This window comes from Ixodes scapularis, unplaced genomic scaffold, assembly GCF_016920785.2.
Source record: "Ixodes scapularis isolate PalLabHiFi unplaced genomic scaffold, ASM1692078v2 PGA_scaffold0__279_contigs__length_252992795, whole genome shotgun sequence".
NCBI classification, from domain to species: Eukaryota; Metazoa; Arthropoda; class Arachnida; order Ixodida; family Ixodidae; genus Ixodes; species Ixodes scapularis.
In genome coordinates, this window is record NW_024609835.1 from 50,919,271 (window position 1) to 51,063,449 (window position 144,179).

Sequence of the window (144,179 nt, forward strand, 5' to 3'; positions counted from 1 at the left end):
CAATGTGTCCAATATTGCGCAGAATTCCCGCTGTTGCGCCGCGCACAGGGCGAACGCGCCGTCGCTCCAAGTTCGTCGGCTAATCGCCGCAACGAATATCGCTCTGAACGGGTCCACAATACAATCGAGTTCGATTGTTGCTTATCTCTGGTTTCCTCTCAGCGTCTCTTTTCCTTATCTTATGGACTTGCTACCAACGGAAAGGAGAACACAGCTTCTGCGACAACAGAGAAAATTATCTCCTTTCGAAATACCTTGCCGTAAACTACGGGTGTCAGCAAATTCTTCATTGTGAGAATAGGAGCTCCCTGGTTGAGATTAACAACGACACATGCTCCTCACTAAAGAGCGAAAACGGAAAATTTCTATTTTCTTGATTTTGAGGTAACGGAAGGGGCATGTAATGTTGACAGTTCGTTCAGTAGCGGCGACTGTTTATTCGGCGAAAGCAGCTGGAATTGGAGAGAATATATCGGCGCTGGAAATGTTCACACCGTGCAACGAACAGAAAATGATCGTTTGCCCATTTGTTCAATTTCAAGATAGTGTTGCAGAAGCTACTCTCAACCCAAGAAAGGCATCGCGCGCGGTTACAGTTACTTAATAAATCAAACCGGAGTCCCTCGCGCATACAAAAAAGCTGCACATTTCATAAGCCGGTTGGTTCGCTGCATGTTCGATCAGAGGGTGCCGCTGATAAGCACGACCCCGAGGAAAAAAGCTCAAACTCAGCAAGGTCTAATATAGGCAGAGGTGACGGCGTTGCCTTCCCTGCTTACTAGCCGGCCACACACAAATACCAACATACAGGCGACCAAACCTCGCAAGGTGATTGGCTGATCTGTCTCAGTTGTCATGGCGAACGCCATTTTGCTCCATTGAAATCTTCGAAAGGGTCGTGTCACGCCAAGATCGCTATGAAGCTTCATCGTATACACTCCTCGCCAATGGAAGCGTCTTTGGCACTGTGCATGCAATCAACCATAGCCTCGGATTATGCACCCAGATCTCTTACAATGATATTGCTCTACTTGCGTATTTCAAGACAGGAAAATTATTTTTCAATGCATCCACGCACTGACGCCGCATGTGGTGGCGGTACGAAGATGTGCGCTTGTTTCAGCGAATTTAGATCGGCCCATTCCATGAACCAAAATGGCGACCATTCGGGGAGCTTGGCGCTACTTTCCCAGGATACAGTTATTTTACAGTCTTGGCAGTGCTGCCCCATAAAATACTTAAAACTCAACAAGTGCCTGCCAAAAAAAAAAAAAAAAAAAAAAACGTTTTGTGAGCCAAATACACTTTTTTCGAGCTGAAGGTAGGATGATCGACGACCATTGCTGTGGGCGTTCTTAATCGTGCAACCAAAACTCCAGGTTCGACTTGAGCGGTACGCGGCTGAAGTTCTTGGCAGTGAAACACCCCAATGAGGCTACAACAAAGTCACCAATCCCCCTTAAAATAAAAAAAATAAATGTAAATTGCAGTCACCGCATTTGTGAAACTGTAACGAGTCACCCAACATCGCGGTTAACAACAGTAAATCCGATCGCTCACACTTGTTTAGAAAAGTTTTTAAAGGAAAGGAGAGCTGGGAAGGAGGAAGCAAACAGAATGCTGGAGAGGAGGAAACTTCCTTCTCTCCCTGGAGCCGAATCAATCAAGCGAAACGGCCGCACACTCCAGCAAGTCGGGCTACACTAGAAATCCCACGGGAGTAATGGTGCGCAATAAACTACCACACGACGGGGGAGACTTTGTGTGTGTGTGTGTGTGTGTGGGGGGGGGGGGGGGGGGAGGGGTCATAAAACATTAATTAATTGTAGCGACTACTGCTATTAACTGTGTCGTTAACATTACTTAAGCAATCGTGACACAGTTGGCGTGTTCGAGCGGAAAAAGTCCTACATTACGATCGTCACCTGTTTTGACACAGCGCAATTGCACCACGGAATGGAACAAGGAACGACGCTGCAACTGTTGCCACATTTCGCCAGCTCGTGTTTCTGCTGTCTTTCGATCCGCTTTTCCGAGTAGGAGTTGGCGAGATTGAAAACACGGGATTTCCCTTCGGTCGCACGCCGAAGGCACTCTCGGTCGAGCTCTGCCATCCTATCCCGCTTCCGTTCACCAGGGCAACGAGCCCCGTTATGACGACCGACAAACATCCTAATAAAGATAAAAATACAAGCTGATAAAAACAAAAATCAGAAAAAAAAAAAGGGGTGGGGGGAGGAGAGGCTATAATTGTGTTTACATTGTTGGGTCTTAATAATAATGGATACAATTTCAAATGATCTCCACGCGATTCTGATTTAGAAAATGTGAGATTACGAAAGAACAACCAGGCCCGTTGATACAAAAAATTAATTGATATCTATTTTTTTTTTTTACTCTGCCTTGTTAGGTATGGGATCACAAACAACATTTCATTTTATATAAACAACAGACTTTTTTTTTTTTTTTTTCGTGTGTAATTCATGGAGTAGTGCTACAAATGCATAAAATTCAATAGAATAGAAATAAAAGGGTGTCTCACCAGGTTCGATTTAATGTCCTTGCTAGAAGCTACAAAATCGAAATAAATGCAACGGTTGTATGATCTTACAAGATACGCTAATGAAGGAGTCATTTGTTGCGAAATGCCTGTGGATTGAATGCAGCAGAGCACGACGCAGTTAGTACAAACACGTGATTGTCGTTTTGCGTTTATTTCTTTCCAGTCCATCTTTCACGGCTTAAAATCTGACATCAAAACGACTGGCGTAGTGGGACATGTTTACGTAGTACAGGCACAGTAAAATTTTTATGTTCGCTCGACAGCAGACGGAAAGCCCGCCGATGTCGCGTTAACTGTGCCGCGCTGTGTACCGTACAGGCGGTACGATGAAGTAGAGCGCAAGGAAAAAGTAAAGGGCAAATTTCGGCGAATCACTGGGGAAAACGCGGCTTCCAGTAGGTGTTCGACGCCACCACCAGCTCGCGCCTCCGGTCATCGCCATCATTGGGGAGTTTTCGTAGATCGTTTTTGCCGTCCCGCAAGGCCCTCCGCAACCCGCTACGACAGCGGGAACTCCACAGTCAAGGCTATCAGCGCGCAGGCGCAGTAGCAACTTCTTCGTTGCGGAAAGCTTAGCGGAGGAGGCAACGCGTTCTACGAAAACTCCCTATTGATCCAGAGCATCTTCAACGGGGGATGTTTTTTGTCGATACGGCGTCTACAAACTAACCACACACGAGCAAAGTCGCCCCCGTAGCGGTGCGTTTGCGAAAGTCACGAATGCTCTTGGCGAAACAGAGCATCACGCGGCCGAGAGCGTGCCCAAAGACGAGATCGCCCAAGTCGCAACACCGTGAAACGAATAGTAACGCCGGCGATTTCACACCGGTGTTGCGCCGTCGTTTCGCCGGTGCCTCAAAGGTGGCCGCCGACGCGGCTCGCGCAAGAGCGCAGCGCGACCACACGAGAACTTCTAACTTACGATGCTCGGCCGGCATAAAGAAGGAACAGAGTCCGAGTATGATCGCACGCAGTATCGGCGTATCGCCAGCAAAAGGCCGACATGTACGAAGTGCAACAGAGCGCGCGACAGAGCGCTACAGCTGTGTTGCCGCCTCCAAGGTGGTGGGGAGAAATGACCTTTGTCAAAAGAGTCGCGGGGGACTCACGTTTCGTGCGCCGAGTTGCGCTTGCCCTGGACGCCGTCGACCGTCCGGGAATGATTCCCGTCTTTGAGATCCGCCGTCTCGCCCATGGACATCACAAAGAACATTTAATCCGCGCACAGGCACATCAGAACACAGGTCCCCACTGACGTAGCACACACAGACGCCTTCAGATCGTGCCGTGCGACCGTGCGGACGAGCACAAACGCACACACAGTCCATCGGTCACGTGACAAGGCTAGAGAGAACACCATAGTAATCGCTTCTTTGATGCCGCTCTGACTGTGCTGTCCCTAGGCGGCTGCTTTAAGCACCTCAAAAGCCAAAAAAAAATAATAATAAAATAGAAGCTTGTAATACGTTTTTATGTACAATTTATTAAAACTTAAAGTGTGTTATGCTAGACAATACGACTTCATAATTCTTTGACGAATTAATTCAACTGGTGTCTGCAAAAGAAATGAAAATAACAAATTGAAGCTCCACTTCATAGATGGCAGCAGCTAACAGACTCCCTCGTGCATGCCCTCGTGCATTTTTGTTTTTCTCTCCTTCCGCATATAAAACATAACGTAGAAACGTATGTACGGCGCAGCGTGTAGCGTGGTCGGCGTGGTTGGCGTGGCTATTTTTTTTGGAGAAAATCGCTTTTGTTTTCTAGCTGCGGGGTAAAATGAGCTTTCGTGTAAAACCAATCGTGCAATTGTCGTTTGTTCAATGTCGCAGCTTCACGACGTCCGAGGTTCGCCATGGAAAACGAAATTTTCGGAAGTTCTTGATGCCCAACGTTCGCGGCACATTCCACGACAGAGCTCGCAAAGACCGCATAATTGAGAGTAAGTAGTTTTCTCCTTGAATAACATCCCCCTGTCAAACTGTCCTGCCGTCTGCACATTTTAAGTTATTTATGTGCGTTCCGTAGTGCGACCTTGCGCTGCCATCCTTGACAGCGGTTTAGTCTCCACCAGAAGAGCGGGACCGTTTTCCGACGGAATAATGCATGCCATCCGAACGTATGCCCTCGAGTTACTTAATTTATTTTGAGTTGTTCTCACTTTCTCTCGCGAAGTTCACTAAGTAAACTTATATTTCTGGTCTTTTCAGAAGTCGCGCAATGCTAATGTGTGTGAATGCGTCAACACACGATCAACTAGACATCAGAATCATTCTGTAAAGGTATCTTGTCCAAGACAGAAAGCGAACCTTTTTAACCCTGCTCGGAGTTTCTTGTTTGCTAATGAGAAAATCACCTTGAATCTGGCTACCAATGGCTCCAGTATTTAGTTTAGGTGTGTTTGGGACATCCTTACCGTGGAGCATCCCTGAGATGTGTTCGTGATGAGGCTGTGATATATCAAAAATTAAAATACACGCGTGATACGGGAAAGATTTCGGATGGAATTTTATCCCTTTAGCTCTTCTGCTCATTAATATGTAATTACTAACCCTCACACAAAGCTAATTTAAAAAGCAAGCATGTTTTTTTTTTTTTTTTTTTTTTTTATCGTTTTACAGTGATACAGGTTGCCAATCTTGCAAAGGGTACAACACATCGACAGTGTTTCTCTATCCTACGTGTCTTTTCCTCAGTTCTGTCAATTTCTACAAAGCTGTAACAAATGACACCACAATCTATCAGTGAAGGTTCCAGTACTGCCAAAGCAAACATTGGCAAGCGGAGCAGGAACGACAAATAATCGGGCCTATTTCTGGGTGCTTAGGTACATCCACCTTGAGGTTAGCCATAAAAGGAAAGCTAAAGAGGCCTGTTGTGCACTGAGATCTCGCATGAACAAGTATAAAGGCAGCACTTGTTTGAGCACTATAGTTTAATCTGTCAGTCCTGATGGATGTACAGAAAAATTAGACTTTTGTTAAAGGATGATTTTATGCTTTATCGTGCATTCCTTGTTGGTGGACTGATTGCTTGTCTTCTGACCGCTAAAAAGCCCGACTGGTAGGCAGAAAACCTCCTGGTAGAACGGTATACTTCGGTTCTAGCGTATTACTAGAGGCTTCATTTGGAAACCTGTTTTTTAGCAAGCATCATATTTAAAGACGGCCTACTGCCTGTTCTCTATTTCCTCCACTGGAGAACTCGGTAGTCAAGGGAACGCCAGTTCAGTTTCAAAACTTCTGCATTTCCGGGAAGCCCGATTTGGTCACTCCGTGTAAACAGACCCTTTTCCTGCTTTCCCTGCCATTCCTGCGTTCCTTCATATTGGCAATTTTACATTGCAACGTCTCCCTGGCCGAGAATATGGCAGTGCACTGTGCTGTGACCTACAATCAACGGCTACCGGCTACATGGTCCCAACCACCACCCTCGCAGCCATCAGGACTGTGCGATCAAATGAATCCTTCGAACCAAAAGACCCCAACCAGTGAGATGTCCTCGCAGATTCCACCCAAGAGAGTGCGTACAGAAGAAATATCCAAAGCAGATGAGGACAAATCATCCGTTCACAACATGGACGACGAAGATGGCTCTACGCCGATCATCAAAGTGTCATATCATAAGAACAGATCATCTGGAATTCCGGTCATCTTCAAGCCGACATCACCTGAATCGTCATTTTGGAACGTGAACCCAAATTCAATTGCAAAAGACATTGTTGCGGTCACGCAAGAAAAGGTATTGTCACACAAGGTTAACAAGGATGGAAGCCTCTCTGTGACTGTGGCATCACTTGGATCCACAAACAAACTAATGACACTGCAATCCATAGGAAACATCAAGGTGTTTGCAACCGTGCCACAGACATACTCAAGAAATTTAGGAAAAATTGAGAATGTGCCTTGAGTATTTCGACATTGCACTCCTCGAGTATTTTCTCGACGCCGGAGCAACATCCGTGTAACGACAAGTTGCCTATCTGCGCAAGGAGGATGGAACTGTCGAACTGTGACCCTCTGGAAGCATTTTCCTCGTGTTTCGTCTGGACCGCCCGACGCCCCAGCGTGTCTTCGACGGGGTGACTTCACCAGTCACCCCGTCGGAGAGTATGTGGACCACCGGTTCAGTGTCTCAAATGCCAGAGATATGGCCGTGTTGCCAAATATTGCCGAGGCCCACAATGTTGCAATGTACCCTGCCCAGGGTTCATAGAGCTCCTTGAAATCCTTGAATACTCGGGATTTCGTTAAAAGCCTTTTAAGGACCCTTAAATATCCTTGAAAGTTGAAACAATCCTTGTATTCCTTGAAAATCCTCCAACAAATGCATAAATGGGGCCGCGCCGTCTGGGAGCATGGCTTTGTGTTGAGTGTGTTGAGGATTGTGTTGGTGAGCCTTTGAGTGTGTTGGCATAGATTTCATGTTTCTCAGCGGATCATCTGTGACGCTATCGAAAACCACGGTGGCCTGCTCAATATTCCACTGTCTAAGGAGTTAAAGTCCTCTGAACGCCTAGCAAGGCAGGAGTATGCTGCATACTTGGGAGAGCTCAAGAAAAAAGCTGCCAGTAAGCAGAAAATTTTGAAGAGAAAAGCAGTTGAAATGGAGCTGGAGAAAATCCATGAGAGGAAGTTGAAACTCCAGAAAAACCTGAAGTGCCTGCTCGAGTCGGCGGATTGCTTCTATGAAGATGCTGAAGCGAAGAATGACTTGACACTTTCGGCCAAGGCTAATAGTATTCACCGAACAGTAAAAGAAAAGGAAGCAGCTATAGCTGCTGTAGAGCGAGAAATTCTCACTAAAAGGAGCTTATTTCTTAACCAGGGAATAAATTTCTTCGAACTTTCCTTTAATTTTGTCTTCTGATTCCCTTGAAATCCTTGAAAAGTCCTTGCATTTCACATAGAAAATTCTGTACGAACCCTGGCTGGACCGCATCACCACAAGAACTGCAATTCTAAACAAGAACCAGAGTGAGCCAATTGTGACGGCAAGCACTCGGCATCCCTCTCCTGCTGCCCATGGAAGCATACAGCAACCGCAGCAGCTTGCACAAGCATAATGAATGGCCAAGCTCTTAGGCGCCGTGCGCCTTCACCTAACCCAGAGGTCGTTTAGCTCCCGACGCTGTCGCCAACTCAACGAGAAAAACTAGAGAAACCTACATACGCCAATGCAGTAAAACGTCGTCCAAAAGCATGTGTGGCACATATGACTGCAGAGAAACGTAGCAACAGTGTGACACAATAAAAGAAGACTTTTGCCCAAACATCGACTGTGGATGTGGCACATGCAACAGCGAACGTTCGATCCTCAGCAAACCATCGTCCGTCGACTTCTTCGGAATCCGTGCCTACGCCACAATTTACGTCCCACTAGCAAAGGGATATATGTCAAGTATTGCTACCAATGTTCTTCACAGCACTAAAGGCCACCCTAAAAACATCACCAGACGCTAACAACCTGCTAGAAGTATAAGCTTTTGTCGCAATGGAACACCTGCTTGTGGCTTCAAATGATTCTTGGAAAAAAAAATTCAAAATAACATTGGGTGCAATTGAAGATAATTATAAAGAGGCCACTATTTTCCAATGGAACGCAAGATGATTAAGATCCCGATTGTCCGATTTTAGACAGCTGGCTTTCAGGTACAAGTACCCTATGATTGTTATATGTGAGTCCAGGTTACCGAGCAACATGCGTTTATCAGGACACGAAAAGTTTGACTTCTTACGTACTACGGGGGAAAGTCACGTAACTATTCATTTGCAGAGAACTCGCGTACGCGGCACATATTATCCCATCCCATCCGGACAATGAGTATGTTTGTGCTACAATTTTTGATGAAAAATATATGTTCTCATTCAATTATAGGAGCATATATACCTCCAAAGTCCAAATTTGACAGAGCACGCTTAGAGAACATCCTGAGCGCAGTCCCATCGCCACATATAATCACTGGAGATTTTAACGCACACCACTGTATATGGGGCAGCCGTTGCACAAATCCTCGGGGTAGGTGCCTTGCTGACATAGCACATACCCATCATTTATCCCTATTAAATGATGGAAGTCCTACATACCTCCGGGGTGCAAAGAGTAGCAGTTGCCTGGATTCGTCATTTGTCTCGTTTGCTGTTGCGTCTCAAGCTATTTGGTTCACAGATATTGAAACACGTGGCAATGACCTTATCCCTACATACACAATTATACAGGGTTTAATCACAGGCAAGAAAAATCATGTTGTCAAACGAGTTGTTTGGTGGGAGTTCGAGCAGTCGATGAGAGCTAAATGCAATACGCTGACTGACCTTCCGGAGTTTGAAAAAGCTGTCATTGACTCCAAACTCATCGACCCATAATCATAGCCTTCCACTTAAACGAACGGCTATTGACAGGGAGTACGAACGTCTTCCAGCAATATGTCGACAGACGGAGAGGAGTGCTCGACGAACTTAACAAAAAGACTATATTTGCGTGGCAAAAAATCAACAGAAAAAAATAAGCTGCCATTTTGACAAGCCGGGTCAATGTATATACAGGGGATTTTGTGAAAGTATTCATCCACGAAAGCCACTCTCTGCACTTTGGAAAGTAGCTCGAAGCCTTAAGTCTCCTGCTCAACAATATCACCCATTCCGAGCACTTGCATTGTCGGTGGCATGTTCTCAAAAGGATCTTTGCAAACGAATTCTGCATATCTCTCATGTTAAGGGTTTCCATACCGAAACATTGTCCTGTCCGTACCGCTGCAGCACCATCAGCTGGTAACCGCTGTATGGACGATGTTTCACTCGTGGCAAGCTAGATGCTGCGTTTCTCGCCTTTCAACTTCCACGGGATCTTCCCCGGGGTACGGAGGCAGTTGTACATCGCCTCCGGCTCGGTGTCACTTATACACAGTCTTTCCTTCACCGCATTGGGCAAGCCAGAACATCGGAGTGTCTAACGTGTGAATGTGATGAAACAATTACTCACATATTGTGTGACTGTCAAATATACAATGTGGAAAGGAGAAGACCTCAAGAGTGTGTTGTTGCAACTTGACAGTCGACCATTTTCTCTCATGAAAGTGCTCAGCACCTGGGACAGCCCTCACAATGCAGCGAGGGCCACAAAAGCTTTTCTGCGTTTCCTAAAGGAAACGCGGCTGAACTTCTGCAACACATGTACTTGATTTGTGATGTGTTTTATACTTTGTGCTCTCGTGTTACTTTTTATTTCTTTTTTAGACATGTTTAATGTTTTATATTTTCCTATCCTTTCCATTCTCTTTTAATTCCCCACAGCGCCCTCCCCAGAACAGAGTAGCCAACCAGGACTGTTTACCTAGGTTAACCTCTCTGTTCTTCCTTTTCCGATGCATTTTCGAGCTGCAAACATTGCTTCATGGAATATGCTGAGAATTCTCTGACTACATGTGTTGCGTTGTGCGGCCATCTTGGCAAACAAACATGCCTGTGTATTTCCGACTCTTCAATGAGTACTGAACTTTGCAGAGCTGTCTTGAGAACAGCTTCGATTACAAGCGAGGAGTACTGCCGAGTGGAGAAACATCTTTTTATGAACCCACTCGCTAGAAATGAGAATAGACATAATGAAGGAAAAAAAAAAAACATACATAGCAAATGGGAACTAACCTCTTGAAGCCTCCTTATTAATGACCCATGTAACAGGAATAATGTCAATAATACTGTTGACATTCACAGTAAAAAAGAGTTAATGTTTTGTGTTACCTTGGGATACCAACCTTATGAATTCAGTGATGGAAGTGCTGCGCCAAATTGCACCATGAACACACGTCTGCTACATGTCGCACTTAAATTCTGTTTTTGCTCAATATTGCATCGCACCTGTGCCAAGATGAGCTTAAACAAAGCAAACAAATAATTTAATATTAGTCTACACAAATAATAAAAATGTGTACTGTAAACAACTTAAATTTCGTGAGGACCCCATAAATTTTTGCAAAACGCCTACGATTCGTAAAGAATTGGTCCCATGAGTATGTGATTCGTGAAGAATAGGTCCCACGAGTATGTTCAAAACTTTGAGCCTGCAAAATATTTCTAAATACCACCCTTTGTTGAATTCTCTAAATATTGAGCCTGCGAAAATAAAGTAGTTCACGGCATGGGTCGGCAGCCCACGGGCCGCATGCTGCCGCTGGCACGATACCGGGAAAGGACCCTCCCCCCTCCCCCCCCCCCCTTGCCGCTTTCTCACACAAACTCCAGGACCATGCGGCAGATTTGACCTCAAATGAGGTTAGACAGGAACAAAGAGCACTTCCGAATTGGCATTGTCTGGCATGCATCACCATACTTGGACGAAGAACGTCTTCACTTCCTCTTTGCTTTTTCTTCCTCTGCCCCCCACCCCACCCCACCCCATTCCACCCCACTCTCGCCCGTTTGAGACTTGCCATGCGGCCCCCTTTGTGTTGGCTCGGCCCGCCACTGCAAAGTGTTGCTGACTCCTGGTTTACAGTATTTCATGGTGTCTCTACTCACCATAGCTAAAATTCGCTCATCTACCGTGCTGGCCGCGTCATCGTCTGAACTTCCAGACAATGATGTTGGCAATGTCACGGAGCTTGAGGTCTCAAGAAAAATGAATAAAATGGGGGTATGGCAGCTGCTGTGATAAGACGGTACAAGGGTCTTATTCACCGGTTTTTGTTTGCAAACAAGCTCGCTACAGCCCGCTATCGGCGGACCCCTGCGCGTTTCCGGTTTTCTTCTTTTCCTTTTCTCTCACATCCTTTTGTGATTTGTATCACGGTCTACAAAGCGCTCGGGTTCTTACAAACGTATAGCAGGTACTTCTCCGGAGAAAAATCTTCTTACCCGATCACTGTCCGTTGTTGGCGAATAAATACATGGTCTACCGGAAGTTTACTGAGGCACCAAATACTGTGGCGCCCTCGGGGTACCAACTCCCGCCGAATGTGGTGAATTCTCCTAATGAAATCACTTGATTTTCATCTCGGCCACCCCATGTCACTATGGACGTTCACGTCAATCATCAGCGCAGGCGCACGTGCATCGAGCGTCGGCGCTCTTCATTGGTGCATTAGGAGAAGTGACTTACCTGGGGAACACCCGTGGGTTTGCACGATGCCCTCGGGAATTGTGCTCAGTAGAAATGGGCGAAGAGCGGTTTGAATCGAAAAGCACTGCGTCATTCATAGCTCTCGCAGTTACAGTGCTGGAGAAATCGTCGACATAGGGGCTCTTATTGCAAAGTTGAAGCCAAGAATGACTCTGCACTATTCGATTCACAGCCTATTTTCCCACCCTTAATGCTCAGTACTAATTACAGGTCAACCTTTTTTGGTCTCGATAGTAGGTCGACCTCCAGTTTTAAAGAGCGGTTTTGAGAAAGGAAAGCAAAAAAGAAATATGGATCGATATTTGAATGACTAGATGAGGTAATTCCTGAGCAGCAGTCGATCGAAATGGCTCCAATGGTGCCAACTCTTTCAGAATTAAGAGTGTCACTTTTAAAGCTCAACTTTAATTCCTGGTTTTTGGTAATATTTGGGGGGGAGGGGGGGGGGTGTTTGCAGTTTTGCAGTTTGTGATATTAGATACTTGAGTCCTGTAGGTTCAAAAATCATGGTGGAACATAGGCATTTTAGCGGATTTAACAGATTTTTTCCGGAATTTAACATACCGTAAAATACCGAGCCTCTGTCCATTCCACGATAAGCGCCCACCCCTCAATTTTGTAACATTTGGAAAATGCACAAAGGACATATCTTTACAAATTGTTTAGCTAAAAATCGCCCATTGCCCAGTTTTCCATGATTATCTCAAAATTTTGAGTGAGCGCTTGCTCAGGATTTTACGGTAAATGATATTGACCAGTTACATTAACTATAGGGCATAAACGAGGGAGTAGGAGCGACACTTTATCTCAACTGAAGTATCTTGCTATGATTAATTTTTCAACCATCTTTTCTTAATCCCCATGTCAACAGAACTTACTTTAAACTGAGCCGTCTTTCTAAAAAGTCAGTTGTGTGCCATGTACTTTTACGATTATTTATATGGAATGAACAATGTTTCACTGTGTGACTCTGGACTTAGCATCGGTGTCTGTTTCCTCGGCAGCCTATGGCTACCGTGAACCCGGAATCGAGCGAGGTAACCGCCTGGAGATGGTTCCAGAAATGGAGCCTGAGCTGGTGGTTCCGGACTTGGAGGGATTCCAGGTAAGTTGTGAACTATACCTTGCCGCCTTTGCATGTGTCCCCCCTTTTCTTTGCCTTCATACGGCGAGGACGTCATGCCAAAACGTGCACGCATGAGAAAGGGAGCTCGTTTGAGGGACGAGGTGCATTGAGAGGGAGTGATCACATGTGTGATGAAGCTCTACTCCCACAACTCTTCGGTGGCATGGGAGCAAACGGCATCTTGGCCACAAGTTCATTCGTTGCGCATCTGGTAATTGCTAGTCAACAAAAACAAGAACCCCTTCGAGCTATTTCCTCTCCCCTTTCTCAAAGGCCAAGTCCTCATTCATAAAGAACTGGTGGGTTTCCAAAAGACATGGAAAAGGTAAGAATGCCATTGCCAGGACCAGCAGAAACCCGGACGTCTGACCCTGACGCCACTACTTCCTCTGTGCAAGGAGCATGCAACGATCTTGCTCGCTTTGATTGATAGGACACAATGGGCAAAAACAAAGGCCTTTATGTCTACCCACTATCCCTCCCATCAGAGCTTGGCACTGTGCTGCACAAGAAGCAGACAAATTTGCTCGCAGCGTTGACGCAACACAGAACTCTTAAGGAGCTCTTGTAGGCCGAGCCAGCGTAGAGCGCTGACTGGCACTACCAACACGGCTGGGATACATACCGTAAAGTACCGAGCGTGTACCTATGTCACAGTAAGTGCTCGCCCCTTACTTTTGAAGCATTTCAAAACTCATCAAAGGACATACCAAAGGCCCACTCCCTTATTTTAAGCGCAAGTTCATACATATGTGAAAGATACATCAAGTGCCCAGTCGCCGTGGGTGGTTGTTATCTCCGCGACCGGCGGACAGCATGGGAATAGCATGGGAGAAGCGGCGAGCAGGAGGACGAGGGGTGCATAGTTGAAAGGAGGTAGATAGTAATAGATGGGTTGCTTTTAATGCGGAAGCATTAACTGTCCCATGGAGTGGAGCCGGCGGCGTCTGTAACCGTGAAAAAAGTGGGTTGCTTTTAATGCGGAAGCATTAACTGTCCCATGGAGTGGAGCCGGCGGCGTCTGTAACCGTGAAAAAAGTGGGTTGCTTTTAATGCGGAAGCATTAACTGTCCCATGGAGTGGAGCCGGCGGCGTCTGTAACCGTGAAAAAAGTGGGTTGCTTTTAATGCGGAAGCATTAACTGTCCCATGGAGTGGAGCTGGCGGCGTCTGTAACCGTGAAAAAAGTGGGTTGCTTTTAATGCGGAAGCATTAACTGTCCCATGGAGTGGAGCCGGCGGCGTCTGTAACCGTGAAAAAAGTGGGTTGCTTTTAATGCGGAAGCATTAACTGTCCCATGGAGTGGAGCCGGCGGCGTCTGTAACCGTGAAAAAAGTGGGTTGCTTTTAATGCGGAAGCATTAACTGTCCCATGGAGTGGAGCCGGCGGCGTCTGTAACCGTGAAAAAAGTGGGTTGCTTTTAATGCGGAAGCATTAACTGTCCCATGGAGTGGAGCCGGCGGCGTCTGTAACCGTGAAAAAAGTGGGTTGCTTTTAATGCGGAAGCATTAACTGTCCCATGGAGTGGAGCCGGCGGCGTCTGTAACCGTGAAAAAAGTGGGTTGCTTTTAATGCGGAAGCATTAACTGTCCCATGGAGTGGAGCCGGCGGCGTCTGTAACCGTGAAAAAAGTGGGTTGCTTTTAATGCGGAAGCATTAACTGTCCCATGGAATGGAGCCGGCGGCGTCTGTAACCGTGAAAAAAGTGGGTTGCTTTTAATGCGGAAGCATTAACTGTCCCATGGAGTGGAGCCGGCGGCGTCTGTAACCGTGAAAAAAGTGGGTTGCTTTTAATGCGGAAGCATTAACTGTCCCATGGAGTGGAGCCGGCGGCGTCTGTAACCTTGAAAAAAGTGGGTTGCTTTTAATGCGGAAGCATTAACTGTCCCATGGAGTGGAGCCGGCGGCGTCTGTAACCGTGAAAAAAGTGGGTTGCTTTTAATGCGGAAGCATTAACTGTCCCATGGAGTGGAGCCGGCGGCGTCTGTAACCGTGAAAAAAGTACAAGAAGCCAGCGGTGTCTGTAACCGCACAAAACATGCAAGAAAGTCTCAGGAGCCGGCGCCGTCTGTGACCGTGCAAAACCGCACAAAACGTGAAAAGAAATTTCCAGCGAAACGGCTCCTAGATAGCCATTGGCTGGGACGCATCATAGTTCCAAGGAACGCCACCGCACAGAGTGGCCCTCTTCTTGGCGCTCCGGCCGGCACGCCAGGAAGGAGCGCACTCGGCCTCTGCTCTCATGTCAGTTGTCGTCAAGGTTGGGGGGGGGGGGGGAGGCTGCGGTTGCTTCTGCTCCTCTCGGCGCCGAGGAACATTGCAGCACTTGAGGCATCTATATCGTCGGTGGCCGCAACCTAGGCAGTAGCGAAACATGGCCGTCTATGCCAGTACACCGCTGACAAACTAAGGGAGCGGAAGAGAAACATTCATGCTTATGCAATCGCAGCTTGTAAGAAGTGCTTTGGGTGTCCTCGGAATTTTTTGTTCTTACTCGGAACAGTCATTCGAAGGCTTTAGTGGCAAAGACAAGTCAATGAGTAATTGATCACTGTAAAAACAAATTTCTCGGACTATTTACCCCATAGGGCACTTTTTCTTCGTTGAAAGGAACGCCAACGTTCTATTTTTACGCGTTGGTGCGATCGACTAACTTGTCAAACGGCGGCCATTCTTAAATTAATGATTGTACCAAGCAAGGACCCACTTGACCGTGTGCACCTTCTGCATTTTTGCTGTCGGAATTGGCGATTGCCCATCCCCAGTTTTCCACTATTATCTCCCAATTTAGAGTGGGTGCTTGCTCAGTATGTGACACTGCCAAAATCTCATAAGGGCACCCCCCCCCAAGAGATCGCTCATCCCGGTTTTTTGGCTAAAAATTTTGAAACATCCCCCCCCCCTCCCCCCGATTCCCGCTGTGCATCACACGGTGTCTGATGGGAATCACATCAACCGGGCAATCTGCGTTACCCGTGCATGTGACAAACGAGTTCGCAGAGGGTTCCCGCATTTTTGTTCACGATCTGCGCGCACAGTATCCTTTCCCATGACACAGGAGTTCATAGCGAATTCCCGAGTGTTCATCACATTGTGAATCGCTAATTTGCCGTGTCCATGATCTGCGGTATCAGTTGCCGTGTCACATGGTTTGTAGCAGGCGCCCCTTGTAATTTTTTTTGATAGAGTTTGCTGTCTCATCCTTGAAGACAGCCCACCTCATGTTTCTCACCATTTATCTCCTCGTCTTAGGTGGGCGCCCTTACGGGATTTTACAGTAGGCTATTTTAAGGTGATAAGCAACAAGCTAGGGCATCCTTCGAGTTTTTAGGACGGGCGACTAATGACATGACAGCCACTTTGTGTCGTGGCAAATGACTGTATATTATTCTACTTTGTCGGAAAATTTTCATGTGGACTTATTGCCCCAACGTTTTTCATACCCCAACGTTTTTCATGCGTCTGTTAAACGCAAGGTTATCAAATTCCGCGATCCGATTGCTGGATCACAGAATTTAATTTGACAGAAGTCTGAACGAATAATGTTTTTTTGTGCTGTAGCAAAAGTGTGGTGTCGCACACGAAAGCATGTTCCCGGGTGTCTCTTCAATCAGTCTGTATTGGCAACGCTGTGTTCTGGAGATAATGAAATAACGGGGCGGCCGGTTTCAGCGTTGCAGGTTGAGTGATTGTCCGTTTCAGCTGAAGCCGTACGTGTCGTACCGGGCAGCCGAGGTGTGCCAGGGGGAGTTTACGGCCCGGGACCTGTTTGATGCCCAGTACTCGGAGCAAGTGGCCAAGGACTTCAAGGAAGGCTTCCGAGATCTCGAGCACCACACCAGGTGGGTGGGTTGCACGAGTGTTGCCAGGATAGCCCATTGAGCCACGTCCACTTGGACTCGAAACGGAGCTCCTTGTTTTTCTTTTCAGCGCTTGTAAGCATTCACATAGATAACTCGCTGCAAAGGTCTCGATGGACAGGAATATGGCTAGTTTCATAAACCTTTAATAACTGAACATCTACTTGAAAAATATATTAGAAATGAGCACATACATCACTGTGCTACCGTTTGGTTCCAAAAAATACTTGGCCGTGAAGTAACTCCAACGTGATTGGATCTAGCATGAGTGAATACAGCACACACCCCAAGCCTTCCGCCGTGGTTTGGCTGCTCACGCACGCTCGAGGTAGCACGGGATGCCGAAGTGTCATTGAAGGTAGAAAACTCACAATTGGGGCGGGACAACTGAACGTCCTCAACATCCTCCTTTTTGTTCTTACCTTGTCAGTGACTATAGAGCTGTGTATAGAGACAGTTCAAACATTGATTATAACTAGGGTTCCGCATTTTCGGTTTTTATTTATTTATTTTTTTTTTTTTTCAAAATTCGGCATACTTTTTTTGGTGTTTATTTTAAAATTAAATTATTTTTTTTCGGCGTATATTTTTGCTTACAAAAGTTTGTCGGATTTTTTTGGTGAATATAAAATAAACACCAACGGACACCGAATCAGATGATCCTTGTAGCTCTGATATTTGTGATCACTCAAAACGGCACAGATACATTGAAAAAGAAGTAAACACTTTATTTGGCAAATGTATGCAACTGTAAAAAAAAACAAGAAAAAAACAGAAGTACAAACAAGTCAGATATGAAGCCTATGCCCAAAAAACATGGAACTTCACCCTCTGTACATCAGGATTACATGATCTTATTATAATACACACACATGTACTTCCCCAGGTTCTCCTCATTGATCCGCACTCTTTCCTTCCTGTTAATATGACCCTGAGCTTCAAGAATGCCCTCTCAACGCTAACACTGGGCACTGATAGGCTGAGGAGATGAAGCGCTGCCTGAGCCAAAATCGGCCAATCAACCAATTGTGAGCGCCAAAAGAGACACTCTGCGACGTTTTGAAGCACAACACAACATGCAGAGCTTGCATCGAGTCAGTTTTCCTTACAACGAGCTTGAAAACGTGCTCGTACATGGCGAAGCCATGGGGCACCTCACGAAGGACGCCTTAAAGTTTTAGTGGACAGAAGAACACCAGCGATAAATTCAATGAAGTCAAACGAAGACTCCAGATGCCCCTGATTCTTGGCCATTTTGACCAGTTTGCTGAAAGAGAGGTATACACGAATGCCAGTAACGCCAGACTTGGCACAGTACTAGTCCAAAGGCAGAACAGGCAGAGCGAGTCATCAGATATGCCAGTCGGATGCTGTTTAATGCAGAGGGGAACTACTCAACGACTGAAAAGGTGTGCCTCGCTGTCGTCTGGGCAATAACAAAGTTCCACCCATATTTGTATGGAAGTCCTTTTCGCGTGGTCACAGACCACCACTTGCTCTGCTGGCTGATGAATCTGAAGGACCCCTTCGGACGCTTCGCCCGGTGGAGCCTACAACTGCAGGAGTTCGACATGACCGTGGTGTACAAGACTGTTTGGAAGCACAATGACGTTGACTGCCTGTCAAGGGCTCCTGTCGAGGTCGATCCTGCCTGCACCGAAGACGACGGCGAGCGTTTCCTCAGCGCCCTGGATGTCAGCGACATGGTAGCACTCCAACGAGACGACCCTGAACTGCGAGCACTCATCGAGCACCTAGAGCAGGTGTCTCAAACACGCAACCTGCAGTCCATATGCGGCCCGCGACTCGCTGGGACGCGACCCGCAGGCAGCCGGCTAAGAATCCCTGTTCCCATGTCTCGAGCGTTGGTTTTTCGGATGCGCCATAGTGTTCTCATCTCGCCGACTCAATTTTTCTCGAAAAGTAGCTCTGCTGTTATAACGTTTGTCATAGTTCATACTTATAGTAGCTCTGCTCTTTTATTGTTCACACAGTTCATACTTATCTGTGTTCACTTTCCCTTTGTTTCGCATTATATTTTGCTACCCAGCTTTTTCTTATGTACAACAATTCCTCTACTAGGCTGCAAGCGCGAGTTCTTCCTTGAAGAACGCATCTTGGCTGCACGAACTCTCTATCAGCAGGAGCAACTGCCAAAGATAAAGCTATGAGCTCGGAATTCTAACCTTTAAAGCAATATCACCATTAAAAGACAAGTATTTGTTCAGTGTGTTGTAATAAAAATCATCAGGAAAACAAGAACTATCAAATTAACTTATTGTTTCTTTAGGGACATGTTGAACTGGGTTAATTTCTGAGTGAATTGAGCAATGGGAACAATCAGGTACTTGGCCTCTTGTTCTATTAAAAATGGCGGCACATTGACACGGCATTATTATCCTAATTCTTTTTATCTCATCAGGTCAGGGCCCGAAGTAGCCAAATAAACACATCAAATCTAAACATGTCACTGGAAAAACTGAGTTTAGAAACGCATAGAGCACGAGGTCTCTTCCCTTTTAAATATTTTAAAGGGACACTGACAGGGTATCAAAGCTCGCCGAGGTTTTTAGTTGTACACGACGTATGAGAGCCCAACTACCCAGGACACAATTTGCGGCTCGAAATTCGGTTTCTTTCTGCCTGAAAACCGTCGATCAAAAACTGGCCGGTTCGAGTCTCGCTCACTCTCTTTTCCGTGGTCACGGGCCGTTTCTTAAGGTTTCAACGCGACCACCAAATTTAATCAAAGTCGCTGGTCACTGAAGGCACACACTCATTATTAAAAATAAGAAAAAAAAAAATATGAAATTCATTTTTGGTGGCCTTTAAAGAGCTGCAAATATGTTGATTGAAAGAAAAAAAAAAAAGTTCCACAAAGAACTGGAAGCATTCTGTGCGTGTGTCGTTTCGCATGTTGTGGGACTCGCGGGGACGGCGATGGCAGCGGACGACGGGCGTGGGACCTCTACTTCAGAACTGTCGCTCGCGGTACCGCAAATTCTGTCTGCCTTTAAAAGAGAAATTTGGGTCTGATGAAAAAAATTGGTATTAATCCCGTACGACACGCCCGACCACCAAGCCGATTTGCACGAAGACGTCGCCGAGCCGTCGCTCCCTTCTCATGACTGAAGACTTCTCTCGCGCAAGTGTCAAGCACGAAGTGTGTTCTTCGAGTTGAATATGCATGCGTACGATTTCTTTACTAGGTGAGAATGTCACCAATGCGTGGCGCTTCCCGACTTCGACCCGGGAGTGCTTTTGCGGGAGGGAAATCGGCAGCAAACTTTCCAACTTAGAGTTTACCGGCTGTATTATTACTGAGCAAAGAGTTCCCCCATTAGCTCAGTGGAAAGACATCCGCTTCACACGCGGCAGGACCGGGTTCGATCCCCAGGGAAAGCATACCTTTTTTTCTTTTTTTCAAACATTTTGCGATGTTTACATTTCTTTTTTTTTTTTATAGTTATCACTGAAGAAACAAACAAAAAAATAACAAACAAATGTTGTCGACGAAACGTCGCTGAACTAAATGGTATGGGATTTCCTTTTTGACACCTGCGAACTCAATGGAATCACTTTCCACAAAATACAAGGAGCATACAAATCAGGTAGCGTCCACTTTCCGAGGTACCTGTAAGTGTTTTACAGGAATTTCAGCCCGTCATTGGTCCTGATCCCGTTGATCTTTCGGCAACTCTGTCACACAATGCCACTTTTTTTTTGGGTGCAGGACATGTGAGCCAGCTCTTCACGCAACATCTTGGGTGTATTCTTTTCGGAGCCGATCATGGAAATTCACCACAAACACTCACTACTCATCTCCAACTCCTTAATATACAAAACAACTCATCTTGAAGTACAGAACAGCGAGCGGAGCAAACCTAACTGCAAAAGAATCGCACAACAAACAGTTCCCGCAATGCCGCCAGGCATGTCGTCTGCTACGCAAAGGGAAAAAAAAAAACGCACGGTCAGGTGTAGCCACGTAACTTCTGCCACTCACTCTCTCCTCTCCACTTCTCCGACCTCTGTGCGCTGGTTACGGTTTCGGTTTCGAGCAGTTGCGTCTTTTGGCTTTATTAAAAATATACGCTACCCTGTTGCAACATATTAATTGGGTAGTCCTCCGACACCATAATAAAGCGCCTGGCAAAAAATTAAAAAAAAAAAAAAAAATTTGGGAGGTGTTAGTGTCTCTTTAACCCCCCCCCCATTTCTACCAGTGTACAGTCGGCATCAAGGTTAATTAGTGAAGTCTTACGTTGGCCCCCGACCTTCCTTTTCGGTGTGGGATATCTGGCCCCCACACTCGAATGGGTTTGAGACCACTGACCTAAAGAGATAGGCGAGTATGGTTTCCTGTGCTTTCTCACGAATCCTGCCTACCTTGTATATATGGCAAGGGATGTTGTACAATAACTCCATCAACAACAACACAACATGGCTGTTGGTTATTCCTTCCACCCTTCAAGAAGAAATCTTCCAAGGATGCCACAATGACCCAACGGCTGGACACCTTGGCTACAACAGGACTCTTGCCAGGATACGCGAGATGTACTACTGACCCAAGCTGGCGAAGACAGTCCCCCACTACACCCGATCTTGCCAGAAGTGTCAACGACGGAAGAAATTACCGACGAGACCAGCAGGATTTCTTCAGCCTATTACTCTGCCATCTGCCCCATTCCAACAAATCGGAATGGATTTACTTGGATCGTCCCCACCATTGACGCACAAAACTCATAGATAATTGTCACGACCGATTTTCTTGCACGGTACACCGATACAAAAGCCCTCCCATCAGGTACGGCTGTTGAAGTCGCCAAGTGTTTCATTGAGGCCTTTGTCCTCCAGCCCGGCGCCCCCCAAAGTCCTCATTACAGACTGTGGATTGTCGTTCATGGCCCAGCTGATGCAAGAAATCCTTCGTCTTAGTAGCACGAGCCACCGTCGAACCACTGCGTACCATCCGCAGATGAATAAGCTAGCAGAAAGGCTAAACAAAACTATCACTGACGTGATCTCTATGTACGTTGACGTAGAGCACGAGACGTGGGACGAAATGTTGCCGTATGTGACCGTTGCTTATAACACGGCAGTCCAAGAAACCGCCGGAGTTACACCATTTGAGCTGGTGCACAGCAGAGAGGCCACAACGATGCTCGACGCGATGCTACCTCACAACCCAGCAGACGACGGAACCGACGACGCGCAGTTGATTACCCAACAAGCAAAGGAGGCTCGGCAGCTCGCCAGACTCCGACTTACGAGCAACAACGTGTTGACGCTCGCCGGCACAACCTTTGTCGTCGCGACGTCCACTTTTAACCCGGTGTGGATACTGATTCACCGCCGCAATCTCAGTGAAGAACTCCTGAAACGGTGCTTCGGACCCTACAAGGTACTTCGCTGACTTGCAGATTGGACCTACAAAGTGATGCCCGACAGAACAAGAGCATCGTCATGCCATCCGCCAATATCTGAAGTCGTCCATGTCGTGCGCCTCAAGCCGTACTGTGCTCGATAAGACTGAATTGTGATCCCGTACGACGCTCGATTGGACTCTGTTTTACAAGCTTCTGTAGTTTCCCTTCTTTTGTTTGGTTTGCTCCGTTTTGTTTCCGTGTTTTGACAATGCTTTCTTTAAAGGAGCTGTGCAACGATTTTAGCGTTGAAAGAATTGGCATCTTCTGCTTTTGATATTGTTCACCTTGTCACATACGACAGAAAACACACCTCCTTTCATCGAAATGTTGCGATTCCGCCGCGTAATAGCTAGGCAAAACTTAGAATATTCCCCGACCTGCAGCCACGAGCAGCGGCCATGAGAAACACGAGGCATGACGTCAAAGGGAATCTTGTAGAAAGATAGCAGGTTGTGCAAATACCTGCTCGATAAAAGGTAACTTTTCTACAAATCTTGTCGTTCCAACATTTACCGTATAAACTCGTGTAAGGGCCGCACTATTTTTTCCCGATTTGAGGGCAAATTTTAAAAATGCGACCCATACACTGATAAAAAAAAAAAAAAAAAATCTGTATCCACATTTCGAAATGAACGTACATGAGCACGCTCGGCTGCACTGGTCGAAAACGCCTTCACTCCGGAATCCGGATTGAATCATCAGTCGGATTTAATTAGTTTACATACTGCACAATACGAATCTTTTTTTTTTTTGTACTTGATAGCATGCGCAGCAACTTTCGACTTGAATCCCGTATGACTGTTGAAGTGGTACTGGCCCATAGCTCTGATTGCGCGAAAAGGCAGTCAAATCGCGATGCTTTGACACAAATCGAAGAACAAAAGAAAACCTCCCCAGAGCATACAGTGGCGTTCAGAAACCTGAGTGCACGCGCGTTTCGAACCCACTGAATCCCCATTCCTCGCACTTGCTACGGAAGCTGACATATCCTTTATCTTTTCTCAATGTCTTCTGGCTGCAACATAAACGCATCCCGACTGTGCGGCCGACCACGATCAAGGTCGGCAGCCATTGTGCCATATACGGATGAGTGGAGAGCAAATATCGGGGATGCGAAGACGTGCCGCTACGTGGTCGGGCGGTGGCTAGCGCCACCTAGCGATATATATTTATAGGAACTTTCATGCATTACAGTCCGCGCGCCTCAAAAACAAGGGGGTGTGGCGCATACACGAATAATTTCTCTAATTTTTTTTTGCAATTTTTTGTCCTAAATATGGGGGTGCGGCCCTTACACGCGATTATACGGTATATAAATGGGTCAAAAACTTGGTATCATCGACAAAACTTTTATTGTACGGAGTTTTAGTGGCGCCATCTATCCTAGGTTTGCAAAACCGTCAGCTCTCTCTACTACCGCGAACAGCCACCAGAAGCCAAAGGGGGAGGGGGACAGGGTCGGACGGGCTATGGCCGGACCCGGATGAGGCTTTCCCTCTTTCACCATATTGTTCGCGCGGCACCCGCCAGCACGTGGTCATGCGGTCGCGAGCGGATGAGTTCTCGCTGCTCACTGATGGCTCTAAAGAGAGAAATTTTCCGGAACCCCGCGCCTACCCCCTCAACGTCACTGTACACATGACCCGGAAGACGACGTATGAGTTGAGAGGCACCAAAAACCTGGATCTTTTTCATTTTTGTAAGTAAAAGCTAGGGTATCCAGGCAAAATCTGTTTTCTGTAGTTCACTTTAGAAGTGTCAGGCATCAGCTTCCACAATAATTTAAGCAAAGCCCTGAAATTGTTGCACAGCTCCTTTAAAGGGTGGAGTAATGCCACATGCGTCTCTGAGCAAGCGCGTCCGTGGTCGAGCGGTTATCATGCTTGGCTCTCACGCAAAGGGCCACGGTTCGATTTCTGGCAGCGGAGGTACCTTTTGTTATTTTTGTAAATGTTGCGTTCTGGTAAATTCGAGAACCCTGTTGCTTATTCGAGGTTAGAGTATTCTATGCGCGAAACCTTTTATGCTGATTGTTCCAGAAACTCTCGCGTGTACAAAAGGGGCTCCGCGTGGCGAGCCGGAGTCGGTCTTGCCCCAGCTCTAGATCCTGCTGTTTCGCCGACATTGACGCCTTCGACGCTAACCTTCTTCCATTTTGTTTTGGGCACAAGTTCACCCCATTAAACATTTAGCTTCTCCAGTTATTTGCCACCTCATTATTTGTCATTCGTGACAATATGAGCCAGAATGCATGAATGGCTACCAGGCAGCACAGACCACGTGGTCCAGCAGGCACAGAGTGGAGTGTCAGAATGGCAGTGAAAGTGTTTAAATGTGCCTATTCACCTGCTATGCTCAATACTTCCCCACCCTCGATGTACGCACGGTAGCCGTACAACAGCGTGGTATGTATTGCCTGATTGCTGTTTGCATATCTAGTTCATATTGCTAGCCACTGTACAATGTGCATAAAATGTTTGATTAAAAACAAAATTAAATCAAACAACACTTTCACTTTTTTTTTTTTTTTTTTGCTATGATTTTGCATTTGGAGGGTTGAGAATCTTTGAGGGTAAGGGGCAGTGAAGATTCTTCAATATGGAACACATTTGCATGAGAAACCTGGAAGATTTTCTTTTTGAGTTCTTTTTATACCAGCTTCTCTTGGCCTTGTGCTTTGTTTTGCCTTATTCTTGAGTCCCATCAATAACTCGGTACTAAATTTCTAGTTCTGACAATGCAGCGCCAAAAAAGGACAGACCGTGGTCAGTCTGCCCTCTTACAATGCTGCACCATAAGAGGCAGACAGGGTCGCGATAAATGTGCCCTCGTTGCTGCCCGTCCTTTTCTTCACAGGGCAGACGGGGTCGCGATAAATGTGCCCTCGATGCTGCCCGTCCTTTTCTTCACAGGGCAGACGGGGTCGCGATAAATGTGCCCTCGTTGCTGCCCGTCCTTTTCTTCACAGGGCAGACGGGGTCGCGATAAATGTGCCCTCGATGCTGCCCGTCCTTTTCTTCACAGGGCAGACGGGGTCGCGATAAATGTGCCCTCGTTGCTGCCCGTCCTTTTCTTCACAGGGCAGACGGGGTCGCGATAAATGTGCCCTCGATGCTGCCCGTCCTTTTCTTCACAGGGCAGACAGGGTCGCGATAAATGTGCCCTCGTTGCTGCCCGTCCTTTTCTTCACAGGGCAGACGGGGTCGCGATAAATGTGCCCTCGTTGCTGCCCGTCCTTTTCTTCACAGGGCAGACGGGGTCGCGATAAATGTGCCCTCGTTGCTGCCCGTCCTTTTCTTCACAGGGCAGACGGGGTCGCGATAAATGTGCCCTCGTTGCTGCCCGTCCTTTTCTTCACAGGGCAGACGGGGTCGCGATAAATGTGCCCTCGATGCTGCCCGTCCTTTTCTTCACAGGGCAGACGGGGTCGCGATAAATGTGCCCTCGATGCTGCCCGTCCTTTTCTTCACAGGGCAGACGGGGTCGCGATAAATGTGCCCTCGTTGCTGCCCGTCCTTTTCTTCACAGGGCAGACGGGGTCGCGATAAATGTGCCCTCGATGCTGCCCGTCCTTTTCTTCACAGGGCAGACGGGGTCGCGATAAATGTGCCCTCGTTGCTGCCCGTCCTTTTCTTCACAGGGCAGACGGGGTCGCGATAAATGTGCCCTCGATGCTGCCCGTCCTTTTCTTCACAGGGCAGACGGGGTCGCGATAAATGTGCCCTCGATGCTGCCCGTCCTTTTCTTCACAGGGCAGACGGGGTCGCGATAAATGTGCCCTCGTTGCTGCCCGTCCTTTTCTTCACAGGGCAGACGGGGTCGCGATAAATGTGCCCTCGATGCTGCCCGTCCTTTTCTTCACAGGGCAGACGGGGTCGCGATAAATGTGCCCTCGATGCTGCCCGTCCTTTTCTTCACAGGGCAGACGGGGTCGCGATAAATGTGCCCTCGATGCTGCCCGTCCTTTTCTTCACAGGGCAGACGGGGTCGCGATAAATGTGCCCTCGATGCTGCCCGTCCTTTTCTTCACAGGGCAGACGGGGTCGCGATAAATGTGCCCTCGTTGCTGCCCGTCCTTTTCTTCACAGGGCAGACGGGGTCGCGATAAATGTGCCCTCGATGCTGCCCGTCCTTTTCTTCACAGGGCAGACGGGGTCGCGATAAATGTGCCCTCGATGCTGCCCGTCCTTTTCTTCACAGGGCAGACGGGGTCGCGATAAATGTGCCCTCGATGCTGCCCGTCCTTTTCTTCACAGGGCAGACGGGGTCGCGATAAATGTGCCCTCGTTGCTGCCCGTCCTTTTCTTCACAGGGCAGACGGGGTCGCGATAAATGTGCCCTCGATGCTGCCCGTCCTTTTCTTCACAGGGCAGACGGGGTCGCGATAAATGTGCCCTCGATGCTGCCCGTCCTTTTCTTCACAGGGCAGACAGGGTCGCGATAAATGTGCCCTCGATGCTGCCCGTCCTTTTCTTCACAGGGCAGACGGGGTCGCGATAAATGTGCCCTCGATGCTGCCCGTCCTTTTCTTCACAGGGCAGACGGGGTCGCGATAAATGTGCCCTCGTTGCTGCCCGTCCTTTTCTTCACAGGGCAGACGGGGTCGCGATAAATGTGCCCTCGATGCTGCCCGTCCTTTTCTTCACAGGGCAGACGGGGTCGCGATAAATGTGCCCTCGATGCTGCCCGTCCTTTTCTTCACAGGGCAGACGGGGTCGCGATAAATGTGCCCTCGTTGCTGCCCGTCCTTTTCTTCACAGGGCAGACGGGGTCGCGATAAATGTGCCCTCGATGCTGCCCGTCCTTTTCTTCACAGGGCAGACGGGGTCGCGATAAATGTGCCCTCGATGCTGCCCGTCCTTTTCTTCACAGGGCAGACGGGGTCGCGATAAATGTGCCCTCGTTGCTGCCCGTCCTTTTCTTCACAGGGCAGACGGGGTCGCGATAAATGTGCCCTCGATGCTGCCCGTCCTTTTCTTCACAGGGCAGACGGGGTCGCGATAAATGTGCCCTCGTTGCTGCCCGTCCTTTTCTTCACAGGGCAGACGGGGTCGCGATAAATGTGCCCTCGATGCTGCCCGTCCTTTTCTTCACAGGGCAGACGGGGTCGCGATAAATGTGCCCTCGATGCTGCCCGTCCTTTTCTTCACAGGGCAGACGGGGTCGCGATAAATGTGCCCTCGTTGCTGCCCGTCCTTTTCTTCATAGGGCAGACGGGGTCGCGATAAAGGTGCCCTCGTTGCTGCCCGTCCTTTTCTTCACAGGGCAGACGGGGTCGCGATAAATGTGCCCTCGATGCTGCCCGTCCTTTTCTTCACAGGGCAGACGGGGTCGCGATAAATGTGCCCTCGATGCTGCCCGTCCTTTTCTTCACAGGGCAGACGGGGTCGCGATAAATGTGCCCTCGTTGCTGCCCGTCCTTTTCTTCACAGGGCAGACGGGGTCGCGATAAATGTGCCCTCGATGCTGCCCGTCCTTTTCTTCACAGGGCAGACGGGGTCGCGATAAATGTGCCCTCGTTGCTGCCCGTCCTTTTCTTCACAGGGCAGACGGGGTCGCGATAAATGTGCCCTCGTTGCTGCCCGTCCTTTTCTTCACAGGGCAGACGGGGTCGCGATAAATGTGCCCTCGTTGCTGCCCGTCCTTTTCTTCACAGGGCAGACGGGGTCGCGATAAATGTGCCCTCGTTGCTGCCCGTCCTTTTCTTCACAGGGCAGACGGGGTCGCGATAAATGTGCCCTCGTTGCTGCCCGTCCTTTTCTTCACAGGGCAGACGGGGTCGCGATAAATGTGCCCTCGATGCTGCCCGTCCTTTTCTTCACAGGGCAGACGGGGTCGCGATAAATGTGCCCTCGTTGCTGCCCGTCCTTTTCTTCACAGGGCAGACGGGGTCGCGATAAATGTGCCCTCGTTGCTGCCCGTCCTTTTCTTCACAGGGCAGACGGGGTCGCGATAAATGTGCCCTCGTTGCTGCCCGTCCTTTTCTTGACAGGGCAGACGGGGTCGCGATAAATGTGCCCTCGATGCTGCCCGTCCTTTTCTTCACAGGGCAGACGGGGTCGCGATAAATGTGCCCTCGATGCTGCCCGTCCTTTTCTTCACAGGGCAGACGGGGTCGCGATAAATGTGCCCTCGTTGCTGCCCGTCCTTTTCTTCACAGGGCAGACGGGGTCGCGATAAATGTGCCCTCGTTGCTGCCCGTCCTTTTCTTCACAGGGCAGACGGGGTCGCGATAAATGTGCCCTCGATGCTGCCCGTCCTTTTCTTCACCCTGGAGGCAGCTGGTCCAACTGAGGAATTATTGAAGGACAGCTTTATCTACGAGATGTATATGGTTAGGCTTTGTCAGAAGGAAGTTTACATGTTTTAGATCATTTCATGAAGAATTCAAATGAAAAGAATGAGTGTTTTATTATAAAATTGCCCTTAAAAACTCAACTTCTTTCTGATTCCTTTTTTTTTCTTTTGTTAGTTTACGGCTGTCATGACTAGAGTCACTCATGCCGGTGGTGTCGTGGCCAGGAATATTTTTCCGGAAGCGGCTGGGATGGGGGCTCGAATCCATGACTTGGAGAGGTGGCGGAGGGGAAGGGGGGGCAGGTGAAGTGAGTGAGTGAGTGAGTGAGTGAGTGAGTGAGTCTAGGCTAGAGCACTGCACGGGCCCGGGCCAGTCCAAAAGCCCGAGCCCGGCCCGCGGGCCGGGCTCGGGCCGGGTAGCACATATTTTCTCGGGCCCGGGCCGGGCTCGGGCTTCAACAAAAAAGTTCTCGGGCCGCGCCGGCCCGGGCCGGCCCGGGCCGTGCCTGGGCAGTTTTGTGCAGTAAATCATAAATTGTTGTTGATAGCAAGAAATTTGCTCATTAATCTTTTAGGTTCATTGAATACAAGAAAAGCGAAGTGCAAATTCACTACAGCGTCGTTAAAAATAATAACTAAACGACATCTTGAAGCTAGAAAGCCTTCAAGCTTTTTCCGTGTGAGCGAGGGTTGTGTTATAAATTGTAAACAAAATAAAGTCCCAGTCATATGCTTGTCAACCTGTCTGATTCATCGCTCTCAAAAATATCTAGCTCACTATTAGGAAGATTTAGAAAAATGTACGCAAGCGCTTTGGGTACCGTAAAATAAAATAGCGTTCCGATGTAAAACCTATGGCGATGCTAATTTTAGCTTGCCCAAAGTGCTTGAGTACGTTATTCTAAGACTCCCTTATTGCACAGAGCGCGACACTATATTAGCGCGAACGAGCGATTGTCGTGTTTTTATGCTTATCTCATAGAATCAAAACGCTGTTTTCAAAAATATTAATGTCTTTAGAAGTGCTCATCTGGGCCACAGACCTAACCGGTATACTTTGGTGCCTACTAAAACCATTTCGAAGTAAAATTCGAAAAAAGAGCCAGCGTCGTGTTCGCATAATCAGTGTCGCGCAGTGTACGTAGTCCGTTCCGCGCTTGCACGTTTTGGGAACCATCTTGAAAAAAACGTTTTAGGGGGTTAACTAGGAATATATTAAACTTAAGCTTGCCTGAAAGGGTTGTATATTTTAAGAACGCGTTGACATGTAAAGCTACTTCAGAACATATTCTTAAACAGATGGAGACTTTTTGCGAAGAGGTTGCGATGTGCAGAGCCTTATAAAAGTAGGTTGAAACGGGACGCATTCAAACGCAAAGGGTGTTTCGGAAACTGGTTCAAATAAGAAGGGCGTTTAGGGAATGGGTCGAAACAGGACAAATTCAAACGAGAAGGGCGTTTAGGGAACTGGTCGAAACAAGACGGGTTTATATGGGAAGGGTGTTTAAAGAATGGGTCGAAACAGGACGGGTTCAAATGGGGAGCTCGTTTCGGGAGCGGGTCGAAATAGGACGGGTTCAAACGGAAATGGGTTGTTTTGGGCTACAGCCATCGGGCCGGGTCGGGCGGGGCCTTGAAATTAACAATTCTGTTGGGCTCGGGCCAGGCCCGGGCCGTGTCTCTTTCGGGCCGGGTCGGGCTGGGCCTAGGAATTTAAAATTCTGTCGGGCTCGGGCCGGGCCCGGGCCGTGTCTCTACCGGGCCGGGTCGGGCCGGGCCTAGATATTCCGGCCCGTGCAGTACTCTGGTCTAGGCATATTTTGGGGCAATGTTTGCGATTGAGGGGTCTCAGTGTTCCTAAAGTGCTACCTCTTCTACCGACTCTGGTGCAGGACTGTGTCTGAGCGGCTCAGTAAAGAAGAGGCACTGCAGAGGGCAAGGCAGACGGGCAGTGACATCTTCCAGCCAAAGTGGCTTACCAAGATCTTTCAGGAGCAGTAAAGCCCCCAGCAAAGCTTGCTAGATATCAAGATGGCCCCGATTGGTCCTGGGTCACCATCAGAGTGCATCTTGCTGAAGTCTGCGGAACCGATACTGCCAGGCTGGTCCTAGTGCTGGTGGGTGTCAAGGCTACTTCTTGGACCATGTATAAAGGGGTTGTAGTGTAGATGATGGACAGTTGCCTGTTGCAACCTTCTGATAGACATTTTGTTTTAAAAATAAATTGTTCCAAGCAACTTCATACAAGTCGTCGATTGTTCTGAAAATGACAGTGAGGTCATCTCCTGTAACCCACCATGATTTCCCTCTAGTACTGTGCAATATCATTTTGTTTGTTAACTGACATGGTGTTTTCATTCTCTGATTTTCAAATTCTTGTGTAGGGAAAAAGTTCTTTGCTTCACTATATAATATTCATACATTCTTAAGACCAGTATTTACTTAGGGCAGTTTCACCTGGATATCCGGCTTGAACTCGCGTGAAAATCTGTACTATAGATTACTATTGCAGGGGCAACATTTTCCAACTAGGTCAAGTAGTTTTGCATCTTAATCGACTGCATCAGACGAAGTAGTCAGCAACATAATGAAGCATTGGTTGGTACTTCATTTTCGCACAGCCCTGCTGTTATTCGAAAATGAGATAAGCCAACGCATGAGTTGTCGAAAAAAAATGGCTTAGCAATGGTTGGTGCAGCCCTTCTCTGGTCTTGTTTCTGTCATCAGTGGAGCCATTTACCATGCTTCAGATGACTAGCTGCTTACACAAAAGACCATGCCAACGAAGAGTCGCTTCGATGCAAACCAATGCGGAAAAAATCTTGGAAAAGGTTCACCAGCATGGATGCAGACGGCTTGCCGGAACTAAAACAGGGCTTTTGGAATCCACCCTGGGAGACAGGTTTTGTTGTAGAAAGTATTCATATGCCGTGAAGTGCCTAACATACAAGTGAATGCACTCGCTGACAGTCGAGACTCGAGAACAACAATGTTAATAGCGTCATTCGCATACAGTTGAGATACACTGGCCATCCAGGAACACAGCTATTCATTGGCTACATTCTGTTGTCGAAACTATCAAACCAAGTACAGATATGCAATGTAGCAGGATGTAGCCGACTCTTTCGTCTGGCAACTTTCCTGCTTTCACAGTGCTACCACAAAGCAAGTCTGCTTTTCAAAATGATGCTTTGCTGTGCTTTTTTGAGGCATTGATTCTTCAGATAGATTTATGCTAGCTTCCTCTGTTTGTGCGAGTTGCCTCTAGTTTAGTTCAGCACCTTTCAATATTTGTACCTTGCCTCATGCTTTAGCAAGCACTCGAAATTTGGGGATGTGTACCATTATTTTTTTATGCTGATCAATAAAATCTTCATCCATCAGCTAGGATTGTTGGTTCACTTCTGGAAAATTCTTAATACTGGTAAAATTATATTGTTTAAATTCTTAAATGAAGTTACACCGGTGTTCCCGGCTTTGTAAGGCAAAATTACTTGCTCTGTTGCTTGATGTAGGTATATTGCAGGACTTGTCTTTTATTGGTTGCCATTGGTAGCTGTCATCACACATAAGAACAGTATTTTTTTTTTTTTTTTTTTTGCCGGGATGTTTACATTCCCTTTTCCGAAGGAAAAAACATTATAATTCAAACAAATCGGGTGGCATCTCTTGAGTCTTGTAAAGTGAAGTGGGCTGAGGTGCCCGGGATGTCCATAATTTAGATGGGGGGCTGAAGCCTTATAAGCCCTTTCCCTGGCTACACCACTGACACCACAGGACGATTGCTCAAACCTACTGGGGAGACGGGGCAATCAGGTTGTTGAATAATGTTTCATCAACTGATTGTTTCGTTGACATGCGACGTTTCATTGACAGATTGTTTCTTCGACATGTGTCGTTTCATCAAAAGGCTTATCGCATGTGTTTCATTGAAACACCCTGTGACATTTTGTCGAGTACTGACTGGTGCCCAACGTGGGGTCCGCATCTAGTCTGAAAAGAAGCTACAGTATGCCTTAAAAAAACACAAACCTAGGGAATTTTTTTTAAATATATAAATAGGACAGCAAAGTCTCAAAATAAATGTTCGTAGAAAAAAAAAATTTTTTTTTTTTTACCCAATATTTATGACAATACGAATTTTTCGATATGCGGGCGAAACCGAAACTTGCAAAATCGTGTCGAGGGCCGTCCGACGTCCTTCCCTGTCTTCGCTTTCCAACGCTTGATTTGCAGGTACTAAGCAGCCCTATTTCTCACAGTGGAAGATAACACAGAAAGGGTACGCAGCATGCATCAGAAAAAATAAGTGGAAGCTTTCAAAAGAGGCCATGAAACATTGAATGCAAAACCGCGAAACAGAGAATCACGCAGAGCGGACTTCAACAGTCGAAGAGAGTGGCAGAAAATTTTCTAGCTGATAGGGGGCGCGAGAATCGCACCAGCCGCTCTGACCAGCCGTATCACTATGCATCACCATCAGCATGACCATCAGCAACATGGCAATGGCCTAGGAGCAAGGAGGATAGAAGGGTAGGAGAGGGCATGACGTCAGCCGCGTGGCCTCCACAAGCCATGCTCCCTTGATGCCTCGTCTTTTTCTCATTTTCCTCCTCTCCTCACGTATCAGCCTAACATGACCACATCACGTGACCGTAGCTAGCCTTCGATGTGATAAAACCTACCGGACGGAGCGCGCGCAAGCCTGCAAGGAACCCTTAAACCTGTACTTCTACAATCAACCATCCATTTTGCACGTGACATGTCACGCGCACCAATCGCCAGAGAGATCTGCGGTCACGTTGGGCGCAATATCGTTTAAACTTTTTAGGACTAGGCTTCACCAATATTGCAACGTGCACCCTCCTCAAGGAGGTTAGTGCCCCTCCTAGTAGGAGCGTTTACTGGAAAGACGAGGGAAAGGAAGGTCGGTGAGGAGGAAGCAGACGGAACGCTGAAGAGGAAAGGGGAAACCTTTTCCTCTCTCCAGTGTTCCGTCTGCTTCCTCCTCGCCAATCAGGGTACAAACGCTATCATCATCATCCCACAGTGGTCGTTTCGGTTTCGCCCGCAAATCGAAAAATTCGTAAATAACAACTATGGGGCAGAAAATAAAATTTTGTTTCCGATTAAATTTATTTTTGAGACATGCCTGTCTTAACTTGGAAAAAAAAAAATCATAAAGTGCGAGGGCGACGCCTTCTATGGTGCTTCCGATGCGCGAGGGTTGAAAGAACTCAGTTTCGGCCTCAAGTACAGCGGGAAACAACCATTCGTACTTCATTCGCTTCGTGGCACTACAACGCAGGCATCGATCGCGCGTCGTCCCCTCCCTCCCCCTTCATTTTTCTTTTTCTGTGCTTCGCATTTATCAATATGTTATGCAATCTGGCCAGTCGTGTAAAGTATCTGGGTGATTCGTCATTGATTAACTGAAATCCCTGGAGCAAGTCGTCACCACACTGCCCCATTTTTTTTTTTTTTTTTTATTCCTCTTAGTGTTTTTTTTTTAGTTTGGTCTTTATGTATTTTGACAACCAAGGAGGAAACGGGAATGCAGCGTGCAGCAGAGGCGCAGCGCTGTGCTGGGAAAAATCTCTTCTGTTAAAAAAATATTAAAATAGGGAAAAAAAAAACAAAAAAAAAACAGGACAGGGTGTGTTATATAAAAAGAAAAACACAAATGTCTAAAAAAACTTCATTTTTTCTTACACTGCGAAAACAAGCTATGCACTGCCGAAGGCCTGCTGCAGACTAGAGTTCCTGTATAGGCTCCCTAATAGGTAGCATATACAGGAACTCTACTGCAGACTTCACCAGAGCACCCACTAGCGGTTGAGACAGTTGGTCCTGAGACAGCGGTTGAGACGGGTTAGTTGGGAACAGATGTTAAAGTTTCAGAACTGCGCAAATCTGATTAAAAAAATGATAACTTATGAGCGATTTTCCAAAATTTTCGATGAAAAAATGGGGCCCGTTTTTGGTAGCAGATGCCATTTTTTTATTTAAAAAACCCAAAAAACCGCTCGATTGCCAAAACCCTAGGGTTTGAAACTTGAGCATCTTATCTTAACCGCTACATCCAGGCGGATAATTATTTCTACGGTGCAAAATTGTTACGGTTCACTTTTCTGCAGTATGTTACAGCTCAGGAAGGTAAGGCTAGAGAAAGAGGCCGAGAAGGAAGCAGACGGAACGCTGGAGAGGAGGAGGATCTTTCCCCCTCTCCTCTCCAGCGTTCCGTCCGCTTCCTCCTCCCCGGTCTTCCTTTCCCTCGCCCTACCTTCTTAAAACCGATATTATTATTATTATTATTTTTTTATTAGTGTACTCCTTGGGTATGTTGCCGTGATTCCGTAAAATAGTTTCTTGCGAGAGCCCTTTGAACGGCTGGAGTCATTTATATTTCAGCGCGTCGCGTAATCCCTTTGAATTTGTCAGCAGCGTGCAACGCATGTGCAACCAGGGCATCGTTGAACGACGAGGAGGCTATCATCAAGCGTGGAATAAGTCGCAAACATGGAACAAGCTGCGGCTCACTGATCTCTGTGTCATCAGTGCTGCGGCTAATCAGACCGTGAAGCCGTAAAACGCGGTCTTTCATTCTTGGGTGACGTCACACAATCGCACTTCTTAGCTTTGCTCGCGCTAGGTGCAGAACTGGAGAATGGCAAAAATTAACGTAGATTTTAATTTTGACGAGGCACTTATAGAATCACCGAAGTGTTTGAGCAGCAGTAGGCGATTGCGAGAGCTAATGACGTTGCTCATCTGTCGGAGATCTTGGAACCAGCATAACTTCAGCTCGGCTGGTTCTTCGGCAATCGCATCAACGCACCAACGACATAACAGCGCAACAAAAAAAAAAAAAAAAAAAAAAAATTGCTCAACAGTTTTTTTTTTTTTTTTTTTTTTTTTTTGTAAGAACACTTTTTCGACCACTGATCTCGTTCGTGACACCGGCCGTTTCGGGTGTTGACATAGGCGGGGTTGACACATAGAGTTATTATAATGTACGCTGTGGGTTGACACCTTCCAAAGCCGCCTTTGCACCTTCATTGGAAAAAGAGGGGGAAAAAAAAAAAAAGCTTGGCGTACTTTGACATTTTTTTGTTGCTTCTTTGGCCTAGATTTTTATTTGTGGGCAGAAAAATGCGCTACTTAATTCTAAAAAAATACTTTTTTTTTTTTTGGTTCTGCCTTTTCATTTTTAGTAGTAGTAGTAAACCTCCAGTACTTGACGTGTCTGTCTTGTCTCCCCAGTTTAGACGTGCTCTCGAAACTTCCAAGGTGTGCCGCCGTGAAAAATATTCTTATTCAGCGCCAAAATACTACGAGCTCACACAAAAATAAATACTGCGCTGGCACGCGAGTGTCGGCGTTGCAGGGGATGAAGGATGGGAGTAAAAACACCTGTGACCACCCGAGCAGTTTATCCGGTTCATCCGCTCTGGGCGACCACGCGGGGTTTCTGGGGGGAGCCGTCACCGCTTGTCGCGTTGTCCAGCCGGCTGCAGCCATCAGACGGAGCGGCACCAAGTTTTCAAGTCGAGTTGGTTGAGTTGCTCGCGTAGCGGTGGTAGCGGCGACGGCAGTGACGGCAAAGCGAGTGGGCGCCAGAGCGCAGGCGCGTAGGCGCCCCAAGCAAGGCCGGCCGCCATACGTCTAGCGGAGTGCCATCGCGGCGTGGCACCCAATCAGAGACGGGCTTTCAACCGTGTACTCAAGGGCGTACCCACTGCAGCGGTTGCGGCGGAATGCACGGGGCCCACAAAATCATATTCCCCAAGACGGTGCCTAACATCAAAATGATCCCGTACGCCGCCGCCCTGGCGTTTCTGCTCGTCTACGTCTCGTCCGACAGCGTGGAAGCCTACGTTGAAGTAAGTAACTCGGACGTCCATGTTTTCCTCCCCCGCTGTTCGGCGGCGAACCTCAATCTGCGGCGGTCGATCGAATTCGACGGGCTCTTTTATCAGCGCCGATCGCCCGCCTGCAATCTCAGTACCTCGCAGTTGCGATAAAACCCCGTTTCTCTCATCAGTGTGACGTTTCCTGATTCCCAGCTAGTGACGGGGTTGTGTCTGACGCTGACAGCCGACGTTAGGGCAAACGAATCAGCCATCGCCGCCGATGGCCCAAATCCGCTCTGATATCACGCAGCTCGCGTGCTCGGGCAGCTGCGACAGGCTACGCTCCATCTGAGTTTTGGAGTCCGAACTCAAGCGCGCTGGCGGCAGCATCGCGTAAACCTTCGAGAAAGTTCGCATTGAATCGAAAAAATAAAAACGAAACGGGATCGTACGATTGTACGCTGGCTGTATATGACGTCCCTTAACAACTGGGGCTTCGATGAACGCTTTGCTCGGCCTGCTCTACGCCTTTGGGCGAGCGCAGATATTCGCCAGGCTCAGTGTGCTTGCTTGTTGTTATCTAACGTCCTGGGTTCGTGCCCGCACCGGGTTTGGACACTAACCAAAAGACCTACCCCTTCCGTTCTCATGCTCGACACCACATGGTCGAGCCCGCGTTTGAGCTACTCACTGTTTTTTTAATTACAGATTTCTCTCCTTTTAGCCACTCCTTTTTTGTTTTTCCTGTTTTTGTTCTACATGGGATAGATGCGAGGTCAGGGAACGAACTCTTTAGGCCTTAACTTTTTTTTTTTTTTTTGTATGTGTGTGTGCTGTAAATTTTTAAACGAAATGTTGATTGTTTTGCGAGATCCTCGGACTTCAGTGGAACGGGCGAAACCTCGCTAAACGAACGGGTTCTTGACGGCTCGACTCGGCGACGTCATACCGCGGAGAAACCCATCGGATTCGATCGGATGGCGTGCTCCACTGTCTGACGCGCGCGGTGCCCGTGCCACCCCGCACGCGCATCGAAGCACGCGCGGCACGCATCCTTTGTACGAAAGCCGAATAGTTTGTTCGCATCGTGGTGGCTTTTTATGCACGCTAGACAAACGTCCGAAGTTTATAACGCATTTCAGGGTCGCCTGGAAAGAAGAAAAGGGGTCAGAGAACATTGCGGGCAAGCCTCTCGTGAACGCCCGCGCCCGAGGGAGGGGTGTTCGAATTTTTGCAGCTGTTCGTGTGCTTAGGCGAACAAACAACCGAGTCTTTGCTGACAGCGCGGAAACAAATATGGTGCCCCTGGTGATTGTTGTTACTGCTGACCAGTTAAAGAAGTAAACCTGTCTTGATGTTCTGGATGGGAACCAATATTCAGTGGGGTAAAACTGGCTGGGCGGGCTTTCGTTTTGTGAAAGGGGGTGGGGAAAATTTGTGCATCCGCTGATGTGGCCATCAGCGGGGTCGGTGAATAGGCCATTTGCTATATGCCCAAGCGCCCGGCCTACACTTGAGGAATCATAAGAATGGTGTTCCTTCAGCTCTCTAGTGATCGCTAATTTTCGACCAATTCCATGGTTACACAGTTTTTGAACGTAATTCCAAGTCACCCTGAACAAGTGCCTCCCCAGGACCTGTCATATCCCTTTTCAAATTTCTCGTCAATTTCAGCATTTTTGACACTGTGCATGCGATCCACCTTTCAACCTGGCTGAGCTGCAGAAATCTATTATCATTGTTTTTTTGTTTGTTGTTTTCTACAAACACCTTATCTTGGATTTGGTCATGTTCGTCGTTAATTTCGGCCAAGTTCTTCGTTAATTTCGGTTGTAGTGAATGAGCAGTGTACAGAATTGTGAAAAACAGATAAACTCACATGTTTACTGCTCAACGATTTATTTTCGTGGACACCAACTTTCTAATAATTTAGCAGGCTTGAAAAGGCTCCCATAGTGACGCAGATAATTTATACACCAACTCAACTCTCCTACGTCACGCCGCGGTGGTGGCGCGCCGGACGCACTTCCGGTCTCGGGCGGTGGGCAGAAGTCGCCGTGCCAGACATGCATTCCTGTGTTCCTTTGGAAGAAACGAGACAAAAAACCTGCCTTCTCGTCAAAATGCTGCGATGGAGGCTTTACCAAGAGAGCCTGGGAAGGTTTGAAGATTAGTTTTCATGTGTTTTTGCACCCTCCGTTCGTCCGAGAACGTGGATAGCAGCCGTGAAAAGGGCAAACCTGACGCTGTCGAACTACAATTGCGTGTGCGGGCCACAATTTGTAGTCGCCAGATGTATTTGCTTTGTTCCAACATGACCGAGAGAAAACCCCCAAGTTGTCCGGACCACCCACGGATTCAGTGCGTCTTCAAATTCACACGGCCGCCTGATCGTTCGAACTTTCGTCTGCTCTTTCAAAGTTGTCTGCTTTTTGTCGTCTGCTCGTTCAAACAAAAGCGGCCCATAGACCAAACTTTGACCCGGTGATTGCAATAAGAAGTAATTGCAGGCCTCAAAAGACTTACGTAGGCTCGGTGTAAACAGTAGATACAAGATGTTAATTATTGGTACCGGTGGCCATCACCTACTTGTTACGCTTTGTCTGTTCCCGCTTCCGATTTTCAGTATCGATGTCGATCATCGCTGCTACCTTTTACACTTTTGCTGCACGAGCGACGTCGCGACCGAAAATAGCTACAAGAATCTCATCATGGTTTTGGCGTCCATTCTGCAGCGTTCATGCGAATGAATCGCCGCACGTCAAATTATTTACGGAAAGTTTAGCGGCGTAACGAGACTTGATAATTTCGCTCAGGCGATTGAAGTGGTAAGACATTGCGATGAGGACGTAGAATCGACAACTCCAACGCGAAAAAGAGTATGCAGACTCACACAGACGCCGACAACGTGACATTCGAATGGTTTGTTGACGCGGGACGCGGTGCTTCTTGCCCGTACTCCATTGCGCGTGCGTTCGAACTGTCGTCTGCTCTTTCAAACTTGGCTGCTTTTTGTCGTTAGTTCGTTCAAACGACAGCAGCTCGTAAACAAAACGCTCACCCGGTAATTGCGATAAGAACTAAGTGCAGGCCTCAAAACACTTTTGAAGGTTGGTTGGGGTAAGTCGGCTAAGTGTAAACAGATACAAGAAGTTGTTGATCATTGTTACCAGTGGCCATCACCGACTTGTAATGCCCGATTCTACTTGAGGTTTTCAGTATCGATGTCCACCATCTCAGCTACGGTCCACGCTTTTGCAGTCCGAGCGACGTCGCGACTGAAAATAGCGAGCAGAATCTCGACGTGGGAGTCAGGCTTTAGCGCCCATTCTGCGGCGTCCACGTAAAATGAATCGCCACACGTCACATTATGCACGCAAAGTTTTGCCTCAATAGTTTTGCTGAAGCCGCTCAAGTAGTCAGACATTGTTAGGAGGACGTAGAATCAACAATTCCAACGCGAAGAAGAGCACGGGGACTCCCACCGACGCCGACAACAACGCAATTCAATGGTCTGTTTATGGGCGACGGCGGGCTTCTTGCCCACCATCCACGGCGCATGCGCGGCGCCGGTGACGTCCGCTAGGGGCGCTCCGGTTTGTTTGTAAACATGAGTTGGTGTATATATAAAAAAAAAGTGATATTGTCTTGCCTTGTTTTTTTTTTTTAAAGAAATTAAGTATCCAAGAAATATTTTGATAGTTCATCTTAGGCCGTGGAGGAAACCGGCCCTCCTATAGGCCCTTGTAAAGTATTCATTAACAGCAATTCACAGTGCTCGCTAAGTAGGAAATAAATTATTTGTTATACATACCTTTGCTTACGGCATGCTCAGGATATAAGATAAGTGGCAGGCCCGTCAACTGAAGTCTGACATTTATCTTCTATGAAAATCGCCAAATGGAATTAAATGGCACAAGAAGAGTCACCTCCAGCATATGCCAGCCACAACTTCATGGACCTGTTTAGAATTTTTATTTATTTACTTGGACTGATACACTTTGTACATTTCGGCATCACCAGCCACCGAAAGTAAATCCCTATCTGGCATCGACAACAACGCTTAACTCAAGTGATTTCCATACTGACGGCCTTTTTGGCCCCAGGTGTTCTCAATTTGTCTGATAGTCTCTTTCACCCGGAAAGTCCCAACTTTTCTGTTCAGTTTAATTGCTTTAATTAAATTTTGATATACAAAAAAAAAAAAATTAAAGCCCTTGAATGATTGTAGACATGTGACCGAGCAGTGGGTGTGGCCTCTAAATTTATATTACAGGGGAGCTGTTAGCGAGGACACAAAAATCAAGTTGCAAGTTGGGCACTATAGACCATTTTATCATGGGTAGTGCCATTTTGAGAGCGACAGAGAAGGGGGAAAGGGCTACAGACTCTTTCCTCCTTGCTGGTACGTTAAGAAGAGGGAAAGTCCCGGATGACAGGCTTCACCGGTGTTAATGTATGCATTGTCCGTACTTCGTTCGCGCTTTCTTCTCTGTTTTCAACTCCGAAACTTAATTAGAGCCACGGGCTTGGATTGTGGCAGTCCCCCGATCATCGGGACAGCATTGCTCGTTTATAGGGTGCACGAATAACGACATAATGTGTTGAATACTGTCCGAGGACCTGTGTAGCTTGCAGTGAATCTGTCAATAGGAGTGCGGCTGCAATATCTTTAAAGTAACACTGACAGGGTATTTATACACGCCAAGGTTTTTATTTGTACATGACATATGAGAGCCCAACTACCCAGAGCACAATTTTCTGCTCGAAATTTGTTTTCTTTCCACCCGAAAACCACTTATCCAGAACTGGCCGTTTTGAGTCGTGCTCACTCTCTACTCCGTGGTCACAAGCCGTTTTCTATGGTTTAGCCACAACCACCAAGTCGTGGGTCATCAAAGACACACACTCAATACTAAAAATAGACTGAAAATAAGACACCCATTTTTCGTGGCTTCTAAATATAGTTGAAATGTGTTGATTGAAAAAAAAAGCTGCACAGCAACCTTACTTCCGGTAACTTTCTCCTCTATATTTCTTCTTCCTCCCCAGTCCAGTTTCGGTTTTGAGCAGTTTAATTTTTCGACTTTATTAAAACATATATGTGACGCTGTAGCAAAATATTGATTGGGTAGTGTTCTGACATTATAATGAGTTGCCTGGCAAAAAAAACAAAACAATTTTTGTGGAGTGTCCCTTTAAGCTCCATCGCTTTCCACATGACCCCAATCTCTGGCAGCAGTGGGTTGCGTCCGTAGACCAAAAAGACTTTTCCCCAACGCCATCCTCTCTACTGTGCACAAAACATTTTGTGAATGGAGCGCGCACCGAGCGCTGTATCGTCAATGAACGTGGAGTACGCTCGCAAGGTGCGTGCAAGTTTTCTCGTGATAATTACCATTTCAGCTTGTAACATTTTGTAACTGAATTTATCTTAGTATTGATTTTTTGAAGTGGTTACACTAACTTGATTTTAATATCTACAACACTTAGTTGAAGGCTGATTTCCGCCGCTGGGTGTGGCTGGAAATTGTCGAAAAGTTAGTTTTATCAATTTTCCTGAATAGCAATCTCCTGCGCAATACCAGAGAGCCGTGAACCTATGTTGATCGTCAGAATGCGACAAGATTATTCTTATTTTCAAAATTAGTACATAATGTAGCTGCTGAAAGTTGAAACATTCTCATGCATCGATTACGAATCATATTGATCAGCTTGCTCCGGCTATGGGCCCATCTCGACTTCGCTGTTTTCAGTTCTCGACAAAAGACATACTCGTTGACACGGGATCCTCAAATAAGACAAGCCTTCAACTAAGTGTTTGAGATGATAAAATCGAGTCAGTCACACCACTTCAAATTATCAATATTAAGATAAATTTAGTTACAAAAAGTTACAAGCTGAAACCGCAATTATCACAAGAAAACTTGCACGCACCTTGCTAGCTTACCCCCGGTTCATTGACAGTACAGCGCTTGGTGCGCGCTCCATTCACAAAATGTTCCATGCACAGTTGAGATGATGGCGTTGGGGAAAAGTCTTTTCGGTTTATGGATGCAACCCACTGCTGCCGGAGATAGCGGTCATGTGGAAAGTATTGCAGCTGCACTCGCCTTGCCAGATTTCGTGCAAGCTACACAGGTCCTCAGAAAGTATTCAATGCTTTCTGTCGTTATTTGTGCACCCTATAACCGAGCAATGGTGTCCCGATGACCGGGGGACCGTTGTCTTTGAAGTTATGGCTCTAATTAAGTTTGGGAGTTTAAAATGGAGAAGGAAGCACAAACCAAGTTCGGGCTATGCACGCACCCAACACCGGCGAAGCCTCTCATCCGGGACTTTCACTCTTTCTAATGCACCAGCAAGGGGGGAAGTGCCGGTAGGCCTTCCCCCCTCTTCTTTCTCGCCCTCTTTCAGTAAAATGGTCTATAGTAGTTGTGAAGGAAGGGCTAGGCTAGTTGGTGGGCATATTCTGGGAGGCTTCAGGGGTGTGAGTCAACTGTGGAATCATTGGAACTACCAAGTGACTGGTGTACTTTTGGAATTTCCAAAAGATGAAGGATTAGACATGAGACTGGCTTGGTTTGTCTCCTTAATAGTTGTCATCATAGGATGCTGCACTATGCAGCCATATCTTATGGGCGACATATTCAGTTGAGGTCAACATGAAGCATTGTCAGAATGTATTTTTGCCAGGAATGAGAATGCATTTGGGAGGTTAATAGCAAAGCAAAGGCTTTTCATTTATGTTGTAGAGGAATTCATCAAATCGTTAACATTTGCATTTTAGCTTTACCTCCTTAATGTGGGTGCTGATTCATACCTGTAGTGCAACTGATTATGGGCAGTATTTAACAAATAAGAAATGGGTACAGATATACCATGTTCACTATCATTGTCCCATTAAGCCTGTATCATTATTCAGATGAGAATGATGTTGGTTCTTAAATTTCTTAAATTCTCTAATTTTCACTCTGCAGAATGCAATTATAATGTGAAGCATCCAGCAAGCTCACCCCCAAATGTATTAGTAAATTCTGACAACATTGGGGGTAAGTAAGCATTTACCTGACTCAGGTTTGTACATACATTATATACTCCGGTCATTTGTTACTTACAGTGTTAAGCAAAAGCTTTTGTTGCAGACCCGGTGGTTATAAAGCAGATGCTCTTGTGAGTTTCACTCTGAACACACATTGCACTGACATACTTTTGTTTGATTGGTATTGTGCATTGTCCACTAAAATCATCTGAGGTGACTATATTCAAGTAAGACTGACATTACAGACAGAGAGAGCATCTGTTTTATGTTTTGTAGATTTTATTTTTTTTTTTCAATTGAAAAAAAGTTAGAATATGGAGTTGTAAACACCTAAAGAATATACATGAAAGCTAAAGCACCTGTTCATGCAAGTCTTTTTTTTTTTCTTGATGTATTTATTATTTGATGCAGATCCTCAGAAAGGTTGGCAGCATGAAATATCATCTTTTATTGTCCAGTAACTTTTTGCTTCTTGATGCCTTTGGAAGCCTTCTTTTTCTTTTATTTTTACTCTTAATGTGAAAGCATAGCTGACTTCCATCATGTCTAAGAGATTAGGCATGCATGAAACAAATTTCAAAAATGACTGGCCGGGTGTGGAGGCATGTAATTTTACACAAGGGTTAATTTTTAGCAGTTCATTTGTCATACTGTGATCTTGGGTATCAGTTTTGCCACAAACAAAAGTTTAAACGAGAACTCGGTTTTGCTAATACACAAAACGAATTTGTTTGAAAGCCCCGGGTTCAGCTACATAGGCTTTTGATATATTTTACTTTCCACAGCTGGAGACCTGTTTGAAAAGTTGTGGCTCCCCACTCTCGGTGAAACCATTGAGCCAGGAGGATTTATCTTCATGCGGTCAAAGACGTGCACTTAGCTGTTCACAGATGCTAAGCGTATTTTGTTTCAAACTCTAAATTTGGCCACTAATGGCTCTTGAAATTTTAGTTCTACCAAATTAATTTCAAGCGATGCTGTAAAGCGAAATTTTAAGGATGCTTGTCTAGGGTTACTGTACCACGTATTAGCGATCCATATTCTGACTTATTTAGCATTTTTACCTAGTTTGTGGGCTTCAGTTACAGTGTGGACTTTTGATTTAGTTGAACAAGATCCGAATAAATTTAGCTAATCTGAGGAGGCAATGTTTATTAATGATCGTACTGATGGCACACATCCTTGTGCTGTCAGCTGCCATTGCACAATAGACTATTCACACATCTTTCATGGCATGCCCTGGAATTCCGGGTATGTTTTTCTTGCTCTGTGCTTGCAGGATACACTGTAAGTACTGTCATAACCTTATGATAAGGCAGCACCTAAAGGAAAAATTTGCACCTTACAGTCCTGGATATCTGCCTCACATATTGACTCCGGTAACAGTGAGCATGTGCTCACACAAACCCAGTCCTACTCACTTCATACTACATTTGATCAAGTTTGCAAATATCTTATTTTGGCATTCTACTCGCATAGTTATTTCAGCAATCTTTAGGCCAAAGCATTTTACCAGATTAGATTGAAAACACACCATTATTACCCCAGTACACTAACCTGGTAGTGCATTGTTAAAAATCAAAAGTGCAAACACCAAGAAAAAGAGGGGACAGGACAGAGCACTCTGTGCTGTTCCCTCCTTCTTTCCTTGGTGGTTGCGCTTTTGATTTTTACCAATGTATAGCCAACTAGCACAACAGTTGATTCTGGTAGTACATCTTTGTTTTGTAGTTAGAGACACATTTCTCTCACCAGTGTTTCCTGCAAAATTCTCAAACATGTTCTGTATACTCATAAAATGAACTTCTTAGTAGATAATAACTTCATTTTTATCAATCAACATGGCTTTAGTACAGAGTGGTCTTGTGAAACCCAGTTATTTTAATTAGTTACATACCTTAGTAAAAAATGCACTCGCATGTTCAAACAGATGCTATCTTTCTTGACTTGTCCAAAGCGTTTGACAGGGAACCATACAAATGTCTACCAGGGTGTCAAACCAGAACCGAACCGAAAACCGGAACTGAACCGGTATTTTTTCCGGAACTGAACCCAAACCCGAACCGTTATATTGTTATCGCGATAAACCCGAACCGGAACTGGACCGGAAAAAAATAACGGTTACCGGCTCATGTCAAAACAGTTCGGCCACGCGCTGTTGACAATGAATGTGCTATCAATGCCATTTGTTTTTTAAGTGCCGTCAACCGACACACACCTCGCTTACATATTTTTCTTCTCCACTCAGTCTTAGGAATATAAACGCTGCATCCATGAATCTTGACAAACGCTGCATCCATGAATCTTGACAAACGCTGCATCCATGAATCTTGACATAGGAACCAGTATTGCGCTGGTCGCGGCTTGCGCGGAAAAAAGAAAATTGGAAGGCTGTGCAAAAAAAAAAATCGCGTCACGGGATTTAATTTTCCTACAATCTCGTAAATCCTAAATGCTGCTGTGTGCTCATTTCATAACACGTTTCTAGAACGCGCGAGTTCTTGAAGCTTGCTTCCATCGGAATGAGAAAAGAAAAGGCTGTGGAGTTTGATAATAATGCATCCGGTTTCGTGTAGGCACTTAGAAGCTAACATATTTGTGAGACAGCGAACTCTTCTATTTTAATATTTATCCTATTACGTCCTTCTGGCGTTGCGTTCGGTGAAGTGTTTTTCATATTCCGTATCTTGTTTAATGAAAACTTCTTTAAGGGTCTAATTTGAGTTACCGAAGGCCAGTTCAAATAAAGAAAGCTGTATTTTGTCCCCACTGTTCCTTCAATTGCTTACACGCCGAGGTGGCGGGATAGTTAGCGAGTTCTACTTGTAAGTGGGTTTGTAAGGAGGTCGCGGATTTTACAGCTACTGCGTCGGACCCAATTAGATGAAGTCCGAATGCGTAAACGTCGGTGAGGTAACCTTTGAGTGCACATAAAGAAACCATTCCTGGTAGAAATCCCTGAGCCTTACACTACGATGTATCCCGTTTCGTATGTGCTGATTTCAGATGTTTTATTTGTAATGTATTTTGATGTTGCAATTTGTCATTTATAATTTCCGAACCGGTTCGCGAAACGGTTCAGCGCCCCGAACCAGTTCGCGGATCGAATTAATCGAACCGGAACTGAACCGGAACAAAATAAATTTACCTGAACCTGAACCGTAACCGAACCCGTATTTTTTTCGGTTCGACACACTGATGTCTACTAAGACAACTTGAATGCTTGAACATTGGTAGTTCTCTAACTGGATTCAAGAATTTTTAACCAACAGAACACAGGGTTTCCAACAGTATTCATATAAAATTGGGAGCCCTACAGGGGTCAGTTTTGGGCCCTCTCTTATTCTTTGTTTATATTAATGACATTCCCACTAATATTCCTCATCAATAAGGCTTTTCGCCGACGATTTTGGGATTTATAAAGCAATAACAAAATCTGACAGACTGCCTTTCACTACAGCGTGACCTGGACATTCTTTTCTCATGGTGTGATCACTGGCAAATGACTATCAACGTTTGATTATAAAATAAGTAACTGAAAACTGGAAAAAAGAATCAAATTAAAAGTACCTTGAGTCATTTTGAACGTTTGATTACAAAATAAGTACCTAACCAAAAACTTGAAAAATAATGAAATTACAGGTACCTTTGACTCATTTTGAATGAAACGAGTGAACATGCTCATTATGTGACTAGCAAGGCAAGTCGCTCATTAGGCTTCATGAGACAGTCTGTATCAGGTACCACCGGGCATATATTTCCTCGCTTACACATCATATGTTCGGTCCCAATGATACTATATGCATGCATTATATGGAACCCTCCACAATACTATTAATTAATCATATCGAATCCATACAAAACAGAACAGCTAGATTCATTTTCAAAGATTATTTACAAACATCTCACAGTTGAAAACGAAAGCCAAGCTACCTCTTCTTTCTACAAGAAAACAGATCTTGCGACTTACCCTCCTGCACAACATTTATTATAAAAACTCTCCTCTGAAGCTGATACTGCTAAAACCGCCTCGTAACATTTTTCTTAGACTAGATCATCATCATAAAATATGTCTACAACCATGCCAAACAAAAATTTTCCAAACTTCTCCTTTAGAATTGACACTTACTGAGTGAAATAAACTGCCAGCCGACATTGTATCTATAGAAAACTGTGGAATTTAGAAGTGCGTGTGAAATGTACCAGAAAATTGATAAATGTGTTTTCTTTTGCCGTGCCGCATTGTATCTAAATTTTGTGTATTATGTTTATTTGATATGTGCCTTTCGTATTCATACGAAACAACTGCTTTATCTGAACCGTGTAAAATTTCCCCCTCAAGTATGCCCGGCGAGGTGCTAGTGAGGTATCAGTAAATGAAATGAAATGTTGATGACTTTATGGAAAAAAATGGTAGCTGAGCCAGCATCTGTTAGTGGAATGGGGTGTGGTACCTGGTGGTGCTGATGCTGTTCTAATGCTGGTTAATTACATCATAAAAAAATGGTGTGATTGCATTGACACAGTCCGCAATTACCAGATAATATATTTATAAGTAAGCTACTGGAGGTTGTGGTAGCATCAGTGTTTGTGTTTTATGAGGCAGTTTGTCATTTGAGCCAGAGCAGCAGACTCTAATCTTGGAAATCTGAACTTTACTGCACAGTCATTCATTTGTGGGTTTATGAAACCCTCTGAAGGAGGGGAGGGGAAAGGTGGTTTGCTTTAACTTTCAGCAGATCAGTCATGTTATAAAAAATCGAAAAAAGTTCACTATTGAAACTTGCACAAACGTTGTTTTGAAACCTCAATAAACATTTTATTTCATTCTTTTTCAGAAGGATGTATATCAAAGCCATGCATTCTGTTTTGATCATAATAATATTTCCATTGAACTTCCAGGATATTTCGATTAATAAAAACAATAAACAATATCACAAATGTATCTTGGTTCTTAAAGGTGCACTAAACACGTCTCTGAGATTGTCTGTTCTTGGTGATAACTCCTTCTACGGGCTCCAAGCATCCTAGAAATCCAAAAATTATACTTTTGCGGCGTCTATTTTCCTACTAAAAATATGATAGAAGTTCGTGCCACGCCCCTTTTTGAGTGGAAAGATCTGGAGCGCAAAATCCAGCGGAGTTGCCAACGGCGTGACGACGGGCACACGTCAGCCAATCACAAACTGCCTTTCCGAGAGAGGCGGCTTGCTTTTACATTGCTCAGCAAAGAAAAAAGTAAAAGCAAAGCAAACGCATGGTGTGATTGCATTGACCCCATTCCATAATCTGGGTAAAACAGTTTTGTTTGTGTGTTTTGTTTGTTTACTTAAACAATCGTATCACTCAACTAAAGGCAGTTAGCAAGTAATTTCAAGACATTTATACAAGAAAAATTAAAAACATAAGAATATAAATATCATGAAAGCACATACCGTAAAATACTGCAGAAGTGCCCACTTTGTTTAAGCGCCCACTATTAACATTTCCCAAACTTGGAAATTCTGCAAATTATACGTTAAGCACCCGATTTGACCGGACAAGCACCCATGACTAGATTAACCCAGTTCTTATTAAAAGTGTTCCCCCCCCCCCCCCCCCCTCGGTATTTTACAATAACTAGCAATTATATTTTACATAAAGTATGGATTCATAGGAAGCATATAGAACATATAATACAAATTTAAGAACCTTACAATCCATGGGAATATCGATCTAAAGACTGAATACATGTAGTCATGATTCATAAAGAACTAGTTAGCACAAAGGTTGCACAATACAACCAATATCCATTTCAGCCAGCAGTCATACAATATTATTCAGAGAACAATATAAGAAATTTTTTCATTGCGCCTTTGAAACTTAAAAGCCAACTACCATAAAATACCAAGCATCTGCCCATTCTGCACCCACCCCTCAATTTTGTAACATTTAAAAAAAATGCACAAAGGACATATCTTTACATATTGTTGACCTAAGGAGCACCCATCCCCCAGTTTTACATGATTATCTCCAAATTTTGACTGGGCGCTTGCTTGGAATATTACGTTAGTAGTTCTTGTTAATCCAAAAAAATCAGGGTGCTAATTTAAAAACTCAAGGATTTTTTTTTTCTTTTAGGCTAGCACTTGGATCCATAATTTTTTTTTTTTTGTATTTTGGGTTTCATATAGAATTTATTTTGGAGATTATATTGACTCATTTTCGTGTAGTAGATTTCTGAAAATGCGTTCTTATCATTGTTGTAGTAATTATGCATTCTCGGCGCAAGTTTTAAGTTGAAAACTGTTTCAATTTCCAAAATTTGGCATTTTGCAAAATATCCTAACAAACTGTTTAAATTAGCTCTTGCAGTGCAAAAATAAAGATGGAATTAGATTAATTAATAGAGTTGACACTTGAGCCAACAGAAAAAAAAAATATTTTTAAGTTTGTATAAGGTGTCAATAGATTGAGATATCTTAGGATGGGCATGATTAATATGATGTGTCCAGCTAGGGTCTCTTCAAACCAGACACCCAAAAATTTAAGAAAGGGAACTTGGTTGCAGGAAGAAAGTTTTGAAGTTTTTGCATGTTAAAGCAGTTAGTGAAGTCTTACCACAGCTCATGAGAGAAAGCTTTGAGGTTGCTAACATTATCTGCCAATATTATAATGAAGTAAAAATTGTAATTGATTTTGTAAGATACTCCTTAGCGTTTGGGTGTACGAGATTCCTTGTCAATAGCAGCCTTGGTAGCTTGGACAGCTTCCAACAAGGAAGAGAAGCAGTCAGCATGACATCATCACCCACACTCTCCAAGATCTGATGCTTCTAGCCACTGAAAGAGTATAACAGAAGTAATTACCCAAGAGTAAATGATCTGCTTTCTTCGGTTACGTTGTCCCATAGGTGTTTTGGACATTGAGCATGTGTAAGGAGGCAGTCACCTTTATGATCAGGTTGAAAAATCTAATCCCCATGGCATTGTCATTTTTTTATTAATTCTATCCATAAAATGTATTGTCTGTAGTCTAAAATATTTTCAGAGCATCTTGTGTGAAGTCTGCACTTTGAGTAGAGTCATGCACCCGTATTCACCAGGCGCGAGTAGCGCATGTTTAACCACTGACTAGCGACATCGACTAAAATAATCACGTGGCGAGTGACAGTCACCACTAAGTGAGTGCTTGGTATTCACCGGTCGTGGTTAGGGCCTAGTCACCCCGCACGACTAAGAAGTCGACTAACAAACCTTAGTTATGGGGTAGGGCTAGTTTAGCAGGTGTTTAGCGGGTAACTAGCGGCTCAGCGCCATTGCCGACTCGTATCACCGCTGGCAGCCAGCGCTAATGAAGCAATTACTGTCTCGGAACGCTGGGGGACACATCTAGAAAAGATTGGAGGAGCAAATATTGTGTAAATAGCCATGTTCAATGGTCAGAGATACTGCTAAAGAGATCTCAGCAGGGCGCTGGACGACGAGAAAAAACACATTTACGTGCGCTTCCATAGTTATGTCGCTGGCGATGTGGCTTTCGTGTTTCTCCCTTGCCTTTTTTTTAAATTTTCTCTTTGTAAATCTCTGTCTCGAACAATTAGCCTCTCAATGTAACTTTTTCTTTTCCGATAAACATTTAAATATTAGTTTTCTTACGATAAAATACCCATTTACGCAGCGGCGTATAAGTACGTGTGTGCGTGATCTATCTTTTTATGTCGCTTCTGCTCGTGAATACCGCAGAACTATAGTCGATCCTTAGTCGCTGATTTTTTCTCTTAGTTTGCGACTACTTAGACGCGATACTAACTTTAAAACAGCACTAGTTAGTCACGACTTGTGAATACAGCTGATAGTCTTACTCCCAAGTGTTATTTCCTACTACTCCCAACTCAGTTTTAGTGCAAGTTATCAAAAAAAAAAAAAAGCTTTCATGCATGGCTTTAACAAGCATATTCTTAGTGAGGAGGAAAATTCATTACATTAAACGGTTAATAGCAATTTCTCTACATGTGAAGGGGAGCTAATCTCCAGCTTATCTCTGTTCAGTTTAACCCAGGTGTTTTCTGTGGGATTTAGAAGGCTGTACCAAGTGCCTTTTTTTGTGCTGTTAGTGCATACAAGCTTGGTCAAACGGCTCAGAATTTTAATCTTTCATTTCTCCGCTAGAAAAAAAAGCTAATAAAGTCATAAGTGAATTCCTGGCAAGTATGTTAATGTGACATGATATAAGCAGATCAACATGCTGCCTCATTACACAAAGAGTGGCACTGCAAAGCATTGGTGGTTGAGCGAGTGCTGGAGTTGAAGGATACCTTCCACCTTCTGCCCCAAGAGAGAGGATATGTGACTCTACCAGACCATACCTTTTTTGCAGTGAAGCCTCTCCACCACCAGCCTAGCAATCCCATTGTTTCCGAAGCACCTTAGTTACTGCAATGTGTGGAAATAAAATTCTTTAGAGAGGTTATGTGCACACTATGTAAAGTAATTGCAAAGCAGTTGTAACTTTCTTTTGCAATAATTCGTAATATACTAGTTCAGTTTCTTCTCAGGCTTTTTGGAAAAGCACTTTGGAACCAGGGTGACTATAATCTACAGCGTAGAAAACTGGACATCACTGGGGTGGCGGAGTGGGGTCAAAGAAAAAGCAAGCTCTGCTGCTATTTGGTTCACTGTACTAATGCACAGTTTTTCAAAGTTCGTCTTGTTGAGTACATGGGCACCTTTCTTTTTCATTTGAAACAAAACCGAAGCATGCCAAATATAGTAACATGGAAAGGTGCCCCAAAGAAACCTCTGTATGAACAGAACACATAGACAGATGAAACAACAGAACAAGATCTAAATATGCTCTATAGGAGGTAACAGTTTTATATGTTTATTTTTATAAAAAGTATGTATTTTTTTTTATTTCTTCTTCTCACTTAGCACAAAATCTCTGTGCGAACAGAACGCATTAACCGATGAAACCACAGAACGATATCTAATTGTACTCTATAGGAGGTAACACCTTTATAATATGTTTATTTTCATAAAAAGTATGTATTTTTTTAGATTTCTTCTACTCACTTAGCACTAATATCGCAACTACCGTATGCACTCACATTGCCATGAAAATAGGACATGAGGCTTCATTGAAACAAAATGATGAGACGGCAGAAATGCACCTCTAAAACGGGACTGCCCCGGCCAAAACAGGACATTTGGTCACTTTATTTGGAATGCAAATTATTTACAAATGGATTGTGATTTGGCCAGCTCTGCAAAGTATGGATTTGTTTTTCAGCTTGGCACAAATATAACCCCTCCCTGGTTTCCTTTTCTCCCCCTCACTAATCACACAACTTTCCAAAGGAAACACATATTCTAATTTCAAGAATGTGACGGTGAGTTTTAGTGCTCTATGAATGCCTGATGCTATGCCTGTAGCTGGCGCAGAGGAGTGGGTGGCACAGGTTGCTAAGTGTGGGTGTGTCACCCCCCAGCAGTCTGTGGCCGGCAGCGTGGACCCTGACCTGGGCCACTTCCAGCCCATGGTGGCCCTCCTGTGCGGCCACGGCCGCATCAACAACCAGTACCTGGCCGAGGGCCAGCGCTGGGTCTCGGATCCAGACCCCAAGGCAGTCTGCAGCAAGGACAAGCTCAGCATCCTCGAGTACTGCCGCAAGGTAGGCTTCCTTTTGTGGAATGTTCGCGTGGAACTTCCAATCCTTACACTAAATATTGCCACTGGCTTCTTGTGCGGCACATTTTGTGTAAAAACATTTCTGTAGAAAATCTGAAAAAATTTGACTTTAAATTGAGGTCCATTAGAAGCAAAGAACAGCACATTCTTTTAAAATGTCTCGGAATTGTCTTTAGGCTATTGGGATGAGCAGTTCATAATATGGGGGGGGGGGGGGGGGGGGGGGGGGTTAGTTTTGTGGCCAAATTGGCAAAACAGAAAGCTACTTTGGTCTAGTTTTCTTTTGTGAAAAAGTATGGAAGGGCCTCTCTTAAGTAGGAATTGCTACCATAGCATTTTGCTTAACCCTTTGTCTTGTTACTTTTTGTGCTCAAAGGCAACATACAAACTGGTAAGACCTTGCCATTTTAGAGTGTAGCAGAAAAGGATGCATGACTAATGCCTATCAGTGGCCTCTGTCCACTTTATTGGTACAAATGTGGTAAATGTTTTTAGCCAACCTTACTTCTAGCGTTGTCTTTTATGCCCCGAGTCGCCTTCTTGACGGTACATTATCCAGTGGTGCGTTGCTACGCTTGATTGCTGACTGAGGTGGAGCAACCGATGCGCTTGCTCCTAATCCAGTAACCTCTTTCCAGAATGCCAATCGTAACACTGGTGAAGAGGTTGAGCTTGATTTTAGCAAAGTCGATGGAACTCTAAAATATTTGAGCTATGTCCTTTCGTTTTTGTATCCTCACTATGGAAGATTGTTGTTACAATTACTGTATCATTACAAATGAACTACACTACCTATCGTAAAATCCTGAGCAAGCGCCCACTCAAAATTGGAGATAATCATGTCAAACTGGGTCAACAATATGTAAAGATATGTTCTTTGTGTATTTTACATTTGTTACAAAATTGAGGGTGTTACAAAATTGAAGGGTGGGCACTTATTGTGGAATGGATGGATGTTCAGTATTGTACAGCAGTTGAATCCCAGTTTATGTATAACCTTGAAACTGTCAGTACAGAGAGCTTTAGAGTGGCATGGTGTCTTTTTGCTATTGTACTTTTAGTGCAGTCTTGAAACTGTGAAAGTTCAGGTCAAGCCTGTACCACTGGGCGCCACTCGAAGCACAGTTGGCCCCTGCTCTAGGAAGGGCAGATAGAAGACACAACATGTCCTCCACCTGTATATGTGACTACATGTCATTGGAATTTAGATTCTTTTCTAAACAGGACCGTTGTGCACGTTGGTTGAATTGCAGGTGTACCCAAAACGGGACATCCGCAACATTGTGGAGTCTAGTCGCTACTACCACGTGGACGGTTGGTGCAAGGTGGGGCAGCGAGGCCGCAGCTGCCGTGGCAGCCACTGGGTGAAGCCGTACAGGTGCCTGGAAGGGGACTTCCAGAGCGACGCCCTGCTGGTGCCCGAGCACTGCCTCTTCGACCACATCCACAACCAGAGCGTGTGCCAGAGCTTTGACGACTGGAACCAGACGGCGGCCCACAGCTGCCAGGGACGCTCCATGCGCCTGCGCAGCTTCGCCATGCTCCTCCCCTGCGGAGTGGATATCTTCTCCGGGGTGGAGTTTGTCTGCTGCCCCACGGAAGGTAAGTCCAGCATTGGAGACACTCGTGCTTTTTCCAATGGCTTTAAAAAAAAAAACTTTTTTTTATTTTAAGTGCATAAATGGAGTCTCAATCCTTTAAAATTATTTTCTTACGAAAAAAAAAAAATTGTGCATTATTTACGTTAGACGCAATTTAGGTGGAGGTCACTGCCCATTCTAAGCCCTGTCCACAGATCAGTTGTCCCACCAGTTACTACTGAATTGGCTTGGCCGCTTGACTGAACGTGCTTGCAAGCCTAGTGTCTCCCTTTTGCAACATCCGGTGCGTCTAGCTTGGCTTCTGACACCGCCTGCCTGTCGTGTGAGGAGACTCGCGAGGAGACGCGCAGCAGCCTCTGGCATCATCTGCTATTTCACCACCGTCTATCGTCGTCTGCAATTCCCAGACGCGGACATGAAAGCTGCTCGTCGGCATCTGTTTTTGCCTTCCCCCGCTGCTTTTCTGCCCCCGTCTAAAAACTTCTCCAACGCTCGCAAGACGCAATGCTTGCGGCCATGACTGACATGGAAACAGTGCACCCTCAAAACAAGCACTCTAAGCTTTCATGCACACAAAATGTGTGCATTTTGTGTGCATGACTGACATGACATGTCAGTCATGAACAACCAACTCGCCCAAACCTCCGTTTTGTGGCCATGAAAGCGGCATTCTATCATTTCATCATGCAAGAGGCACGGTCCAATACAAGTGTCTTCCAGCATCTATCGATGTGCATTGATTGAAAAGCGACTGAGAGGAATAGAAAAATCAACAAAATAAATATGGAATCCTCCTAGCTTTATTGTTTTTTTTGTTTTGTTTTTTTGTGTGGCATCCGCGAGCAAAGCGGGTGAGTGTCATTACTCAAAATTGAAAATTAACCTAAAAACATTTGCTTTGGCAGGCCAGGTGCACTGCAGAACTTAAGAGCTACTTTCTTTTAGAAGCGAAATGACGGGAACAAACCTGGACAAACTAGATGCGAGTCGATTGGGATTGGGACATAGAGTTCCTGTCTGGGTCCCAATTTGGTTCCCAGTAGATATGGGGAGTGCATTGTAGATAATATGCAAATAAATGAAAGAATGGTGTACAGTGGACTTGCAATAATGCAAACTCTTATATTTTGTACTTCAGGTTAATTCAAACAAATTAAGCAATTCTGGTTGTCCCACTAAGTTTTCAATGTATTTATGAGCTGCTTAATTCAAACAGCGTTTTCGCTGAATTCATACTATTTGTTCATTGCAGCGGGTTAGCCCCATTGAGTGCACTTCTCACTGAGCACGTGTATACTGCAGGAAAGCAATACCCACGAAGCTCGTGATCATCGCTTCTCCGCAGTACGCGAGTGCTCGGTGAGAAGCGCACTCGATGGGACTAACCCACTGCAGTTATGCAAGCAGAACTGTCCTGACAATCTGCTTTCATTATTTGTGCTCCTTTTTTTTATTTTTCTGATGGGGTTAAATTCAAGATTAAAGAAAGAATGTTTGCATGTAGCAAGCAGATGTATAAATTTCCTCGATTAGGATAGCTGGGCATTTCTTTGATTTTATGTCAAATCTGTCATTCACATGCCACGCCAATGTAGGCATTGGTCTTTCTGAGGCCAATGCCTCAAAAAGTCCAATGCCTCAGATTTTTTGAGGCCAGTTCATAGATATAGTTATATTAAAACTATGGTAACTGAGTTTAGAAGTAAACAAGTAGAATGTTGGAACAAACTTCATGAGTTCAGCTGAATTTTCGTTTAAACATGGTACAACGGTAGTAAAGGCTTGGAGGAACTATTCAATATGTGATTAGAAAATATTCGGCCTAAACCACTATTCGCTTGGAACTTCACCAGTGTTTTATATGTGCGCCTGCTTATAAATAGGCCTGTATAGAGGAAAGAAAGCTACCTGCTTGGTATGTGTAGCTATTTCTATAGCAAACCGCTACTTTGCCTCACATCACATTAAGATAAATTTCTAATAATTCAAACCAGATATTTTAAACTACAGTCTGTGATTTCCTGGAGTTTAAATTAATGAGAGTCAACTGTGTTTGTGTTCATTCCTTTTAAATGTTTTTATTCTTTCTTTTTTTGCATGTTGGGTTCCTATCTCAGTCCTTATCTGAACCCATTTACACCTTTGTCCAAGTCCCCATCTGGGTCTCCATTAAGTGTTCCCGAGTGTCCCCATTTGAGTTCTCATCTCAGGCCCCACCCAGTTAGTTCCCCATCTGGTTCCCAATTCAAGCCTTCATCTGAGTTGCCATTCAAGTTCCCATTAGAGTTACCATCAGTCACCATCTGAGTTTCCATCTGAGTGCCTCCACCTGAATCTCCCCATCCTGGTCTTCCTGGCTGACTTTTCACGACTTCCTATCTGAGTCCCTATCTGATCTTTCACTGATCTGTGCCTGGGTCCCTATCTGTTTTCCCATCTAAGTATTGTAGTTCCTTTCTGAGCCTTTCTAAATCCCTATCTGGATCCCTTTCCGAGTCCCCACCTGAGTGTTTCCAATCTTCGTTTCTAGTTGACGACCGATTTTTTTTTACCTGTTCGATATTTCGGACCTGAAGAAGGAACTGTGACCTACCCGATAGAAATAGTGCATATTCATGCCTAATATTTCGGATAATTTCAAGTTTGAAGGGTAAAGTTTTCTGACAAAATCGTCGCGAGCAATCGGCGGGAAGCACCACCGAGAAGCCGCCATTTTAGATTCTATGTGGGCTGCACATGATTGGCTCGGCTCGGCAGCGCTACTTGTTTCCTGCTAAGTTCTACCCCTAGGTGACTCTATGCTACGGCGTTTTTCTCCAGCTGCGCATCATTATTATCGTCATTGTTACCATTTTGCTTTGTTCATTTGCCATTCTGCAGTCATGGATTTGTGCCTCTTATCTTGTCTTGGTGAATCGTGTTTTCAGACTACGCTGGCTTGGACATCATGTTCCCATCTGTTCTTCTACTGCTGCAAAGTGTCGCTAAGAATCGCGGAAAGTACTGAACCATAAGGCTAGAAAAGGAAGGCAGCGATTCTCCAGCTAATAGAAGGTGGTCGAATGTAAACGGAGGCGTAACTTGAAGCAAGGCACTATTGACGGCTTTTTAAGCCCGCTTAGACGTAATAAAGGCAACTTTTTTAATCTGCTTATTTTTTTAACTGCTCTATTATTTGGACGTTTTCGATACCTGGAAAGTCCAAAAAATCGGTCAGCAACTGTACGTCTATTCTGGCCCCTCCATCTGATACCAATTTCGCCTCTTCTGGAACTAAACTCCTGGGAGTGCTTGCTCACATGTACCCTGCTTTTTCTTAGTAGGCAACTGCAAAAACATTTGTGTTTTTGCAACCTGCGGGCCTGATTTCCCGTAAGAACGAAGGGGACAACAAATAAATGGAGACAAGCAGTTGGGACGTGCATCAGTGTGTCACGTGCTCTGCTCTTGGCCTTCCCTGGCATGCAGGCAAGAGCAGCAAGGAGGAGGGAAAAGGGACGTCGAGCGAGGAGGACGAGGACTACGACGACTACAGCAGCGTGGAGGAGGAGGAGGAGACGACCAGCACGACTCCAAGCACCACCACGAGCACCACGCCAGGCACCACGACAGAGCGGCCAGTGGACCACTACTTCAGTCATTTCGACAGCAAGCACGAGCACGACTCTTTCAAGGAGGCCCAGAGGAATCTCGAGGAAGGACACAGAGAGAAGGTCACCAAGGTGGGTGCACGGGGCTTGCACGGTGGACAGTCTGCCACCATCCACCGCATCGGAACGGGGACCCGAAAACTGATTGCACTTTGTCTGTTTTTACGTGGCCTGCTGGGACAACTTCGGTCAAAAAGCAAACTAAATTAAATAACTGATGTCGCTTCGGTGGCAAGAAATATGATCATGGCCGAAATATTAAGTCAGACGCCGCATACTCCGCTAAAACCAATATTAAAGACGCTACCAGCTGCCCTTCTGCAAGCGGGTTAGCTGTTAGTGAAACGACACTGGGATGCAACACAACGTTGGTGCTTTAGTTCTTCTCCCATGCCTTTCCTTCATTGTGTAAAATAGTGATTAGAGCTGCTTCCTACATTTTCCCATTCTTGTTTCATTCTAGCGATTTTCGTGGACATCAAGTTTATCTTTTTTTGTACATAAACAAAGTAATTGAGCTGTACTGTGCATAAGCGAAGTAATCGAGCTGTACTGTTTCGCACTGTTCCAACACATGAATGCGCCAAATGCTAGCTATGGCCCCGAAGAGTAGCGTCTCCTGTGCGGTGGATGCCTAATACCACGTGACATGCAACAGCATCCGTCTAGGTTCTTTGCGCTTAAATCAACCTAGCTATATAGCTAACTACCCCACTATGCAAACTCGTGTGACTAGTACTCAAGTTTGGGAACACCCACCTGCAAAGAGCCATACAGCGTGTGAAACTCGCGTCACTCAATCGTACAATGCTACAGTATTAAGCTCCTTCTCTAACTGTAATATACCGGGCAAGGGCCCTCTCAAACTTTGGAGATAATCGCAAAAAAATGGGGGATGGGCGCTTGTTCGGTCATCAATTTTACATGTAAATGTACTGTGCATATTTTCTCAGATTTTACAAATTTGGTAATGGGGTTTAATGAGGAATGGGCGGATACGCGGTACTGTACGGAATGTATACCATGGATTTTTATTTCTGTGGGCAAGAAATGGGAATATAGCGATGCAGCCAAGCTGCACTCCTTGTGCCGTCACCCAGTGGCCGGCACTGAACGCACTCTTTGCTTTAAGTAAGCAGCACATACAATTCGCTTTCAGTCGCTAGCTTTATGAATATGCGCTAGTCTTTCCTACATACACTGCTTATGTACGACACAAAGAACTAAAAAAAGAAATAGCCTAACTCGTTTCTTGAAATTGATTGTTTGGCTATGTCAGGTGCATCTCGTGCCACTTACCGCAGCACCAACATGACGCCATCGTCGCCAAACAGCTGATGATGAGTCTTGCCATCGCTTTCTAGCAGAGAGCTCCAGTTTTGCCGCAGATGCCCAAAACCAAACTTTGAGCAATGATATTTACAAACTATAACGCAATATCAAGAAAGAAATATACAGTCAAACTTGAATATATCGAACACGGACTCATTGAATTATGGCTTATGTCGAACCCATTCCGAACTTCCTTGAAAATACACGCATTTTTTACTTTATATATCAAGCGCGATCGGACCCCCACTGGATATAGCGAACTCCTCAGCATCTGAGCGCGCGCGCTCCTGAGCCACGCGGCAGGCTTCCCCGTAGTGCACCAACGGGTAGCGGCGCGCGGCAGGTGCTTGCGACGCTTGCACAAGCAGAAGGCACCTTGAGCACCACGAAGAGCATAGCAGCGGTCGTGGTTCAGAGCCGTGTGGTCGCACGATGCACCAACTTCCTTGGGTTGCAGCACGCATTCGGAGCAGATTCGCAGATTCGGAGATTGCCGTTGTTCGGGTTTTGTTCCCACCGTTGCCGCCTGTGACATACGTTTCTGCATCCACCGTAAGTCGGCCTAAGCCATGGCTGTGAGAGTGAAGTAAAGGACGACGCTGACATTTGCAATCAAGCTAGAGATAATTAAGCATGTTCAGAAGGGTAAGAAGCCAAGTGTGGCCGATGCCTACAATATTCCTCGAAGTGCTTTGACTGCTTTGTTCAAAAACGAGTGATATTAAAGGGAAAGCAACAGGCAAGTATTCGGACGCACATGTTCGAGAGCCGGACTTTCAAGAAGTCAAGGAAGCGACATACTAGTGGTTTATGGACGTCGGAGCCCGGAGCATCCTTGTATCAGGACCGATATTGCAAGAGAAAGCAAGAGAGTTTGCTTTCATTCTCGGGTCCAGGGCTTCACAGCGAGCAGCAGATGGCTACAACGCTTCAAGGGCCGCCACAACATCGTTGGGAAGGCTATCTCGGGGGAGAGCGAAGCGGCCAACATTGAGAGCATCTGGAAGTGGCTTTAGGATGAGTGGCCTCAGATCCTGACAAAATATGAGCCGAGGGACATCTTTAACGCCGACAAGACTGGGCTCTTTTGGCAAAAGCTTCCCCGGCAGACCCTCAGCAAGCACAGTGACAAGTGTCATGGCAGGGAACAAAATAAAGTCCAAATTACGGTACTCATGGCCGCCAACATGGATGGCTCGCCACAACCTTTTGTCATCGGAAAGTTCAAAACGCTACACCATATGAAGAATTGCCGCAATGTTCCCGTTTGGTATGCGTGGAACACGAAGTTGTGGATCACTCGGGACCTATTTGGCAAGTGGCTAACAGACCGGAGCAACGAGCTCGCGGGCAAGGCTCGCAGAGTGTGTCTACTTGTTGACAACCGTGCGGCGCACCATACATACATACTGCTGAAAAACATCAAACTCAAGTTCGTGCCGCCTAACACGACCTCCCCGCTCCAACCCTCAGATCAGGGCGTAATTCAATCCTTTAAGGCCATTTCCAAGAGGAGACTCATAGAGTCTTTGCTCGTCAAGCTTCGCATGAATCAGGAGCTCAAAATAGACCTCTTGGGAGCAGTCGAAATGCTCAAGGCCTCCTGGGAGAACGTCAAGCGCAACTCAATAACCAATTGCTTTCGGCACACTAAATTTGTTCCCTGCGCCGAGGAGTTTTCTGAGCAGGTGGCAGGACTGAGTGAAGAACTTCCTGACAGGTTCGAACAAGACCATCACGAGCTCGACAAAACGTGGAACAGGTTCTTCTGTTTTGTGGGTGCTGTGCCTGAGACAATGAGCATAGAGGACTTCAGTGGTGACGATGATGACAAGACTACTGCGGAGCTGACGGATATTAAAATTGCCGCCGAAATTGCCGGCGAGCGGCCAGTTGGGAGCGATGAGCCTGGTCCTGCAAACGTCAAAGACTCTGCACTACGCCCCACCTCAAGCGAAGCAGTGTCTGTCGTAGCTTTGCTGCGCCGCTATTGCAGTCCAATAGAAGGAAGTGGACTTGCACTTGTGGATGGTCTCGACACCGTGAAGAAGGCCGTGACAAAGCATGCTATAGACTCTAAAAAGCGGACAACGTTGGCGCAGTACTTTTTAGTGCAATAAATCGACATAATGGTCTCAAGTAATTGTCCTAATCAATTAAGAAAGCCTGCGGTGATGAAAGTTACAGGTAAGCTCGTTACTGTGCCGACCATGTGGCGCTTGTGTTTCCGACCTCATTTTATACATAGAATTTTGGCCATATCGGACTGTTTTGCGATCTCTGCGGTGTTCGATATAAGCGGTTTTGACTGTACCTAATAATTCAGGGACACTGACTGAGTTGCAAACAGTTGTAATCCAAAATTTGAAACTATTGATCGCAGTTGCCCTTGAAGAAATTGTTTTCAAGTAATTCAGTTGCACCTGAGGAGCATATGTAAGCTTGAAATAGTTTCTTGGTTGCCTTTATTGACATCTTTTTACTCTTGTTCTGCGTCTAGTCAGAACCTTTTCTACAAACATAAAGTATGGGGTGCCAGCGACAGCCTCAGTTGTTCCAAAATATTTTTGCTACACTACATAATTTTGGTCCTGTAGGAAACAGCTTGGTTGAGAAGAAATTTAGTCTGACTATTGTTGAAAGAGCAGAGCACAACATAGTAGAAGACTTGGTTACAACATTTTCCTCTATCATTATCTAGTACACAAATAATCGTCCCAAACTGGGCGAAATTTCTGGTGGTGAAATGTCACTTCGGGACTTTAATTTAGTGATTTTGGGAAACTCTGTTCCAAAGAGTACCTGGAAATTACTAGTATCTGTATGCTTTGAATCTATTTTGGTATACTTTTCTATGCACGCTACTACAGGCAGGTTATGCTCTCTCTGCATTTCTTTATGAAAAAGCTGCCGGCTATGCTTGTAAGGAATGTTGTAGCTTTAGATGGTTGAGCAAGCTGTACACACTGTGTACCTCTTTTGCAGGTAATGAAGGAGTGGAGTGAACTGGAAGAGCACTACCAGACAATGAAGCACAAGGACCCCAAGGGAGCAGAGGACTTCCGCAAGAAGATGAGTGCGGTGAGTCCCAGGTGCTCTTCTGCAGCACCTATCTGTAGGCAGGGGCAGATTTACGGGTTGGTCTTTTGGGGGCGGTGGTGGTGGGGAGGGTGAAGGGGGGGGGAGGGAAACATTTGGCTTTGGAGTGGAGAGAGATCCGATCTCATGGACAGATGTGACCTCATGGGTGAAGCATTCCTTAGATCTATTTTCTTCACCTAATACTTGCCATTTCACAACAAAAAACAAAAAAAAACATTTCTTTCTAAAAAAAGAAAAGCTAGTGCATGTTGTTTGATCCATAAAAAGAGAGTTGCCCTTGGGGGTTTAGAGGGGGGTGGGGGGCAGTTTCTCCCCCTCCCTTTAAGTGCGCCCCTGACTGTAGGATTAGTTTGCGCACAGAGCATGTGGGGCCCATGTCTTTAACGTCCACATAAACGGAGCGCATGCTTGTTTCGGTTGCAGCGTTTCCAGAAGACTGTGGAGGCCCTGGAGGAAGAGGGAGCAGCGGAGAAGCGTCAGCTGGCAGCCATGCATCAGCAGCGGGTGTTGACCATCATCAACATGCGCAAGAAGTCGGCCATGGACTGCTACACTGCTGCACTCTACCAGGTGCCCCCCAAGGTAGGGACAGCCACCACATAGGGGGCCTGTATATTTTACAGTGGAATGAAACTATGACAACGGTAGCAGAACTGGAAAATATGGCTATAAACAAATGTTGTCATGGCTAGGCATGCCTATAAAAATATAATAGCTGCTCTATGCAGAAGTTACCTGATAACAAAGAGTGCATTACGTCATCACTTCGGTTTGGAATTTTCAAATGAACACATAAACAAATGGTGAGTCAAGCATGATAGCATGTATGGTGGCTAGAGTTTAACCCCTTAAGTGCCTTGGACAAGCTGAGCTCGTCGGCCGCTTTCTGGCTAAAAATGCCGTGGATGGGATCAGCTCGTCCAGTGGTTTTTTCGGTAGCCCCCAATTCCACGGACGAGGTAGGCTCGTCAGAGTAGTTTTGCGGCGCCGATCATAGATGGCAGCACTCGTTTTAGTTGGCATATATTTTTTTTGCCTCCGCTGATTTTTGCGCAATAAACTTCAAATTTTATGTGTAATACTAGAGGAATAACATTGTAAAACAAAAAAAAACAAAAATATATGGCACTTTTAGGTTGCTTTTTGAAAAACAAATTTGGCACTTAAGGGGTTAACGACCCCAGGGCACTTCACATTTGTTATTTATTGTTTAACACTACCATCACTCCCACAATGATAGAAGTGAGCAGTAAAAAAGAAATGGTAATAAACACTCAGAATACTAGAAGTGTTCCTTGACTGCTAGGAAATTTCACCTAAAACTCTAAAACAGTAGAGTTATTTTAAGCAATAAAAAAATAAACAACACTTGATACTGTTAAATGACACAGTTTATAAAATTATATTATAAAATTTATTAGCAATATTTTTAGACACTATTCCTGGAGAGACAGTCGACCAGGAATTTGTCGAAATGTTTGCTGCGTGTCTCATAGGATTTGTTCAGTGTTTATTTGTTTTTTATTTCATATGTATACTTGATCTATCTGCTCATGTAATCTTTCCTTGTGTATTGCAATGTTTTTGTGTTTTTCCTCGCCTACGAGAATATCCTTGTGAGATGAGCGGTATTGCTAAATAAATAAATAACGGTGCTTTCTGGCCTTTACCAGCCACAGTCCTTTTACATGAACAACATTTGTAAGTGGAAATAGATCAAAGTGCGAGGAATAGATATTGAAGAACAAAGGTTGTGGGTTCTTGTTTCTGGGAGCTTTTGGCACTTTCCATTTTAATGATTACACTAATCAATCTCTAGGGTTGTGCAAATATTAAAATTTTTGATGGGTTCAAAAATTATGTGCAATGTTCATATTTGGTTGCGGCAGGTTAGCCTTGTTGAGTGCGCTTCTTACCGAGCGTCGGTGCACTGCAGGAAAGCAACATCTGCAGTGCTCGCTTTCGTGGGTGTGGCTTCTCCGCAGTACACTGGTGTTGGTAAGAAGCTCTCTGAACAGGGCTAACCCGCCGAGATCAACTCTTCGAAAAGTACAAATGTAGCCGTATGTTCAGGAGGAAAGCTCATTGCTAAAGGGTATGGTGCACATGCATGCCTGATGTATTTAAAAAGAAACAGAAACAAATGTTGATATCTAGATTGTAGTAAAAGTCTCTAAATTAATCTGGCATGCAGAGATGCCCCAAAAACCTGTGCCAATTGTTTGTGATTGAAGATATTTGAATATGGCGAGAATATTTATAATTACCCTTGATTAGGTATAGCTGGACATCTCTATAAATTTAATTTTATGCCAAATGCATCGTTTACTTGCCATCTCAATGTAGTCATTGTACTTTTGGAGGCCACAGTCAATAAATATGATTTAAAATTAAAATTAACTTACCTTAGAAATGGACAAGTGGGAGCCTCGCAACAACTTTCACAAAGTTCAGCTGGGTTTTCAGTTAAGCATGTGGCACTAGTGAAAGGCTTAAAGGAACTGTTCTATACTTGATTCAAAAATATTCGGCCAAAACCACTATTCGCTTTGGATTCGCTTCGAACTGAAAATCCATAATTCGCACATGTATACTGCATTGTGCACTTTCAAGAGCCTCGTTAAAAATTCAGGAGATTCCCCTTGATATAGTATTCCAGGAGGTTTCTCGACTCGCATGAATAAAAGCCCTACCGTGAAATTCTGGGTAAGCGCCCACTCAAACTTTAGAGATAATCGCAAAAAAATGGGGGATGGGCTCTTGTCCGGTCATCTCTTTTCCATATAAATATACTGTGCATAATTTCTCAGATCTTACAAATTTGGGAATGGGCGCTTAGTGTGGAATGGGAGGATGCGCGGCATTCTACGGTAGTTACCAATATGAAAGCACTTAAACGCATGAATATTTTTTTGTAACAGACCAAAGCGGGTGCTCGCATCCACTTCTGCACAGTTTATCAGAGTAGCGATGTGGGCGAGTTGGTTCATGCTTAGAAATAATGGAAACAGCGCGCAAACGACAAGGACGGGAGGAAAAGGAGTACACAGGACGAGCGCTGAACTGACAACTGAATATTTATTGAAAAGGACCCAACGAAGAAAACACCCACAAAAAACACACTCGCATCAACACGTGTCCATGAAAGTAATCTCCTTCTTATGTAAATACACAGAAGTTTGACTCAAGCAGTTTATGTGCTTTCAGTTTTGGGCCGCTTACCACGATGACCATTATAGATTGCCCTCCGTTGCATTGCAATTAAGAGCCTTCTGGAGACTTCCAAAGAGCAGCCCCTTGTAGCTCAGGGGTTAGAGTACTTGACCCGTCAGCAAAAGGCAGTGGGTTCCAGTCATGGGACTCCACGGCCTCCTTTGACATTGAAAGGTCAAAAGTGGGGCAGACGCTCTGCAAGATTGAGGAGCTTGAGACTTCTCACTTTAGACACCAGATCTCTCATCTTGCAAATGTTGGCTGTGCATTGCAGACCAAGAAGATTGAGAAGTGCCTGGAGAAGCTGCTGCGCGCCCTGGAGAAGGACCGCACACACGCCGTGCACCACTACCGCCACGGAGGGGGCGGGGGCAGCCCTTCGCAGCGCAGCGCCCTCCTGCAGCACCTGGCCAACGTGGACCGGGTGGCCAACCAGAGCCTGGCTCTTCTGGACCGGGCCCCATCGGTGGCCGACAAGGTGCGGCCCCGCATGGCGGCCCTCTGGCACAGCCTGAGGGGCAGGCCCTCGGACAACGAGCAGCTCCTGCGGCAGGCTGACCTGCACAGGCACACACCCCCGCAGCCGGCACCAGGTGGGGGAAACGAGGGGCATATTTTTTTTGTGGGGGTGGAAACTCTGCCAAATGTTCTTGAGAGAAGTTGTTTTTTTTTTCTTTTTGCAAAGTTATGAAAAGGCATTGAAACCATGTAATGCGTGATACAAGGGAGTTTGGGTCTCTTAAGTTAATGTAAGCCTCGAATTGGGGCGGCGGCATTCGGCGCCAGAGATGTGAAGCGGAGAAAATTGCATGAAACTTGTAATTGCCGAGATGTGTAGGGAAAAAGGTTTGGGAGGATAGTACACACTTGGGTTAGTTGGTGATGCATCTAGAGTAAAAACAGCTCAATAAAAATGAAGGACAAGTCAAAGAATTTAGACAGACCAAGCGCTGACTTAAACAGGTTTTTCTGTGAAGAAAACATAAACTTGCGTAATCTGTAACCGTCTTTCCTTATGACACAGTACGATGAAAGCATGTGTGTCCGTGCACCGTCGATTGTTTTATATGAAAAAGAGTGCAAACTGTATAAACGACTGTAAGGGCTGCACTTTTTAATGTGAAAGCATTAACCGTCCCATGGAATGAAGCCAGCGTTGTCTGTAGCAGCGAAAAACGACACCTAAAGTCTAATTGGCTGCGACGCGTCATGTGGCTTCATAGCAAAGGCGCCATTGTTGCTAAGGAGCCAGCCTGGTGGCGCTGCGGAGGGGGGGACGCGGGTATGCGCTGGCCTGACATTAGGCCTAACTTTAGGCCTATCGTTACACTTGGAGGTCTAACGTCGACGATTGGTACGCGCAGCTGTTTGACGTGAGAGGGAGATGCGGGTATGCGCTGGCCTGACGTTAGGCCTAACGTTACGTTTTGAGGTTTAGTGTCTAGGTTAGGGTGACCACCTTCCGGCAGGCGAAATGCGGGACACCCTGAACGGGGGGGGGGGGGGGAAGGGGAAGGGAGGGGGAGGATGGAGGGAGGGAGGGAGGGAGGGAGGGAGGTATTTTCATAACTCAAGCAAAAAATATTTTAAAAAAATCACCATCAAGCGCACCCCGATATTCTCTGCTCTCCGAAAGCATATTATACACCTGAAAATTGTTTGGCGGCAATTAAGCTAAAATAATTTTCATTCACAGTGATATATTTTTGTGTAATTATATTGGTAAATATTTTATTATGGGTGTCTAAGTTGAAACCATAAAAAATGACTGCAGCCAACCAGAATGCATGAAAGGGAAATAAGAAATCGTAAATTTTTTTCGGCTTATTGTTTTCTGTCGATACTTACACTTATATTAACATGCTCTTACACAAAATTAGAACCTTATGTTGCTGTTTTTTCGACTCTTGTGAGACTAAAAAAAAAAAAAAAAGCTTTCCACAACAACCCTTTCGCATGACACAGTATGATTTGCAAAGAATTACAATAGTTTATCTTTCAACTTTTGGCGAGCAATTTTCGCTCGCAATATCTTGCCATCAAGGGGAGAGGCACAACGGCACATGTGCGTCTTTTTCCTGCAAGAACGACGGTCGCTTCCTGCAGTGCTTGTATAGGAAATGGCATACCATTGATATTCACATGTTTATCAGCGATCTCCGCGCTACCCCGTGGCCCGTTCTTCGGAAGCGCCATAATTTGCGTAGTGAATGCTACGACAATGTGAAATGCGGGACATTTTCAAGATTTTGGAATTTCTTGCGGGACGCGGGACACGCGCTCTCAATGCGGGTCAGTCCCGCGAGTCGCGGGACGGGTGGTCACCCTAGTCTAGGTACCCGTAGCTAGGGCGATAATGATGATCAGAAAAGGGATTTCAGCACGCGCTGCGCCGAGCTTCGCACTTTTGGCGCTGCGCCGAGCTTTGCACTCCCGCCGCTGCCTCACCCAGTGGCGCAGCAGTCACCAGCATACCAGGGCGGTCTGCGCGGCGCATTTAGGGTTACCAACCGTCCTGAATTTTGCAAGACTGGCCCGACTTTTCATGAAGCGTCCCAAGTCCCGCATTGTCTCTTTCAGGACAGCTATATGTCCCGGATTTGTTCCAGACTGTCCAGTTAGCAATTCTATATGTAATCCAACGCTCGCCAATGATGCGCGTCACGCTGCGAAACACGAAGTTAGCGCAAATCGCATGAAGCAGTGCTGCAGCGGCTAGCATTTGCTGCGATAAGCTTTAGCCACTTCAGCATGCAAGCCATGGCAAGTCAAAATCGGTGCAACACTGGTGAGCCTTTTATTGTCGTCGCGCTGCACTCATTGTACTAATACTAATACACTAATACAGACATAATTTTTTTATTTTTTTTAATATATTTTGGTTTAATATGGGGGGGTGTGGCCCTTACAAGCAAAGATATGGTATCTTGTACAGAATGAAGCAATTGGGTGATAACAGCAATTTAGTGGCATATTTATGATTATGCAGGTTTATGCCTTCTTACTTCGTAATTCGTAAGTCAGCACTTGGTCTGTCCAATTTTTTTTACTCGTCCTTTGTTTTTTGCGTGCTGTTTTTATTCGAGGCACATGAGAGTCTGAAGGCACGCGTATGAAGGTACAAATAATGCCCTTTTGCGAAGCCACGGCTAACCGTCTGTTTGCCTTTGTTTACGAAGTAAAAAGTGAGTCTTAAAAGCACGAAGAAGGCACGACCCGGTCTGCTTACGGTCTTGCCTTGCACGCAGAACATCGTCAGCCACAGCCTCAGCCACAACCGCAGCCGGAGGAAGGTCCCGGGGACTCCGAGTCGGTGGAAGACGAGAGCCTGCAGCCCAGTGGGGACAGTCCCAGCAGCCCGAGCAGCAGCAGCAGCAGCAGCAGTAGCAGCCCCTTGCCCCAGCAGGGGGCACAGCTCCTCGTGCACCCTACCCCCAGGGTGGCCCATGCTCAGGGACAACTGCTGCACCACAGTGAAGGAGTGAGTCTCCCACTTCCACTCATGGGTCACGTGTAATGTCACTATAGTAAGACAATATAAAAAAAAAATAAAAAAATTTGGCAGACATTTAAGATTTTTTATGTGTGAGAATGCGAAAGGCATGACGCACGCACTAGGCACAGGTTTATTTGACCGGAATCGTGAATCCACCGCGGCTTCACGTGGCATCGGGGAAGCATGCTCGTCTTGCACCCCGGAGGGCCCGGGTTCAATTCCCACCCAGACCGAAATGTATGAAAATTTATTTTCAAAGCCATTAATTTACTTTGTTTACAGGAACCTCCCTTAGAAAATTTTTGCAACCAATGGGAATTTAGGTGCCGTTTCGCTGCTACAGACAATGCCCAGCCAATGGTAATTTAGTTGTTGCTTTCATCGGCTTCGCTCAACAAAACAATTACCATAAAGTTCTGAGAGAATGCCCAGCCCCAAGAGATCGCCCATCCCGTTTTTCTGGCTAAATATCTGTTACATAAAAATTCCGAAACATCGCCCACCCTTGACGTCACGCAATGTCCGACGGGAATCCCATTTGCCGCACGATCTGCTGTACCAATACGTCTGATAAGCTAGTTCATAGCGGGTTTCCGTGTTTTTGTCTGCGACTTGCGCGTGCGATATCAACTCCCGTAACACGAGAGTTGTTCCCGCGTGTATATTGCATCGTGAAATGCGAATCTGCTGCATCCGCGATCTGCGGTATTCGTTCCCGTGACATACGAGTTAGTAGCGGATTTCGCATTTCTGTCTGCGATCTGCGTGCGCGATATCGGTTCCTGCAACAGACAAGTTTGTAGTGGGTTCTCGCATGTTTATTGCACCATAAATCTTGAATCTGCTGCGTCTGCCTTTTGCGGTATTCGATCTCGTGAGATGCGAGTTCTCTGCGGGTTTCAGCGGGTTATTCGCGCGGTAAAACGCGAATTTGCTGCGTCCGCAACCTCCAGTATTCTTTCCCGTGACACAGCAGTTCGTTGCGAATTCCCGTGTGTTTATCGCATACTGAAACGCAAATTTGCGGTGTCCAGGATCCAAAGTTTCAGCTCCCGCGTCTCGTGCTTTGTAATGGGGTGCCCAGGTATTTATCATTAGTTTTTGATGAAGTTTTGTTGTGTCATTTCCAAAGATGGCCCACCCCTTGTTTTTCACCATTTATCTTTTCATTTTGGGTGGGCGTTCTTCTTGAATTTTTGTGGTAATGCTTTCGCATAAAAAAACAAAAATTGTTTCTGTTATCTGCGTTTTTTAAAACAAGGTTCTGCTGGCTAAGGGCACTATAGTCAGTCAATTATTGGTTTGACTTTTCTAGAAGCAGAGCCTGCAGAGGCCTATCTTAGGATCTTACGAAATTAGCCTAGCAAGTAACAAGACAAAGATTAGGAGGCTGACTTTGCTGGGACGCCACACTTGAGGCTCTCATGCTCAGGATCTTGGCCCGGATCCCACGTTTGAGTCCCTACGTTATTCATGTCTCTATTTGCTGGGTTCCCTTAAGTCATAACCGCTGGCTGTCCATGGGCATCGCACGAAAATGTGTGTGTGGGCTTTGCTCATAAAAAACATGGGCCCATTTTTGAGTAAACGTCGTAAAGGGGTTTAATTTGTTACTTCCGCGCGACAGTCAAGACACTAGGAGTTCTTAGCCAGTTGCAGCAAGAAGTATGAGGGGTGTACCATATTGATTTACACCTATTATTTTGCCGCAGCTCCTGGCTGCTTGGAGGTCTGTAAATGAGTTCACCATCCCGGCATGCCGTAAAACCCTTTATTTTCTCTTTTTCTTTTTGCGAATTGGGCAAAGGGTCGTATGGTAACTACCACAAATCGTGGCTTCGACGTCTCACTGCTCCAGTGGTGCTGCGGTCGGCGTGGCTCATGTGCAGGCGCTTCGCTTTTTCACCTTACGCGAAGTGTCTGCACGATGCAGGCAAACGCGAGCTTGCTTGGAAAGAATATGTTGGTGTATACGACAAAAACATTTGCTTACCCTTATTAAATCTTTCCAGTTTGCAAAATTCCCGAAAATGGGGGGCTCACGAACGACAACATTTTTACAGTATACTCCTTCTTTAGCCGAATGCACTCGCAGAATTGGCGGCAGCTTCCGTGCCCCTGCCAGAACCACTTTTTGGTGGTGTGCCACACCCATGCCTGGACAACTGCTTCCAGCTCATCAGTGATTGCAAAATAATGACTTGCAGGTGTTTTTCTTTCTTTATTTAAACGGTATTGAAGAGGTTATATGGTAGAATACCACGCATCCACCCATTCCACACTAAGTGGCCACTCCCAAATTTGTAAGATCTGAGAAAATACAGTAGAACCTCGTTGATATGTTCTTGGTTGATACATTTTCCCGGCTGTAATGTTCAAAAATGCCGGTTTTGTTTTACTTCCATAGAGATACACGTATTAGTTTCCTGCCTGTTACGTCCAAAAGTGTCAACATTGCGGCGTCTCGGCGCGCTGGGCGGCGGGCTGCCACGCTGGCTTTGAAGCAAAGCTAGCGGAGCAAGGCCGAACCATGCAATGCGGGTCGCACGGCATGCGTGGGCACTTTACTATTTCCCCCTCTTTCCCGTCTCTCTGTCTCCTCGCTGGGCTTTGCTGAGCGAAGCCACCTATCTTGGCCGGGTGTGACCTTGGAGCACTGCTCAGATGGGGAGCGAGGCATGGCGAGGCGGTAAATGCTCGGTCTCTCTTTCATCTGTCCTTCTCTTTCTCGGGCACGGGGTGCACCCGCATGCACGCTGCGCTTCTAGTTTCTGTTCCGCTCCATTGCGTGAACCGTGGTGTTTCGGAGTATGTGCGCCGCTTCGCGCCCATTGACAACGGTCATGGCGTTGCGAAAAAGGAAGGCACTTTCTTTTAAAGAGAAGTTAAAAGTTTTAAAGAGAAGAAAGTGATGAAGATGTCGAGCAAGAAACAAACGATTACGCTGCACCCAAGTCTGCGGACGTGATCGTTGCGTTGGACACCTTGCGCCGCTACCTAAATGTTCACGATCGCGCGGAGGGTGAGAGAGGACTGGCGGCTCCTGGAAAAACGGCTTTTATAGCTAAACGTTGAAGGCTCATTTACACTGCCCCATCTTCTTACGGTAAGTTATGTTACGAAATATTACGTTGAAGTCACCGAGGCTACCAGTTCAAGGAGAAAGCATGACACGCGACATTTAAGACACAAATGTTTCAGTGACTTATACGCAGCGTAATTTATCGTAAGAAAATGGGGCAGTGTGAATGAGCCTCAATTCGAAGTGGCAGGCGGATATTACGTGCTTTTGTGAACATGTCAGAGTCCTCAACAGTTCTGCAAGTACACATAAAATAAGCCATTGTATAAGAGCTGCTTTCTATCTCATGTAGAGCCCCCCTAAGTGCGTTAACGGTTGTTGCGTTTTCTCGAATCATACTTTTTTTTTTCTACAGTCCCCTGACAAACATATCAGCGAGGTTCTACTGTATGGGCAACACATTTATATGTAAAATAGATGACCAGACAAGCAAGCGCCCATCCCCCAATTTTTCATGATTATCTCCAAATTTTGAGTGAGTGCTTGGCCGGTATTTTATGGTAATCGCTCAGGGGCAGGTTGAGGCCGTACATCTGCCCAAACATCTGACAGCTGATTCCAACCAGGTGTCAGCCGATCATGATATTGCACGCGCTTATGTGAAGCCATGATTGGCTGGCACTAGGTCAGGTACCCCCACCTTCCTGACGCGTCGTACATGCGGTCAGACATTTGGCTGTGCATGCGTAGAGCCCAGCCCGGCTCCCAGTCACTATCGCTTGTTCCGTGCCAATACACAAAAACACCCTGCGAGGCGAGACCATTTTGCAGTCACCAATGTCAGTAGTGTGTTGCTCCCACACACTTGAACAGGCGGGGGTGTTACACGCTACCAAAGTTTGGTTCCGGCAGGGCATGGAAAGGCTGCCACGCTGGCGATGCGAGTGCATTCGGCTTCAGGGGAAATATGTCAAGAAGGTGGACAGTTTTACTGACCTCTAGGGGGCCAAGGCCTCTCCCTCCTCTCCTCCCCCCCCCCCCCCCAAAAAAAAAAATGAAAACACATTTGTTTCTTTTTTCTTTTTTTTTGCAATCTATGGCAATTGACAAGAAGGAGCTCTCTGTTTATCTCGTCAAAGTTTGTACAGTACAATAGGGTGATGTACACATCGCGACACTGTTAGCGCGAACACGACGTCGGCGCATTTTCGCATTTTATTCCTAAATAGTATTAGCGAGCACGAAATGTTATCGCTTACATTATAGAAGTTAATGAGCTCTTTCCATACCAATAATAACTTGGATGACATCCTTTGGTTTCAAAGAGAAACACTCGAAAAACCGGCGATCGCTTGTTCGCGCTAACAGTGTCGCGCTCTGTACTTCTGGGCCGCGATGAAAGCTGCGATTCCGGTTTCCAGTTTGAAGCATTCGGTTTGTGCTTAGATAGAGGAGGGGTTGTGTTTTTATAGCAATGAAAGATATGCCCCTGTAGATTTGATAGAAGGGGGAGGGTGGCTGAAGCTTCTATGCTTCCCTGTGAGTACGTCCAGAAGTTTGGCTATTTGAACGTACCGACGGTTATTGAAGCAACACTTGTTTGTAAGGTTTGTTGTAGGACAGTTGGTGTTATCAATTGCAAGGGCAGCAATGCCAAATGCCACTGAAGAAACATCTTTTGATACTGGCGAGCTATGTATTGTCCGTCATTATTTATTGTTGTCTTGAATTTTGAAAACTTGGGAACACTGCAAAAATGAAACTTCAAATTTTGGAGAATTAGAAATCTAGCAAAAATTAAAGGGCGGGGGGGGGGGGGGGGGGGGGTGCAATGGTTTCCAGACTTCGGTCAAACATTTGTGGAAGTTGCCCTCTGACACTTCTGAAGTAAAGAACAGAAAACCGATTTTGCCTGCGTATCCTAGTTGTGTAAAAAAAAAAAAGATAAATATTGGCATTTCTGGCACCCCGCACTCACAACGTCAAAGTTGCACGTCATACGGTAAGTGCAATCTAGCCGATTGGGCAAAACTTAGATTTTGTGATACCAACGCGCGTAAAACAAAAAGAACTCACTGCATGAACCGCGCAAGGAGGTGCAACTTATATAGCAACTTTTCCGCGAAAACTGCTCAATATAAGGAAGTGCAACTCATACAAGGGTGAGACTTGTATTCCGAAAAATATGGTACTTATACAATACCTACCCTAAGGTAGATATTGTATGTATCTTGTAACCTTCATGGAAAGGGAACGAAGTACTGGCTTGCATGTACATGCCCGCTTAGCGGATGGATGCGCTTCCGCCGTCAGTGGTCGCCAGGTAAACATCACCAACTTTTCTCCCGCAGAGCTATAACACGATGCGCAAGGAGGGCTTGCAGAAGTTCAAGTGGAACGGGAGCGTCTACATCACGCTGGCCTTTGCCGGAGTGGCGCTCCTGACAGCGCTGCTCGTCGGAGCGGTGCTGCTCCGCCGCCAGGCGCAGCGCTCCCCCCAGGCGCAGGGCTTCGTTCAGGTCGACCAGGGGGCCCTCCCCGCAAGCCCCGAGGAGCGCCACCTGGCAAGCATGCAGGTCAATGGATATGAGAACCCCACCTACAAGTACTTCGAGGCCAACACCAACTGAGCGGCCACGCCCCCAGGGGAGGGGGAAAAGGGGGCGGACGGACGTATTGTGCCTGCTGCGGGCTGCGGGATTAGCTCGTCCCGCGTTGTTCCGGGAGCCAGTTGGTTTGCCTCGCGTCTTAGGAGTAGGCACGGCCTCCCTTCTGCACCCGGTCAAGGACCATGGTTGTTGGGGACACGAGCGGCGTGGGGCGCAGCCAGCCTGAGCTTTGGGTCCCGGTACCACGGCAAACCGTTTGTTCCCACCCGCGGAATGAAAATTTCGTTTGCCTCAGTTTCTTTCGAACAGAGCGTCGGCGCCGCCTCCGACAGCCCCGAGTGCACTCTGTCTATTGCGAAAGACCAATGGAGTAGTTGACACTCGGGTCGCAGCTCGAACAAGCTCCCGTAAAACGCTACTTAACCGGGGCCGGCGACCGAGCGTAGAGCTTGCTGTGCGTAGTTGTGGATAAAACTTTTTTTTTTTTTGTGTGTGTGCTTGGTCACAGACAATGGGCAGCTTCCGACGTTAGCCACGCGCCACACGCTCGCATTTGTTTTCTTCTTCTCACGGTTGTCATACTTAGTTTCCATTGGCGGGTTAACATTCCAGTCCGGGCGGGCGCCCCCGTTCAGGCGCGTCCTGATCAAAATTGAGCATTTGGTTGTGCGTGCATTTATTGGCCGCAGCGGGGGTTCCCGGGTGCACTGGTGTCGTGACACGCATGTCGTGACTTTCCCCTCCGACGGTTGTCCTTGCTCATGGCTCGTTCACACCTCTAGTGCTGGTAGTCTCTGTTGCTTAGGTTTGTAGGAGCACACTACAGCAGAGGGTGTCACAAAGTTTTCTAAGCTGTATATACATGAGGAAAACATTGCGTTGCACACACGCGAGTTTCGGCCTGTTTTTAGTTGGGACAGTGAACGTTTTTTGTACAGGTTATTATGTAGTGCCTACATTTGTATGTGCCAGCTGCATGTGTTTTCCTGCATGTGGGGAAGCCTCCGTGCTGCCCCGAGCTGTGTGCGGCCCCTCCTGAGTTTCCATGTGCCATGTGCCCAGCCTAGGGTGAACTGGGGGTGCAGATGCCCTTGCGCACGGTGTGCCCCGGCGAGCATTGTGTGTCCGTAGGCCATCGACGCTATTCATGCGAAATTAATGTGGTCACAGCTGTCATTGTCTCAGTGAACATATCATATGTCCAAATTTGTCTCCCCTGTCAGTGTGTGCTTCTCTCGGTTCTACACTTGCCTGCATTTTTGTTAGTTTGCCGGACTGTCCTTTTCGGTCCCAGGTCGACAGCAGCTATAACAACAATTCCGTATTTTCCAGTATCGGGTCACACCAGTGTAACCTATTGTGCATGTAGTGTAACTTGAGTGGAAAAGCTAAAATAAAAATTTGCAAGAGTCTCACCGTATGCGTGGCTTGCTTTCTTGACCGACGGGAAGCTACAGTCGTTTTTTGGGGGAGGGGTCTCGGTGTTTTGGTTGTGGGCGGGGCGAGGAGGGTCAGAGGGCCCGTCTTTCAAGAAATGTATAGGGCTTGGTACGAATTAGCGAGTATAAGGATATAATAAGCCAGAACTTTCAAGCTTGTGCTGTGTATGTCACCAAACTTTCACATGATTGAAATCGGCAAAATTGTTGTGCATTTAGTGGAAAGCCAGCTTTTCGTGTCTCTGACTTTTGTTGGCTAGCTTGTGTGGTTGTGTGGAATGAAATTCCTTGAAAGCTCCAGATACCGAGGTTCAAGGTTCCTGCTAGATTTCATGGACAACCAGAATTTAGGGACCCAGGTATCTCGGAAAGGGGGCTTGTCCCGGTGTTTGGTAGCGTTTCTAAGGGTAAAAAGGTCACATGTGGTTGATTGTAATTTTAGGTTTTATGAGCTGCATAGGGTCCGTATACATTGTGTTTGTGCCATAAAAGTATCAATATTTACTTTGGTGCTCCTTTAAAAATAACTTACAATTTACTGATCTTACTTGCAGATTTTTCGCATGATGCCACATTCTGCCCAGGGACCCTAAACTCGTGAAACACAAAGTTTGAGCCGAAAGTTCGCGGAGCGTGCCGATTGGACGTCGGCGAAAGAAGCGCGAAGCCATCGTCGTGATGGGCCAATCGGTGCGCTCCGTTAACTTCGGCCCCATCTTTGAGTTTCACGAGTTTAGCGACCCAGGGCTCAGTATTTTTAAAGTATATTTTGGTGTAGGTTAGACTCCTTATTAAGCTCTGGCTCCCTTGGAGGTAAGCCTTTATTTGTCTGCAGTCACAATGCTGAATAATTTTGCAGTGGTGAAGCCACTGGACGGCCATCTTGCTCGTAGAAGATTTGCGGTTTTTCTAGCGTTGCAGAGGCTGGCGGCAGCGTGTTAATATCACGTTTTCGACTAATTCGTCGTCATTCGCTGAAAAAGTTTTTTTAAGACCCTGTGTAACCTTTGAGACTTGCTGTTGTGAACACGTGTAAAATTTTACGAAAGTGCAGTGCCCCGGAAAAAAAGCATAACTCGTCGAAAGCAAGTTTTGCCGGTCTCGCTGCCTGATCAAAGCTTCCTCAAACGCAAGTGTCTGAACTGGTGCTGCATCTCTGCGTTCGCACGCTTGGATACCGATCAAGAATCGTATCGGTGCCATGTGGATGTGTTTTGCGAGTGCAATGTGTGTGAAGCCGTATGTGTGCAGTCCGGCGATATGAAAGACCCACTCGGAGCGCGTGGCAGGGGCGGTCGCTGAGGGAGGCGCTGCTCGCGCTTTGGGCAATTCCATGTCGCTCGGAGGGGAAGCCTCACTCGGTGCTCAGCCGCGCCAGCTGGCGAGCAGCGTCGAGACGTGCTTAAATTTTGATTTCGGTTTGGCGGGAAAGCGCGCTTTCTACAGGGCATCAGCATAACTGTAATCTTTGTTTTTTCGCGGTGCTTGATTTAATGATTTGCACAAAAAAAAAATATAAGATAAAAGCGCTTGTGATAACGAGACTTCATTCGAGCCTTTTTTACAATACTCCCAGGCGTGCCGCGTAAAAAGCGCTCTCCCGCCAAACCGAAACCAAAATCTGTTAAGCATGTCTCGGCGCGGCTGGTGCAGCTGAGCACCGAGTGAGGCCTCCCCTCCGAGCGACATGGAATTGCCCAAAGCACGCGCTCCCAGTGGGTCTTTCATATAGCAGGAGAGTGTTCCTCTGGGCAGTGTTTAAATTTTACTCTGACTGTTTTTGTAACTTGCGGCACTTGCGGTCCAGAAATGAGCTTGATCCAGCGTCCAGTGGCGACGGGAGTAGGGGGCAAGGGAGGGAAAAAAAGTAACACCAGCGGCGCGTTTTTTTTTTTTTGTTTTGTTTATTAGACGTTTATGGCAATCATATCAGTAGTACAAAATCTTTGTTTATTTCTTGTGCCTTTTTCCTACTGCACTGCGCTTTTGTAAAAAAAATTCATGTGTTTTCAACGGCGAGTCTCAAACCTTACGCAGGGTCTTAATCTTCGACGAACGAGTAGAAAACGTGTCTTCAGCACGCTGCCGCCAGCCTATGTAACGCTAGCGAAACCGCAAATCCTCTACGGGCAGGATGGCTGTCCGGTGGCTTCACTCGCGGGAGCGGGAAGCGCGATCCAGCAATGGACTTCTTCCAAAACCGACGCGCCCCACCGCGGCGAAATACCACGCAGTGCACTCTGGGAACTAGTTGGCCACTCAGTTTCGGTTTCGACTGAGCAGCTTCATCTCATGCTATCACGCCGCGACCGAACGCGCTGCTTGCGTTTTCGACTATCTGACTTTTCACTAACGTACAATACACTCATTCTCGAGCGATGCGAAACGAAGACCGGGGCACTTTCCTTGGTTCCCGAAACACCGGATATTGTGCGTGCGTATGCGAACGTAGTAAGTCGTGGCTTAGTCACCTCACCCCACGAGTGTATCTTTGAGCTCAATGCCAGTAATCCCGTCTAGTACCAGTGAACTACAACTGAAATTTGTTCGTCTGGAACCTTACACGCATTTTGTTTGCCAAACGTCCCCTTCCTGTTACTTCATTAAACGAAAAGTAGCCGCATCCTCACAGGGTATCAAAGTTGAGGCCAGCGTTTACGCAATAAATTCGACCTCACTACTGCACAAAAGTTACTATGATGTCTTCCTCGTGTCATCATATATCGCCCATTCAAATTTTATGCTGATAGAAGATTAACTTTTCGCAAACGCTGAGATCGGCTAGCTACGACGGAGGCCCTAAAAAGCATCCCTCGCCTTTTTGGACGAGTTTTTACAGAAGCCCGAGATCTGTGCCGGGAACGGTGTGTCTGAAATTATCTCGGCATACTCAGGCAGGAAGACAGCAAACACATAACAAATATTATGGCCATTAGCAACCGTCAAATGCGCTTTGAATTCGTTCGAGCACTTGTGTGAAGAATGTCGCACCGTGCGCCGGACGGGCATGAACCCCAATGCGGTGCGCATAGGGGTTCATGCCCGGCTGACGCACTTCCGGCGAATGGTGCGACATTCTTCACACAAGTGCTCGACTTTTGCATTCTTAAAACGGTCTGTATGCGCGAATTTGCCTATATGATTGCAGGATAACTTTATGCGCATACGCGATGTTGAATATTAGTGGAATGCAAGCGGGTGGGGGCAAAAAGTAATATTTCGTCTATGGACGCACGAAGCAAACAAACTTCCTGATCAACAACACTAATGTAAAGGCGCGAGCTCGATGTATGCATACTTATTGTTTGCTACAGCTTGTTGATTCGTACACAAGCAAGATCCCCGAGCACCCGAGCTTCGCAGCGTCGAGACTCCCAGCACTGGCTCGTCCACATACCTCGATTGGAACGCTAACAGGAAGGCTCAAGTACAAAAATACAACAAGCATGTGTTAAGACAAGCTATACGTCTCGGGATTGTGCTAAAGCTTCGAGGTATGACCATTTAGGTTAGTTTAGAGACCACAAATGACGCTCTCGGAACCAGAAAACAATCTCTTGTCGACGTGTCGATCGAAACCGAAACCATGCCACCCTCCTCCCTGGCCAACTAGTTCCCAGAGGGCAACGCGCGCCGTGTTGCATGCAGGGCTTTATGGAAGTAGTCTATTGTCATTGAGATCAGTCAACCCTGGTCGAACTCGAGCCTCAACCAGTTCGCGACATCCCTGTGTCGCGAACTTCTGTCGACCAGATTTTTAGGTCGAACTTTTCGGGTTTGACTGGTTCGAACCGGTCGACGAACCTTCATTTTTAACCAGATTAGACCGGTTCGAACAGTTTCGACTTTCTGGACAGTGTGGCCAGACCTTGATACAAACATGTCTAGGTTTGCAGGATTATTTTTTTTTTTTATGCAAAGGGTTACTTTTATGGACACTTGCAACAAACTGAAATAACCAATCTAATAACTGAAATAACCAATCAGTGCTGCCTTAGCATCCCTTAGCCATCCACCGTGGCCATCACCATCCAATTTGAAATCAACCGGCCAGCCTGTCGCGCATGCGTATAGCAGTCGAACCTGAGTCGCACCTTTGTCGAACGTACGTTTCACACGAAGTTCGAAAAAGTCGAACTTGAACCTCGACCGGTTCGCGACATCCCTAAGAAAAACAGACTTCTGAAAGTTGCCGTTTTTTTTTTTGTTTTTTTTTTTTTAAATTTAGGTAACATTTTAAAGGAAGAAAAAAAAAAGACTTAAAATTTCCCCTTCTCCCTAGCTATGGACCGTTTTATCGTGGGTACCGCCATTTTGAGAGCGAGAGAGAAAAGGGGAAAGGGCTACCGGCGCTTTCCTCCTTTCTGATTGTGTAGAAAGAGTGGAAGTCCCGGATGAGAGGCTTGGCCGGTGTTGGGCGTCTGCAGTGCCCCAAATTCGTTCGCGCTTTCTTCTACGTTTCAAACTCCCAAACTTAATTAGAGCCATGGTCTTTGATGGCGACAGTCCCCCGGTCATCGGGACACCATTGCTGGGTGATAGGGTGCACAAATAACGACAGAAAGCGTCGAATACTGTCCGAGGACTTATGTAGCTTGCATGGAATCCGGCAAAGCAAGTACGGCTGGAATGTTTTTAAGCTCCATTGCTTTCCGCATGACTGGAAATGATGAACCATTTATACATTTTTGCCAGCAATGGGCCTATTTAAACGTAGCCGCTTTTAGTTGTAATCAGCAAGCGATACACGAAACGGGAACCTCAATTGACTTTGTAAACGCCCTGAGCTGCTACATAACGTCTTGCTGTGCTGTTTTTATCTTCGTGTCCCTGTCCTTATATTTCCTCGTGAATGAACGACGAAGACGCTCTAGATGTACTTTTGTCGAACCGCAGAAAGCCTCGAAGCAGCCACGAATTATTTTACTATTTGATGCATTATTTTGAGTACTCACCTCCAATTTCTATCGCTGGCACGTTCGCTGCCGCTGTTCATCCCGTCACCACACTAGCGGATGCCATGACTCAAACAGAGAAACGTGCGCACTGGGCTCGAAAACGCAGATCGCAACACACGAGTCGTTCCCTGCAGCGACTATCAAGCGCCTCAAAGCGCTTTAGTCAACGGAAACAACCCACCAGCGGCACTCCAAGGAGCGCTTTTGCCGGCTCTCTGGTATCGCGCAGGAGATCGCAATAAAAAAATAATAAAAAAAAAAACCAATAGAACTACGTTTTCAACAATTTCCAGCCTCACCCGGCGGCGGAAATAAAAGCCTTTAACTAAGTGTTGTAGATGATAAAATCGATTCAGTCGCCACTACAAATTATCACTATGAAGATAAATTCAGTTACGAAATTTTACAAGCTGAAACAGCAGTTATCATGAGAAAACTCGCACGCACATTGCGAGCGTACCCCATGTTCATCGGCGGTACAGCGTTCGGTGCGCGCTCCATTCACGAAATATTCCGAGCGAAGTCGAGAGGATGGCGTTGAGGAAACGCCTTTTCGGTTTACGGACGCAAGCAATCCACTGCCCCCGGAGACAGGGGTCATGTGGAAAGCGATGGAGTTCAAAGACATTGCAGCCGCTTTCGCCTTGCTGGATTCCTTGCAAGCTACATATGTCCTCGGACAGTATTCTATGCTTTCTGTTTTTATTCGTGCACCCTATGACCCAGCAATGGTGTCCCGATGACCGGGCGACTGTTGCCATCGAAGCCTCTGGCTTTAATTAAGTTTGCGAGTTTAAAACAGAAAAGAAAGCGCGAACGAAGTTGGGGCACAGCAGACACCCAGCACCGGCCAAGCCTCCTCATCCGGGACCTTCACTCTTTCTACACAATCAGAAAGGGGAAAAGCGCCGGTAGCCCTTTCCCCTTTTCTCTCTCGCCCTCTTTCAGTAAAACGGTCTATATTACACCCGGAAAAATCGGCGCAAGCGCGTAGAGGACTCGGATTTTCACATAAGGAAAGCTCCAAGCCTTTCTGACCGTGAAGGGTGGGGAAGAAGGATAGCCTTTCTGACCGTGAAGGGTGGGGAAGAAGGATAGCCTTTCTGACCGTGAAGGGTGGGGAAGAAGGATAGGAAAAAGCAGACAAGACCATCCTTCTATGCATCTCCGTCAGGAGGATACGTCACTCGATGCTCGAACTAACCGGGTCGCTTTGGTATGTACGTTTCGGTTATTCGCCCCCATAGGTTTTGCTGCCTGCTGATTCGTTGACTTCTGGTGTGTTCTCACTAATTAGTTAATAATGCAAGCTGACCCTTTTTTTTTTTTTTTTGTACAAAATAAAGTAAAATGTATCATAATCCTACGCATAAAGTTGGGAGGGACATAGTATGCAGCGCGCGTTTTGAGTTACCTTGGGTGCTTATTTCTGAGCTTTGACACACCCTGCACAAAAGTTGTACCCGAAGAGGACCAAGGTAAGTTCACATTTTGGCGATTGACTTACGAGGAGCCGCCGCAGCAGCTCGTGATCCCCTACGTCAAGTGGTGTAATCTCCTTTTTTTTTTTTATTTAGTAATATTGTCAGTTGGTGACGGCGACTACTGGGGTGGAAATCGCAGCGTACAAAAAACCCAACCCACACATCTTAACAAATAAATATACAGACAAACATTCGCCCAATAAGAAACGCCAACATCATGCCCTAATAAAAAATTATGTTGAATATGCATATTTATACAGCCGGAAGTTAGTCAACCTTAATGAGCGTCCGGTGTCTCAGGTGCTGCGTCAGCATTGAGCCCCACGCGAACGCGGACGCGCACTCGCATCCAATCAGCGCCCGTGCCGGCCTCCCGGACGTGACGTCATGTGACGTAACGCGCAGGCTTTGCTGTCTAGGAGGAGCTTTCGCTACACGTGTTCCGAGCTGGTGTTAGCATGAATCATATACGGCTCTGGCATGGACTAACTGCGAAGACTGTGCAAGCGCGAGCGGCTAACCTTGACCGCCTTGACTAGAGCACTCTGTACGAGCGATCGTGCAGCCGCCGAGGCTTCATCCGAAGCAACCAGCTCGCGCTTTTAGCATGCGCGGCTAACAGCAGTCTATGCTAAGGTGAGACGAAATCATACATCATACCATGTGCACGATAAAGCATGAATCACGAGGCAAAAACTTCATTATGGGACTATACGTCATATAATAACGTTCTTGGTCTCACTATGAGGAAGTGGTTGTTGCGACAACGGGTCACGTTACCAAGTACAATGAAATCACCTGACCACGTGCAATGATGTCACCTACGACGTGCAGTGAGTGACGTTACATGATCATTTGCAATGACGTCAACTGATAGGGCTGCGTCACGTAACTGTACATTTTGCGATTACACATGATCATGTAACCTATAGTGATTACATGATTACGTAACCCTGCGCTGATTGGTTCTGAGATTGCGCGTACATTGTCGCGCAGTGAGAGGCTCTCGCCTCTCCTTGGCGCCTTGAAATGAGTGTTGCTGTGCAGCAAAATTCGTGATGCATTTTGCTGGACAGCAACAATTCGAACTTTTTTCACTTTCTACCTTTGCTGCAAGGCACACAAATTTACCCTTTCTCGAATTAACAATACATCTCCTCCGTAAAAAAAAAAGAAGAAAAAAAGGTTAATGCAGGTGCTTGTGAATGGGGTCAGCTGAACATGTTCATGCTCATGTTCAGCCGGCCCCATTCACAGGCAATGAACCGACTTGCTCTGCTTAAGCCCGTAATAATGCAGATGCGTTGGTATTTGCACGACGTAGAATATTCAAGCACCTCTAAAGGGAACAGCGTCTAATGATGATGCAATGACGTACAGATGGTAGATAAGTGATCACTATCATTAGAATGGAGCCCGTGAGCTAAGGTCCCTAAATAAGAGCTTCCTACAGGTAGCGACATTCTTTGAAGCGCCGACTGCGTGACGGTGCAGGTTTCAGGAAGTGAATGGCGGCGAATGGCGGCGCACAGCAGAGGTCTGAACTGAATGCCGCGATTTTGTCCCAGCGGTATGTGCTTTGTCATTTTATTGGTTGTCGTTACTCGTAAAATAAGCATCAAGAGACTTTACCGTGAACGAGAGCGAGGTGATGACGTTGCGGATGATGACAGGGTTCCCGATTGAGCAGCTTGGCCGGTCACTTTGTTTTACTGAAAGAGGGCGAGAGAGAAAAGGGAAAAGGGCTACCGGCGATTTCCCCCTTGCTGGACAGTGAAAGTTCCGGATGAGAGGCTTGGCCAGTGTTCGGTGTAGGCATTGCCCGAACTTCGTTCGCTCTTTCTTCTCTGTTTTAAACTGCAAAACTTAATTAGAGCCACGGGCTTGGATGGCGACAGTCCCCCGGTCATTAGGACACTATTGCTCGGTTATAGGGTGCACGAATAACGACAGAAAGCGTCGAAAACTGTCTGAGGACCTATGTATAGCTTGCAGGGAGTCCGGCAAGGCGAGTGTGGCTGCAATGTCTTTAAGCTCCATCGCTTTCCACATGGCCCCGATTTCCGGCGGCAATGGCTTACGTCCCTAAACCGAACAATCTTTTTCCCAACACCATCCTCTCGACTGTGCTCGGAACATAGGGTACGCTCGCAAGGTGCGTGCAAGTGTTCTCCTGATAATTGCTGTTTCAGCTTGTAACTTTTTGTAACTGAATTTATTTGAACATTGATATTTTGAATTGGTGACACTGACTCGATTTTATTATCTACAACACTTAGTTGAAGGCTGATTTCCGCCGCCGGATGTGGCTGGAAATCGTCGAAAAGTTAGTTTTATCGGTTTGCTTGAATCGCGATCTCCCGCAACTCCAGCGCGCCGCTCGCCCTCTCGCGGACGAACGGAGAACCAGAGGAGCGGGGACGGCAGCGGCGGCGCGAAAACGGTGCCGCGGACTGTCGGCCTTGATGCGGGAAGCCTTTTTAACGAAAAAAGTGAGCGCGGTAAAATAGGAATCCTTGTGATCCGCCTTGCAACAGCGTTGCACGAAGGATCGCGATGTCTAATTTCATTAGGTACTTTTCGTACTTCGCATACGCTGCGGATTTCCGCGCCAGCTCAATCTGGGCTCAACGGGACGGCAAACGCTCCCACTAATAATGTAGAGCTCTATAGTAAGGTGCACGAAAAGTTTATTCTTTGCCATATATATATAAGTAGGAGAAAACTCGTCGCGCAACGGTATGTCGAGCAATACACATCGGGGATGGGTTCGCGTTTTAAGGCCGTTACAAGGAACATGACCATTTATTCCTAGCACTTTAAAAAGACAGAATACCCGTACTTGCTTTCAGGTACTAATTACAAAGCTAATAAAGAAATGCTCGAAGCATTTTAAGCGCGTCTGTGTTAGCCAGCCGTTCATGACGTGAGCTTAGAACGGGTCGCAACGTTGCAAATAACACAGTACATAAAATGTACGGTATATTAAAATATTTATTTTTGATAGAGCAATGAATAAAACCCATAAACACGCCGACTATGTTAATAGGCAGTTTTAGCATAGCGTTACCGCAGGCTACCGTGAGCACAACAACGCTCCTGGCGCGCGCTGAAAAGTGTGCTTCAAAGGCGCAGCGCGAGCTCCCCGTTGTAATGCTACACTGCGCGGTAGCCTGCGGTAACAAACTTTTTATCAATAACCATAGAGCAGTTGGATCACGTGTTGCAATACACTAAAACTGAGACGGTGAGCCGCTAGTTGTGAGACTGTGACACGGAGACATCAATACTGTGAACGCTGCTCTTCTGAAGCTTGACGGTCACCGTGCGCGGCTCACTTTTCAGAGCACGAATGGCCAAATAAAGAGCAAACATGATATCTTCATCACCCTCAAAAATATACTGCCACAAACAGTGACGTTGCCTAAAACGCGCTCGCCCACCACAAAGCTTCGCAAGTTGAGGCGTCTGCAACTTTTAAATATCAGCATGCTCGTTTTCCTGACGTGCATTAACATCCCCGTCGCTTGCATGTAATACGATCCCTTCCTAACCGCTTCGCATTTGTAGACAAATAAATCATTTTAGCGCGCTGATCAGCGTTAGCGAGCAGGCGCACGGGAAATCCTGGAAAATTGGGAGAATCTATCCCCGTCTCTTCCGCCATCTTGGAGCTCGTGGAGTTGCGAGAGAGCCGTGAACAAGGGCCGTGAACCTATGTTGGCCGTCACAACGCGACTAGATTCTTCTTATTTTCAAAATTAGTGCATAATGTAGCTGGAAAGAAACCTTCATCTTCTGTTGCTTAAAGCGGTACTCCACCGATTTTTTGAGCTACCTCAACTATCTATATTTTCTGACTCCCCGGCCTTTAGCCTTTCCGGTATGCTATTTAGCATCGCGAAATTCATAATAGGTATTGTGAAATCCGCAAATGAAAATGGTGCAAAAACCCATATTCAAATATTCGCGCACTTTTCAGTGCCGTGACGTCAGTGGCAGGCAGGTTTGCCATTCGAGCAAGTAGTCTAAAAATAGAATATGCCAATCATTTGTTCCGTGCTGGATCGCGGATACGAAAGCGAGCTTCCAAAGCACTCATTTGACAGCAAGAAACTGCTTCAAATCCGTTGGGAACAACTTCTGTAGTCCAAAAAGTTAACCCCTGCCTTCCACTGACGTCACTTTGTTGTTGTTGCCAGTAGAGACTTTCAGTTTGAAAAACATGGTAAAGACCAAAACTGTAAATTCAATAACTTCGCGAAAAAACAATATTTTGACCTAATATTTGGGATAATATTTTAGCAATGTTTGTTGGTTAGTTTAGCAAAATTTCAAGCAAATCGGAGACAATGAAAAAAAACGGTGGAGTACCCCTTTAAAGGGCAACTCCGCTTCTTTTCCAGTAGTGCAAAACTATACAGTTCTCTTTGTTATCCTCTACAAAACCCCCATGGCAAATATTACGACGGAATTCCGCCTAGAAGTTCATTAAAATCGCTTTCAAAGTTTGACAAGCACGAATCCGCTGGTTTTGGATGGGACGTGCGGGCCAGACAACACTGCCCGGCTGCATTTCCGCTTCCTCCAAATTCCTTCTCCCGGCACGTCCGCGACGTCATCAAGCATGTACAGCCTCTTTTTGTTTTCTTTTTTTTTTTTTCAATTTTGTTTTCTTTTCCGGGGAGAGCACGGGTGGCGCCAGCGCCGTGCTCTCCCCGAAGAGGGAAGCTGCTTTTGTAAGAATTTTGAGTGACAGGTTAATCCTCTATAATCTTCTGGGGGGAGAATAGCGACGCCTGTGCTAATCCAGGAGGCACAAAGGAGGATCCTGATAAGAGGGGAGCTCCTTCTTCCCCTTGTATATCACGTGGGTGTACATGCTTAGTGATGCCGAATATACAATGTTGTCCGGCTTTGCCACCGTTTCGGTTTCGGTTTGTGATCATGGCTAGAGTAAAATTACACGAAAAATATTTTATTTTTCGCGAAACAAAGGATTGGGGATTGTTTTTGAGTGCTTCAAAAAGCAAAATCGGCCACTATCTCAAAATTTTTGAAATTAAGCGGAGTTGCCCTTTAAAGTTGAAACATGCTCATGCATCGATGTTCATAAACGTTGAAACAGGCTCATGCATCGGTGCTTACAAACGTTTTATTTGAGGATCCCGTGGCGACGAGTGTGTCTTTTGTCGAGAACTGAAAACAGCAAAGTTAAGATGGGCCTATTACCGGAGCGAGTTGATCGATGATTCAACGATTCAAAAGCGATGCACGAGCATGTTTCAACTTTCAGCAACAGAAACTGAAGGTTTATTTCCGGCTACATTATGTACTAATTTTGAAAATTAGTACATAATGTAGCCGTCACAACACGACAAGAAGAATCTTGTCGCGTTGTGACGGTCAACATAGGTTCACGGCTCTCTGGTGTCGCGCAGGAGATAGCGATTCAGGAAAACCGGTAGAACTAACTTTTCGACAATTTCCAGCCACACCCGGCGGCGGAAATGAGCCTTCAACTAAGCGTTGTAGTTGATAAAATTGAGTCATTAGAAAGTTTTAGTAGATCGTTTTTTGTACCGATAACGACACCCGATAACGTTACGATGCATGCCGAAGGCCGCCGGAAGGGAAAGGAAGTATCTTTATCGGGGCGAAAAAAACGATCTGCTAAAACTCTCTATTGTCAACACTTCAAAATATCAATATAATTCAGTTGCAAAAAGTTACACGCTGAAACAGCAATTATCACGAGAAAGTTGCACGCACCTTGCGAGCGCACCCCATCTTCATCGACGGCACAGTGTTCGGTGCGGTGCGCGCCCTATTCACAAAATGTTCCGAGCACAGTCGAGAGGATGGCGTCGGAGAAACGTCTTTTCGGTTTACGAACGCAACCCATTGCCACCGGAGATCGGGGTCATGTGGAAACAGCCGCACTCGCCTTTAGTGAAAAGACGGTGAGAGTGCAGGCGAGCTGGTGGTAGCTAATCATGTCGTATTACACCTGAAACTGCGGAGGAACAGACTGTGTCTGTTCCTTCTACTGAAAGTTCTTCCGATTTCTTCCACCGCAGTCTCAGGTGTAATACGACATGATTAGCACTCGCCTTGCCGGATTCCGTGCTACATAGGATCCTCACACAGTATTCGACGCTTTCAGTCGTTATTCGTGCACCCTATAAATCGAGCAATGGTGTCTCGATGACCCGGCGACTGTCGCCATCCAAACCCGTGGCTCTAATTAGGTTTTGGAGTTTAAAACAGAGAGTAAAGCGGGAACGAAGTTCGGGCAATGCATACACCCAACACCGGCGAAGCCTGTCATCTGGGACTTTCACTCTCCAGCAGGGGGGAAAGCGACAGTAGCCCTTTCCCCTTTTCTCTCTCGCTCTCAAAATGGCGCTACCTACGATAAAATGGCCTATACTGAAACGGTTCGTTGACTGGTACTGTAAAATATTGGCAGAGCGTCCAATGGACAAGACTTCCAGGGTGCATTTGGGGTCCACAGACATCATTGTGCGCCTAATGGGACACAAGGGAACTCACACGTGTCAGTAAAGGGTCAAAAACATTATTTCCGATGCGAAGATTTGAAAATGAGGCCTGGCTATTTGTTCCTTTTCTTGAAACTTTACAACTTTATGTGACCAGTACCGGGGTGATTTCGCGCGCCACAACTAAATGTGACTTCTTTTTCATTTATTTTTATTGGGAGCCGAGGTGAGCATGCGTCACCGGTAAAATTTGTCATCGAATATTCGAGTCAAAATCGCTAAAATTTAAGAAAGTTCAGAACCTGTCAAGCGGGGTTTACCAGTGGTACCAACTAGAATCTGGCCAGCGGATTTCCTGTCGTGCTTCACAGAGACTGGCAGCGGGGCCAACCAAATGGAGGCAGGCTAGCGGAAGTGACCTACAGTTGAAGGGGCGGTGCAACGATATTCAATTGGAATGTTTTTCACCTTACACGAGCTTACTGGCACAAGTGGGACTCAAGGATACTTGCACGCAATGCCACTGGCCAAGAAACTCCTTTGTTGCGGTGTAATTTCAAAGACGAAAGCGAGCGTTTTTATTCAATCTCTCTTTCGCAAAACTTGATGACGTTGCTGGGCGCAGTACCGCTCAGCTACGTTATTCGAATGCGGCTCATAGATTGGACCCGAGCATTGTGTGGACACTCGATTTTGGCTCGTGATAATCGATTGCTCGAGAAGCATTCGGGTAGTGAGCCGTGTCCAATCGCTGCAATAACGATAATAGCCGAACCATAACAATAGGGAGTTTTAGTAGACCGTGTTTCCCCCTCCGCTAAGCCCCTCCGCTATCCGGAACTCTACAGCCAAGGCCATCGACACGCTGGCGCAATGGCGGTTTCTTCGTTGCGGAGGGTTAGCGGAGGGGGAAAACTCCCTAATGTCTGGAACTCAACCCGCGTCCTGTCCTGTGCCTTGCCAATCCCAGCGAGTGGGATCAACATTAGCGAGTTTTAGAATAGGGGGCCCCAGATCTTTGGGTGCCCCAAGCTGTTTGGGGCACCCAAAGCTCTGGGGCCCCTTAACTAAAACTCGCTATTGGCGGAATATAATCGGCTCCAGATCACGTGGCCCCTTGTTCTGGCTGTGAGTGGTTTGGGGGGGGAAGGAAGGAAGGGGAAGGGGGGGGGGGGGGGTTAACGCTGCTCGTTTTTCTTTAAATTTTTTTTTTGTGATTTCGATTGCGTATGGTGAAAAACGAACGGGTGTTTCACTGGTCATTAACGTCGGGGATTCGTTATAAGCGGTATTTGCGAGAAGTACAAAAATCGTTGCATCGCCCCTTTAAGAAAATTGTGATGGGAGCTATTGAAGTGGTCTTGTTTTATCAATTAAGGTGACGAAAACACAATCAGCCCTGCTGAAAGTAAAGGTCTCACTAGCCATCGGCGCTATTTTGTTTTGGTTTTTATATAAGAGACATTGAATTGCATCCATTGGACATATGGTAATTGCAACGGTCACGCAGAGTGCGGCTAGAAAATTTCGGCATGTTAAAGGGATTGTCCGGTCGAAACCGGAAGTACTTAAGTTCTTGCGCTCGTTACGTCGAGGGAGCCTTCATATAGACAAAACGCCATTTTTATTTTGATATATGATCTCCCGTTATTAATTAAACCTTTCATGATCCTATGTACGAAACTGCACCCCGAAATTCGCCAGTGTCAATGGCTGACATCCGTACACTCTTAGAAAAAAGGGTCAGTATAGTCCTCCCTAAAGGGAGGAACGCTCTTGACACATATGTTCCTTCAGAAAGGGAGAAACTCGATTCGTGGCCGCCATAATGAGATGCAGTCGACGGAGGAAAATGCAGTCGACGGAAGAAAAGTTCCTCCGTCGACTGCATCTCATTATGGCGGCCACGAATCGAGCAAATCGAGCTCGGTAAGGCTTAACGAGAACACTGTCTATTGCACGAAGCGAGAGGAGCAGGAAATAAAAACGTAACACGAGCTTTCCGCGAACTGTATTTATTTCCGAAGTTTCTTTACCCCTGCAGGTAAAGGAACTTACGTTTCGAAAGCATGCAGTCACTCAGTCTTCTCATCGTCAGCACTGCAATGTTCAACGGAGACAACCGGCACTCAGTTCGCGCACTTCATGTCCTACCTTTGCTATTCCTCGAGCCGCAATTCCTTCGTCAACCGTTGCGTCAACCGCACATCACGGAGGTGTGAAAATCATTCGCCCGCAAAACCAAAAGCCGCTCTCAAAAAAAAGCAAATCCGAAGCAACCTCTTGGCTCTCAGCACGGTAACACGAAATTATGGCGTAGCCGCGTAGCGTAAAAGGATGTTAAATCGCTTGCCACCAGATGGCAGGGTCAAGCAGAGTAATCGCACGTAGCTAGGCTAGGTGGCGCTAGATACCGCCCAATTCATGTTTTACAAAAAAATATTTTTATTATTTTACGCCACAATTGCATTTCCTTTTCTTCGGAATTTCTAACACATGTAGACACGTTGCGCACACTATATACATCAGGTCAACATATATTGAACGCATACACAGGCATCGCACATACAAACATCAATACAACAGCACACTTCCCCGATCACTACTACCGAAAAAAATTGGCTTGCTCTTTATGTTTATACAGCCTTGATGGAGATGCGCCTCAACGGGTAATCGGTCTCTTAGCTGTAGATGAGAAATTTAGCCAGTGCGGTACAACCGCTAACCTGGGATTGTTAACGTGCATCACGCAGTAGTGATCACACGAACGCGTGCCGGTACGAAACTCATCCAGATCGAAACGGGCGGGGGCGGCGGGGATCGAACCCAGGAGATTCCCAGCGCAAGCTTTCGCTCCACGCTCCGAGCTGAGACGCGTTAGCCCACTCGGCCACTTCCTCCCCTACTACTACCGAGCCCTGCGTTTCCGTCTTTTATAGTGGTCGTTTTGAACGTACGGAATTTTTCGGTGACTCCCTAAGCAAAAAAAAAAAATATTCCGAACATGTTCATTTTTTTCCAGCAATGTCATACATCTGAGGCTATTTTTAATGGCTCAGGGGATGAATCTCTTATTACAAAGAAGACGCTCGATCATGCCATAATTATTTGAAAGCCAATAAATCGAGCCGCTCCAATGTGGTTCCAAGCCATGAGTTTGTTTTCCCGCATGGCCCTTCGTAGCCAGTATTTATATTGTAGTGTTCATTTTTCTATTTGCGCTGTTCGCGCAAAGCTGCAATTGCCGTCTTGAATTAATCTCTGTAGAGCGGATATCCACTCAGTTGGAAGTGATGCTTCACGGGCACAGAAATCGCTTTTCGATCAACTTGAATGCAGTCAAAGCCGCGACTTCCGACAACTGTTAAGTGTACGGAGCTGCGCCGCTGCGAGCTCGAAAACTTCTAGCGCTCATCCCAGCGCGCCACTTAGAGGGCAGTTTCTACAGGAACCGTAATTTATTTAAACAGTAAAATAAAGGATAGCGTTTTTTTTTTTTTTTCGATTTTGCCTGTCTTTTTTTTAATGCTAAACTTCCATTATAAATATACGTACCTTCCGTCATACTTTCGTAGTGTTGTCTTTTCCCCAGAGCGCAATCGCTCTCGGGGACCGGCAGTCACATTGGCCACTGTACGATAGGAGCTTACCGTTCAGACCAGCGTTCCAACATGACTATCCACACGTCGATCGACTGCACCTAATCCCTCAAGTGGTTTTAAACTCTTTAATGTAAAGCGGAATGTCATCCTGCGACACCCCGGCCCCTCCGATAACGGCCCGACCAGCGGCATCAATGCCCGACAGTTGACGTCATCTCATCTTGTTGTTACACCACTGATACGCGAACACACGGTCACATCGGCGATAATTCGTCTTCTGTTCACAACTCACAACACTGCCATCACGACGTCGCTGACACGAAGAAATACAGAACCACGTTGACGATGTTGCTGACACGCAGAAGAATCACGTTGAACGCCGGTTGGCACTCGGCACGGGACAACGGAACCGAACTCAGCACGGAAGGCACCCAGGCAGCCGGCAGGAAAACCTGCCTTCCTTGGACGCAGTTCTCGCGATTTCCATAACGTCGAAAACGTCGACACAGTTCCTCGTGGTTTCGCTGCTGTAGTTCCGCGCAGTTCCGCGTGTGTCCCGCAAATTGGAGACGGCCGTCTTACCCAGTGTATGTAGCGCTGCTGGCACTGCTCCGGAACTTCGCTGTTTCTAGCGGCTTCGTTAGCTCGTTTGATAAAATTAGTGGTACAAACGTCAATGCAACCGAAATGTTCTGCACGTTTGGACTAGAAGACGGAATTACAGGCGGCCTTCGCTGCCGCTGAAGCTCAATCAACTCAACATTAATTTATTAAACAACGTGCTCGAAAAACGAAACCGAAAGAAGATGGGTCGGGAGGGCGAAAGCTTTCTCCGGTCTGCCTGGAGGAGGAAAACGTCTCGGAGAATAATAAGGACTTTAATTTTCCTTTCATCAGTCTGGGTTTGTTTATGTGTGTTTTGGTAAACAAAAAAAAAAAACAAAAAAAACTAAAAAACTTTACAAAAAAAAAAAAAAAAAAAAAAAAACACTTTTCTGAGGATCGAACCGTTGACCACTTGGTCAGTAGCGCGATGTTCTACCCCTGCGCCAACTGAACAAGGAGCAACTCGCCCTCCTCCTTTCATCTGAACTGCCGTTCCTCCCTTCTCTGGGCAACTTGTCCGCAACAAGGAGGAACAGTCGCTTTTGCTACCTTTCTCCTCCCTTTTTTCTTAGAGTGTAGGTGCTGCGTGACGTCACAAAACGCAAAGGTTTGTCGGATGGTCGGGATAACAAGCGTTGGTCGATGATGTCCTGTATTTTGTTTCGAATTATATAGTCTCCTAGGCAGTACCCTACTGAAATACGGTTCTTTTAATGCAGTTCCCAAGCACGTGCAAAAAAAGTCACGCCTTTTAGCAGGATATTACTCGCAGACAGCCATAAGCTTCGAGCATACGTATGCCGTTTCGCGCAAACACAACTGCGACGGACGCCGATCGAACTAGGGGCGCTTGCAAAGCAAAGGATGCAGATTTCGCCTCTGAAGCGGCACTTAGGTACACGAAGCGGCATCTGGGTACACATTTCGGCGGATCCACTGGATCGGTGATGTGGCTGCGGGTCATTCACTCAGAGGCGACGTCCGCGGGTCGAAGGCAAACGGCGAACCGTTCAAATGCATGTCGGACTCGTCACTTGACTTGGACGAGCTTGGTGAGTCGTAGCTACGCTCCATTTTCACAAGCGGGTCAAACAGGTATCGGGCTGCACGCGTGATAAATACAACTTCTGGTATCATTTCGAGATGGCCAAGCTGTCGGTTTCGGTTTCGCTGCATAATCAAGGTCTGTTCGATTCGGCCAGGAAGTTCTGAACTATAGTCGGTTACAAGTCAAGAAGGTAGCGGCAAATGCCCCTTAAAGGGAATCTTTGCATTTCGACGATAGGTTCGCGACATCAGGATGATTTTGCGTCGGGAGTCACTGGCGGCAGCGCGCGGTCGGTATACCGGTCACCTCGAAGACGAAGACCTGACGATAGCGTCTTGGCCAAGACAATTATCGACCGCGACTTTGGCGTCAAGTTGAAGCGAGAATCGGCAAAAAAAATGCCGATTCTCGGTGTTTTTCTCAGGCCCGTTAGTGGGGGTCCACAGATACCAGCGGACAAAGCATGCAGTATTATGCTCAGCTACGGGGACATGCGAGTGCCAACGCACTAAATCCCAGACCTCTAATGTATCGGAGTCGTCAATATATGCATCCAAGAGCAACTGAAGGCGGAGACTATCAAGAGGGCAATACCTTTCCCGTGTCTGTAAGTAAGAATATCAACACTGTGGATCCCCACATAGCATCAAAAAGAAACAATATACGTGAGCCAATATGTCAACACTCACCACAGGGAGCCAAACGCTTTTAGAATATAATCAAGCAAATTCCCACCCTCGGTTAGGATCTCAATTCCGCGTCCACCGCGGGTACGTTATTATCATAAATGAGAGGAAATTGAACCTCCGTATCAGCGTTATTGTTAAAGATCGCAGACATTTGAGCAAGCGCTGCGAAAAATGGCACCGCGAGCAGAGACGAACGAGGAGTTCTGCTATCGCCGTCTGCTCTTGTCGTCTGCTTCTGCACGGACGCTGAACAGAGTCCGGAGCCGGTGCAAGATTTTGAGGAACTGGGTCTGAACTCGTTCAGAACTGGGATGAATCGAACGCGCCAGTGCAGCGGTCGTGCAACTTACAATTGAATCGAATGTACCAGTTCCTGCACTGCCGAACTAGTTCAGCCAGTTCAGGCGAATTGAACAGACCTAAATTAATTGATCCGATTTGGGCGAGGAGTGGGTGGACGTAGTTTAATATCGTTGGCACAGCATCACACCTCAGCTTACAAGCCTTCTGTCCGCTGAGAGCTCAGCTCGTAGCTTTTTTCTGTGAGATGATTGCTGCATAAGCAGGATCTCGATCTGGACGGGAACCCAGTCCCTACGCACGACGACGATTCACTTTGCTCGTCACTGCACGTCTCGCGGAAAAGTGTGGTACGTCATGTCTTGGCTCGCATGTGCTGCCCGGTGGTTGTGGCACCCAACCGCGCAACAAAAATCTCACCCAACCACGAAACAAGTCGAGCACAACAACAAAAACGAAGCACGCTGAAGCGTTCACTCGCAGGAAAACAACGAGAAAAAAATGCTCGCTTTGCAGCGTTGCCAGATTCGAAAGGTGCTTCGGCACCAAATTCTGGCCGAAATTCCACCAGATTTCACCAGTACTAAAATATCGCGTCAATTACGTATTTCCAATTCCTTCAGCGTTTTTACGCATGCACTCGCAAAGGGTAGCTTTCAGGAGGTTCACTAATATAAGGCATCGCAATAAAAAAGGAAGAAAGCAGACATGTGGCGCATTATCAACATTGTTACTTTTTAATATACTATGTTTATGAGATGTTGGTGCTGGGTAGTCCTTAGACGGAAAATTCAAATTAATGAAGGCCACCGACACGTAAGAAAGACCCCGTAATTTTGCACTTCAAGACACTCGCAGTCTAAATTAAGCATACATTCTCTGCTCAGCAGTAAGAAAAAGAAACGCATAAGAACGAAGTCGAAATACAACACCATGATAAAGTTCAGCTCATAACAGGTTTTGAAGTCAAGCTTCAAGAAAAATACTGATAAGAATGACATCTAGTCACAGAACACTTCACACAAAGTCTATTCACACTGGCACGGACTATCTCTTGACACATAAAGCACATCCATCGCTGATATCCATAAGAATATGGAACATAAACATATAGGTTACATAAATACACTAACAAAAGGCTAACAAAACGGTGTAAAATTGATTAATGCAAGTGACAAGCCATTTCTCAAAATTTTTCACCAGTTTTCACCAGATATTGTCTGGTGTAGCCGTTCCGGTACATCAACACCAGTAGCCCCCCAATTTCACCAGATTTTCCAAATCTGGTGCCGGATTTCACCATCTGGCAACGCTGTCGCTTTGTGTTTTGTGATGTCAGAGCTTCAATGTTGCCAACGAAAGCAGCGTTTACGCTAGAATGCGATATGAACAGTATAAATTCAATTACTCGCGCAGAGGGGCATATAAAATTTGGATATTGCACGTACGATGCTTCTCGAGGCAATAACAATGATATTCAATTGTTTTCTCGAATACAAAATTTGACCGGACAATCCCTTTAAACATGGGGGAACAGCGTTAATTTAGTTTTCTTTCGCTATCATTGCTCTGAAAGCTGGAAAGATTATACACGAGCTGGTTTATGTTGAAAACTTTTAGCTCCAGGTATTCTATCTCAGCTCTGCTTTATTCCTTTATTATTTTTTGTTCGATTTGACCCTGTGTTTAAGTTATTGATCCTTTCTTCCGAACTAAAATACCGACACGAAGCAAAAATGAAACCACTTCCGTCGTAAACATGTTCGGAACCTTGTCTATGTCCCGTACAAAATAATAATAAATAATGCGGCACGGCTCATAACGTCTCCTAAACGAAAGAGGGATCATAAATGACCTTGTGGATGAACACGCATGAACATCGATCAACCCAAAATACGTCAGTCTCCGTCGTTGACAAGATAAACCGAACGAGTACATGGATGTTCTCTTGTGGTCGGAGATCATGACATCGTGGCTCCAGAAGGACGCATTATACAGATACTCAGTTTTAGGCTTTCCGCATAACTTGGCAAAGAGCGAAAGCAACGGTTCCCGCGAGTCCATTAAAGTCACTCAATGAATCACGTGACAGCTTTCCACAGGAGCGCACTCTAGAGGTACGCTATGAAGCGCCTTCCTCTGCCGAGGTCTTGGGGCAGCAGCAGGCAGTTGTGTCGCGGAGGGTCAGTCGAGCTTCACAGGGACATGGAGAAACGCTCGGCTTGGTCACTGGCGTGTAGCGTCCTGCTGGGCGTACTTTGCACCGTGGGTTTTTTCTACCAGGCCAACTCTGTGATGCAGACGTACCTGGACCACCCGTACCAATCGGTGATGACCGCAGACAAGCGCCAGGGTCTCGTTTTTCCCTCAGTCACCATCTGTACTGGCAGCTGGTGAGTCTTTTCTAATGTCGCTCTTCGTCCCCGATTGGTTCATGTGGTTATAGTTGAGCTTTGAGCGTATCCAAAACCTACACCTGAGACGTATCGTAGAGAAAGACGGACATTGACCATGCACCAGCGTGACTTTGCCGTCCAATCGTTCGGCTTTTTTAAAATTTGTTTTAGTTAATTTGCATTGCAGATTATATGATTCAGTCAGGAGGCGAAAACGCATCTTTGAATACACCCAGTAAAGTATAAGCCTAAAAAACCGATATATTATTAAAAAGAATCGAAACAAAACATTTGAGTGGTTGATCAACTTTATAATACTAGCAATATAAGTAAAACACTTTGCAAAATAAGCTCGCTAAGTTCTCAAGTAACCAAGTAACCACAAAAAAAAAAAAGAGTCAACCATAAACACCAAAGCGTATTGTACTGCATATGTACAATTATATGCCATTCATATTTTTGCATACATAATTCTTTCTATACATTGAAGTTAAGTGATAGAAAACAAAATTCAGTGATCTATTCTAGGATATCGCTCGAACAATATGTGCGCTGGAATTTTATTATGGTCACAAAGGGATGGGGCTGGCTCAGGGCTGGACTTCGCGGTGGAACAAACACGTCACACAAAACACTATTTTCAGCATCAATTTGTAACCGAATGCGACCAGATATTTCTTCCGACAAAATGTTGGGTTTCCTAGTATTCGCTCAATACCCCGATTTTCATTTCCAGCAGTGCCAAAGGTATGAATTCAGATATTCTTGAGACGTATTTTTGTTCGAATCAGTTTCCAGAGCAATGATTTCTTTCTTCTATTTCGCACTTTTTTAGGATAAACAAGAATTCGAGCGGCTGTAGGGAAAACCCACGACTGTGTACAAAATATCAACAGGTAAGCAATATGTTGGGGAAAGTATAAATCATTTTGCTTTTTTTAAATTATATTAATTGTTTCTATACTGAAGTGCGCTGAGTACGCTTTTTGTTATATGTATTTGGTTTAGAATAATCAACCTATATTTGATTACGCTGCTAAAATAATTTCATTATTCGGAATACCGAGTAATCAATTTCTAAGAATTGATATTACTCTCGTAGAGGTTATTTCATTTATCTCGATTAATAAAATTGCAAAAATAGCACATGGCTTCGAATCCGGCAATTCATACACGTTTTGGATACAGAACACAATCGTAGGCAAACCCACCTTTCAATAATTCTGGAAAGGGCTGCTTTAGAATAACTTAATAGCTTTGTGTTATATGTTAAGTGAGTTTTCTATATTCGTTTCTGTAGAAGCAAGCTCAGTTTAACGAAATCAATATCTTTTAAACACCTTTTTTTTATAACCTTTAAGTAGAAGAGCTTTTCTAGTCGCTGTAAAATTAGGTTTTATATATTAAGTTATACATAAGGGGTAATCTTGAAATGGTTCGTTTCTGTAAAATGGGGACACAAAATCTCTAAAGTTTCAACTGTCGGGATGAGGGGAACAAAAAAAAGAAAGCAGCAACACGAAGAGGCAGCTGATACCCCAACTTTGCTTATGCTGTGTAAAAAAAAAAAAAAAAAAAAAAAAAGCGCAGGGACAGCAGAATATTACACGCGACATCACAGAGGGATATTAGCACATGTCAGCCCACTCTGAACTATGTAGGTTTTTCTTAGCAAACAAACATGTTCATAGGATACCACTGTTTCCGAAAAATGCGCAGGACATAAGTTTCCTCGCCTCGTTGGCACCACGACGACAAGATTCAAACGACTATAATGCGCAGAAATCGGCTTCAATCGAACCCCGTGCACGGTACGCATGCAGCTGACGACACGCCACTGCGGTGGCGTTGCTGACTGCACTGCGCATGCGTAGTGGCGTCGCCTCACGCGAATGTGGTTTCTGCGCACGCCCAATGCTCCCACCCGGTGTGGCCAGACGCGGGGTTGTTTGGTAAACGCTATCGTTTGCTAGTATGGCCTATGGGTGCCGCCATCTTGCTGCTGGTGCGGGTAGATCGTCTGATAGCCAAGCATCGCTGAGGCGTACCACAGCCTCAGCGATGCTTGGCTATCAGACGTTCTATCCTCACCGGCAGCAAGATGGCGGCGCCCATAGGCCATACTTGCAAACGTCGCGTTGACTAACAAACCAGGGCGCCTTTAGCGGACACCACCGGCGCCGCGCATGCGCGATGGAGTGTCGGCAAGAAGCTCGCCGTCGCCCATAAACAAACCATTGAAATGCGACGTTGTCGGCGTTGGAGTCCCCGTGCTCTTTTTCGCGTTGGAATTGTTTATTCTACGTCTTTCAAACAATGTATGACTACTTTAGTGACCTCAGCGAAATTAACGAGGCTCGTTACACCGCGAAACTTTGCGTGAACAAAGTGTCATGCGGCGATTCATGGACATGTGTCACGCGGCGATTCATGGAGATTCGTGGACACCGCAGAATGGACCGTAGCTAAGATGTCGACGTCGACACTGAGAACCGCAAGCAGAATCGGACAAAGTAGATCAGGCATAACAAGTCGGTGATGGCCACTGGTAACACTTATCAACATCTCCTTGTATCTACTGTTTACACCGAGGCTATTTAACCCAACCAACCTTCAAACTTAGAAGTCTTTTGAGGCCTGCACTTACTTCTTATCGCAATTATAGGGTCAACGTTTCGCCTACGGGCCGCTGTTGTTTGAACGAGCAGACAACAAGAAGAAACGTTTGAGAGAGCAGACGACAGCTCGAACGATCAGGCGGCCGTTTGAACTTGATGACGCAGCGTAGTCCGCAGGTGGTCTGTAAAACTTGGCGGTTTTCCCGCGTTCATGTTGGAACAAAACAAATAATTTCGACGACCACAAGTATCCGTGAATTCAATCCATTTTGCTTCCTGCCCAAGCAATCGTAGTCGGACGGCGTCTGGTTTTCCTTTTTCACGGCCTGCTTGGTTCTCAAACGTACCGAACAGGCAGAAAACACATGAACCTTTCCCGACTCTCTTGGTACAGCCCCAGTCGCGGTGTTTTGACGAGAAGGCAGGTTTTTGACCGGTTTCTTTCAAGGTAACACAGGAGTGCATCTCACGCATGGTGACTTCCGCCCACAGCCTCAGACCGGAAGTGCGCCCGACGCGCCACCACGGCGCCGTGACATAACGACATAACCATGGACATAACAGAGCCGAGTTCGTGTATACGTCTGATCGCGTGCATTCGTGTTTTTTCAAGGAAATGGTTTTCGGAGTGTTCCGGGCCCAGTACGAGCCAGCTTTGCGGTGGAAGATATCCCACGCACCGCACGAGTTGTTCGAGTGCCGCATGCGATCTACCACTCCCACGTGTGGGTCCTTCGACTGCAGAAAACAGTGAGTGGCACGCGCAAATCCGCGGTCCTTTGCTGGACAGGAAGAATCGGCCTCGCACTGTGTGACCGTGCGATTTACGATGCAAAAAGTTGGGTTGTGTGTATGTTTATACAGCCTAGAACTTGGTCTGCCTCAACGGGCGAAGAGTCTCCCAGCTGTAGATGAGCAATTTAGCCAGTGCAGTACAACCGCTAGCCTGGGGTCTTTAACGTGCATCACGCAGTAGTGATACACGACCGCACGCCGGTACGATGCTCACCAAGATATTTACGATGCAAGTGTTGATCGTGACTGTTTTGAGCGCGTGTTTGTACACTCGTGTTCGAAACTAAATTCAAAATACAAATAAATGTCTTCCGTAATTGAGTATTTTCTTTTTCGCCGGAAAGCATGTTTCGAATTCTACAAAAAACATAGTACGTGAAAAAAAAAAAAAAAAAAAATCGCTTTCAGGAATGTTTCGGGCATAGAATTTGAAAGCGTAAGTGCAAGGTCCGGTTTCGAGATACACAATTTTTGTTTTCGTTTTTCCAGTGCTACGTGGGGTTTAAAAATCCAAAGCGAAATACAAATATCACATGAGGATCATATTCTCATGATCTTTCCTTCAATAAATCTGTTTGCTCCAGTACAAAACGTTTTCAATGACATCAATAAATATAAGTAATCAAACCAGAAAAGAAAGTAGACGAAGAGATAAACAGCCCATATGTGGTTTGATTTTCATAGCATGACACGTGGCAGTTAATTTGATTTTTTTTTATGTCCAAATTTTGTTCTTTAAAAGTTAGGCCTTCACAGCGCGATTGCGCCTTGCAATATGTAGTTTTTTTTTAATTAAAATTAGATTTTAGTTTTAATTATAACGCGGCGAAATACGAACCCGACACACGGTGTTCGTCTGAATGTGAGGCAAACACCTCTAATTTCTTCGTAGCAAAACTAAAAAAAAAAAAAAGCATTACCAGTATTATTGTTTTTCGCATGTGTGTCTTTTTGCGCGTGTGCCACGTGATGCGGTGTTATGCCGTCACAGTTGCAGCAAAAATGCTTACAATTCTCAACTCGATCGTCATTACATTTAAGTCTCAAAGGACTGCAGAAGAAGAGGCTTCAACCTTCAATTCCCAGAAAGAAATGACGTCAACGCATCACCCAGCACCAACGATACTAGATTAGCTCAGTTACGGAACTGCCCATAGACGATGCTTGCCCTCCCGTCGTTCCACACGCCAATGTTTTGGGGGGAAGGATGCTATGGTAACTGCTGTGTATTCTATGAACTCCGTTTGTTTCAAACGAGGTTTCGAAACCCAGCGTTCCATTAGGGTCAGAGCAGAGAGGGTAAAAGAGAAAAAAATGCACTCCCCCTCTCGCCCCACTGTCGTCCGCTCCGCCGAGTAGGCTGTAGCTAGCGTCCGGCTGGCGTGCAAACTCTGTTTAAAATCGCTTCATTTTGGAACTTTCAAGCGCAGATGCGCGGATTTTGGTATGCCAGTTATCGTGTAATACTATGATAGATAAAAAGACTCACAGGATCCAATTGCGCTGTTACCTGCGTGCAAATAAGAAACAAAAATAGGGAAAACTGTGTCAGATTGGCCGGTTTCTTTGGCGAAAAGAAAATCCGTTTGCTGTACCTTTTTTTACTATACAAAAGTTCGTACTGGTGTAGGCCTTTAGCGACCATGAGCGGAAGTCTGAAATAATAAATAAAACGTGCTCTCCTGCCGCAATACACGCAGTAGTTGAGGGTAGTACTGCCGGCTGACTAAACTGCTATTTAAGTAACGGAAAAAAGATATGCTAGTTGATCATTTAGCAAAATAGAACGACAGAGAAGAACGCGAAGCACTTCACAACGGCAGCCACGAGCGAGAGTTCAATGTTCGGTAGAGCCCGCCAATACAGCCCAAAGATGGAGAACGGCAACCTCCCGGTTTGTCGTCTGCTAGCGGAGTCGGGCGCGTGCCCTCTCTCTCGTTTTACCCCGCCGAACCCGCTGAACTTCCCGGATGTGCGGAGAGGGCGCTGCGGTCGAACAAAATGGTGCCGCCCAGAGAGCGCTAAATGGAATGGTATGACGTTTCACCGTACTCTACGGAACACAGTTTTGAGAAGAAGATTTGGATGACGCTTCAAAAGACGGGAGGCGGACTGAAGGGAATGAGGAGGGCGGGAGTTTCACAACTGAATACATCTAATAATGTTGCCCAGTACAAACTCATAAATTTGCTAATTTAAAAATAATAATAATAATCCGTCAGCGCCGTTCCTTTCTTCTTTCTTTTAAGATTGGCGCCTACAAGAACAAAGCTTCGGCTAATGCCCAATGTTCTACATTCCAATAGCGAAAGACTGCTCTCCCTTGGCAGCTGTAGATTTCCTGCACGATGGCGGACTAAAACCGCGATGCCACGGCACTCTTGATGCGTTTGGTTGGATTAAAAGGCAAAAGTAGCAACAGAAGAATAGGATGCGTGCAGTGACGTTGCACTTTCAACGCTATTGGATTGGCAATTGTCGGCTCCTTGCTTTGGCCGCGCTCCTACTATCGTTATCTTATGAAATAACTTGCACATTCTGTTGTTCCGCCATTGTGCAGTGGTTCCGACCCTCTAATAAACGCACGTGACTTTCGAAAGGGGTCTGAACCATTCCAAGAATCGCCTTTTAAACGCTATCCACTGGGCTGTCGAACGTGTTGTGCGCATGCGCACTAGCTCTATTTTGCGGAATATTAGACACATGCGTTCGCAACCTAGTGGCTGCATTTTTCTCCCGGGTGATAAGCGATCCGGTGGGTGCATAGATGACAACCTTTTGCGCACCCCAACCAAGTGTTTGGTTTTATATCGCGGTAAGCACAGCGGCACTGTGTCCCGCTAAAGTCCCTTGATACTTCTTTCACAAGTAACGACAACCAATAAAAATGGCAAAGCACATTCCACTGGAACAAAATGGCGGCATTCAGTTCAAACCTCTTCTGTGCGCCGCCATTCGCTTCCTAAATCCTGCACCGTCACGCTGTCGGCGCTTCAAAGAATGTCGCTACTTGTAGGGAGCTCTGATCTAGGGACCTTACGCCCTGCTGTGCATGCTGCGGTATACATTTAGACACTAAAATATGCACGTCATTCCTATGCCACATAGTGACGAATAGATCAAGCAACATTGGGCGGTCGTTATCTTTTGGGCACCGCTTCGTGCGCGAACCGTGTGCTCAGCTCCAAGTCCACGCCGAACACTGGCGCAGCACTCGTATGCAAGACGTGCTCAAATTGTATGGCCCAACAAAGGCGGACTCCGATAATTGACGCAGCCGCTACTAGATAACGAAGCACTTTAAAAAAAAAAAAAGTCGTTACGGCTATTGGAAGTAAGCACTTCCCTCTCTTTGACTCATCACCGTCGGTTCGTCGTTTGCAGCATTAGGATCACATATCTGAGGCTGCCCATCCAGCTCTGCTACACTCTGGACAGCACCCGCTACGGCGCTCCGGAGACCGAGTTGGGAAAGTGCGACACTCCGTGGCTGTACGGTGAGACCCTGATCACACGCAGTCCCCCTTCGGAAGGGTAATGGTCTAGAAGCCTGGCCACCGATCAGGGTGCCGAGTCTTGTCTAGAATTGCCGAGTCTATATATTGCCACGAATGACAATGGATGAGGCGATGAAAACTGAAGCAAACTAAACATTTAATGGGGCGAACTTCTGCCCAAAACAAAATAGAAAAATGTTAGCGTCGCAGGCGGCAAAACAGCAGAATCGAACGATGGGGCGAGACTGCGGATCGCCACGCGGAGCCCCTCACGTACACGCGTTGGCTTCTGGAACAATCGGCCTAGAAGGTCCAGCGACTAGAACATTCGGACCTCGAACAAGCAACAGAGTTCTCGAATTTACGGGAACATAGAACTGAAAGAATAGATAAAAGACGCGTAACTCCCAGGATTCGAACCCTGGGCCTCCGCAAGAAAGTCAAGCGCGGTATTCACTCGGCCACGCACGCGATCGCTTGCCGACCCGCGTGGCAATATCTTGCAAACATGGGGTTAGATATCTAGTTTGTCAGATGGTTCGAAACCATTATCGAAGAAATCGGGCCTGAAAGCTATGTAAGACGCTATTATTTATATCGAAGGTGTGGGCAGTGGTGCATCTGCTTTATAAAACTACCGAAGAAAAAAAAAAAAAAAAAAAGAGAAAAAAAAACTTGCCTTACCAAAAATTTACAAATAGACAGCCAATAGTATTTTATGAATTCATTGAAGTTATTAGGCATTTCTAAAGTCGAAGGGAAAAGCAGGAACTTTGTATCTTCATCTGGCGCGGCACCTGCGCGGTAAATTATTGCGGTTTCGGAATTTATCAGAGGTGCGCGAATATCAAAATTTTGATTGCGAATGGAATACTAATACTATTAAAACTGGACTGAGAATCAAATTTGAATATTTTAGGTGCTAATATTTTACATTTCATAGAAATTGAGCGTGGAAACTTAAAAAAAAAAAGAAGGAAGTCGTGGCTGGAAATTTCTTCTAGGAAAGCGTACCTATGAAAAGAAAAAGTTGTGTTAAATGAAAAACATTTCACATACATGCATTCAAAAAAAAAAGAAAAAAGAAAAGGTCTGGATGAGATGAGATAGGTAAACCTAATGTAGCATATGGCAAGCAAAGCCACGACTCCCTCATTTATTTAAATGTAGCTTGAGAAGTTTCGTTTCTTCGCCACTGTTGTAAATCGGGGGTCGAACAATGATTATAACCAAAGAAGGGTGATCCACAGTGGTGAGCAAAATTTCTGATGCCATCGAACTAACCGAGATTGGTGTCGCGGAGTTGAGTGACACGCAGACGCATCGGATTCCAGTCGGCAAGTGAAGTGCTTTATTCGAGCCGCCGATTATATAGACTCGAACGGAGGAGCGACAGAGTGAGGGGGCGCCCCTTGCGACCTCTACATCTCCCCTTCAGGGAAAAAGACACAAACTTGTTGTCTTTATAAATTAAGTCTCTCGGGCGTCTTGATGCGTCGCCCGAAGCGGGAAACTCTGCCCTGTTGCTGAGGGAACACTGGTGACTGCGGAGGGGGCACCGACGCTGTGCCCAGCACTGGGGATTCCGCCAGAGACCGCGGAGACCCAGTGGAGCGTTGTAGGGGTTGCAGAGGCGGCGAAGGTAGAATCGATGCAGCTGGAGTGTCGGAGACCGGCGAACTAGCAGACTCCACTGCAGGCTGAGATGGTGTAAATGGAACCAGATGACGACGGTTCCGCTCAAGTATGCCTGTGGGCGTCTGCACAACGTACGAGCGAGGTCGTCTTGCTGGCCCCAAGACACGCGCAGCTCCAGGTACATCTGCAAGCCAAACATCTTCGCCCGGAGACAGCGGACGAAGTGGACGAGCGGCGTGGCGCCTGTTGTAGTCCTGTGCCTGTCGGCGTCGTGCACACGAGTCTCGCTGGTGGAAGAGAGTCCTTGGAGGCGTTCGAGGGATCAGGGCCTCCTCAAGCTTCGGCACCGTGGTCTGCAGTCTTCTCCCCATCAAGAGTTGCGCTGGGCTCCATCCACTTACTCCCGGGGTGTCGCGATAGACGAGCAGGGCCAGGTAGGGATCCTTCGTCTTGGCCAGCAGGTCCTTCACTGTCCGCACCATGCGTTCAGCCTCTCCGTTGGCCTGCGGGTACCGGGGGCTGCTGGTTACGTGATGGAAGCCGTAACAAGCAGCGAAGGAGGCGAAGTCCCTTGAGGAGAACTGTGGCCCATTGTCGGAGACGACCACTGTGGGAATGCCAAAGCGGGCAAAAATGCTCTTCATTGCTGCAATAACAGCCGAGGATGATGTCGATGATAGGGTAATCACCTCCGGGTAGCGCGAATAGTAATCTACCGTGAGGAGGTAGTGACGTCCACCTACTTCAAACAAATCAGCCCCCACCCGAAACCAGGGCCTGCTCGGAGTCTGGGAACCCATGAGTGGCTCGTGGCGCTGTACCCGAGTCTGAGCGCAGGTCTCACAGCCGGCCACCAGCTGTTCCAGTTCAGAGTTCAGTGTCGGCCACCACACGGACTCGCGCGCCCGTGCCTTGCAACGGCCAATCCCCTGGTGGCCCTCGTGCAGTCTGGTCAGCATGTCACGTCGGAGCACCGCAGGAACCAGGATCCGGTTGTTGTAGAGCAGCAGCCCCTCACAGACTGTGATGTTGCTCCTCGTGCTCCAGAAGCAACGTAGATGGGCAGGAACTTGCGACGCTCGCCGCGGCCACCCACGTTCGCAGAGACGAGCCAGATCCATGCAGGTTCCGTCTTCCTCCTGGTGTTTGCGCAGTTGCTCAAGACCCGGAGCAGTAAGGTCTTGCCACCCCTTCACGATGTTGTTTACGAAGCGCTCTACATCGAGGGAGTCGACTTCCAGACTGGCAACCTGCGTAGTAGCTGGAGCCCGGGAGAGGGTATCGGCGGTGGCGATAAGCTTCCCAGGGACGTAGAGCACCCGGAACTGGAAGCGAAGGAGCCTCATCCGCAGCCGTTGAATTCTTGGAGGGACGAGGTCTAACTCGGCATTGCCCAGAAGTGTGACGAGAGGCCTGTGATCAGTCTGGACGTCGAACTGGATACCCCGCACAAACTGTTCGAATCGTTCAACTGCCCATGCCACGGCGAGTGCCTCCTTTTCGGTTTGGCTGTATCTGGACTCCGTCGGAGTTAGTGAACGACTTGCAAATGCCACTGCACGATGCTCTCCGGAAGGTTGCTGCTGCAGGAGAACTGCTCCGAGGCCGTAGGAGCTGGCGTCGGCGGACACAGTCGTGGGGTAGGTAGGGTCGTACCGGGCCATGCAGGCGGTTGAGCTGAGCAGCCCTTTCAGTTTCTGGAACGCTTGCTGCTGTGCAGGACCCCAAACCCATGTACTGGACTTCTGAAGAAGAGCCCGGAGGGGTGCTGTCGTGTCCGACAAGTGGGGAAGAAAACGTCCCAAGTGATTGGCCATCCCCAGCAGTCGTCGCACTCCACTGACGTCTGAGGGAGCCTCGAGATCTGCGAGCGCTTTGATCTTCTCCGGATCAGGACTGATGCCTCTGTCGCTGACCATGACGCCCAGGAACTTGACTTCACGCGCCGAAAAGACGCACTTGGAGCGGTTGAGCTTGACCCCGGCTGCCTGTAGACGCTGCAAGACGTTGTTCAGGCGACGGTCGTGCTCAGCCTGAGTGCTGCCGAAGACCAATATGTCGTCGATCATGTTTACCACACCCTCGAGGCCTTCCAGGACACGGCTCATCTGTCGCTGGAAGTATTCCGGCGCCGAGCAGATGCCGAAGGGGAGGCGTCGGAAGCAGAACCGCCCGAAAGGGGTGATGAACGTAGTCGGTTCTTGGCAGCTTTCTGCAAGCTTCACCTGATGAAAGCTCGCCGTTGAGTCGAGTTTGGAGAAGACCTGGGCTTGTCCAAGTTGTCCCAGGGTGTGCTCGACGGAGGGGAGGATGTGTCGCTCTCGTAGGACGACCTGGTTGAGGCGGGTCAGGTCGACGCAAATTCGGTAGTCGCCAGACTGCTTCGCAACGACGACGACGCCGGAGCACCACTCTGTGGGGCCGTCAACGCGGCGAATGACCCCGTCGGCTTCAAGCTTCGCAAGTTCGCGCCGGACAGCGTCATGGAGTGGAAGGGGAACCCTTCTCGGCGTGCTCAACGAAAAGGGTCGTGTCCCGGGTTGGAGACGGATGACGTACTCCTCTCGCAGTTCGCCCAACCCGTCGAAGATGTCTCGGGAAAGAGGCGTGCGCTGCTGTGGCCCTTCAGAGCTTGTGACAGCATCTGCGAACCGGACGACGCCCAGGGCCTGGATTGCGGGGAACCCAAGTAATGGCGTGGTCGATGCTGGCAGCACGTATATACGCTGGACCGTGGTCGTTCCCTTCCACGTGAGAGTGGCGTCGAAAGTGCCCAAAACGGTCAACACGTGGTTTCCTGGTCCCGTGAGCTGGCCTTCTACCGGTTGAAGTTGTGGAGGGAGGCCTGGAAAAGTCTCGGGTACGGCTGTGACTTCGGCGCCGGTGTCGATCTTGAAGTTCACGGAGTGACCGTCGACGGAGACTTGCGTGAACTTGGCTAAGGGGCGCGGCGTCACCGCGTGCAGCTGAAGAGAGCCAAGTCGGTCCCGCTGTTCGCAAACGGCTGCGTAATGACCTTTCCGCTTGCAGCGGCTGCATATGGCGTCCCGTGCCGGGCAGTTCGCACGGGGGTGAGCGGTGCGGCCGCAGTAACGGCAGGGGCTGTCGCCGTCGTGCTTGTCGCGGGCCGCGTGCTTGCCAGTGCGAGTGTTCTTGCGCTGTAGGTTTTTCCCGGAGCGCTGTCGACCCTCGGAGTCGTGCTTGCGTGTCTCGGCGAGCACGTGGCCGGGAACAGACTCTGCGAAGAGCGTGTCACGTGCACGTCCGGCGTCCTCGTGGACACGAGCCTGGAGGCGGGCTTCGTCCAGCGATAGCTTGGGACTTCGGCAGAGTTTGTCGACGAGCGCCTTGTCGCGAAGCCCCACGACGAAGCGGTCCCTTACGAGTCGGTCTTCAACTGCGGTCGACGCATAACCACATTTCTTGACGAGCAACCGGAGCCCCGTGAAAAATGCGTCCACGCTTTCGCCGGGTTCTTGGATGCGACGATGAAACACGACGCTTGCGTATACCTCGTTGGTAGGATGCACGAAGTGGCGTGTGAAGGCTTCTTTGACGGCGTCGAAGGACAGTAGCGCTTCCGAAGACAGGCCGAATGTCTCAAGTACGCGCCGAGCCTCGTGGGAGCCCATGAGGTAGAGAAGAGTCCGTACCTGGACCTCGTCGGCGGCGTGGTGTAGTCCCGAAGCGAAGCGGAAGTCTTCGAAGACTGTAATCCATTGTTCCCAAGTGCTGGGGTTCGCGAAGTCGAACGGAGGCGGCGACGGGAGGGACGTGTGGGGACTGTCGAGCGGCTGTCCGCTAAGCCTTGTCTCCTGCTGCGTAGCTGGCGGAGTCATGCCGGCCGTGTCGAGCGAGCGAGGCGAGGCGAGGCGAGCGAGCGAGCGGGCGAGCGAGCGTTACGCCGCCGCTGTCGTGACCACTTCTGACACCATGTCGCGGAGTTGAGTGACACGCAGACGCATCGGATTCCAGTCGGCAAGTGAAGTGCTTTATTCGAGCCGCCGATTATATAGACTCGAACGGAGGAGCGACAGAGTGAGGGGGCGCCCCTTGCGACCTCTACAATTGGTTCTATGGTTGGTCAAACAACAACATATCAGCCGTTTCTCCTAGCACATCGGTGCAGAGCCGTGAAGCTTGACGCACTCCCGTCGTTGCAGAGCGGTGAAGCTTGATGCCAAAGCGCTGGTCACGACTGAAGGGTGACGCGAAAAATGGAGAATTCTCAAAACATTATCGTAATTTTCAGAACACACACACACGCACACGCACACACACACGCACACACACACACGCACACACACGCACACACACACACGCACACACACACACGCACACGCACACACGCACACACACGCACACACACACACGCACGCACACACACACACACGCACACACACAAAAATAGTTTGAGCAGTAAAAGTGTCTTGCTTTTCGAATCGAATAGAGAGCACTATTTGAGAGTTATTCAAAGTTTCAAATATTTGCACATCTCTATGGTCCGTTGCAACTCAAGAATGTAGGGGGAGGTTAAGACTGGCTGGGGAGGAGGAAGCAGGCGGAACGCTGGAGAGAGGAGGAGGTTTCCTCCTCTCCTCTGCAGCGTTCCGTCTGCTTCCTCCTCCCCGGCAGTCCTTTCTCTCGCCTTACCTTCTTGGGTTCCAACGGACTATATACTTATCTTATATGCTTGAAAGGGATACTGAATCGAAACTTAAAATATACAAAAAGCATGAAGAACTAGGTCAAGTAGGATGATCTAAACCTCTAATTAATAATCGCATGGTTGTGTCTAAAGGGGTATTCACACGAGGGAGAAATCCCGGGGATTTCTCCCCGGCACGCGCATTCCACGACGAAAACGTTAGGCTTTGCGATGTGCAAAAGCCTCGCGTTTTCATCTCGTGATTCTCGCGTGCCGGGGAGAAATCCCCGGGATTTCTCCCTCGTGTGAATGCCCCTTTAAGCGGATGGCTCTATTTTTCATTCTAAATGCCGGGATTCTGGCGAGCGCTTCTAAGTCAGCCATCGAGAGTGCGATGCATCTCGCCAGGCCCGGCGCGGCCTTGGCGTCATCATGTCATGCAGGGCCAAGCGTACCGTAGTAATGAGCTTTGCCACCTAGGGCGTCAAGACGTTACAATCTCGCTAGTCGGTAGTACCCGAGGACTGTAACATATCGAGGAGCCGGCGGAGCTGCCTCGTGTGTGTGATTGCCGACCAACGCGACGAGAGCGGTGGGTATGATGACATTAATGAGGACGAAGACGCCGCCACATCACCAGTGGTCATGATGGCCAAGAAGCGGTTCGGCCTACAGTCGCATTTGTATGACCCTTCTGCCTTACCTTTGTCGTCCGCAACAGGCAACAAAGCTTTTTCACGAAACAATCTTACGACAAAAAAGGTGCTTACGAAAAACCAAAGAAGAAATCTGTATTTATAAAGCGAAATTATCGTAAGTTTTGCGTAAGTTTTGTTGAAATTCTACGAAATCTCCAGAAGTGTACGCACTTTTAGAGCGCAGCTCTTAAGCGCCCGTTTCCGGCTTGAGCGGCGTCGCCGTCAGCGTTGGCGTAAGCGCGCGCGTTGCATTATGGGACGTTTCCCCGCTAACTTTAGCGGGGAAACGTCTCATAATTAATACAGCGCGCGCGGCTACGCCGACGGCAGCGCCGAAGCCGGCGGCGATGCCAATTTTTTATCAACAAAAGAACGGCAAAGCGACATTCTTTTGTTAATAAAAAAAAAAAAATGAATTCATTCAGTCATAAAGTAGGGTGCTGTTGAGTGGAACACACTTCGGTTTCTGAAGGGAGTAAAAGAGGTGTAGGAAGGAGTATTGCTAGTCGAAGAAGCGTGTTGGTTCGGGCCAAGATTGAAGAAAGAATAAACATGTAAGGCCGAAGACGACACAGTCCCATCTTGCAACTATAGCATCGGACATAAAGGGATTCCAAAAGCGAGCAACGAATTTTTTCTTCAATCTTGGTTAGGAAAAAGTGTTAGGATTTATTGCGGGAAGCGACAATGCTTTAGCGAAGGTAAATTGTTTCAACCACTACATCAAATAAATATTGCCCGTATCAAAGCTCTTTACATGGAGATATATTCCTTGAGCTTGGATATAATATGCCTAATGTGAAATATTTACAAGAAAAAAGCAGCCTTCTTGTAACCGTTGTGATTGCGGAGGCGGTCACCAGTGCCTTTGAACAGTCGAGTATAGTGTAAAGCGGCGGAGCAGTCAACGGGATGCCGGTATCGTGCGTGTTCCGTTGCGTCTTTACTGGTTGTTTCTGTTTGTGCATGTGACAACTATCTGTGGTGCGTGTTTGTCGTAAATGTTTTGCTTGAAAAAAACTCCAAAAGATGCCGAGGATTGCGAGCACCCTATTTTTATGGTACTTACCTGCTTCCTAAAGCCACGGCCACACTGCTACTATATCATACAAAAGATAGTTTTCAAACCACATTTGAAGCGTATTTCTTCCTTGGTCTAGGAGAAACTCTCTGGAGACATGTTCGAAGCACGTGTGAGCAGTCGGACTGCGGCTTAAGGGTGTTGCCTTAAGCCGCAGTCCCACTGATCTGCCCTTACTATGCTGGCTTTTGGTATTTGTTAGCTTCCCGAGACAGGCTGACTCTCACCCTTAAGGGTGTAAAATCTTTTAGTATGTGCGTCACTTACATTACACTTAAAATCACTTAAAATTTTCTGAAATTGTAAGTGACGAAATGCCGCTAGCATTCAGTATTCGTCATCACGTACTATTGTTTTTCTTCTAAGCATTTTTTTTTCATTGTTTGAAATTAATCACTTAGAGGTCTGAATTTTCGTTTAATCATTCTAACCTCCATAGCTATATATTCAAAAATTTTACTCACACATAATTTGGTAGTATTTAGGCTAACGCGAAAAACTTGGTTCGCTTTTCTTGAAATTCCTGCTGATTAGGAAACTTGTCTTGTGTTCTTGGTGCTTTTGTTCTTAATGTGTGTAATACGTTCCATCAGACTAAAAAAAAAGATTTCTCACCTTTTCTTTTTTATATATTTCTTTGATTAATGACTTTCGAATATACTTGAAAAGTCACAGGACCGCACAACATTGCATGTCGAGAAAATTACCCGTGTGAAAAGGTAATGAATCGAGTTCCATTGGTGTTAGCGTTTTCTGGATGTGCGGTGCTACCCGACACATATTTTGCGGCGTCCGTAAGGAGGTACTGAGTCCACTATGCAGTGTTCATTGAGTGGGCGCTGTAATCAAAACATGCTGAAAAGACTAAACAAAACACGAATGAAACGCGCCTCCTACAAAGGCAGGATAGAGTGAAAAAGCGCGCTCTCTTACGGCCTTCAGATGGAGGGTAGTTTGTCCCGACCACCGCAGCTCGGTAACGTTGCTGTGACCTCACCCCTCCTACAGGGGTGAGGTCAGTTAAAATGTAGCAGAGCGGACGCCGGAGAGGAGATCACCTCATCTCCAGTGTTCGCTCAGTTAAAATGGAAAGAGGTGGAGGGAGTTTCCCCTGAACTCTTAACCTGTCAGTGACTTACCTTTACAGGCCTCGAGGTCGCCTGCCTGCAGAGACCTAAGCAGAACATTTCTTCCTCCTCGTCTTTTTAATAATAAAAAAAAAGAAGAAAGGAAAAATAAATTTGCGTATATTCAATCCGTAGGCGCTCTAGGAAGGCCAAACCAAAGAAAAAACAAAGTAAAAGCGCGCCAACGCTTATTGGTTCACGTGACTATGGCATAATTGACTCTTCCGTATATCGGCTGCAACCTTTTTTATTTTTTTATTTCGTTTGATTTATTTAAGGGAAGTGTATACGTTAGATTCAATGACATTAATTGCATTTTCTCCCTCTCGCGACGCGCAGAGCTGGAAGCCAAGATGACCGTGGATCCGGCGCAAACTCTGCGGCTCATGCACACGGTGCCGTTCCCGGTGTTTGTGCAGCCGCCGGGGCACTGCGTGCCCGAGCGCGTGGCGCCCGTGGCCCTGGAGCTGAACCAGATCTACCACATCGCCGTCAAACAGGCAAACCTCGCTCACGGAGTGTCTCTGGCGTAGGGCCGGCCTGGGCGCCATCAAAAGGGGAGCGCCGCCGCTTCGCTCTCTTCAATTTTTTAATGCGAAAGGATTAAGTGTCCCATGGAGCAAACCGGCGTAATCAGCTTCTGAAGCCGCGTTAAACGGCACCTAAATTCCCCTGTCCGATGGTGCGAAGCCTGTAGTCTGTATTTTCTGCTCCGATTTATTTGAACACGGCGCCCGACACGACGCTATGCGGAGCCATAAGTTCGTCTGCTTCTTGCACGGGAGTTGCGATGATGTCAGAACGCCGAGCTCTAATTGGCTGATTGAACAAAAATAGTGGGTAGATCTCAATGAAAACCAATCAGAGCTCGGAGTCGTTCTGACGTCGCCGCAACTCCTGCGCAAGCAGACGACTTGCTCTCCGTATATGCTCGATCGCCGTTCGTTTTTGTAATGCGGTTCTCGTCTGACAAAACGCTCGTGTTGGGCCACTACTTACGTGTTTATTGACAACGTGATGTCGTACCTAGAATATAGGGGCGTATAAAAGGGGGGGGGGGGGGCACGGCCGTACTTTGTTCAGGGCTCTTGAGGGTTCAAGGCCGGCCCTGCTGCTCCGGAGTACGTACTTGCGCGTAACTCGCTATAACAATCTGGAGACTGGGAGATTAAATTGAAAGCAAGGTCGTGTAGTTTGCATTTGCGATGTATGCCCCCGAGATATGACAAGAAAAATTCTCCTGCACTTTCTATAAAATATATTTTTGTCCTTGACATCTCTTTTTAGTTCAGTATTTGTCATACTTTTTTTTTTGTCTGTTTTATATATTTACGAGTGAAAGGAATACGACGGGCGTTATTGCGACGGAATTTCCGGCGCTCAGTTCTGAAGAAAACTTATACTTTTGAGTTACTGCAGGAAGAGGCCAGAGACTTTAGAGCACTGCAGAAAACTGAACGTTCTTCGTGAAGTAGGATGCAGTAGGCGGGCGTGAAAATTCCACAATGCAGACAGTAATGAATGCGTACATGGCGAGGCTTTTGAGCGGCAATTGTTCAGTTGATTTCCCCTTTCTCGTTCCTAGCAAGTCAAATACCGACTGCCCGCTCCTTACCCGTCTGACTGCAAGGACTACCTCTACGGGGGACCTCGAGATGCATTTTATGGTTTTCCATCAAAGGAGGTGAGTCGTGACGGCCGCCCCAGCTGATGACCTTCCAGACTTTAGTGATTAAATATGCAAGTGTCAAAGGTACAGAGCGCGACCGCGAACAAACAATCGCCGGTTTTCTTTTTACGGCTAGAAGTCTACCAACAAAATTACTACTGCAGTGGAATGCACATACGTGTGGGAGTTTTTCAGTTGAAAAAAGGTGCAGTTTTTTGGCAGTGAAATATGAGAAAAATTAGGAAAAGCGTCACGCATCTGCGGGGTGGCCACGGTGTGGTCCCGACTGAAGCCTGGTTGCTTCACATCGCTCTTGCAGGAAACAGGTGCTCAACTGCGAAATCGCACCATGTGAATCGGGCATAACCGTGTTGAACGGCCGCGGAGTACCTGTCGTCCTCAATCCCAAACACAAATAATCAGCCTGTGGACGGTCTTCACGTTGACTATCTATATCAGGTTAAACTGTCATAATAATTGGATTTCGGGTATGTCTGGACAGTTCAATGCTAGTCCGCCTCAAGAGGCTTCTTTATGTCTCCCCTAGATAAACGAACAATCCCGCCAGTGCAGCATACGACTACTAATCTTGGTGTGCATCACGCAATAGTGAGTTTACTAACACACGCGGGTATGATTTTAATTCAGCTCAAACCGGGAGGGGTGGGGATTGAGCCCAGGAGGGTTCCGCTGCACGAACTTTCGCTCCACGTGCTTCGAGCTTTGGTGAATTAATACACTTCGCCACCGATCCCCCGATTTGACTCTCCATTTTTTTTTCTTCTTTTTTTCATCAAAGGAAATAACATTCAAGTAGTTTTATAAATGCTGTACAAATCTCTGGTAGAAGACAAGGTTAATAAACAGGAGAGCTGGTTCACGTTACTCATCATTCTATCCGGAGACGACGGACAACAAGGGGACAAAGGACAAACACACACGTCTCAAGAAACGTGTGTGTCGTCTGTTGTCTCCGGTTACAATCATGTGTAACAAATTTATGAGCAGTTTTACTCTCCGTGACAAAGTGCGGTTAGCCCCGCTGAGTTCGAGGGCCCGAGTGACTGAACGAAGGTGAACCTCGCATCGCGTATACTGTCGCGTATTTTAGGACGTTGATTGCGTCGTCGTATCGCTATAGTTTGTCCCTATAGACAAAACTAACGGTTCCCGTGTTTTGTTCTATCCAGTCATGTACCCAAGAGTGCATCATGCAAGAAGAAATGAACCACTGTGCGTGCGTTCTTACGGATCACGAGTATTCAGTGACCTTTGCGGGACCTCTGTGTTCTATGATTGAAGGCGGTATGTTTGTACCGCGAACTTTTTGAAACTTCTTAATTTACCCTGATCAATAAGATAGGCTACCCTAAAGGGGCTGTGCAACGGCATTGGGTAGGAATATCTCTTACTTTACACCAGCTTCCTGGCCCTAGTGGGACCCAAGAATACTCGAACGCAACACCACTGACCAAGAAGCGTCTTCATCGCGGCAGAATTCAAAGGATGAAAGCAGAGCTTTTCTTTCAGTCTCTCCTTCCAAAGCCGCCTTTTGCTCCTTTGCCAAATTTGATGATGGAGCTGTGGGGGCAATGGCAACAGTACAATCCCCGTGAATGCGTCATCGAGCTTTGCGGTAACGATATTTAAATGCTGCTCACACAGCGAACGCGAAGACTGCGTACGCATTCAATCTGGGTTCGTGACAATCGATGCCTCGACATGCATTCGGGCGGTGACCCGTGTCCAATCGCTTCAACGGCGACAATAGCCGAGCTATAACAATGTCTGGAACTCAGCGCGTGTCCTGTGCTTTGCCAACCCCAGCGCGTGGCTATGATCAACATTGGCGGCATACAATCGGCTCCAGATCACGTGGCAGCTTGTTCTAAATGCGAGTTGAGGGGGTAAACGGTGCTCGTTTTTCTTTATGTTTTTGTTTCTGAATTTCTATTGCGTGGGGTGAAAAACGAACGCGTGTTTCATAGGTCATTAACGTCAGGGATTCGTTTTAAGCGATATTTGCGCAAAGTACAAGAATTGTTGCATCGCCCCTTTAAAGTACTTGTGGATGTCATATTAGCCTAAAAACATTTCTTTATGTTGTTACATTACCGTGTTACGTAAAAAAACCAACAACACAGGTTGTATAAGAAAGTTGATAACATTATGTCACAAGTATTGAGGATGAGTCAAGCAGCTGGGATCGGCCATTTCGATGTGAATTTTGCTTGTGAAACCAATAATCCAACTGCCCGATCATACGCCAGTACTAAACAGGCACCTATTATTATTATTATTAATTTGATGATGATGATGACGGTTAGGCAGAAAAATGTCTAGAGTGCATAATGCAAAGCACAACTTCATCAAGCTTTACACTTCAAAAAAAAGTAAACATGCACCTTGGGTGAAATTATAGCATACCTCAAGAAAAATTTAACATAGGTACTGACGCACTAAAAAATTATTCTTAGTAGCATTATGACTGTAGAACATAGTAAAACTAACTAGCTGCAAGAAAGTAATTTCAGCTAAGTTTTGAATTTAGGGTGATTTCAGATAAGATCGAACAGGGGGTGGCTGGTCGACCTTTTAAATTTGCTTCATAATTTTATATGTTATTTCCCGATGTCTAAAATAAACACAATCAGAAGTATTTTCACCAAGAAAAAAAATTGTCGGACGCAAAAAATCGTACATTACGTAGAGGTGGAATGTCGCATTCGCTCGCATAGCCGGAGGGGGCAACTTTGGTGATTAATAACTAGAGTTATACTTCTTAGTTGAGTTTCATAATGTTTTAGCGCAATCTATATGTACTTAGCAATACGAAAAAAGATATTGTTATTCTTTAGTATGTTTTAAAAAATAAATAAAAAACATCAATTTCGGCTTTTTGACCGGTTTTTCTCCAACTTTGCAGGCGTGTATCTTAGGAAATAATTTAGCCAGAAACGTCGTATTTTAAGTAAATGCAGTACTTATCAATGGAAGTAGATTCACTAAAATTCAAATTTATTTAAGCGCGGGTTGGGGAGATTTTGGCAAGCAAACACGAGACAAGCACCAAAATAAAAATATTTTAAGGGCAATTAAAAAAAAAAAAAATCCCGTTCTCGATTTTTTTAAAGCTCTGACCCATTCTACTCTATTTGGGGGTTAATATCAATTAAAACATGTTGCATTATATTGATGGTGTAATAGATACAGCACCTCTACCGAGCCCCTTCCGCGAAGCTCGGCACGGTGTACCCCTGTGGTGCGACGCAGTTATTGCGACCTCTTACCTTGAGAGAAAAGTATTTTTTTATTCATTTGAGTATAGAAATTAATAGTTTGTCACATCTTTGGCACATTATAATAAATTTATCATTAAATATAATAAATTACACATCATATACAACACAGTTCTGCCTTCATAGGTTTCAAAATTGACAGATTTTGACGCAAACATTTTCTGACGGTGTGCACTTAGAGTTTCTTCCAAGGGGACCCGACAGTCCGTGCCACTTCCACGTCACAGGTCGAAGCTTCTGATGTTTTGCATAGCCACACAGGCAACGACTGAATACCAGGAAAGGCGCGCATTCCCACCCACTCTTCATTTTGGCGTTCACGGAATTCAACAGCCTCGTCTTCGTCCAAAATTGTGAAATTCACTCCTTTTAGTTTTTGGGAAAGACTGCTCACCATGCATTTTGCAGACTGTATGGCCTTTCCTGGGAGCTGTCTCAAGTTGTGAAGCCTTGCTTGGTGTTTGACGAGTCCTCCAAGTCCGTCACACGCGTTTTTTTCCGTGCCCAGTGGCCATTGGGCCTTGGGAAAACATTTTTTTTTTTGGAATTCATGAAGTTGGAAGCGATTCTTGAAGTGACTGGCGGCAGCGTCACTTACATAAGTCAAATGAGAGTACACAGCAAGGTTGTCATCGACCCACTCTCTCACTTTTTGCACAGCCAGACAGGCATGAGTGGAGTCATGATGCAAGTCGTCACTGATGACGGCAAAAGTGTATGTCGACTTTCTAGTCGTCGCCACACACGTAAATATTGAGACCTGTTTTTTTTTTTTTTTCCAGTGGTACGCTTGAATCTTATCAAGAAGGATAACAGTTCAGTTTTCAGCAAAGTCGAAGTGGAAGACAATGCTGCCACGCTGCGCGCACTGCTTTTCTTCATAGATGGCTTTGCCTTGCGTCTGTCTGATATGGCTGTGAATGATCCACCTTGAGACCGACACACGAAGCTGTTCCAGAAAAGTGACCTGATCTAGTCTTTTTCACGAGCTCGCCTGACTCCCATGCTGCTAAAACTATCTCTTCATCCTCGGAAATGTTGAGTTTTTCGAGTGTAAGAGACTGGCCTTTGGGACAATGGTCACATTCGCCTAAAAGGCACTGACGCGATGGCGGGTTGCAGATGAATGTCGAGTTCAATTCCGCTGCGTCAAGTTGTGAGCCAGCAGCTCACAACTTGACGCACCTTGACGCAACTTGAAGAGAGGCGACACAGAGGTTATAGTTTGCGCAGAACACACAAACGCATGCTTCTTGCTGGGGATTGCATTTAACCCATCGGGGTCGCAGGGAGTAAAACTTCGTCAATCCGATGCCGGAGTCGGGATGGTCACTTTTATATACACGAAACGCTTCTCTGATTGACCGTGTCATAAAACGTTTCGGTTTGAGCGTTTTCTGGCCATCGAGCATAACGGAAATGACGTCCTTCTGATTGGGACACTGCCTAGAACACTCTAACTCGTCTTTCATGTAGTAGCCGCTGCAGATATGTTTTCAGGGCTCACGTTACACCTTGTATAGGGATCGGGCACATACCACACGCCGTGGTCCTCCCTCAGCTTCCGGGACCTATTAATGATGTAGATCGATGCCTCTGGGGTGGTTTTCTGGACTTAATTTCTTGTCAAGGTTGATGGCAGGAGGGTCAGCAATTGACAGCGTTCCCGGGGAGAGGCTGTGGTCGTAAAGGCGCGGCGAATGTTGTCCGCCCACTCGGTGCATGTGGAGCACTTTTGCTCCGACGACCCCGATGCCACGTTTTCACACACACATATATATATATATATATATATATATATATATATATATATATATATATATATATATATATATATATATTCTCTCTCTTTTCACAAAATAACAAGTTGCAATCATTGCGTGGCAACACAGGGACACCCCGTGCCGAGCTTCGGATAAGGGGCTCGGTAGAGGAGCTGTATCCATTGCACCATCAGTGTGATGCAACATGTTTTTAATGAATATTAACCGCTAGATAGAGTTGAATGACTGAGTAAAGATAAGTCGCACTTAAAATATTTTTATTTTGGTGCTTGTCTCGTGTTTGCTTGCCAAAATAATCATTTTTTTTTTATTTCGGACATCGTTAAATAACATATACAATTATGAAGCAAATTAAAAAGGTCGACCAGCCACCTTCTTTTCGATCATATCTGAAATCACCCTGTATCTGTTGTGTAATTTATTCTATATAATGCGCAATTTATTATAACGTGCAAAAGATGTGAAAAACTATTACTTGCTATACTCGAATAACAAAAAAAGAAAATCTTTTCTCTCAAAGTAAGAAGTCGCAATAACTGCGTCGCACCACGGGGGCACACCGTGCCGAGCTTCGCGGAAGGGGCTCGGTAGAGGTGCTTTATCTATTACACCATCAATATAATGCAACATGTTTTTTACCTATAGTAACCCCCAAATAGAGTAGAATGACTGGTAAGAGTTTGAAAAAAATCGAGAACGGGATTTTTTTTTAAATCGCCCTTAAAATATATTTATTTCGGTGCTTGTCTCGTGATTGCTTGCCAAAATTTCCCCAACCCGCGCTTAAATAAATTTGAAGTTTAGTGAATGTACTTCCATTTATAAGTGGTGTATATACTTAAAATATGACGTTTCTCACTAAATTATTTCCAAAGATACAGGCCTGCAAAGTTGGAGGAAAAACGGTCAAGGAGCCGAAATCGATGTTTTTTTATTTATTTTTTAAAACATACTAAAAAATAACAACATTTTTTTTATTGATAAGTACATATAGATTGTACTAAAACATTATTAAACTCACCTAAGAAGTATAACATTAGTTATTAATCACCAAAGTTGCCCCCTCCGGCTATGCAAGCAAATGCAACTTTCCACCCCTACGTGATATACCATTTTTTGCGTTTGAAATTTTTTTTTTTCTGGGTGAAAATAATTCTGATTTTGTTTATTTTGGGCATCGGGAAACAACATATAAAATTATGAAGCAAATTAAAAAGGTCGACCAGCCACCCCCTGTTCGATCTTATTTGAAATCACCCTTTAGACCTATGCATTCAGCAAAACGCGCTGAGCGTTTACTAAAGCGGTTAGCGAAGGCTGAAGTTTTGGAAATGTTCTATGATGGCCAAATGGGGAATTATTGCTGGAGAAAGTCACCATAAAAGGAAAGTTGTATTTAGATTACAAGCTATAGTTTACAGAATATTGTACATCTAATTTCAATTAATGAAACGTGATTCATGACCTTTGCAACTGTTGTTATTATTTAGCCTCATGTCCTAACAATGACTGTCTTGTATCGTGCATTTATTTCTGTTCCATATTAATATTTACATTTTTGTAATGAATCCTTTATATTCATAAATCACCTATTAATTGAGAATGACATACACGAACATTTCTTTCCAGCCAAATGTTGGGACACAGTATTTGAGAACAAGATACTCGAAAAATGCATGGATCGCTGTAAAGCAGCCTGCAAGTAAGGATCGCACCGTAGATACATTTAACAAGCGAACGCACTGCATGAATGTGCATGGTGTAACCTGACGTCACGGATATCACGACGTTATAATGTCAGGTGGCGTCGCTGCTTTGTAATCTCATGGTGCCAGGCGACGTCATGGTATCACGTGACTCGAGGCGACCACGTGACATCAGGTCACGTGATAACACGGTGCCACGTAACGCCATGGTGTCACGTGACCACGTGACGTCACTTGAGGTCGCGTCACGTAGCAGCATAACATCAGATTCACGTGACGTCACGTGCGTGAGAATGCGCACGTCAGCGAAGCTACATCTAAGGACACCAGATCGCCAAGAGCTAGCCCTAGAAATGCTATGTATTGCGGCTGAAAGCACGGGGTTCGAACCCGGACAGCCCTACCTTCGCTGCTCTTCTGGAACCTTCCAGTAGAGTCTGGAAGCATCGCGTGATGTATTGTCCAGAAAGTTACCACAGCATGATTTGAATAGAAAGAACCGTAGCTGGTAAAACGCGCGACGGTCGCCCTCGCAGAATGAGTTCCCTTACATTTTAGTTCAATCCACAAGTTCGCCTTCTTACATACTCGTTTGAAGGTTCACACAAATATACCGTCTTTAATTTTCTGTACTATTTCAAACAAAACTCAAAGCACAAAAAGGAAAAAAAAAAAAAATTTCGAAACGAATTTGCATATGTTGTCTGTATAGACATATCTTGTGACGTATCTGTGACGTAAACATCTGCGTTTTATATATATATATATTTTTTTTGTAAATCTTTGCTTTTGCGTTTTTGACATAATTTCGAGTGCCTTTAAAATTAGATTGCTTTTCTAGTACGATTGTCATAAACAATATGGTTAACTTTCATTTTAACTAAGATTGTTTTATGGTGTAATCAAGTTGTAAACTTATATCACGTTTCCTCAGATAAGATATCAAACGTAAGTTCTTCAACTGGCGGAGGTAATTTTCATCAGTCGTTGAACTTTTTGAACAAAACTTCCGAGTTCACGAGAGGATTGGGTCAGACATTGTATTTACATGTTGTTCAAATTTCGAATTACTACATTGTTGATAGGTGCTTTTTGTCGATATTGTTCCGTCGGGTTGTGTATGCGTATATTATAAATAAAATAAACAATAAAGCCACGTGCTAATAAAATATAAATTCTTGGACTGCGATCGATAAATGATAATTTATGGGTAAATGAACATCGCCAACTTTCTGGGACATCGACGCCTCGGCGCACGCACTAAAATTAAAATTTCAGCAGAACAACAAACATCGCAATGTTCCCCGCGAATATTTTAGGTGACACTTGCAGACTATCAGTAAGCAGTAATTAAACATTTGGATGCCTATGGCTCTAACAATTTTTTTTTTGCTACATTCACAAATATGTTGCTTTTGGTTTTTCTTGACAAAAGGTCATAATGTTCTCAAGGGCTGTACTTGCCTGGGTATCATAGAACACAAATCAATCAGAATTTTGATATTTCCTTGAAAACTTTTCATTCCACGGGATGTACCAGAAAATTGGTCAAAACTAGAGAAAATTATGCTTTTTAGTATATAATATTAAAGTTACGATCACATGACTCTCACCTTAAACATGCTGTTTTTGTTTCTCCTCCTGTAACGTAAACTTTCTTGCTTCAAATACTACAACATCTAAACACGTTATACTCGCTGACGAGGTGAGAAGGGCAGGGAGGAACTTCGCGAGCTTCTTACCTTCGACAACGCTTCGGCGTTTCGTGCACCTCCAGCGCGCAGCCAAAGCACGGCGGAAGGCAAGGGGAGCACGCTGGAGGTCGGAAGGTTCGAAAGACACGTCCCGCAGTTCTCATTCTGTCAGTGCTGACTCAAATATAAATGCTGCACATTGTGGACACATAAAGTTGTAACCTAGTGAGGTAACCATTCAATTCGATTTAATTTCAGACGCGTTCGATACAAAAAACAAACAAACAAACAAAGCACTAAATTTCAAACCGCGATATTTGAGGTACAACAGACGAGTGCTGTTGTCTCGTTTCTGCGTGTATATGATCTAGTTCTTGGTGGCTCGCGTTTTCTTCCTTCGCATACCTGACAATTAATTTAAGTCTCAAGCATGGACGCAGCACAATATTGCGTCCAGACGCTTAATTTTGGAGAACTACCGCCGCAACCTTGATACAGTTCTAATGTGATAACAATGCCGCGTTTCCGATGTGATAACCATGCTGCGTTTCTCTCAGGGACATCACGTACGACAGCCGTGTAACGTCCATTCAGAACGTGCAGGTGAGTTTGGCGAACGAGCTCCACGAATTCCACCATCAGTCATTAACTGGATTTTGGGTGGTATGTTTCAGAAGCCAAACGGATCTAAGGAGTAAGTATGATGTCTGCCAAGGTATACGGGAACGTTTGAGAAATAGTGAGCCTGCCGGGGAATGAGCTGGCGCATTAGAACGAAGTTTGGTCAGTTTCTGGCCCAACCCTCTTGCACCCTCTTGCGTGAATTGCGGACCGTCAGACGAGAAAATTGGAACGTAGCGTAATTTTGGCTCCAACACAATGCGCGCTGTCACACAGCCCGCGCCTCCTTGCATCAGATTCATGCATGGGGCTTTGACCTGTTACCCCACCCACCACACTCGCCGGAATCGGCACAGTCAGACTTTCACATGTTTCCTGCACTCAAAGAATACCCGAAAGTACATTTCCACAGTGACGACGCCGTCATGGACGCGATGTGTGAGCGGTGTGAGGATCGAGACAAATTGTTTTTTTTTCTCCACGGGTTGGCAACACTGGAGCACCACTAGAAGAAGCTTGCATCACGGGGGATTACGTACAGAAGTCCTAAATCGTAATTCACGTGGGAAAACTCGAACCTTCGCCGGAAGGCTCACTAATTATTAAACATAGGGTAACTAGGTTGTATCAAGTTCACACTCAATCCGTAAGGTATGATCGGTAAACCGACTTTCTGTCTTTCTAGGCAAACGTACGGAATCGTTCTGAAATTTGCTACGGATGACCTGGAACGCCTTACAGAGAAGCCAACGTTAAATGTAAGTGCGCCTTTTGAGGTGTCTGACAATGTCTGACTGCAAATAATATATGCCAGTGATACTGACGGTGGGCACCAGTGCAGCCAATATTTACTGTATATGCTTGCTTGGTGCAGCCTAGCAATACAATGGGAAAAGAGGTTGAAATATTTACGCATTTGCTTTTTGAACAGGAAAGCTGAGAAATCTTTATACCCTCAATATCATTGAAACATTCAATAAAAAAATATGCAGCCCATCCATGACAATGGTTTTTAGACCTAAATGCTTAAGCCAGTTTTTCCTGAGCTAACTTAATCTAAAATCACAACGAGGAAACTTAAAAGTACTTGGTCGCAAACAAAGAAATTTATATATAATTTAAATTCCAAAATGGGGGACAAAATCGGGCAGAACTATACTTTGTTTCAGTTTAAGTTCGTACACAGCCGACGCTGCAGGCGAATGAAACCAGTCAAGCAGCGTAAAAAACGCAAGTCACTTGGACATTATTGCTTATGATTGGTTGAGCGATGATAAAACGCGTTCACAAACATGACGAGCACCATGATGGTGCGATTTTGACGCTGTCTGAATGGTTCCCTCAGCTCGTAGCGTCGCCTGCGTCTGGACTTAAACTGAAACGATGTATAATGTGCCACCGCAAAATCTCAAACACTCTGGGTTTGTTCACCTTGTAGCTTTTCAGACAGGTAAAATGTCCTTCGGGTATTACAGGGGCATGTCTTTCTCATTACGGTCCTTTTTTCTGAGCGTTCACTGGTGAATAAAAAATACAACTGCAGTTAAGACCGCGCGCGCGTGTGCATGTGCGTGTATGTGTGTGTGCGCGCGCGCGCGCGCGCGCGTGTGTGTGTGTGTGTGTGTGTGTGTGCTTTCCCCAACCAGATTATTAGCATACATTCCTTTCACAAAATACATATGCAGTTTTTATACCTGTCCTTAATTTGCGCCTATATTCCGCTATTTTTAACGTATATTTTTAAGAGTATGTCAAGCGGGCGATATTTCACGCAAACAATTAAATGCTATTACTGTGTAATATACTCGAAGTCATGGGTAGATATAATAAACCATACCGAGCATGCGATTGCGCATATACGTTATAATCTTACTTTCGTTCTTTTTTTTTTTTTTGTAAGCTTTGTTTGCGTTTTTTTTTTTAAATTATTCTACTTAAACGTTTGCGTATATTTTATTTATTGATGTCGCTTTTTGCGTGCTTTCTGAATGTTCTAAAAGCCTTTAAACCCTTATTAAATTGCTGAAACCTTATTGTTACGCACAGCAACCATTAATCCCACATAAATGTTGCGCCCTCGGCTTAACCGTTTTAAATGGTGGCGTAATTGTAATGCTAATTTATGTTAACTCGTGCAAAAAGAAATATAGACCAATCTTAATATCTAAAATGGATAAAATAGTTTTCTGTATTTATGTGTAACAGCAGGATGTATTTGAAGTGCGAGGGACAACAATATGGTATGTCGTTCACAGGCAATCGAGATATTTGGCTACATCGGTGGCTACCTGGGAATGTGGCTTGGCTTCTCTTTACTGGAACTGCTCGTACACTACGGAAACCGACCGAGAAAGCTACGCTGCCTAACAGTGAATGCCACGTAAGGCGTTATACACAATCTTAAAAGACTCTCTGCGCAAGTGCTCTTGCAATGAAACCACACTGCAAATCCATAAGCTTGCACCTGTGGCTCCGGCACGTAGCATTCTGCGCATATACCAAGAAGAGTGAATTTGTCACTGACAACCAATGTGATTGACATTGTTTGCTCCCTTATTTTTCCTCCGTGTGTCCTCTTGCGGTGAAAAGTACGTACAAGATTGAAAGCCTGTCAAAAGCGCATTCAAGCGCATGCTACGTGCGCGTGCACGCACGAAACACCGATCAGGGTGACACGCTCGCATCATCATGTCAAATGTTTTGAGAAAAAACATGTCATAATAATTATTAAAAAAAAAACAAAAAAGCTAAAACGTATAAAAAAAAAGTTTGAGGTACATTATTGCGTATTTTCATCCCGGGATTATTAATATAACGTTCGGTTTCCCCAGAGATGCAACTAAAGGCGAGAAAACGCGAAAACCTCCGACAGGTCGTGACGTCATACTAGGATCTTTGGGCCGCCAAGCGCGTGTCGCTCGTGTGGGTGGCACGCACAGTTGCATGTTTGCCAGGTATATTTTCCCGCACTGACACCAGTCGTGACGTCTCTTTTTGACCTTCTTAAAGGAGCTGTGCAACGATATTCAGTTGGAATGTTTTTCACTATACACGAGCTTACTGGCACTAGTGGGACTCAAGGATACTCGCACGCAGCGCCACTGGCCAAGAAACTCCTCTGTTGCGGTGAAATTTCAAGGACAAAAGCAATTATTTTTGTTTAATCTCTCCTTTGCAAAATTTGATGACGTAACTCGGGGATCGCAGAACACCCAAGTGACGATATTTGAATGCGGTTCATAGATTGGACCCGAGCCCTGCGTGGGCACTCGATTTGGGCTCGTGATAATTACTAGCTCGAGAAGCATTCGGGTAGTGGCCCGCGTCCAATCGCTGCAACGACGACAGTAGCCGAGCCATAACAATGTCTGGAACTCAGCGCGTGTCCTGTGCCTTGCCAACCCCAGCGTGTGGCTATGATCAACATTGGCGGCATATAATCGGCTCCAGATCGCGTGGCCGCTTGTTCTGGCTGCGAGTTGAGGGGGTGAACGCTGCTCGTTTTTCTTTAATTTTTTTCTGGGACTTCTGTTGCGTGAAGTGAAAAACGAACGCGTGTTTCATAGGTCATTAACGTCAGGGATCTGTTCTAAGCGGTATTTGCGCAAAGTACAAAAATTGTTGCATCGCTCCTTTAAGAACAGCAAGAGTGCGCGTGCATAGCTTTGACAGACGCCGATGATGCGCGAGAGCGGATATTCCGAAAACTCCTAATATTACGTCATGTCCCGGGAAGGAGAGGCTTTAGCGGTTCTTTAGAAATTAATTTCTGCAGCCTCCGTGCACCAAGCTCAAAAATAATAGCGATATTCGTGATACGGGAGGTCAAATGAAGACGATTTAGGTGTTTTTTCTTATTATACACAACCGCTTCAATCTCCCTTTAGATACCACAAAAAAAAAAAAAAAAAAAAAAGAGAAGAAAACTTGTCAGGATAGTTACAGTTTCTGAACATGCTCTTAGGTTGCTTTAATTGCGACTTCGTAACAATAAGACTCACCGGTTGCGGTAAAAGCTCACCTGACAGCATCAACATGCCATCGGAGAACGACAACTCGTGGTGAAGGCAGAACAGTCAACCAAACTTTAATATAATTGTTATTACCTAGGATTCCGTTTTCTCAAGGTTAAGTTTTGGCGAAATCCCAAGGGTGTTTTTTGGAGTCTATTTTTTTATAGCGAACTTCGTGTTTATCTGATTTTGTTTCTGTTAAATTCCTAATATCCTAAAATTCAAAATTTCTGAAATAAGAAAAAAAAAAAAAAAGCAGTGATGTCAGGTTTACCTACTCGTCCATTTGTAGTACCAGCTGTTAACAGTGTATTCATGGTATTATATACGAGGTCTCTTCAGGCTGGACATGAAAGTTTTGATGTGCAATTTTTAAAGGAGCAACGCAACAATTTTTGTACTCTGCGCAAATACCGCTTAAAACGGATCCCTAACGTTAATGACCTATGAAACACGCGTTCGTTTTTCCCCCCACGCAATAGAAGTCCCAGAAAAAAATTAAAGAAAAACGAGCAGCGTTCACCCCCTCAACTCGCAGCCAGAACAAGCGGCCACGTGATCTGGAGCCGATTATGTGCCGCCAGTGTTGATCATAGCCACGCGCTGGGGTTGGCAAAGCGCAGGACACGCGCTGAGTTCCAGACATTGTTATGGCTCGGCTGTTGTCGTCGTTGCAGCGATTGGACACAGGTCACTACCCGAATGCTTCTCGGGCTAGCAATTATCACGAGCCCAAGTCGAGTGCCCACGCAATGCTCGGGTCCAATCTATGAACCGCATTCAAATATCGTCACTTGGGTGTACTGCGATCCCCGAGTTACGTCATCAAATTTTGCAAAGGAGAGATTGAATGAAAATGATCGCTTTTGACCTTGAAATTACACCGCAACAAAGGAGTTTCTTGGCCAGTGGCGTTGCGTGTGAGTATCCTTGAGTCCCAGGTGTGTCAGTAAGCTCATGTAGAGAGAAAAACATTCCAATTGAATATCGTTGCACAGCTCCTTTAAGGCGCCTTTGCCATCGCTCTTACAAAGTCGGTCTTTTAAACGATAAAACTTTCGAAAAACGATTTCTTCGCTGTCGATTCCTCAAAATCATTAACGCTTTAGCGTAGCTCACTGCAGCCCCTTTATATTTGTTTGTATCTTTCTAACAGAAAAGTGTCTTGGCAGTGCGAGACGATGGGGGCAGTATAATAACTTTAGCCGCTCCCCCCTCTCCCCCCCCCCCCAAAAAAAAAAGGATGAAAAAACACATTAGCTTTTAACCCCTGTTGTAAGCACAAATGGTATACTGTCTAATCTATGGAACTTAGGAACCTCTGTTGTGGCCGAGAAATCCGTTGACCCGCTGTTCTTAGCGAACCTTGACGAGATAAGCACCCCTCCTTTCTTGTCAATCGCCCGGAGAGTGCGATTGACCAGATGGAGTGCTGACCCTGCGCATTGACCAGATGTATGTAAAGCATACCGTCTTGCTTTTCGGTCGTCGTGACTTCGAAAATCAGAGTTTATCGGATAAATCTGAATTGACAAAAACATTTTACTGTCGAGTGCATTTTTAGCTCATACGACATGCCAGTAAACCCCAATGGGGCTCAGTGGTTCACGCCTTACAAACATAATCCGCAGAAATTGTTCGGAATATTCATTCTTTGTACTACGCCGCTCAACCACTCGTCGCTGTAATTCTGCTTGCGATTGCGAATCCTGCAATAGGGAAGAAAAGGCCACCCGCTTTGAGCATACTCAACGGGTCCCACATGTGAGAGCTTGGAGGAGGGTGGCCGTCAGTGGAAAGTCCAGGTAACACATCACAAAACGTTCCCATCTGGTACACCGATTCCGCATGTTTGTATACATGTGTGTGTTTCAGGTCTTCTTTGCTAACCAGCGCTGGAATACCGGACAACAGACAGAAGAGAATGGATTTGTGGGCTAAGAGTGTCATCGCCGATGAACCTCTCGCAGCAAACTAACTCCATATAATTATAGCTATCATATTAGCCAGGTCTTGGACTTTGAAACTGCGTCACTCTCGAAGATTCGGAGACGTCCGACGAACACACGAAGAATCCCGAGGGTGACTGCGCATTCAGTTCGTAGCACGCTTTGAACATACAGAAAGCTAGTTTGCACAAGCCGGGAATGAATTTCTATATGTTCACCTCTAGACTTATCTCCTGCAAATAAATGTGATAAATGTGGCCTGTCTAATTTCGTTTCAGGTTAAGTCCAGACGCAGCAGATGCTACAAGCGCGAGCAGGTGGCCCTGAACAGTGCTTATTGCACTGCACGAGCGCGCGTGCTTGGCAGGGATCCTGAAAGCCCGGAGCTAATCGGATTTCGGCGGTGTTTTCATGCGATAGTATCCTTTAGCTACTACCCTCCCCAGATTTCTTCGACTTTCTGGCCTCCTAATGCGCAGTAGGTATGCGCAGTAGACCATTTTTACTTACATTCTCACATTCCTTCACATTCGCACCCTCTTCGAAATACCTGCCGACCTTGATGTCGTCCTCGACGTCGTCCTAGAGGTCTTCCCGGAGGTCAACCTAGACGTCGTCCATGACATCATTCTATTGGACGTCGTCCTAGAGGTCGTCATAAACGTCGTCTTTGACGCCGTCTTTTAGGACATTATCCTCGACGTCGTCCTAGAGGTCGTCCTTCAAATCGCCCTAGAGGGCGCTCTAGACGTAGTCCTAGGCGTCGCCCTAGAGGTCCTTGAGATCGCCCTACAGGACTTCCCAGAGGTCGTCCTAGACGTCGTCTTTAATGTCGTTCTCTTGGACGTCGTTCTTATTCATTTATGTATTTCAAAGTACTATCTGTCTCGGTTGAGGCTATGATGGGGTGGGTATACATACAAGTGTACATAGAAAGCAACAACAACAAGAGCAGCACACACTTGAAAAGGTACTATAAAAGATATTACTAAATAATCACACAAAAAATGCTTTGACAGTAACAAATAAAATGAGATCCGCCATGGGTTAGAATGCGTTGACGGAAAACAATACACACAATAAAAAGAAAAAAAAATATTTCGCATTTTGCAAGATGCAATATAAGAAGAAAAAGCTTCAAGTGATTGGCATACCACAGCTTGCTCCGAAAGAAAATTCCAGTCACTTGTGGTTTGTGGAAAAAACAAGTATTTGAAACAGTCCTTGAAGAACCGGGCTGTGCTTGTTCCGAGTTATTCTCGATTCGGTCAGGAACTAGGTAAGCTGTTTTGTCTATTTGCAATAAGTCATTGATACTCATATATGGAAATTTCAATCTTTTTTTTCTTTACGCCTCATCTTAAGTAGCGAAATGTTGGCTTTTGAATGCAGAGGGCAAGTTCGTCTGCTTCTTGCACAGGGGTAGCGGTGACGTCGGAACGCCGAGCCCTCATTGGCTAATCGCGACCCCCTATCTGAGCGTCGTCTGCTCCTTTGCAACGTCGTCTGCGTCTGTTTTACCGTTCCTACGACTTTCGGAAGTGCAGGTTACGAGCGAGCTCGACTTTGCCTTTCAGAGAGGGCAGACGAAATAACTCGAGCGGTACATTGCTTTCGTCTAACAACTAGCAGACGCGCATCAAGGATGGAAGTCAAAGGACTCACTGGCGAGGTGTCCCGAGGCGCCGAGGTTTGTTTGCTAAGAACCGAGAGGTGAGGGTGGTTAGTGTCCGCAAGTTCCCCCCCCCCCCCCCCCCCCCCTAATACTTTTTCTCTCCATTCGTGTGCGGCGAGACTCCCCACTCTTTAACGGCGTCGGCGGGTTGCGGCTTTACGTCTTCTAGTCAAAGCGATGGTTTCTTTACCTTTCCTGCGTCTGTCGGAGATTCACCGCTTTTTCACCGACGAGAACGCGGCCTTCGAAAAAGATTTGTGTTGAACCTTTGTCCCTCTTGTTCCCCTTCTCCAAGGATTATTTTAGCCATTCTTGTCCAGCTCGCTTGTACTTTTGCATTTAATTGCATTATAACAATAATTACTTCTTGGTGTCAACGAGTCTACGACATAACTTCCGCGATACGTTCGACGCCGCTCGGGTAGCTCGATCGATCTTGCTCGGATTCTCTTCCACAGATTAGCACAGGTTTTCAAACTTTTGCCACTTGGGTTTACGCCACACATAGATACCCCAATACGCTAACTGACAACAACCTTCTAGTCGAGCGAGAAAGTTGTGACAACAAGCAGCGATGGAGCACTTTTGGGCTATGATGTGCTCACAGTACCGATCGCACAGTCGCATTTGTTTATTTACAGTCACTACATCGGCTGTCATCTGTCTTTAGCTGATTATCTTTGAACAACTCATTAAACGCCAGGTACCATTCACGAAACTCGTGCAACTAAACGTTTTAACGTAGCGATGAACACGGTGTTTACTTCTTACCTAAGCGAGCGACCTTCCGCGGCATGCTGCTCTTGGGGCGTTGCAGCCACTGCTGTGGAGGGTCCGTCTTGGACAGTCCATTTAGAGCCGCGTAAAGTGCGGTAGCCACCATGTGGCTGCGCTTTGCGGCCCCGCGAGGGCGCTCACAGTGACTCTCTAAAATGTCACCTTTATCGGAGAGCGTCATCTTTACCGCGTAGCTACAATTCTTAAACGACGCCTGGACATTCGCAACTAGAGTGAAATCTTTCACCTCAAAAGAAAGGACGTATGCTTCAAGGCATTTCCTTTCGCCTTTTTCGAAGGCCGCGTTCTCGCAGGTGAAAAAGCGGCGAATCTCCGACAGACGCGGGAAAGGTAAAGCAGCCATCGCTTTGACTAGCAGACGTAAAGCAGCAACCCGCCGACGCCGTTAATGAGTGAGGAGTCTCGCCGCACACGAAAGGAGAGAAAGCGTGTTTGGGGAGGAACTTGCGGACATTAACCACCTTCACCTCTCTGTTCTTAGCAGACAAACCTCGGCGCCTCGGGACACCTCGCCAGTGAGTCCTTTGACTTCTCTCCTTGATGCGCGTCTGCTAGTTGTTAGACAAAAACAACGTACCGCTCGAGTTATTTCGTCTGCCCTCTCTGAAAGGAGACGTCGAGCTCGCTCGTAAAGACCTGCACTTCCGAAAGTCGCAGGAAAGGTAAGACAGACGCAGACGACCTTGCGAGCAGACGACGTTGCAAAGGAGCAGACGACGCTCAGATAGGGGGTCGCGATCAGCCAATCAGGGCTCGGCGTTCCGACGCCACTGCTACCCCTTGCGCAAAAAGCAGACGAACTTGCCCTCCGCATACAGTGCCTTAGATGAATCCAGTCAACGATATTTGGACAAAAATAAAACGCAAAGCAAGTTGTTGGAACATTTCTAGCTTTAACACATCTTGAAGAATATGAGGATCCCAGATTTCGCATGCATACTCTATCAACAAACGAATCAGTGTTTTATAAGGCAAAAGTTTTGTGTGTGAGGACAACCAACATAGACAACCAACACTAGTGGTTTTTCAGCGACTCTTTTTTATTATTTTAGCACTCTTTTACATTCACACGATAGTCACTGACAGTTTAAGAAACGCAGGGCGTGGCTTAGTATGTTCACGCTTTTTTCACTTTCTGATTTCTTCTTGGACGTTTTTCATCACCCAAAGGCGCAGTCTCACTGGCTGTGGAACGATAATAAAATGATCGCGGGCTCGTCATGCCCTGCGTTTCTTAAACTGTCAGTGGATACGGCGAAATTCTCGCGATCACGTGCACGCCTGCGGCCTCCGCGTCGTTCATTTCTATTTGATTCGGTGTGTCAGGGGACGTATATTTTCCCGCTAAATTTAGCGGGGAAACTGAATGCTTTTGTAGGGTACGTGGCATCAGGTCTCGTGGCGTCGATTAACCCCGCCAAATTTAGCGGGGAAACTGGATTGGTCTAGGTCACAAGACGTGAATTTTCCCGCTATATTTAGCGGATAAAATTTTGGGGTTGGGGGCAGATTTCAGAAACATTCCATGCTTAAAAGAAATGGGAGAGGGAGGGGCGAAGGAGAGGTGCTGAAGCTGGGTGCGCAAAACTCACAAGTGTTCTACGTGTCATAACGAAGCTGCATGGGTTTCCCATCAACACAATCGGAACAGAGATTTCGGTGTGAGCAGCATCGCCCGTTTCCGCGTTGAGCGGCGTCGGCGTCGCCCTCGCCGTCGGCGTAATTGCGCGCTGCATTATGGGACGTCACAGTTTCCCCGCAATATATAGCTGGGAAATAAAATTGGTGTTGAGGTCATGTGACGACAGTTTTACCGCTAAATTTAGCGGGGAAACTGAATACGCAGTGTTGCATTATGGGACGTCACAGACCTACACACCATACAGTTTCCCCGCTAAATTTAGCGGGGAATTGAATTGGTGTTTAGGTCACGTGACGTCAGTTTTCTCGCTCAATCTGTCGGAGAAACTGAATTTGTTCATAGGTGACGTGAGTCGTGACACGAAGTCATGTGACGTCATTTTCCCCGCTAAATTCCGCGGAGAAATAGAAGTGGTGTTGAGGTCACGTGGCATCAATTTTTCAGCTAAATTTAGCGGGGAAGCTGTGGGAGGAGGGTAAGGTTAGGAGGAGGACGATAGGGTAGAGGAGGAGGGGAGGGTACGGAGGAGGAGGAGGTGAGAGTACAGAATGCCAAGAGCGAGGCACAATCACATCAAATACCATTGACTACCAATACTGGAAGCTGGAGCCAAAATACATGGGTTTGTCGGGAGACACAGAAATGCTGCCATCTCTCGGTGTGGGATGGTAAGCTATGAGCTCGAAAATAAAAGGATGACAATCATTCACTACACTATTTTCTTTCTTCACACTGTCAGGAGTTGTGAATATATGGCAAATTGGTGTGCCGATTTCTATTGAGCAAGAGCTGATACACGGTATTTCTAATAATGAGGTGCGCTTCATATTAGCAGTAAGTATTTAGATTATATGAACCTATGTATTACACCTGGTACAAATGACCTACGGTCAATTAGTCACTTTTTAGAAAGTTGACAATTTATGGACCACCCTAAAGGCCATGGCTGTTACTAGCTGTAGTGACTGGCTCTTTGCAGTTATAAATAAAGCACAGCAATTCAAATTTGTAATTGCTCCATGGGTTATTATTTTAAATTATATGAGATTCACTTCCAATGAGGCTGGAAGTGCTACACGAGATAGGAATTACAGCCAGTAAATGCTACACTGGCTGTTTAACGAAGAGCCAGTATTTATAAGGAAGTAGAAATAGTGTCCGGTTCAGTATTACCTGTCGTTTTGGGGGCCTGGTTAGCCTCTAATGACTGCAATGACTATTGGATTGTACTTATGCTATTTAGACGAGTATAAACTAGATTGCCTTCCAAGGGCTATCAATGGCTCTGGACCAATATCCTAAGCTATTTCGGGGCATATAGACCAAGCAGTTGTTTATTAGGTAGTTCCACTTTTGAAAGACTTTAATGACAATTAGTGACCATTTCGGGAAATTTGTAAGGTTATGTCTCAGATTGCATTTTAATGACTATTATTTGATATTTGATTTTATTTCCTAATTATATGGCGGATTTTGGTTCCAAATGACTTTTAATGACTATCAATGACTATTTGTAACTATTTTGAGTTATTTGATTGCGCGCGGACTGAGTTGGCTTTCAATGGCTAATTTTGGCTTTTTGATCAAAATTTGGCATGGCAGATATGTAGTTCCAATGTCTTTAGTTACTTTTAATGACTTTTGGCCTCTATTTTGAGTTATTTGATTGTGTGCACACTGAGTTGGCTTCATATGGCTATTATTGGCTATGTGATCATGTTTATAAGTTATATGGCAGATTTGGGGTCCAAATGACTTCCGTGACTATCAATCACCATCAGTCACTATTTCGACTTATTTGTTGTGTGCAGACTGAGTTGGTTTCCAATGACTACTATTGGCTATACATTCATATTTATAATTATATGGCAGATTTAGGTCCAAATGACTTCTAGTGATTCTCCATGATTATCGGTCCCTATTTCGAGTTATTTGATTGTGTGAAGACTGAGTTGGCTTCATATGGCTATTATCGGCTATATGATTATATTTATAAATTATACAGCAGATTCGGAGTTGAAATCACTTATACTGACTATTAATGACTATTGGTCACAATTTTGAGTTATATAATTGTGTGCGGGCTGAGTTGGCTTCCAATGGCTATATTGGCTATACAATCATATTTTTTATTTATATGGCAGATTCGTGGTTCAAATGACTTCTAGTGACTATCAATGGCTATTAGTCACTATTTCAACTTACCTGATTGTGGGCAGACTGAGTTGCCCTAATATGGCTATTATTGGCTATATGATTATGTTTATAAATTATAAGGCCGACTTGGGGTCCAAATGACTTCTAGTGACTATCAATCACTATCAGTCACTAATTCGACTTATTTGATTTTATGCAGGCTCAGTTGACTTCCAATGGCTACTATTGGCTATACAATCATATTTTTTATTTATATGGCAGATTCGGGGTCTAAGTGACTTCTAGTGACTATCAAAGGCTATTAGTCACTATTTCGAATTACCTGATTGTGTGCAGACTGATTTGGCATCATATGGCTATTATTGGCGATATTATCATGTTTATAAATTATATGGCAGATTCGGGGTCCAAATGACTTCTAGTGACAATCAATGATAATCAGCCTCTATTTCGATTTATTTGATTTTATGCAAGCTGAGTTGGCTTCCAATGGCTATTATTGGCTATAGGCATCTTTTATTGACCTGGCTGGCTCGAATTGCCAAAAAATGGCTATTAGTGCTTATTGGTCGCAATATTCTGCTATTCTATACTTATGAATGAAAAAGGCTTCAAGTGGCTATTGGTAGCAATAGCATATCATTTAACAATATCACCTTAAATCGCTTCAGAATGAACATTATTGACATTTAGTGACAGTATTCATGATGTTTTGAATATGAAGGGATTCAAGTGTCTACTATATTTGGCTCTGGGCAGTTCTCGGCCAAATCGGCTTGAAATGGCTATAGATGTCTATCAGCGACTATTATTGGCAATTTATGCAATTGGAGTGTGTATAGATTTGAATGACTTCAACTGGCTAATATTGGCTATAGGCATCTATTCTTGACTTGGTTGGTTTGGATTGGCTATTATTGGCTATAATCATCTGTTCCTGACCTGGCCGGCTTGAATTGGCCACAAATGGCTTAAAGTGACTTGTATTTATAATTAGCAGCTATTTCTTTGTCTAGAAACTGAAATGGTTTCATGTGGCTAGTTTCGGCTATTACCATCTATTATTTACCAGACTGGCTTCAAAAAGCTATGAATGGCTATTCGTGCATATAGTTGACAATTCTATGTTATTTCGGTGATTATGACTGAAAATGACTTCAAGTGGCTGTCGTTGGCTATTAGCATCTATTTTTATTAGATTGGCTTGAAATGGCTATATGTGAGTAGCAGCAACTATTATTTACAATTTATGCAATTGGAGTGTGTATAGATTTGAATGACTTCAACTGTATATCATTGGCTATAGGCATCTATTCTTGCCTTGGTTGCTTGAATTGGCTATTATTGGCTATAATCATCTGTTCCTGACCTGGGCAGCTTGAATTGGCTACAAATGGCTTAAAGTGAGTAGTATTTATAATTAACAGCTATTTCTTTGTCCACAAACTGAAATGGCTTCATGTGGCTAGTTTTGCCTATTTCCATTCATTTTTTACAGACTGGCTTCAAATGGCTATGAATGGCTATTCATGAATATCCCTTGAATGACTATGAATGGCTATCTATGAATATCCATTGAATGGCTATGAATGGCTATTCATGAATATCCACAATTATATATGCTATTGCCATTGCTAGCCCATTGAACACAATCTGGTCAAAATTGAATGATAATAGCCAACAACAGCTAATAAAAGCCAGTCCGGTTTGTAAACACTAAAATTGCTCATAACTATCAAGACTAGCCACTAATAGGTGTTTGTAGCTGTTTCAAGCCAATTTAATAAAAAATAAAGGCTTATAGCCAATAATAGTTACTTGAAGCCAGTTTCGTCCATAAACAGTGAAATACCACAGAATTGTCAATTATACTCACTAATAGCCATTGCAAGCCATTTGAGGCAAATCTGGCCAGAAATAGATGCTAATAGCCAACAATAGCCACTAAAAGCCATCCCAGTTAGTAAACATAAAACCTGCTTATAAATATCAACACTAGTCACTACTAGCCATTTGTAGCAATTTTAAGCCAATCTAAATACTTATAGCCAGTAATAGCCACTTGTAGCCAGTTTCATCCAAAAACACTAAAATTACACGTAATTGTCAATTATACTCACTAATAGCCATTTCTAGCCATTTGAAGCCAATCTGGTCAGAAATAGATGATAAAAGCCAACAATAGCCACTTAAAGCCAATCCATTTTGCAAACACAAAAATCGCTCACAACTATCAACAGTAGTCATTATTGTCATTTGAAGCCAAATCAAGCCATTGCAATGAAAATAAATGCTTATAGTCAGTAATAGCCACTTCTGGCCATTTTCATTTATATACACTGAAATAGCCCATAATTGTCAATTATACTAGCAATAGCCATTGCTAGCCATTTGAAGTCAATTTGGTCAGAAATAGACGATGAAAGCCAACAATAGCCACTTAAAGCCATTCTTGTTGGTAAACACAAAAATCGCTAATAACTATCAACACTAGTCACTAATAACCATTTGTAGCCAAATCAAGCCATTGCAATAAAAATAAATGCTTCTAGAAAGCAATAGCCACTTGTGGCCATTTTTATCCATAAACAATGAAATAGCCCATAATTGTCAATTATATTTACTAATAACCATTGCTAGCCATTTAAAGCCATCTGGTCAGAAATGTATGCTAATATCCAACAATAGCCACTTAAAGCCATTCCAGTTGGTAAACAACAAAAAATCGCTCATAACTATCAACACTAGTCTGTCATAGCCATCTGTAGCTAAATCTTGCCACTGCAATAAAAATAAATGCTTATAGCCAGTTATACACCGACACGCGGGCATGACGTCACGGAGCTGCGGCGGCGCTGCGATCGCGCCGGAGCCGGGGGGTGTGGGCAAAAGCGCGCACGTTTCGCATGGGCGTCATAGCATTTCAGCCTGCCGCGAAGCTGTGTTGCCGTTATTTGCACCGAAATGTACAAGAAAAGCAGCGGAATGAGTTTCCACAAGTTCCCGGCAGACTCTGAAAGGCATAGAAGGTGGATAGTATCCGTGGATCGAAAAGAATGGTCGCCTCGCACGAACGACCGTTTGTGCGGCACACACTTTCTTGGAGGCAAGTGCGGCTTCCATTTCAATCTCCGTCCCGAGGCTTGCTTATGTGCAAGGAAACCGTTGTCTGATCGAGACCACCCGGATTTCGTTCCCACGGTGTTCGCGCACAACGCCCCGGCCAAGCGCTCGTCGGAGGCTCGCTACGCCCGTGCTACCCAGCAGAAGGGAATCGGCGACAGAACGGCAGTGTTGTAGGCGTTACCAAAAAAAAGAAGTAACGAAATATGTTACTCGTTACTTGCAAATAAAAGGTACGCGTTACTGAGCTACGCTATCTAAAAATAAAAGGAACGCGTTACCGCTACCGATAAAAAGTAAGGCACGTTACTTCTGCGTTACTTTTTTAAAATTATGATTTAACACATTTCACGGCTTTGACGATACAGGTCATATATCAAGAAACATTATGTTCATGCAGAAACTGAACATAATTACTTTAATCTCTTTTTACGGTTTCACCTAAATACTTACGAGAAAAAACGCAAAGAAAAACATGGCTTGACGCCTTAAACACGGAAACAATTGAAGTGAAATTTCTTTAAGACTTGGTAAGTAGTAACGACTAACGTAACTACGTTACTTGAAATAGTAACATAAGTGCGTTACCCGTTACTGTGTCGAAAACGTAACGTGTAGGTTACTACGTTACTGAAAAAAGTAACACGTTCCTGGTAACGCCGTTACTTGTAACCTGTTACCGCCAAGACTGCAGAACGGACAAACCTTTACTGGTTGTAATGCCTTGTGGTCATGAGGGTATGAAAATATCAAACCTTGACTTGAAGACGCTCTGTGAATTTAATCAACTAATGAATACAGACACTTCCGCAGGCCCACAGTCTGCGGATCCCGCCGGCAGTGCGAAAACCGACTCGATGTAATCGTAGACCTCGAGAGACTTGTACGCCTGCACCGTGTCGGCCGTGAACTGGCTTGGCGAAAAAACTAAATAAACGACGACCTGAGACGTCGACTTCCGAGGCAGCAACTTTACGTCGGAAATCCAGCAGGCTTTGTTTACTGCGTACGGATCCTCGTAGGCAACACCGTCCACGCACAGTTTGTTTCGATACCGCTACCGTTCAGGCTCGGGAAACGAGCTCAAATAGTCGGGCATACCATACGACATACGTTGTGAAGAAATACGACGCACAAATAAAGATGCAAGCGTCCCTACAACGTCAACAACGAGCGCACGCCATAGAGCGCAATGGCGAAAACACGGACAGCCGGGCTGCTTTTGCCCACATAGCTACCGCGCATGCGCGGCCTTCCGGCCTTGTTGGTAAACAGAGCCGCTCCGCGTGTCGGGCCATTTTCATCCATAAACACTGAAATAGCACATAATTGTCAATCATACTCACTAAAGCCATTGCTAGCCATTTGAAGCCAATCTGGTCAGAAATAGATGCTAATAGCCAACAATAGCCACTTAAAGTCATTCGAGTTAGTGAGCACTAAAATGCCCATAAATATCAACGCAAGTCACTAATAGCCATTTGTTGCCACTTCCATAAAATTTATCTAAAATTTGATGCAAAAGCCAATAATAGCCGCTTGAATCATTTTTAAGCACCGAAATAGCACATATTTGTTTAATGATCTCATCAATATCCATGAGCAGCCATTTCAATTCTATCTAGTCAGAAATAAATACAAATAGCCAACATTATCCACTTAAAGGCCTTCCATTTCGTCAATATAAAAATATCTCAAGCAATAGACCGTTCCATTAGGGTCATAGCAGAGAGGGTAAAAAGAGAAAAAAAAAAATGCCCTCCCTCTCTCACCCGCATGTCGTCTGCTCCGCCGACTGGGCAGTACGTGGTGTTGGCAGTACCTAGCATCCGGCTGGCGTACATACTCTGTTTAAAATCGCGTCATTTTGGAAATTTCAAGCGCAGATGCGCAGGTTTTGGCATGCCAGTTATCGTGTAATATACTATGCTAGATAAAAAGACTAACAGAGTCCAATTGCGCTGTTATCTGCGTGCAAATAAATAAAAAAATAGGGAAAACTGTGCCAGACTGGCCGGTCTCTAAGGCATAAAGTGAATCCGGTGGCTGTACCTTTTTTTACTATACAGAGTTCGTACTGGTGTAGGCCTTTACCGACCATGAGTGGATGTCTGAAATAATAAATAAAAACGTGCTCTCCTGGCGCAATACACGCAGTAGTTGAGGGTAGTACTGCCGGCTGACTCAACTGCTATTTACGTAACGGAAAAAAGATATGTCAGTTGATCATTTACCGGAGTAGAACAACAGAGAGCTCTAGGCTGATTTTGGAGTACCCATAACTATTCTAAGAACGTGAACCACTTCACAACGGCAGCCACGAGCGAGAGTTCCCGCCGATACAGCCCAAAGATGGAGACAGCACGCCAATACAGCCCAAAGATGGAGAATGGCAACCTCCCGTTTTGTCGTCTGCTAGCGGAGTTGGGCGCGTGCCCTGTCTCTCGCTTTACCCCGCCGTACCCGCTGAATTTCCCGGATGTATGGGGAGGGCGCTGCTGTCGAACAAAATGGTGCCGCCCAGAGAGCGCTAAATGGAATGGTCTATAGTTATCTACTAATAGCGGTTTGTAGCCATTTGCAGCCAAATTATTCGAAAATAGGTGCGTATAGCCAATGGTAGCCACTTGAAGCCATTCTCATTCATAAACACTCAGACAGCAGATAATTGCTATTATACTGACTAACAGCCATTAGTAGCCATTGAGCCAATCTGGTCAGAAATATATTCTAATAGCCAATAGCCACCTGAAGTCATTCCAGTTTATAAACAGAAATAGCTCAGTTTTCATTACTCATTATTGATATTTGTACTCATATCTATCATATATATATATATATAAAGTGGTAGCTGATTACCAATAATAGCCAGTTGAAACCAGATGCATTCACCAACGCCGAAATAAATAATTGTCAATTATCTCATCAATAGCCATTGGCAGCCATTTAAGGTCAATCTACTTGAAGCCGTTCATAAGAGTAAGCGAACAAAAAATCACGTAATTATCAATAATAATCACTTCTAGTCACTTTCAAGTCGTGCTCATAAAAAATTGATGCCTATTGCCAATTATGGTCATTGGAGCCAAGGGCATATAATAAGACATGTTTCGGTAGGAATAAAACAAATCAACGAGCTCAGAAAAAGTTAATAATTATATAGATCGTACAATATCGCTATACAAATCCTGACTGGTCTATACAACACACTGCCTTTTGACATCAAAATAGCAAGAGGTCCAAATCACGAGCTTATGCTCCCTATGCTCCGTCGAGAAATGGGAATATATCATAGACTATCAATTTCTCTAGTGAGTCACACCCACTTGATTCATTTCCGGGGAAAGTGGCGAGTTGTCCACTCCATACCGCCTGGATCGCTTTCTACTTCCGTCTCCCATTTTACCCCGGAGTTTCCTGTATTATTCTCAACAGTATTTGATCACATCATTGTTTTAAATATATCATCCGTAAACCTCATCCTGGGCCGAGCCACCTGCCTTGAACCCCCATCATCCAAAAATTAACAGTGGGCCACCTTAAGGGGGCAAGTATATAAAGCGGTCAACATTTTCACATACTTCATTCTATCATATATAGGGTGTTTCAGCGAAGGCTTTCAAAAATCTCTAAAAATAGGATGGTTGGAAAAAAAAAAAAAAGAAACTATTCCCGGGAACGAACTGCCAGCCACGGCGAACGTCAGAAAGGGCAGCGAACAAACAAGTCAGCTAAATAATTAACCCAAAATTTATAACTAAAAAAAGGTGAAGAGGTTCTTCAGAAAAAAAAAAAAAATAGAGCTGAATTCTTCAGTATTTTTATCACGTGAATTTGAATATCACGTTTGCTTTCCCCGAAGACGTAACTAAACGCGAGAAAACACGAAAAACCTCCGACCAGTCATGCCCTACTTAGATCTTTCGGCCACCAAGCGCGTGT

General features: G+C 45.8%; 3 protein-coding genes and 1 pseudogene across 4 annotated transcripts; 3 read left to right on the top strand and 1 right to left on the bottom strand.

Moving 5' to 3' along the window:
- Nucleotides 1-4,199: 4,199 nt before the first annotated feature.
- Nucleotides 4,200-31,779, top strand: LOC8043773 (39S ribosomal protein L41, mitochondrial). Its single transcript, XM_029982172.4, has 4 exons — nt 4,200-4,505; nt 12,685-12,785; nt 16,508-16,647; nt 30,284-31,779. Exons 1-4 carry the CDS (start codon nt 4,343-4,345, stop codon nt 30,390-30,392), a joined length of 513 nt encoding a protein of 170 aa, XP_029838032.2. The 5' UTR covers nt 4,200-4,342; the 3' UTR covers nt 30,393-31,779.
- A 4,041-nt stretch (nt 31,780-35,820) lies between these two features.
- Nucleotides 35,821-76,395, top strand: LOC8043772 (amyloid-beta-like protein). 2 transcript variants are annotated; one of them, XM_029982171.4, is made up of 9 exons: nt 35,821-36,274; nt 52,759-52,938; nt 54,209-54,557; nt 58,025-58,278; nt 62,524-62,619; nt 63,064-63,222; nt 66,128-66,446; nt 69,102-69,334; nt 74,723-76,395. In XM_029982171.4, exons 1-9 carry the CDS (start codon nt 36,149-36,151, stop codon nt 74,999-75,001), a joined length of 1,995 nt encoding a protein of 664 aa, XP_029838031.2. In that variant the 5' UTR covers nt 35,821-36,148; the 3' UTR covers nt 75,002-76,395. The 2 variants fall into 2 exon arrangements, with proteins under 2 accessions (XP_029838031.2, XP_029838030.2); XM_029982170.4 differs by having other exon boundaries at nt 35,835-36,274; nt 52,756-52,938.
- Nucleotides 76,396-97,769: 21,374 nt separating this feature from the next.
- Nucleotides 97,770-114,673, top strand: LOC115321895. The gene is made up of 5 exons (XM_040205459.1): nt 97,770-98,002; nt 98,841-98,901; nt 101,237-101,373; nt 104,803-104,915; nt 114,447-114,673. Exons 1-5 carry the CDS (start codon nt 97,815-97,817, stop codon nt 114,638-114,640), a joined length of 693 nt encoding a protein of 230 aa, XP_040061393.1. The 5' UTR covers nt 97,770-97,814; the 3' UTR covers nt 114,641-114,673.
- A 4,461-nt stretch (nt 114,674-119,134) lies between these two features.
- On the bottom strand, nt 119,135-119,775 carry LOC120836509 (annotated as a pseudogene).
- Between the last annotated feature and the right edge of the window lie 24,404 nt (nt 119,776-144,179).

What these genes read in the sequence shown, in the direction of transcription:
- LOC8043772 (XM_029982170.4), top strand. Translation starts at nt 36,149, where the DNA reads ATGCACGGGGCCCACAAAATCATATTCCCCAAGACGGTGCCTAACATC. An exon ending in TCTACCAGGTGCCCCCCAAG is followed by an intron (nt 63,223 to 66,127) that starts GTAGGGACAGCC and finishes TGTGCATTGCAG; the next exon opens with ACCAAGAAGATTGAGAAGTG. An exon ending in TGCTGCACCACAGTGAAGGA is followed by an intron (nt 69,335 to 74,722) that starts GTGAGTCTCCCA and finishes TTTCTCCCGCAG; the next exon opens with AGCTATAACACGATGCGCAA.
- LOC115321895 (XM_040205459.1), top strand. Translation starts at nt 97,815, where the DNA reads ATGGAGAAACGCTCGGCTTGGTCACTGGCGTGTAGCGTCCTGCTGGGC. An exon ending in ACCATCTGTACTGGCAGCTG is followed by an intron (nt 98,003 to 98,840) that starts GTGAGTCTTTTC and finishes GCACTTTTTTAG; the next exon opens with GATAAACAAGAATTCGAGCG. An exon ending in TGTGTACAAAATATCAACAG is followed by an intron (nt 98,902 to 101,236) that starts GTAAGCAATATG and finishes TGTTTTTTCAAG; the next exon opens with GAAATGGTTTTCGGAGTGTT.
- LOC8043773 (XM_029982172.4), top strand. Translation starts at nt 4,343, where the DNA reads ATGAGCTTTCGTGTAAAACCAATCGTGCAATTGTCGTTTGTTCAATGT. An exon ending in CAAAGACCGCATAATTGAGA is followed by an intron (nt 4,506 to 12,684) that starts GTAAGTAGTTTT and finishes TTTCCTCGGCAG; the next exon opens with CCTATGGCTACCGTGAACCC. An exon ending in GATCTCGAGCACCACACCAG is followed by an intron (nt 16,648 to 30,283) that starts GTGGGTGGGTTG and finishes ACTCTGGTGCAG; the next exon opens with GACTGTGTCTGAGCGGCTCA.